Source organism: Drosophila eugracilis, unplaced genomic scaffold (genome assembly GCF_018153835.1).
Source record: "Drosophila eugracilis isolate 14026-0451.02 unplaced genomic scaffold, ASM1815383v1 contig_2167, whole genome shotgun sequence".
Lineage (NCBI taxonomy): Eukaryota > Metazoa > Arthropoda > Insecta > Diptera > Drosophilidae > Drosophila > Drosophila eugracilis.
The window spans coordinates 1,424,721-1,561,543 of NW_024573052.1; the positions used below are offsets into that span (position 1 = coordinate 1,424,721).

General features: G+C 43.2%; 17 protein-coding genes and 1 non-coding gene across 29 annotated transcripts; 9 read left to right on the plus strand and 9 right to left on the minus strand.

Moving 5' to 3' along the window:
• Positions 1–2,324: 2,324 nt before the first annotated feature.
• Positions 2,325–53,157, minus strand: LOC108102438 (protein kinase shaggy). 7 transcript variants are annotated; one of them, XM_041818457.1, is made up of 10 exons: positions 37,531–37,822; positions 20,599–22,606; positions 12,247–12,437; positions 12,100–12,183; positions 11,156–11,266; positions 10,861–11,098; positions 10,602–10,795; positions 9,493–9,682; positions 8,990–9,427; positions 2,325–4,844 (listed from the first exon to the last, which is right to left on the minus strand). In XM_041818457.1, the coding sequence occupies exons 2-10, from the start codon at positions 22,400–22,402 to the stop codon at positions 4,642–4,644; spliced, it is 3,453 nt and encodes a 1,150-aa protein (XP_041674391.1). In that variant the 5' UTR covers positions 22,403–22,606; positions 37,531–37,822; the 3' UTR covers positions 2,325–4,641. The 7 variants fall into 7 exon arrangements, with proteins under 7 accessions (XP_041674391.1, XP_041674397.1, XP_041674392.1 ...); XM_041818461.1 differs by lacking the exons at positions 20,599–22,606; positions 37,531–37,822 and adding exons at positions 43,001–43,599; positions 53,070–53,157 and having other exon boundaries at positions 2,327–4,844; XM_041818462.1 differs by lacking the exons at positions 20,599–22,606; positions 37,531–37,822 and adding exons at positions 43,001–43,239; positions 53,070–53,136 and having other exon boundaries at positions 2,327–4,844.
• A 286-nt stretch (positions 53,158–53,443) lies between these two features.
• On the minus strand, positions 53,444–62,134 carry LOC108102450 (phosphatidylinositol 4-kinase alpha). Of its 2 annotated transcripts, XM_017207453.2 has the most exons (11): positions 61,806–62,134; positions 61,191–61,404; positions 60,070–61,131; positions 59,595–59,654; positions 58,745–59,246; positions 57,698–58,684; positions 55,825–57,629; positions 54,853–55,769; positions 54,609–54,797; positions 54,299–54,545; positions 53,444–54,218 (listed from the first exon to the last, which is right to left on the minus strand). In XM_017207453.2, exons 1-11 carry the CDS (start codon positions 61,899–61,901, stop codon positions 53,833–53,835), a joined length of 6,465 nt encoding a protein of 2,154 aa, XP_017062942.1. In that variant the 5' UTR covers positions 61,902–62,134; the 3' UTR covers positions 53,444–53,832. The 2 variants fall into 2 exon arrangements, with proteins under 2 accessions (XP_017062942.1, XP_017062943.1); XM_017207454.2 differs by lacking the exon at positions 59,595–59,654 and having other exon boundaries at positions 61,806–62,133.
• A 323-nt stretch (positions 62,135–62,457) lies between these two features.
• On the plus strand, positions 62,458–64,808 carry LOC108102451 (polycystic kidney disease 2-like 1 protein). The gene is made up of 2 exons (XM_017207455.2): positions 62,458–63,443; positions 63,496–64,808. Exons 1-2 carry the CDS (start codon positions 62,523–62,525, stop codon positions 64,795–64,797), a joined length of 2,223 nt encoding a protein of 740 aa, XP_017062944.1. The 5' UTR covers positions 62,458–62,522; the 3' UTR covers positions 64,798–64,808.
• Positions 64,809–64,813: 5 nt separating this feature from the next.
• On the minus strand, positions 64,814–66,968 carry LOC108102452 (seipin). Its single transcript, XM_017207457.1, has 3 exons — positions 66,327–66,968; positions 65,621–66,108; positions 64,814–65,553 (listed from the first exon to the last, which is right to left on the minus strand). Exons 1-3 carry the CDS (start codon positions 66,608–66,610, stop codon positions 65,216–65,218), a joined length of 1,110 nt encoding a protein of 369 aa, XP_017062946.1. The 5' UTR covers positions 66,611–66,968; the 3' UTR covers positions 64,814–65,215.
• A 197-nt stretch (positions 66,969–67,165) lies between these two features.
• LOC108102454 (tetraspanin-33) lies at positions 67,166–69,387 on the plus strand. Its single transcript, XM_017207460.1, has 3 exons — positions 67,166–67,776; positions 67,856–68,026; positions 68,277–69,387. The coding sequence occupies exons 1-3, from the start codon at positions 67,359–67,361 to the stop codon at positions 68,600–68,602; spliced, it is 915 nt and encodes a 304-aa protein (XP_017062949.1). The 5' UTR covers positions 67,166–67,358; the 3' UTR covers positions 68,603–69,387.
• A 310-nt stretch (positions 69,388–69,697) lies between these two features.
• On the plus strand, positions 69,698–71,600 carry LOC108102455 (mpv17-like protein). 2 transcript variants are annotated; one of them, XM_017207461.2, is made up of 5 exons: positions 69,698–69,864; positions 70,705–70,875; positions 70,959–71,092; positions 71,159–71,290; positions 71,356–71,600. In XM_017207461.2, exons 2-5 carry the CDS (start codon positions 70,713–70,715, stop codon positions 71,524–71,526), a joined length of 600 nt encoding a protein of 199 aa, XP_017062950.1. In that variant the 5' UTR covers positions 69,698–69,864; positions 70,705–70,712; the 3' UTR covers positions 71,527–71,600. The 2 variants fall into 2 exon arrangements, with proteins under 2 accessions (XP_017062950.1, XP_017062951.1); XM_017207462.2 differs by lacking the exon at positions 69,698–69,864 and having other exon boundaries at positions 70,462–70,875.
• On the plus strand, positions 69,892–73,526 carry LOC108102453 (protein sym1). Of its 2 annotated transcripts, XM_017207459.1 has the most exons (5): positions 69,892–70,543; positions 72,707–72,855; positions 72,917–72,999; positions 73,050–73,232; positions 73,311–73,526. In XM_017207459.1, the coding sequence occupies exons 2-5, from the start codon at positions 72,720–72,722 to the stop codon at positions 73,467–73,469; spliced, it is 561 nt and encodes a 186-aa protein (XP_017062948.1). In that variant the 5' UTR covers positions 69,892–70,543; positions 72,707–72,719; the 3' UTR covers positions 73,470–73,526. The 2 variants fall into 2 exon arrangements, with proteins under 2 accessions (XP_017062948.1, XP_017062947.1); XM_017207458.1 differs by lacking the exon at positions 69,892–70,543 and having other exon boundaries at positions 72,257–72,855.
• Positions 71,637–72,346, minus strand: LOC108102428 (trypsin-1). Its single transcript, XM_017207406.1, has 2 exons — positions 72,062–72,346; positions 71,637–72,005 (listed from the first exon to the last, which is right to left on the minus strand). Exons 1-2 carry the CDS (start codon positions 72,344–72,346, stop codon positions 71,637–71,639), a joined length of 654 nt encoding a protein of 217 aa, XP_017062895.1.
• Positions 73,527–73,630: 104 nt separating the features above from the next.
• Positions 73,631–75,141, plus strand: LOC108102429. Its single transcript, XM_017207407.1, has 4 exons — positions 73,631–73,825; positions 73,899–74,107; positions 74,175–74,370; positions 74,439–75,141. The coding sequence occupies exons 1-4, from the start codon at positions 73,750–73,752 to the stop codon at positions 74,723–74,725; spliced, it is 768 nt and encodes a 255-aa protein (XP_017062896.1). The 5' UTR covers positions 73,631–73,749; the 3' UTR covers positions 74,726–75,141.
• A 186-nt stretch (positions 75,142–75,327) lies between these two features.
• Positions 75,328–76,526, plus strand: LOC108102432 (trypsin alpha-3). Its single transcript, XM_017207410.1, has 3 exons — positions 75,328–75,652; positions 75,709–76,000; positions 76,061–76,526. The coding sequence occupies exons 1-3, from the start codon at positions 75,393–75,395 to the stop codon at positions 76,418–76,420; spliced, it is 912 nt and encodes a 303-aa protein (XP_017062899.1). The 5' UTR covers positions 75,328–75,392; the 3' UTR covers positions 76,421–76,526.
• A 177-nt stretch (positions 76,527–76,703) lies between these two features.
• Positions 76,704–79,670, minus strand: LOC108102430 (ras-related protein Rab-27A). Its single transcript, XM_017207408.1, has 3 exons — positions 79,328–79,670; positions 77,693–77,902; positions 76,704–77,339 (listed from the first exon to the last, which is right to left on the minus strand). Exons 2-3 carry the CDS (start codon positions 77,849–77,851, stop codon positions 76,806–76,808), a joined length of 693 nt encoding a protein of 230 aa, XP_017062897.1. The 5' UTR covers positions 77,852–77,902; positions 79,328–79,670; the 3' UTR covers positions 76,704–76,805.
• Positions 79,671–80,204: 534 nt separating this feature from the next.
• On the plus strand, positions 80,205–84,667 carry LOC108102460. Of its 2 annotated transcripts, none has more exons than XM_017207468.2 (3): positions 80,205–80,371; positions 80,466–81,415; positions 84,238–84,667. In XM_017207468.2, exons 1-3 carry the CDS (start codon positions 80,275–80,277, stop codon positions 84,328–84,330), a joined length of 1,140 nt encoding a protein of 379 aa, XP_017062957.1. In that variant the 5' UTR covers positions 80,205–80,274; the 3' UTR covers positions 84,331–84,667. The 2 variants fall into 2 exon arrangements, with proteins under 2 accessions (XP_017062957.1, XP_017062958.1); XM_017207469.2 differs by having other exon boundaries at positions 80,469–81,415.
• On the plus strand, positions 81,809–84,667 carry LOC108102461 (pleckstrin homology domain-containing family F member 1 homolog). The gene is made up of 2 exons (XM_017207470.2): positions 81,809–83,472; positions 84,238–84,667. The coding sequence occupies exon 1, from the start codon at positions 82,488–82,490 to the stop codon at positions 83,445–83,447; it is 960 nt and encodes a 319-aa protein (XP_017062959.1). The 5' UTR covers positions 81,809–82,487; the 3' UTR covers positions 83,448–83,472; positions 84,238–84,667.
• Positions 84,668–85,234: 567 nt separating this feature from the next.
• On the minus strand, positions 85,235–86,661 carry LOC108102464 (40S ribosomal protein SA). The gene is made up of 3 exons (XM_017207473.1): positions 86,572–86,661; positions 86,122–86,364; positions 85,235–85,921 (listed from the first exon to the last, which is right to left on the minus strand). Exons 2-3 carry the CDS (start codon positions 86,338–86,340, stop codon positions 85,328–85,330), a joined length of 813 nt encoding a protein of 270 aa, XP_017062962.1. The 5' UTR covers positions 86,341–86,364; positions 86,572–86,661; the 3' UTR covers positions 85,235–85,327.
• LOC121530067 lies at positions 85,935–86,039 on the minus strand. Its single transcript, XR_005993755.1, has one exon. It is a non-coding gene; the product is annotated as a small nucleolar RNA snoM1 (small nucleolar RNA).
• Positions 86,662–86,758: 97 nt separating the features above from the next.
• LOC108102456 (glutamate receptor ionotropic, NMDA 2B) lies at positions 86,759–117,520 on the minus strand. 2 transcript variants are annotated; one of them, XM_017207465.2, is made up of 11 exons: positions 117,159–117,520; positions 109,585–110,262; positions 98,826–99,597; positions 98,454–98,604; positions 97,612–98,205; positions 97,213–97,502; positions 97,001–97,153; positions 96,787–96,938; positions 95,903–96,410; positions 95,726–95,827; positions 86,759–90,127 (listed from the first exon to the last, which is right to left on the minus strand). In XM_017207465.2, the coding sequence occupies exons 2-11, from the start codon at positions 110,015–110,017 to the stop codon at positions 90,085–90,087; spliced, it is 3,198 nt and encodes a 1,065-aa protein (XP_017062954.1). In that variant the 5' UTR covers positions 110,018–110,262; positions 117,159–117,520; the 3' UTR covers positions 86,759–90,084. The 2 variants fall into 2 exon arrangements, with proteins under 2 accessions (XP_017062954.1, XP_017062952.1); XM_017207463.2 differs by having other exon boundaries at positions 95,723–95,827.
• A 6,047-nt stretch (positions 117,521–123,567) lies between these two features.
• On the minus strand, positions 123,568–124,276 carry LOC108102459. Its single transcript, XM_017207467.2, has 3 exons — positions 124,044–124,276; positions 123,751–123,975; positions 123,568–123,688 (listed from the first exon to the last, which is right to left on the minus strand). Exons 1-3 carry the CDS (start codon positions 124,153–124,155, stop codon positions 123,645–123,647), a joined length of 381 nt encoding a protein of 126 aa, XP_017062956.1. The 5' UTR covers positions 124,156–124,276; the 3' UTR covers positions 123,568–123,644.
• A 106-nt stretch (positions 124,277–124,382) lies between these two features.
• On the plus strand, positions 124,383–128,806 carry LOC108102458 (BTB/POZ domain-containing protein KCTD5). Its single transcript, XM_017207466.2, has 5 exons — positions 124,383–124,973; positions 126,069–126,254; positions 126,312–126,377; positions 126,445–126,629; positions 126,983–128,806. The coding sequence occupies exons 1-5, from the start codon at positions 124,788–124,790 to the stop codon at positions 126,993–126,995; spliced, it is 636 nt and encodes a 211-aa protein (XP_017062955.1). The 5' UTR covers positions 124,383–124,787; the 3' UTR covers positions 126,996–128,806.
• Positions 128,807–136,823: the final 8,017 nt, after the last annotated feature.

The following is a 136,823-nucleotide window of genomic DNA, read 5'->3' on the forward strand; positions in this document are numbered from 1 at the left end:
AAATGAGGAATGTAATACCTCGTAGGGCTCGTAACTTGATTGCTATGATTCCCAATTGGTTTGCATTCAAATCTGGGAAACTTAATTTTTGGCCATTTTTTGAAAATTTTGATGATGGTACCCCTTACCAAAAATGCGAAATTTGGGTCAAAATTTATTTTCCCAAAATCGAAAAACGAGTGATAGGGGTGGTTAGTATTGGTCGTTAGCAGCACAAAACAGTCATTCTTTCGGCTGTGCGTCTTGTTTTGACCGAGCTAGAGCTAAAAAGCCGGAAAAAATATTCCGAATTTCTGTAGAAATGGGTTTTTCGATTTTTTAGCCGTTAAGTCGCAGCTCGCACCAAGAGAATCAGAACAATAATGATAAAAGTGAGTATAGGGGTTTCAAGTTTCGGTTCCTAGCTGCATAAATCAGTCATTCTTTTGGCTGTGCGTCTTGTTTTGACCGAGCTAGAGCTAAAAAGCCGGAAAAAATATTCCAAATTTCTGTAGAAATGGGTTTTTCGACTTTTTAGCCATTAAATCGCAGCTCGCACCAAGAGAATCAGAACAATAATGATAAAAGTGAGTATAGGGGTTTCAAGTTTCGGTTCTTAGCTGCATAAATCAGTCATTCTTTTGGCTGTGCGTCTTGTTTTGACCGAGCTAGAGCTAAAAAGCCGGAAAAAATATTCCAAATTTCTGTAGAAATGGTTTTATCGATTTTTTAGCCATTAAATCGCAGCTCGCACCAAGAGAATCAGAACAATAATGATAAAAGTGAGTATAGGGGTTTCAAGTTTCGGTTCTTAGCTGCATAAAAAAGTCATTGGTTAAGACATGCGGCTTGTTTTGACAAAAATAGAGCTAAGAAACGGCAAGGAAGCCGAAATCTTTGCTGCCAAAAGACCTTTACGTGATTTTGAGCACCAAAAAATCAGTTTTTTTGGCATAACACAGCCAAAAATGGTCCAAATGAGGAATGTAATACCTCGTAGGGCTCGTAACTTGATTGCTATGATTCCCAATTGGTTTGCATTCAAATCTGGGAAACTTAATTTTTGGCCATTTATTGAAAATTTTGATGATGGTACCCCTTACCAAAAATGCGAAATTTGGGTCAAAATTTATTTTCCCAAAATCGAAAATCGAGTGATAGGGGTGGTTAGTATTGGTCGTTAGCAACACAAAACAGTCATTCTTTTGGCTGTGCGTCTTGTTTTGACCGAGCTAGAGCTAAAAAGCCGGAAAAAATATTCCAAATTTCTGTAGAAATGGGTTTTTCGACTTTTTAGCCATTAAATCGCAGCTCGCACCAAGAGAATCAGAACAATAATGATAAAAGTGAGTATAGGGGTTTCAAGTTTCGGTTCTTAGCTGCATAAAAAAGTCATTGGTTAAGACATGCGGCTTGTTTTGACAAAAATAGAGCTAAGAAACGGCAAGGAAGCCGAAATCTTTGCTGCCAAAAGACCTTTACGTGATTTTGAGCACCAAAAAATCAGTTTTTTTGGCATAACACAGCCAAAAATGGTCCAAATGAGGAATGTAATACCTCGTAGGGCTCGTAACTTGATTGCTATGATTCCCAATTGGTTTGCATTCAAATCTGGGAAACTTAATTTTTGGCCATTTATTGAAAATTTTGATGATGGTACCCCTTACCAAAAATGCGAAATTTGGGTCAAAATTTATATTCCCAAAATAGAAAATCGAGTGATAGGGGTGGTTAGTATTGGTCGTTAGCAACACAAAACAGTCATTCTTTTGGCTGTGCGTCTTGTTTTGACCGAGCTAGAGCTAAAAAGCCGGAAAAAATATTCCAAATTTCTGTAGAAATGGGTTTTTCGACTTTTTAGCCATTAAATCGCAGCTCGCACCAAGAGAATCAGAACAATAATGATAAAAGTGAGTATAGGGGTTTCAAGTTCAAGTTTCGGTTCTTAGATGCATAAAACAGTCGATGGTTATGACATTTGGCTTGTTTTGACAAAGTTAGAGCTAGGAAACGGCAAGGAAATCGGAATCTCCGCTGCCAAAAGAATGCCTTAACAAAAATTCGGAATTTTGATAAAATATAATATACAATTTAGAAGTATTACCAAAGTCAAGTCCAAAGTGATAGTCCTGATTTTTAGGTTAAACTCACAAAACAAATATGCTGTTTCCTTAGCGTTAGTTAGTTAGTTGGTTTAGTTTGGATTGGTTCCCAGAAAGAATATATACCGTAACCGCCAAGCACATTAAAATAGGCATTTGTATAAATATATTTTGTTTGTAATTTTTATTGTTTTTAAATTAATGTTTTCTTTACGCATTTGTCTTGTGTTTCAGTTTCATTTTCATTTTCTTTATCATTTCCTTTTTGAATTTGGTTTTGCCATTTGTTATTTTGCAATTAGTTTAGGTTTGCGTTTATTTGTTAATTAAGTTTAAGTTTGGTTTGGATTCTCATGTGGTTGTTGCCTCATAATTAAAGCGAAACGCTGAAGTTGTTCATCATATATAAGTATGTTTTTCTATGCATATATATGTGTGTATATATTTTGTTCTTCTTCTTCTGTTGACATTTTAAATTACAAATTAAACGGCGTGTGTGTGTGTGTGAATGTGGGTGTTCTTTTTGTTTTGGTTTTTTCTTTTTAGATTTATGTAACTTGTCTGCTGTTTACTTAGATTATTTACTAAAATGTTTGGAGAATCTTGTTTGGAAATCTTCGGGTTTCTTTGTTTTTGTAAATTTATTTGAAATTATAGAATTATGTGCGTGTGAGTGTGTCTGAATGTTTGTGTGTGTCCTTGTGTGGGTGTGTACATACATATATGTATATATTTATATTTAAGTAGTTTTGATGCCACAAAACTCAACGTTCATTAATTGTATAAATGTATCATTTAGTTAGTAAAAAAAAAATATGTTCTCATATAACATATAAGGAGTTCTATGGAAATACATACAAATAGACTTTCTTTTAGTTTTAGGTTTTTCCTTTTTCTCCTTTCAATGGTCTTCATCTTAGTGCTGGACATAATCATGGCAAATTTCCAAAACGAGATCTAAGCAGTTTAACTGGGTGGTGGCTTTCCACTGGGATAGAGAGGCATAGAGAGATACTAAGTGGTTGCAAACCAATCGAACCGAGGGCTAGTACTATAGTCGCGCAGGAGTTACCGGTTGATCGATCATCTAAGGCCTTACATTCTAGAACCATCGTCGGGTCTCATTGTATTTTAATTCAATTTGTATTAAATTAGTTTAAGTTTTCAATTGCAGCTAAATGTTCTTTGTCGATTACTTTTACATATATATATATATATATATTAAGATCCTGGCTTCACTATCTCATTTAAACATTTTTTACCATTATACCTTTTTACCATTTTACCTCATTACCTTTATTTGCAATGTTAATTTAAGTTAATGGGTGGCGTCGCGCGCTAAAAGCGTTTTACTCATTCATACATTCATTTACTTTTTAACCGTTTTTACTTGTTTACTTTTTTACCATTTTTACCATTTTACTTTTTGCTCAATTTATTTATATCCTCTTGTATTTATGTATAGTGTTTAGTGTTAGTGTATATTGCATTTTGACGACCGCTTCCTTAGATAATCGTAGTTGCTATACTTTTTTTTTTTACTTTACTTAAGAACAGGCCACGGAAAATCTTGCTATACGTGAATCGTTTCTCGTTAACCTGGGCAATTTCATGGGCTTCCTTGGGTTGGGGGCGTTGCTACTAGGATTACGAATGTATTGTTAATATCTCGCATATATATATATTTGTATATATATATATATATCTATGTTTATATAATATCTATATCGTATTTATATAGATGCGCTTGCGCGAGTTTAGTAAATGTTTCATCCTCCCTTTAGCTAGTTCTCCTCACTCTGCCGCCTTTTATTTGTATTTTATTTATGTTTTATCTTTACTTTTACCTTTATTACTTTCACTATGGATTGCTAACTGCTGTGATCGTTATATATTTGTATAACCGCATATATATAAACGTTAAATGGGGCAAAAATTTTGATTTATTTCACTAAGTATTCTCTCGGCTTTGTTGTGTTTGTTTCTTTTGTTTTCTTTTTACTTAACTTTTATTACGTTTCGCGAGCTATTTGTTAAATATTATTTACTATTTTGGAGGGCGGGGCGCACGGGCGAGGGGTCTTTCGATTATTTCTCTGGGCTTTTCTCTTTCAATAATACAGATTATCATTTTAAATTATTTATGCATAGTTTAAAGTGGATTTTTTTGTTTTTCTTTCGAGTTTTATGCTAAATATTTTCTTGCGCCCGATGCATATAGCTAGATATACATACATACATGTGTGTGACTGTGTGTGTGTGTGTGTGTGTGGGAGTGTGGGGGTGTGGTGTGGTTGTGTGTGTTCTAGTGGCGGTTTATAATGTCTTGGGTTGGTGTTTGAAGTGAAGTGAATTCCTTTGCCTATCATTTTCCTTAGCTTCTGCGTGGATTTCTTTCTACTCTCTCTTTCTCCGAGTGTAACTGTCTTTGTGTGTGTGAGTGTATGAGTGTTTCGGTTGATGTTGCCATCTCGCTCTTGGCCAAAAATGGTCAACTGTATTCCCGGGCCGAGCGGTAATCCTTCGAATAACATTACATTAAAAGAGCACCTCACTCGCGCTAACCCGACGCCGGTGCCTCGGTCTCTGTTGCTCCTCCTCCACCTGCTGCTGCTCCACTCTCGCCAGCATCGTTATCCCCGCCATTGCCGCCTCCTGCTCCTGCTCCTGATCCCGATCCGGATCCGGATCCAGCCGCCTCTCCATTGCCGCTACCGCTGCCGCCGCTTCCGCTGCTGTTCAGGGCGCTGTTCGACTGCGAGCCTACAAGACGTCGGCCAAAAAGAGAAAGAGATACAAATATGGATTGCTATTCTTGTTCAATGGCTGTGTTATGGGGGAATGTATGCCCCTAGGAGACCCACACCAAAAGACTTTGGAATGGACTTGTAAAAATCAACAACAAAACTTTCGGACAGGCAGCTTTTCCAGTTTTCTGACCTTAAAACAAGTTTGCATTTGCAAGAAAAAAAAAACTGCAGATTTTGAATATTTTTTTAAAGCAAATAAAGGAAATCTAGCTTCCAGTTTAAACCAAAAACATTTTTTGTCAAAATAAACAAAATGTCAAAATTGATCAGAGTTCAAAATGAGTGAGGAGTGGTGATTGATTTCCATAAAAATATATTCAATTTAAGCCCAAAGATCATCTCTAACTAGCACCCTTTTCCAGCAACCCAAACCCAAAAGAGAGAATCCTTAGAGAAAATCAAGATAAAACCCAAAAAAAGGCAAAACTAAAATAGAAAAAGAAAAGAAAACTTCACATTGAACAAAATTATATAGCATATAGATAATGGTTGTTGTAGTAGTAAAAAGGAAAGGCAACAGTAAAAGGTTTTCATTTCGTTTAAATATTGTATTTGTTTCTCTTTTTATTTGTTGGATTTTGTCGTATTCATTTATTATCATTATCATTGCGGCTTCTTGCTCATTATCATCAACGAATCTATATATTATCATGATTATTACAGCATTACATATACAATTGTCAGAGTATGCGTGTCGTGTGTGTGTGTGTGTGTGTGTAATTAGCAAATTTCAAAATAAAATAATCTGTTTAATTTGTTTTTCTTTTTATTTATTTTTTAGATGTTTTTTTCTTGTTGTTGTTATGTTCTTGTATGTGTGTGTGTATGTGCCTAAATTACTAGGAAAATGTATTTTATTCTGCGTGTGTGTGTGTGGGTGTGTATGTATCCATTAATCGTTTATAATTAGCATAATAATTAATTTAAGATCGATTATAATAAACTATAGAAATAAATATAAGTGTTTTGCTCATTTTTTCTTTTTTCTTTTTGCTTTTTTTTCTTTTTTTCTTTTGTCGTTTTTTACGTTTTTTCTCTTATTCTTCTTATCCCGCTTAGGCAATTCTTTCCTCTTATTTTTTATAAATTTTTATAGATTTTTTTTACATTTCTGCCATTCCATGCGAAATAAAACAAAAAAAAAATAATAATATTTAATAGCAGCTCTGTATGAAAAGAGGAATAAGGGGTAAAGAGGGGTGAGGGAGGGATAAAGGGGGCGAGGCAAGGCGACACTGACTATGCAAGCAACTAACGGTGCAGCTCTACAGTTACGGAAACCCGATAAATGGACCTTATCTACATATTGCAACTAAGCCTTTCTGTTCTCAGATGCCGGCTTCCATGCCTTTCTGTTCTCAGTAACTGTACTGTACTGTACTGTAACTGTTCTCTGTTCTCTGTTCTCACTTTCTGTTCTCAGTTTATGTTTCTGTTTTCAGTTTCAGTTTCTGTTTCTGTTTCTGTTCTCATCTCTCATCCATCTCGCGCGTTCTTTCTCTCTCTTTCTTGACTACTGGCTAAATAATAATACATACATTTAGATAACTGTACATATATATTTTAAGGGCGAAAAAAAAATATATATACGATCATCGAGGGGCTCTGCTCTGGTTGTTCTGTTTCTTGCTGTTGCTTTTGTTGTCAATCGATTGTTTGCTTTTTGTTTATTTATTACAAAATAATAATAATTATTTAATAAAAATAATTTATTTATTTAATATGTATGTATACATAATGCGTGTTGAAAAAAAAAAATGGTTTTTATATTCATAAAGATTATATATTATTTATGTTTAAACAGTTTCGCTTTTTGTTTGTTTGTTTGTTGCTTTTTTGTTTCTTTTTTTTTTTGTTTTTTCTTTTTTTTGCGTTAATCATTTGCATTAAATTAAGGTTTAACATAACATTAACATTATGCTCGGGGCTTTGTTTTTGTTTCTCTTATTCTTCTCCTCCTCTTCATCCTGATCCTGATCGTAATAGTGATCGTGATCATGATGATCATGTTCATCTCCTCGTTTTTTGTTTCTTTTTTTTTTTTTTTTTTTTGTTTAAGGTCGTGTTGCTTTTGCTTTAGTTAGTTTTAGTCAAAAGTCATTAGAGTGTCTACTTTTGTTTGGATCTTAACTTTTACTACACAAAACTCGATTTCCATTGGATTATTTATATATATAATTTTGTTTTTGTTTCTTCTTCTTTTTTTTTCCTGGCTCCTTATCAATTAAACATACTAAAACAAGGTGGTATAAAAAATATGCAATGACTGTTCAATATACATATACATAGTTAATTCTTTAGGCGTCAAAAAATAATATTTTATCATATTTAACGAAGAGAGTGTGAGGGCGGAAAGGGGAGTGGTATAGAGGAAGGAGAGAGTAATTATATTAATTAAATGATATAGAATTAAAATGCCACACGCACAGGGGGCGGCGACAAAATGACAATCGATCAGCGCTTTACTATTATAATTATTGTGTTTTTTATTTACCATTATTGTTTATTATTATTATTATTATATGCTTATTAGTTTTATTTTAGATTTAAAATAAATTTAATTTTTTACCTAAGTAAAATGTTTTTGCTTTTTTGTTATATTTTTGCTTTTCGCTTTTTGCTTTTTTGCTTTTTTTGCTTTTTGCTTTTTGCTTTTCGCTTTTTGCTTCCCTCTATATTCAGCGCTTTCTTTTTTGGCTGACATTCTTCTGCTTCTTCTGCTCTTCTTTCGTATTTTCCATCAATTGCATTAATTAAATTTAATAAATTTAATAATTATTGTGTATATAGGTTGTTGTTGCTGTTCTTGTTGCTGTTTTAGTTTGCTGTTGTTGCATTCTCCGTTTTTGTTTATAAATATTATATATGCTTGGTTGTTGTTGTTGTTGTAGTTTTGTTTTATATATATATATATTTATTGCTATATATATACGTGGATATATAAGTGTGTGTGTGTGTGTGTATTTTTATGTTACTATTGCCCCTATGAATCTGTAAATAAAAAATAAAAACAAATCAAAACGAAATCAAAATTAAATCTTAGCCGACTAAAAATAACAAAATGAAATGAAAACTAAAATGGATTTATGAAAACGATTACGATTACGATTAAAACCGATTAATTTTAATGAAAATATATATCAAAAAAGCCATAGCCGGTGAGGCAGTATCAACCCATTTTGACTTTAATTTATGTAACTAAACAGTTGCAGGCACCTTTTAGGAGGGGAATAGAGGGACCAACCCTGAGGAAGATAACATTAGAGTGACCCATTCTTATATCCGTGACCTTCTCATCGACTTGACAGATCGTCTTAAGACATACCTTTTAAACCTTTGAAATGATATTAGTAAGTTGATTTACTTGACTTTTTTTTATTGCAACTTCAGAAATAACTGAGCTTGTTATTTAACCGAAATAACTACCAAATATGTCCAAATAATATATAACCACAACGAGAATTTGTTTTTGAGAAGGTCTCCTTCTTGAATTCTTCTCCTCCTCAGCTGGTGACTTTTCATTCATAATACTCTACTCTTGATTCTTGATTCTGCATTCTTGATTCTTCATTCTTGATTCTTGATTCTTGATTCTTCACTTTTGATTCTTGATGCCCATAACTTTCTGCTTCTCTCCCTTTCTACGGGTCTCTAGCTATCTCCCTTGGGTTGACTTGATTTAGAAGGAGTAGCTTGGTGCTTGATGGACTCAATGGATGGATCAAGGAATGATGCTCGATGGAGTGTCGATGGAGTTCATACGTTGGCCGGATTGCGCAGGTAAGGTTTCCCCAACAGCCGCAACCTGCGGTGCGGCCTCAGCACGAGATTGACACCAGCTAAGGGGGTTAGGATGATGGATGAAGGATGATGGATGTGCTCTGGGAGTCCATATAGCAAGCAGATCACCAATCCCTATCGTAATTCGGTCTTAAAACGAAGTTCATTACGATACGATATTGGCCAGCTTTTTGCTATATGGCTGTTGATTGATGGTTGTGATTAATTGGATGATAAATAAGCGGAGGGAATGAGGAGGAAAAGGAGCTGAAGGCGGGCTAGGGGCAGGATGCGCTGGCTGGCCAACCGCTTACTCACCTGTTACATTGGCGCCGCCGGCATTGGTCGCGGCCATGGCGCCAGCTGCTGTGGCAGCTGCGGTCGCCGCACCGACACCGCCACCACCACCGCTGCCAGTGACAGCGGCATTGGCACCAGCTGCCACGGCAGACGGCGCTCCCGATGCTCCGCCGCCGCTGCTGCTGTTGTTACCAGATCCGGGTCCACCGGCACTCGCTCCGCCGGCTCCTGCTGCTGCACCGCCTGATCCGGGTCCCGCAGCTGCTGCTGCTGCTGTGCCTTGCGACTGTGGCTGGGCGGTTCCTTCCGCCGATGTGCCACTGCCCGTTGACGAGACGCTGCTGGCCGCAGCGGAGGCTGCTCCGCCGCCAGATGACCGATTGGCGCCAGTTCCGGTTGCATTTTGCAGATGCTTGGGCAACAACTGTGGCACTAGGCTGGGCTGTATCGAGAGCTCTGTGGGCGGCATTAACGGGGGATTAGTTCATGGTTAGAAAGATCCAGAAGATCCAATCACTTACCGTGCTCTGTGAAGTTGAACAGCGGCGGCATCTCGCGACCGTTGGGCAAGGTGTGGTTGCCCTCCATGCGCAGCTCATCGAAGAACGGATGTGCACAGGCCTTGAGCGGTGTGATCCGGGCACTGGGCGTGTACTCGAGCAGCAGGGACACCAAGTTGATAGCTTCTGTAGGAGTGCGTATACGGAAAACCTGCGAGGGGTGGGAGTAACCGGTTACTAGGTGTTATTTTTACTCATAGTTAAGTTTTCTTTCGAGCGGAGCTTCTTGCGGGACACAACAACTGGGCGGGGCACAGATCAAAGGGCGAGAAGGGCGGGGCAGTAACAAGGCAAACGTCAGGACACGGAGAAGCGCGTTCGTATTTACAGATTGGAAGGTCCTGTTAGGGTTATCCTTGGATATTGCCTAACAGAACCTTATATAGACTTATATTTTAAGGATCAAAAGAGAAACGTGTTGGCAGTAGGCAGGGCAAGAAACCAAAACAATCAATTCAATTCAACTCCAAATCACATCCAAAACCAATAAATCGGCATGAATATATAGTATATGAATATGGAAAGCTGACTAACTAAGCCTTAGATCAACTTTTCAGCATGATAAGCGGATTGATTAGGGCGGCTGTCTGCTGTATGAGATATACCCTTTAAGTAGCTAACCCTACAAAGAGTCCCTGAATGAAATGAGTAACAGCTTAGAAAGCGATTAACTTAGATAGTTGAACTAACTATCGAAAGACCCCTGGGATTAGTTAGTATATATATATATATAGTATATAGCATATAGCATTATGGCTTTCGTTGAGCAAATTTTGTATCTTTTCCGCTTGAATTCGTTTCTTGGCTTACTCTCAGTCGTTGTTTCTGGTTTAGGGCGTTTGGAAATTGGGTGCGTTCGAGTAGTGACTGCAACGAGTTTTTATGTACACACAATTTTCGGTTAGAAACACTTTTGGAAAATTAACAAAGTTGGTGGGGGGGCGGTTGGCAATGGAGTTTCCCTGGCGGAGAGCGGAGGGCAGAGAGTGAAGACTGAAAGCCACATGAGCGAAAAGCGCGAAGGTCAAATCCAATATTCTGGCTAACCATCAGCCAAACTGATCACTTACTTTCTGCCATGGATGACTCTTAATTTGTGGGAACTTGAATTCCGTATAGTTTGGATTCATTTCGCGTATCTGTTCTCTTGTCGGTGTGCCCAGAACTTTGATGACCTCCACGAGCTGATCGACACCGGAGTCTCCAGGGAAGATGGGCTGACCCAGCAGCAGCTCGGCCAAAACGCAACCGGCACTCCAGACATCTAAGGGAGAAGGAAATAGAGTTATAGATTAACCATAATATAGAAAAGTAAGTTAAGCTACTAACCGATCTTTGTTGTATAATTGATGGCGCCGAAAATGAGCTCGGGGGCGCGGTAATACCGGGAGCAGATATACGAGACATTCGGCTCGCCATGGAGCAGCTGTTTGGCGCTGCCGAAGTCACAGAGCTTCAGCACAGCGGTCTCCGGATCGAGCAGAAGGTTCTGCGGCTTGATATCACGATGGCAGATTCCCAGCGAGTGGATGTAGGCCAAACTTCTAAACAGTTGATACATGTAGAGCTAGAAAGAGTATAAATTAGTCTGGTTACTTAGCCACTAAGTACTAGTAATACTCACCCGTATAAAGTTGATTGGTATCGTTTGCTTGGTTTTGGCATATTGGCGAGCCACTTTGTATACGGTTTCTGGTATATATTCGAGGACTAAATTCAAAAATACTTCATCACGCTGCAGGATCAAAGAGATAGTTCAGTTAATATATGACTATTATTAGGGATTAAAAAGCTCGATCGATGATCTATGTATGGGGGTTAGGAATCTGGGTTTTGTGGGGAGGGGGGAGAGCTGACCGATGAAGTTGCGAGCTGTCAACATGCGTTGGTTTTACCGGAATAGTACAGTAGTCGGCGACATCAAACTGAAACTAGCAAAACTAGCAAACTAGCAGCAGGAATCGATTGACAGGAGAGTGTTGATACCATGCGGTAGAGTACGTTCCACTGTACTTTTCTTTCATACGTAGCAAAGGAGACATATTATATATAATATATATGAGAGATAGAGAAGAGCGAGTGAGAAGAGCAAGTCGCTAGATGATCTGAGCTGGAGGAAAAAACTTTGAAAACTGTTTTAGTTCTTGGGATACCTGGGGCTTGAGTACACTCGCAAATATCCCCAAATCGATGGGGAACTCGGCCAGCTAGTGACCGATTTGGATTCGTATTCGGATTCAGATCAGGTTTCGGTATCAGTATCAATATGCAAGTGAAAGAGATTCATTTCAAATTCCGTATTTGCTTAATCAATAAACCTGTCAAGAAATTCTCAGCGGTTAAAAGCTCACATCAGGTTCGAGTAAGTACTTAGTACGGTTTGATTGAGTTTGAGGAGAAAGGAAATCCAAATTCTGATTTCTTTAAGAAAAGTTACCAAAAAACCATCTTCCTACTCCGCCGTACTAAGTAATCACCGATGCTGGCAACTTCAGGAGTTCATCTCCCCCTCTAAGAAGGGCGCTAGTTCTGATCACCTAACAGATCATTTCAGATCCTTAAACTTACCTTTTCTCCACTCGAATAGAAAAAGTACAAAAGCTTTACAATATTACAATGCTCCAATTTGCGCATAATTTGCAATTCGCGATTCTGCAAAGAACATAAAGATAGATTATAGAAGATATTTTAAGATTAATATCTCAGAAGGCTTACCTTAAATCGTCTGTCTTGTAAAACTTTTTTGATTGCCACCAACTCGCCGGTGTCGCAGAGCTTTGCCTGGAACACGACGCCGAAGCTGCCATTGCCGATGACCTTTGTGTCTGTATAGGAGACCTCTTGTACGCGATCGGTGCCTTGGCCGGGTGTTGCAACAACTGTTGTAATTTTAGAACCATCGCGACCTGTATCAAGATGGAGGGTTAATGGTTATAACATTAGTCGAAAGTTTAAAGAGCAGAAATCCCCAACTTCTATTCTATGCACACACACACATTTATATATATATATAGTTAAGAATAGATATAGTTTATACACCTGTGGTCTCCCAGGCGCCCTCCAGCTTCTCCTTGCTCCTATCGACCTCCTTTGGAATGGACAGTGCAACGCTGTGCTCGGGCCACAGGTCGTTCAGCTTGCCGATCAGTTGTTTCATGCCTGCGCATGAATCACACAAGATATATCAATCAATCAGGGGATCACTCAGTGATCAGTGATCAGTAATCAGTTCGAAGGGAAAAGCACAAAAACAAGAGGAACAGGAAGGAAGGATTCACAGTTTGGAGTTCAAAAGACAGAGAAAGGAAAGTTGTTGGCCACCAAGAAACTCCACATTAGTTTTCCACTTTCAGAGATAGATAGATAAAGTTTGAAGAAGAAAATCAAAGGAAAATAATCAAAATGTCACACCTTTAACTTATAGTTCCAATATCCTTGGTTATCATATAGTAAAAATCGTATTTGGATTGTAATTGGCATAAGAAAGGTGTCTTAGAATGATGAACGAAAAGCTTCATTATGATGATTCTGATTTTCCCCCTTTTAGATTTCACATTTTCGTTGCTAATTAATTTTGGCATTGGCGCCAAAGATGCCGATGATGATGGGGCAGCTGCTACTGCCTCTCGCATTAGGGTGGTGCACCTTTTGATGGCCACACAAAAATTTAAGGGTTTAGTTAGTTTTTGTGATTATACAAATAATCTGTATCTATAGCTTCGAAACCTAAACTCCAAACTGATGTCTAAGAACTACAGCTTCTTCCACCTTCTATCTTAGCTGCCTAAACAATGTGGAGTCTCTCTAGAAGATTCGGCTGTCTCCTTCCCAGAGGGACTTTCTCATACAATTGGACAGAACACTTAAGGATTTTGGACATGGAATTTCTATCTCTGTACTTGGATCCTTGTACTGCTTGGCTCCACCGCCACCTGCACTGGCAATGCTGGCACCACTGCCACTCCGGTTAGGGGGTTTGGTCTTCTTGAGAGCGGCGGCCACCACCAGGGACGACGAGCAGGCAGATTGGGCAGCCTTGGCGGCCGCCGAAAGGGGTTTGTGCTTGCCATTGGCCTTCGACTTGCGATCAGCATTGGAAGAGGATTCGGTGGTCGAGGAACTACTGCTGGAGGAACTACCGCTATCCGATTCCGACTCACTGTCAGCACTGGAGGAGGAGGAGCTACCCGATCCGGATTCGGGCTCAGATTCGGTGGGACTCTCATTGCTGCTATTCTCCTCGCTAGAGGACTGACGTTTGTTCTTTCTTTTCGCAGACAAGGGGATGGGTGGTGGTGCTGCACCAACACCACCACCGCCAAAGGAACCCCTTTTATTCTTGATGACCTTGGCCGGCGGTCTGCTGGCATCTGTGGAATTCTGCCTCAGGGAGGTTGTGGTGCCAGAGCCAGCACCATCGGACTCACTGGCCTCGTTCACTGATCCACTCCCGGGCGTGCGCTTCTTTTTGCGGACTACTCTGACTACTTTACGGAAACCACGCGGCACCGCCACGGGCACCACCTGTGACTTATCCACCTTGGCCGGATGGCTTAGTAAGCACCAAGTGATCCGCTGTTCCACTGATCCACTGAACTTCTGAACCACCGAAACGGTTAGTGGTGATGTATGTGGTTCCTTACACACCGAAAAATATATTTTTGATAAAAAATAATCCCGAAAAAGACATTTAAAGTGTGTTTGACCTATTTTTGAAATCTTTTTTCGAATGCAGAATATATATTTGTTATAAATTATAGATATCAGTGGACAAGCCAAATCGAAGGCTCGAAAAGTTGAACTTTAGAAAGAATAATACCAGAAATTATCCAACCTTCTTAAGGTTTGGGTTATGAAAGTTACATTTTTCCCTTTTTAGATTATTATTTTTATATTTTAAGAGGAATCTTTTTTTATGTTAAGTCTTTTTAAGGCAACTATTAATCATAAAATTTGCTAAAACCATATTTTAACCCGTATTTCTTGCATATATTAAATATTTGTTATGCAAGTTTAGTTAGTTAAGTTAAGTTCTCTAAAGAAGATTACTTTTTGTTAATCAACCTAAGAAGCTTCTTTAAGTTCAAGTTTTCAAACCAACTTTTTCAGCATTTAAAACTTCAAAAATAGGCCTCTTAATATGCATTTTCCTTTTGTACAAACTTCAAATGCTTTTTTCTCTCTGTGTACGGTGGCAGGCTTTGGCCTAGTTTTATTTTCGGTCACTTGACGTTTCGTTCGCTTTGCGGGCAGATCAATCGATCGATCGATCTTCAAATAGCAAAAAAATGCAAACACGCGGCACCACCGAGACAACAACAACAACAATAACAACAACAACTATAGCAGCGGCAACAACAGCAGCAGCAACAAAATCAAATATCACAGAAAAGAATAAAAAAAAAAAATAAAGAACCGAAATAGTACGATCTTCGAATATTCGAATGTGTTTCTTATTGAGGAGAAAGAGCGGTGGGTGGTGGTAGGTACTGCCCCGATCGATACGTTCCGCGTTCCGTTCCGCTTTCGATCTGACGATCCGATCGCTCGAGCTACCGTTGCACAATTGGCGATCAAAGAATGGAAAAAGCTGAGGACAACACGAATGGCGGCTGAGAGACGACACAGCGATCGCCAACGAATGCCACACGAAGGGCGATCGGTTGCACATTCGTTCGATCTACACACTCAGCACACACACTGAAGCAGCCTGCAGAAACCACAAATTCTTCGATCGCTTAAAACGCGCTTTAAGAAATAAAAAGCCCACAAATTTTCTTCATCATAATTATCATGAACAATTTGTTGCGATTTTGAGGGAAATTTTTAATTGCAGGAAAATTGCGATAAGGCCAAAGAGGAAGAGAGAGAGACTGAAAGACAGAAGACCCACAAGACAGAAGAAAGACAGTGGCAGCCAAGCGTGGTCAGGCATGCAACAGCCAGCCAGCCAGCCACGCCCCCTTATGGCCCCTGCCTTCTTCTACGACGACAGACAACTGACAGTTCAATGCGACGGCACAGAAGAAGGTAAGCGAAGAAAGAAGAAACGGTAGAAGAATCAGCCGAAGAATACGACGGAGAAGACCAATCAAAGGATATACGCAGCACATGCGAATCAAATCAAATGTATATTTTATTTTAATGAATCATTAGAAATCATCACAAATGAAAATGCAAATGAAAATGAAAATGAAAACCCCCTCTGACATTGACATTGTTTCACATTGCAACTGCCAGCAGAGGGCAGAGATAAGATCAGTCAAGGCGTGTACTAATTTCGCTTAGTAGGTTCGTTTATGTCATCTTCCTTTACCATTTGCACTTATTATCTGATAAATTAATCGAAAGAATCGAAAACTTATCGATAGGATTAATTTAAGCAGGGAAGTTCCTTAACTTTCGATTGATAATCTGCTTTTTTCCCACATTTCTTCTTCTTTATTAAAGTTCCCTTCCTTTATCGATGTCGCCTTTCAATTTATCGATTTGATCGATTCATAAATTATACATCGTTCTTATTTTCGGTCACCTCTGCCGCCGTTCTCACATTAATCAATTGAGTTTTCACAGGACTGCCGACAATTTCAGCGATTTGCGCGACTAAATCAATCAAATTATCAATAGGTAGGTAAGCAACATGCCTCTACACTCCCCCTAACCAAACATAGGGAAAACTATATCAAAAGGAGGGGGGAAGAGGGGGCCCTGATGGTGGAACAGTTGGAGCTGTCTAAAAGGCAAAGCAATTTGTTGTGCCGCCAACGTCGACGGAAACTAATCGATATACAAGCATTTGGCACCACTCAGCCGCAAAAAGGGGGCGTGGGTGGTGGTTGGTGGGCGGTCTCTGGGTGATGTGGCATGCAAAATGCTGTGACGCAGTACTAAGTTAAGCGCGGGGGGGGCGGCTGGCAGACGAATAGAGCAATAAAAGAAAATAGAAACCGTTACCAAACAATCATCGGGATCTACCCAACGAACCGAAACTCCACCCACTACATCCACTTTTCACTGGCTATCTGTGTTCGTCCATGGAGTCATCGTCTCATTTTACCACAAGCCATCCTCACATCGTGCCAAAAACGAATTAACAAAACTGTTTTGGCTAAAACTAAACAAGACCACGCCTATCCAAGCCACGGAAAAACCGCAAATAAATTATATCCATGCCTCCTTTTTAACCCCCCTTTTGAAAAGGGGTAAACGGATACCGAAGGTCTGCTTAATATTCATGGCCTTTGCAGTTAGAAGTAGTAAAAATAGACTCAGAATATTCCTCTAAGGGTAATGCAAATCTTTAGAATCACCTAACAAAGACTGGAACTTTTAAAGGGCAAACTATATATATATATATATATATAGACTATATGAAGAATCAGCTAAATCTTCACCTTGCCTTTGCTGACAATTAAAAACTATAAGCAATCAAAGTCTGCTAGTATATATATTTATATATATATATTTGATTTAAATTGAATTGATTTTATTTTTAATGGCTGTGAAAGCCAATCTGTCGATCACGCTTCGAGGGGAAAGAGAGCGGAGATGTTTGATTGTTGCAGAGGAAATGGGATGGCCAGATGATGACACCACGCGGGCGGAGATCACGAGATGCCCCACAATCTGCAGTATTTTGGCATCATTATAGCAATCATTCTACCAGCCATTATCACCTGCATCATTATCAACGACCGACCGAAAGACCCAGCGAATTCACTTCAGGTAACTCGCTTTCCATTGCATACTTTTAGCTGCCAGCCTGAATTTGTATCTCTTTCGTCTTTTTATCCTCTCTTTCACTTAATCGTTAAGAAGACCGCAAAGTGCCAAAGAAAATAAAAAAGAAAAAACGAAAAGCAAAAAAGGAAAATAAAATGTAAAAAACACAAACACAACCAAAGTCATTCATTTGGCCTAAGAGAGAAATCAATAAAGAGAGAGAGAGGGCACCACCAGCTGCTTGATAAAGAGAACCGATAGATCTGTATCTGCCATAGATAAATCGCTCTCTTTGATCTCAGCTAATCAAACAAGTATTGAATTCAAGTTGACAAAAAACAAAATACAAAATAAGCTACAGCTAAGTAAAATAAAAGCAGATCACAGGCAATGGAAAACACCTGAGCAAAGACTAAACATTTCCATTGCTGTAAGTAAGGGAAAACAACAATTAAACTAATCACTTGCCTAATCGCTATCAATCTTAGTTTATAAATAGTTTCAGTCTTGCTCTAATCGGATTCTAAAAACATTCCACTAACTATTCGATTAAAAGCTGTTTAGCATACACTCCCACTTTTCGATGTTAGATAAAGAACTGATTATAATTAAAAGCACTAATTGATTATTCAATAATCAGCAGTCGTCGAAGAGCAGCGAAGTTAGAAGGTGCATCAACAGGTTGTGGGAGAACTCTCTTCTTCGCCTTAATCTCTGTAACACGTTCCTTAAGCTGTTGCTAACTCACCTTAATCTCTATGTATGTATGTTTGCCATCATTTCAGTTTCCAAATCAATGGGAAAAAGTATATATTTAGAAATTGGGAAAGAAAACAACATAAACGTGAGGCAGGCCCAGGGTGTAGAGGAGGAAATGAGAGGTGAGAGGGCAGTGACAGCCATGGCAAATGCAAAACCGTAAAAAAAACAACACAGGAAAAAAACATCAACAAGATGACAGGGACACGCCTCCATTTGGTCACAGATTTAGTTAACATATATATATATACTCTATATATATATTTGCTGGCATATAAGTATTTCACAAGCTTCTCAATATATGCTTGTTGTTGGGCTTTGATATTTTTGGAAAAGTTTCTTTTTTTGCCCTGTCATCCGTTTTATGAGACGAGCGCGTGATTGTCGAGCGTTAACGAAAACAACAACAACCACTAACAGCGCGTAATCTTTGCTCCCGAATCCCCAATTCCTACCCAACCTCCCCCCTCTATATATATATACAAACATCTGGCTATATATATATAATCAGAGCTGTAAGCTATATAGCCGCGTGCTTCTTGATCTTTTTACTGCTGATCTCTGATCATGCAGGCAGCTTTAGCTCGGTACACAGAGAGAAAAAATCAGGCATTTCTTATTACTAACAGCTAAGAAACTCTTTTGGGCCATTAGATTTCTCCCTGTGTACCCGTAATCATCAGCTAATAAGGCTCCGTCAACCTTCTCCTTATCAGTCAGCATCTGCTAAAGCTGCAAATCACTTATACGACTTGCCGGATGGCAATTGAGGCACCTCAGGAGAGACTGAGAACAGAGAACAGAGCTGGGGTGCGGCAAGATGAGGTGGCAAGCACGCTGTGACACAGTGACTGCCACACGAGTACAATCGTAATAAAGGGATTGTGACTTTTCGCACCGCAACGTTAACGCTTCGATAAGCCTGACGAGTTAAGATTCCTAAGATTACGCAACTGACAAGCTAGTTAACATTACTAATATCTCTGAGATTAACACCTAAATCTAAACTATTTGCATTGCAGTTACCCAATCGTAATGTTACCTTAGAACAAACTGCAAGACTGCAAGTATAACTTAATGATATAATAGTTTAACTTTAGGAAAAAACAAAACTATCAAATGGCATTTGCTTGGCATTTAAATGGGTCATCTTCCCTACCAAACTAGTAGTTGCAGTTTAAACTGGAACCAATAAATCTGTTTTATTTATTGGTTTTATGATTTAACTTTAGATTTCTGCTGAAAATCTCTCACTCACTTTCTGCGCACTGAGTTAGTAAAGCCTTGGTACTATCATAAGTCGCAGTATTAAGGAATATATATATATTTAATCCAAAGTTTGCCAGTCATAAAGTATAATATGTAAATCAGCATATGAAGAAATCAGAATCAGCACTCATGCCCTGCTCTCTGTTTCATTCGCCTCCTCGTCAGATTTTCCCCATATCACCCGGCGGGGAGAAACAACAACGACTGAGAAAAATATGGCCTGTTATAGAGCTAAGAGGGAGCAGCGAGAATATTCCGCTTTTCCTTATCGGCTGTCGACTGGCTGCTTTTCACAATAAAGCCAAGATCACATTTTATAAGGCAATAAAAGGGAGAATAAGAATATATATATAGAGTCGTATATATACATGTCCCTCGACATTTCCGCCTGTGGATATTTCTCTGCTTATTTATCGCAGCCAAGGAAAAGCTTGACAAAGCTATCAGACAAAAACAATTCGTTCATTGACCCATCTTTTCTTATAGGAAATATCATATGATTTTCCAGAAAATTCACTTTAAGAGACTCTCCATGTCAGCTTCTTCTTTGGCTAATCAAGAATTTTCACCACTTTTACACCCCCGAGAACGACGAACGACAACAACTTTATCACTTTCCATTAAATCTCAGAAAATTTTCCATAACAATACTTATCTATGTGTGTTTATATATATGTATATATACATATATATATATATGTGTGTGTGTGTGTACATAGAACAATCTCACCCGATACGATAACCCTCAGGGAGTTTTGAGGAATTTGTGTTCCCATTCGAGCGACACTTACCTACAAATAGAAGAAAATAGAGGGAAATTCGATTTAGAAATCACAGTTTAAGACCACTGATAAGATTCTAAGATAGTTGACTGAAAGGTAAAAGGCTTTTTGTTAGGGCTAAAAATATCGATTTAAGCGTTAACTTAAAGACTTTTACCCTTCACTCAACTTAATATCAAAATATTATGTAGAAAGGCAAAAGGTCTGCTATCCATAAATGATCACTTATCTTGCTTATATTATATATATAACAAATTCTAGTATTATTCCAGAAACTGATCATCAAAATTATACATGCAAAAAGTCTGTTGTTAATGCTTATTAATTATTATTACTATTATTAATCTCTAATCTCATATTACTTTTGAATGGATGAAGTTGATTGCCCAAATTTCAGCGGCATAATGATCAGCAGATTATATATTTAAATGATCGTGTTCGAGTACGACTAATTTTATAGAAAACTGTTTAACATATGTCAAGTTAACAGAATGTTAAATACCATATAAATGTAAACCCTTAAAGGATATTTTACCTAGAATATTTTTGAACTTTTGCACCACTTTGGTCCAACTGACGCAGGACTGTGTTCTGGCCAATTTGGCAGTCTTAACGTTCTCGCCACTCTCATCGCTATCCACATCGACATCCGCATCCGGCTCTCCACCCAGCTCCGGTTCAGCTCCCTGCTCGATATCCTCGTGGTTGTCCTGCGACTGATGATCCCGAAGATCATCTTTATTTTTAGGGCGGGTGTTGGTTATGGTTCTTGCATTGCTCTGGGGGATTCTGTCGTAGTGGTTGTCGTGGCTATGGCGGCGCATCTTGACCGCACCGTTGTCCACATTACCGCTGGTGGCATCCACATCCTCCTCCACATCCACAACAAGATGATTATTTTGATGACGATGATGATGATGCTGATTATGGGGATGACTGGGCGGATTGGGTACCGAGTTATGTTTGCTCCTAGAGCTATTATCACAGTGTGGTTTTTGTTTTTGTTGTTTGTTGTAATCATCTTTGGTCTCATCCACGATCGTACCGCTGGCCGCCAAATTGGATGCCACGGTGGTGTTGCGCTTCTTGCGCTGCTCCTCGCTCCTCCTCTCCCGCTTCATCATCTGTTTCTGCTGCTTGGCCAGCAGCTGTTTCTGCTTGCGGGCGAACTTCTCTCGCAGCTTGGGACTACCGAACTCGTCCAGATAATACATGGTATCCTGGAGGCCATCCTTGCGATTGATCAGCTTCGAATCAATATGCGAATCCTCACTGATCTTGAGCAGGGGAAAATATATATGGCCATCGGTGGCTAGACTCTTGGCATCGCGTCGACGCGCTATGGAGGCTGCCACCGTTAGTTCCGCCTGATCTGGTGGCAGTAATCGGGTCTTAGGCTTAACATTCACCTCCTTTGAATCTCCCTCATCCGTGTCCTGCCTTTGCTCCCGCTCCCGCTCCCGTTCTCGTTCCCGTTCCCTCTGCCGCTCCTGCTCATCTTGTTCGGTTTTGCTTTTAAGGTTTATTATAATACCAGACTGATTGTCCGATTGGTTGTCGGCCTCCTCGACATCGTCGTCCACATTGACGCCATCGTCCTCCTCTTCGATTTCCACATCGTCGCAATCATCGTCATCATCATCACAGATATCTACCTCATCGATGCGATCCTCGACATCGAATCCCTGGGTCCCGGTGCTATTCGTACTCCTATACTTAATACGGCTGCGCAGGATGTTATTACCGGACGGCACCACCGGATTGTCCACACTGCTCAGCTCCAGGGCAGACGAGGCCCTTATTCTCTGCTGATCTTGCGTCTCAGAGCAATTACTGCCCAGACTTTCGCTGCTGCTGTTCGACTGGCCGCCGTTCTCCTTGGAGCTGATGGCCTTATGACTGGGCTTTCCCACGCCCTGGCCATCCTTGGCCTTGCTGGTGATGACACCATTCTCGATCCCGCTATCTTGGCTGAGGAGCAATTGCTGGCGCTGCTGCTTCTGACGCCATTTACCACCAGGTGGCGCCTGTGGCAAGCTCAAGGAACCGCTGCTGCTGCGTGGTGGCGGCAACTGCAGTTGCTGCTGCGATGCACTGGAAACAATTACCCCGCTGTCCGCTGAGCCTGTCGATGTTTGCGATGAGAAACGCTCGTTCAGCGGTATTTTAATCGGCTGGCTTATCACAACGTTGTTGTTGTTGTTGTTATTACTGTTAATATTATTATTATTGATGTTGGTATTGTTCTGTGTGTTGTTTAGGTTATTATTGCTGCTGGCGGGCAATAAATTAAGAGCTGGTGCAGCTCCTGCTGCCTGCGTTGTTGTTGTTGTTGCCATCAGGTTTCTAATGGTCTGTTAAATACTCTAGGCGTTAGAGTATTTTCTTGTTTGGTTCTTAAAAAGTTATCAAAGTGTCTCAAAGTGGGCACACTTTCTGGTTGTTTTCTTTGCTTTTTTTGGGTTCAAAATTGTTTTATTTTTTAAATAACTTTTTGTTTTTGTTTTTCGTTTTTTTGTCGTGGCGCTTCACAGTCACATTGCCTAATTATATGTTAAAATCAAAAGGAAATCGAATTAGTGGTTGTTTTTTCTGAGTTGCCAATACCGACTTTTGCTGTTTTTGCTGCACTTTCAAAAATAAACTTGATCAATTTTGGGTTTTTGGCTAAATTTAGCCCAGCATTGCGGTTTATTTTCTTTGGACACCGTAAAAAAAATACATAAAGAAAAGCCAAACAAAAAACATTTAAATTTAAACACACTCACGCGAAGGAACAACAACAAAACAAAAAAAAAAAAACACAGCGGCGAAAGAGATCTTTGTGATTTTCAATATTTAAATGTCTATTTTGGCTATTTATTTCGGTTGTGTGGTCCGTTTGTGTGTTTTTTTTTCGCAGCGTGCAACATGTGCGGCCGCCTTTGAGGTCGCGAATGAACTGAGAACTCGAGAAACCCAAACGAAACTGAGAAACAGAAACAGAAACACACACAAGCCGAAACAGAGAGAAAGAGCGAAACAGAAGCAGAGCGAAAACGACAACTCAAATTCCAAATTATTATCGCTGGCGCAGGCACGCACACACATGCATATGCAGGCCACGGGGACCGCGGAATGTATGACAATGAAACACTACGCAGTGAAAGAAAGAAGCGCCGAGCAATGGTTAGGGGCCGGCGGAGTAGAGAGGAAAACGGAAGAACAAAAAAGGGACAACGAATTCTGCTGAGCGAGATGGAAAGCAAACTTTCCTAAGCGAAATGTTGAACGCTTGGCATTGAAACACCTGCCAAGACCGCGGACAGAACGGAATCAAACGCAGCTGCAATTTTGGAGTGATGGAAAGAGATGGAGAGATACAACCGAAAATGATAAGCTCCCGAAGCCTATTCTTCTTCTTTTATGATTCCTCTAGCAGCCATAAAGACCACTTAATCTTATCACAACTTTAAAATGGCTTTTTATCAGCCTTAAAAAAAATACTACAATAAAAGTCAAAAAAAGCAAAATCATAATAAAACAGCAAGCGCGTTTTTTTATTTATTTATATGCAAGGCAGGCAGGCAGGCAGGCATATGGCCATTGTTTCTGGTTGCCGGGCCCATTGCCCATTAATTTACAACTGCACACATTTATCAAGAGTGCTAAAGAGCGGAGGTGTTATATCAAACAAGAACACAAATATATATATATAAATTAAGCAACAGCTAAAACAGCAGGTGGGGAGATCGGCTAAAAATAAGGCACTTAAACTATGTATATCGACGGCTGAAACAGCAAGCACTGTAATCAAAATCAACCACTGAAGTGCGAAATCTATAAAATCAAGTACTCAAGATTGCCGTCTGCAGAAGAAAAGGGAAAACTGCGAGTACTCAGAAGCTAATCAGCGATCTTTAAATTTAATACATTGAGAGATAAACCTACTAAAGTAGAATTAAAACTCAACTATAATCTGATATTAACCCTAACAGTCTGCGTTCTCTGGATTAATATTATTACTAGCAATTACTAATTCCTACAGCAGTTACCATCTAGATCCCATCAAACGGAATCGTATCGGAATAATGGCGTAATAAAGGTAGAAGAGGAGCTACGAAAGCTATTAGACGAAAGTGTTTTCGAGGACGCAGGACAACACGCCGCAGTACGGCAAACAAGAGGAGTGTCCGCAAGTCAAATTGTAATGAAATGGAACCGCTGACCAAAGAAAGTACTAACCAAAGAACAACGGTAAACTCATAGAAGACAAACATTAACACAAAAAAAAAAAGCCAACACTGGTGGTGGTCAACAGACGACAGTGCGCAATAGACCAAAGGCGAACCCCATTAAAACAACAACACAATCCGCCTCGGACGTCTCCATCTCCGTGTCCGTCCGTATGCCAAACCCCCCCTCTTGTTTGGTTTCAGGTTGAAAGCGGTTTTGCAGACGATGACAAGTGTCCAACTAGGGGGCCCAGGAGCTAGTGAGAGGGGCGGGGCAGGGAATTTCAGAGGGTGCTTAGGTCAGTTTGTTGGTTTAGTTGGTTAGGTCATGCTATGCCGCAAAAACAAAAGGAAAACGGTAAAAAAAAAAGAAATAATAAAGAAACAGAAAAGCGAAACCCAGCTCGTTGGGGGATGAACCAACATGGCAACCTACAGCCCTAACTCTCGCCGAGCAACAGGGTGGTGCAGTTCGAACAGGGTGTTCACTGCCATATCTCTAGAAAGATAACTTCGTAGTTTCTAAACCTTTCCAGTAAAGAAATTTCTTGGTTAAGCTAAGTTAATGATCACAAATCTAGGAATATAATCCTCTCAAGTTTAATCCTTTCCAAGTTCCAAGATTTTTTCAAAGAAGCAAAGTCCCTAAAACGTAACTTTCTTTGCTTAACCCTTACACGTCTTTGACTTTTGCCTTTTAAGACCACAAGCCCCCACTATAAGCCACCCATTCTGTTAGCTCCTGCGTCATTTGTTTTTTATTATTATCGACTTGACATTGGGGCATAGACTAGGGGAAAAGCCTCAATCCGATTTATTAATACATAATGCCTATAAGTTATTACAAACCCTTGAGAGGGTACCAGAAGAAGGTCACCGTTTCGCCTTTTAAGGGGGATATTCACTAACTTATTAGGCATTCTCAGAATAGTGTTTACAAAACTAAAGCTTGTTTTCCTTTCACATAACTTCTGGACACCTGTTAGGTATTATCATAATCGTAAGTTACATAAAGAAAAACTGGTTTACCCTGTGGGCGGTTCCCCTTTTATAATGATCGTGATATTAACATGATCTATTGGAAGGAAAGCAAACTTTCTTAGGAAATTCCTATGAAATGAATCATAATGGTATAGTATGGGAAAATTCAAAGACTAATCCTGGACAGTAGTCTTTCCTATTTCTCATTCCAATTGCTAATATTTATTTCATGTAATTTTCATTTGGCGCCAGGTCACCGGCTTGCACTGTGCTCTCCACGTGCCGCGCTAGGTTCCAGTTTCGAGTTCGAGTCAACTTCCATTTAAATATCAAATGAGTGTGGGGAAAGGAAGGGGGCGAACTTAAGTGGTGGGGTTTCCAGCGAAAAGGAGAGAGGAGGCTGGTCTTGCGAGGGGCCTGCCGAGCCTAGCGGTTGCGGTTCTTGTTTACTTAGTTACTTGGTCTTGAACTTGCATGTCGATAATGCGCCCTGACATTTGCCGTGGTTGGTACTATTAACAGTGGTAATTGCCTTGAGACATGTTTTTTACAGGCTATTTATACCGGCGCTGGGAATTATTGATTCCGAATGTGGGAAAATGTCAAAGCAAAACATGTTTTCCCACCCGTTCCGTTTCGTTCCGTGCTCCTTTTTGGGTCTAGGCTATCGAACTGAATTGGCTAAAAGGCTAAAAATAAATTGAGAGGCGGGCATTTAACAGCGAAAGTGAAATGAAATAAGCAAAAGCATAGAAAATTAAACAGAAGAAAAAGAAAAACAGGGAGACCCAAAAATACATTCCAATTCCACTGTCTCATCACCGCCTGTTGCTTGCACAGCAGCACCATTTATTGGCCAGCTCATCCAACCCCATGAAAGTGAAAGTCTAACTAAAAGCGCATAGAAAAGCATTAAATAGAACAAAGGAAGAAAGGGAGAGGCGGTGAAAGGGGATGAGGGGGATGTAGAACAAACAATGCCATATTTGCATTTCATTTGGGAAAATCATTAAACTGGAGCGCAGTGGAAAGAGCCGCAGGAAATTTGCCAAAGACTTAAGGATACCAAAGTCAACAAAGAACCAGCCAAAAGAAGTGGGAGGTTCTTTGGGTGGCACACACAAACACAAGCTACCCCGGGGGGTAATGTGATATAATATATACACAACATTCATTGTTAAAAATAATAATAAAAGCAACAAAGAAGAAGACTGTGCATTGCTATCGCTATCGCGAACTTTCTTCGCCAGCTAATGACCGACCGAGTCGGCGGCAATCAATAATTAGAGCTGACCAGGCAATTAACCCATGACAGACTGCACATCACCTCGTACACAAGTCGAACCACATCCCAAAGGCTTATGACTTCGATAACACCAATTAACGATATCAAAATTAATATTAGCATTATTTTTCTATCCAAAGTTAGCTTTTGAAAAGACAATAATTGGGCACTGCAAAGTTCGCCGCTGTTGGTTGCAATTCGCTTGGGAAATCGATAAAAGAAAAACAACAATGAGACATCGACTACAAAAGGAAAATGAAGGCAAACAAAGGCCCCCAGCACAAAGCCGTCGAAATGGTAAAAAGCCAGAGACAAAAAGAGGCGCACAAGCGTTGCAAAAGCGCGGAAAATCCAGGGGGAAAAAGGAAATATTACAAAGGAAAGGTGTGAGTGGGGAGTAAGATGAGCACCCGAGGTGGGGGTGCCAAAGCTAACACGCGATTAATGAATGCCCAGCCCTGCTAACAACCCCCACCATTTATGGCTACTATTTTTAGGGATAAACAAAAAGTATCAACAAAATTTGTCTAAGGAATAACATCATCAATTTCTATGAAAAATTACCAAACAAAAAAATGTATACTTTTAACGGAAAAAAAGGTGATATTTTAATCGGGGTTTTAGCTTATAACTTTGTCAAAATAGGGCTCAGAGCTAAAATAAAAACAGTTTTGTGAAGCTAACGATCAACACAAACTTTCCTCATCATTGGTTTGACGATTTGGTGAATTTAAATTTTTGGAAAAATTTCGCATTTTTGTTAACGGCTAAAAAATCGAAAAACCCATTTCTACAGAAATTCGGAATATTTTTTCCGGCTTTTTAGCTCTAGCTCGGTCAAAACAAGACGCACAGCCAAAAGAATGACCGTTTTGTGCTGCTAACGACCAATACTTTCCACCCCTATCACTCGTTTTTCGATTTTGGGAAAATAAATTTTGACCCAAATTTCGCATTTTTGGTAAGGGGTACCATCATCAAAATTTTCAAAAAATGGCCAAAAATTAAGTTTCCCAGATTTAAGTGCAAACCAATTGGGAATCATAGCAATCAAGTTACGAGCCCTACGAGGTATTACATTCCTCATTTGGACCATTTTTAGCTGTGTTATGCCAAAAAAAGTGATTTTTTGGTGCTCAAAATCACGTAAAGGTCTTTTGGCAGCAAAGATTCCGGTTTCCTTGCCGTTTCTCAGCTCTTACTTTGTTAAAACAAGGCGCATGTCTTAACCAATGACTGATTTCTGCAGCTAAGAACCGAAACTTGAAACCCCTATACTCACTTTTATCATTATTGTTCGGATTCTCTTGGTGCGAGCTGCGATTTAATGGCTAAAAAATCGAAAAACCCATTTCTACGGAAAGTTGGAATATTTTTTCCGGCTTTTTAGCTCTAGCTCGGTCAAAACAAGACGCACAGCCGAAAGAATGACTGTCTTGTGCTGCTAACGACCAGCACTTTCCACCCCTATCACTCGTTTTTCGATTTTGGGAAAATAAATTTTGGCCCATATTTCGCAATTTTGATAAGGGGTACCATCATCAAAATTTTCAAAAAATGGCCAAAAATTAAGTTTCCCAGATTTGAATGCAAACCAATTGGGAATCATAGCAATCAAGTTACGAGCCCTACGAGGTATTACAATCCTCATTTGGACCATTTTTGGCTGTGTTATGCCAAAAAAACTGATTTTCTTACGTCTTTTGGCAGCAGAGATACCAGTTGCCTTACCGTTAACAAGACGCACGGCTGAAATTCCAATTACGAATCCAACGACTTTGGCTATGCTATGGGAATGAGAAATCTAGACTTTTTCACCCTATAACATCATCTACTTAACACCCACCCACCTACAGCTTCCACTTAGCCAGAAAAACAACCAAAAACTGGTAAAATCTGAACGGATAAACTGCGTTTTCAAAAAATGCGATAATTCGTGGTAAATATCCCGTAATAATCGTCGCAAAACAAACACATTTTCCCGAATATCTATATAGGCATATATATATAAATTATAACAATCAATATTTGTTGATTAGACATCGCTGTGTGCATTGGCTCGGATGATTAGAGCGGCAATTATATGATTATTATTTAACCCACTTATATGACAACGTCGTGATATATAGGGGAAACAAAGAGACTTGTGGTGGAATTATAATATAGATGAATGTAGATATTTTCGGTCCAAGCCGGAGACTTTGACTTGACTCTCCAAATGAAATCCATAAACAGTTTATTACTTTCGTCGGCTGCTAAACCAATAAATCAATATTTGCAGTACGAGATTACGGGGAATGGATTCCAAAATGGAAAAACACCCAAGTCCAGATTCCATTAAAACGAGATCACTAACTAGGCAGATGTCACTGGTTATTTCTCAATGGATAGTTGTAGTTTGAATTGCCATTAGTAATACTAACTAACTTGGCCAATCAAAGAGAAGGCACTTCGTGTCACTCATTGATTAAAAACCTTACTCACTGAAGATTCACTTTCGGCCTTTTTCACCAATCACTCATCAGAAGCAACGGCTAATAGTGAGTGGGCTGAATGTCAAGTTGTCCCGAAACAAATCAACCCACACTGTTGGTGTTGTCGAGTGGCCTTGCTCCTGGTTGGGCGGAAGTGGGAGGCACTCAACTCAACTACTGGCACAGCCGCACGTGCAAACCGCAATTCATGCCCCAATCTTATCAGCAATTAAAAACAACAACAACAAAAACAAGAGTTCAAGCAAATTGCACAATTAATCAAAAATAATATAAAACGCTTAGCCGAAAGTGAACTTTGGTCATGTTGTGTGTGTTAAAGAGAGAGTGTTAAGTACTTTTCCCTGTTGAATGGAAAGCAGAGTTGCCTATCTATGACCTCTTGGTATATACTATATATATATATATATATACAGCAATAAGGGGTTATATCTTGAAAAACAATGATGAAAACGATTTAAGGTACTAAGTAGCAAAGTTCAATCCACTTAAACCATATCTTTATACACCCCCAAAACCCCCTTCTTGTTGCCAAGTTCTTTGTTTCATTTTTCACTGCACTTGATTATCATAATTACATGACAAAAAACAACAACAACAACAACAACAACAACAACAACAATATAGCATTGCTCAATGTAAACAAATAAACAAGGCGAAAGAAGAAGCAGCATTCTCCTCATTGATAAGAATTACAAAATATTTTTGTTTATTTTTCTAGTTGGAATTTATGGCCAACCCACGACAGCGATTGTAAAAAAGCAAATAAAGAACGGAACACAATTTGCATATAAACAAAAACAAAAGCTAAATGAGTCAGCTTATAGAGTGAAATAGTGTTAAGACTACCATTTAACACTATAATAACTACAAGTTTTTAGTAGGGAAAAAAGAAAAGAGATCTTGATATCAAAGTATGACTTACAAACGCTGACTAACTCCTTTATATGCTGACTTCCCAACGAAAACCCCCTTCTGATTTAAGCGTCCTCAGTGGGTTAAATACCACTTACATTGCCATTGGCTTAGTCACAATATATTTTTTAGCCATTCGAAAAAAAAAGACAACCTGAAGAGCGCTGACTAAATGCGGAGTTCCACGTACTTGGGGTTGTCCCCCAAAAAACGAGCCAAGAAAACTGAGAAACAAAACAAAAATGAAGAAAAAAAAACCGATTTAAAAGTAAGCCAGCGAACTCCCTTCAACCTGGGTTAAAAAAAAAAACCCCTCTGCCAACGGGCAATTACAATTATAAAAAAAAAACACCACAACAACAACAACTAAGCTATGCCATTAAAAACATATCACAAAAATGTATCTAAAAATACAAAACACAATGCCAAAGTTGTACGCAAAACCATCAATGAATTGCATCAGCCAATTTGATAGTAATAAGCGAGATCGTTAGAGATTTGAGATTTGGCTTATGCGAGGCTTTTGACTTGACCAATTTTCACTGATTTTCCCACACAACATTTACGCACAATTTGCAGAACCCAAGAAGAAGAAGAAAAACAGATCGTGCCGCCTGCACCGCGTAAACTTAACCAAAATTTTGGTTTATTTATAGACAACCTCTCCTCTTTTTGTTTTTACTTTTTTTTTTTTTTTGCCCCACCCACCGCTCTCATTAAATAAGTGAACAATGTGTCATCAACAGCAACAACAACAACAAAAAGAGAAAGATCAACAAAAAACCACAAAAAAGTAATGTAAAACAAAATTCGAAACATTAATGAGCAGAAAAAAGCCGACAAATGCTCTCACGAGAGCAGAAATCGCACTCTCTCTCTCTCTTGCGTCCCCCTCACGCACTGCTCCATCTGACTTCTACCCCATGTATGCCCCATCTTGCTCCCACTCGCTTTTGGCTCCACAATGACGCAATGCGTGGCAGCATTTACGTCAGGCGAATGCCGAAGTTTTTGCTTCTTTCTCGTACTCTTTTTTTTTGTGTGTTGTCCGTCTTTGTGTGTTTCTTAAAAACGCCTGCCTTTGTGTTTTGTTTTCGTTTTTCTGTTACTGTTACTGTTTATGTTTCTCTTTTTGTTTCAGTTTCATTGTGATTTCCCGCTTTGTTGCTTAAAATCGAAAGCAAAGAGCCAGCGCCAGGCCATCACAAAAGTCAGTAAACCCCACGATAAGGAAGAGGCGACGGAGGAGTGCGAAAAGGAAACACAACTAGAAGTTTCTAAGCACTTCAAAGGGCAAAAAATCAACAGTAAATACAATCGATAACTAGAAATCAACTCTGTGACTTAAAGGCAAGAATAGACAAGAACTCCATAAGAACTTATGAAATACTTTATGAAGTGAAGAAGTTCTACTGAGAATATCCAATTCAACAACTTATTTTTCTTGTAACTTTTCTATTGAGAAAAACAATTAAGTAGTTCAACTTTTCTTCTTCAACTTTAGCCCCTCAACTTTAATCCACTTTGTTTACCTAATCTATGCTCTGCCGAGTCACGAACCACATAAACACTTTGGTATCTGGCGCAGACACTCGATGAGACCAGACGACAGACGAACTATATGTTCGTGTGTATGTTAGCGATTAGATTTCCACCCAGACAAAATCCCAAAAACAAGACCCACTTTTCGCCCCAGTGCTAGTGCACTGAAGTTTCCCAAACAACAACTTGGGTCAAATTCAAATTCAAATTCAGATTCAGATTCCCGATTCGGTTAAGACCAGACGCCACCAGAATATCTGGTTGGAATTTAACAGCCGCGTTACACAAAATGCCACATCTCAAATTGACATTTCGGAGGCGTTTTGGGGAAGCACGTGATGAGCGGATTATTGATGGATCCAATCCAATCCGATTCGATCGACTTGCTAAGTGATAGTTTCAATAATCGTATGCATATATTTACCCTGGGCTAATGGCAAAGCGGAAAATGAATTCGGCGCATAAATAAGCGAGTGTTAATTGCAGATCAACCACTCGAAAGGTCGAGTTTGTCTTTCCTTTTCGTTCAATAATTGAGGAGTTGCCATTATTATATCTTTCCATCCAATAATTCATCCAGTACTTCCCATCTAGCCATCTCTTTCTCGCCGGCCTGCTAATTAAATTTGCACGCAAACAAGATGGAAAGAGACGGCGCTACGAGTGCTAGAGATGTGCTAATTGTGCATGCTAATTGAGCCAAAAGATTCGCAACGAAACGATGAAAAATATATATATCGTAGATATATATACATATATCTGTATCTAAAGAAGAGGAACGTTTCGTGTTCCGTTTTACATTGTTGTGCAGCAGACTGGAAAGTTTTGGCGAGCGGCGAAAAATCTCGGTATAATCGGCAGCAGAGGGGAGTTGCGATTTAGTTGGTCATGCGATAATTTCGTTAGACGCCACGCGCCGCTGATTAAACGTCTTTTGCTCCCTATTCCCTCCTCTTTATTTTAGCTCTTCACAAATTTGCATTAAAAATAGCCAACGGACAAGTAAGTGATAAATATTATTTGTCTATTTTTGGATTCTAAACGTTTCGATTGTTGATCATTTGATTGACACCTGGCTCTCATCGCTAAGTGGAACAAGCTAAAACTAAATGAAATGGAACGGAACACGGACAATCAAGGCCAAGTGTCCGTTAAACCAAAAACAACCAAGTAGAACGCAAATAAATCGTTATCCTTGATATGTGAAACCTTTGATTTGAAACTCTGATAAGAAACACGAAAAATGTGTATCAAGAAATCTTAGAATAACTGCAAAACTGAAAAATACACTGACTACTTTCCAAACTGTTTATTTTAGGGCAAACGGAATAGAACGCTGGCAAGGCCAGGCATGACCATTAACCTGAAACAGCTGAATGAAACAAGAAATAAACGCAACAAACAGATCAATCAAGGTAACTTCAACAGTTGGTAACTTTCTAAACGCTTTGTTGCTTGTATTTGCTTTTTCTTCGCAGCCTTCGGCCAGCGGTCGATAATCGGCCTTGCCAAATGGGGGGCGGGAACGATGGGATGGGAGGCAGGTGGGCGTCGTAGTCATTAGCCGACACCACACAACTGGTTTCAATGTAGTTAACTGGCCTCGCAGCACACCACCAAGCAATCCACCAACAAAAGAACCGCAAATTGCCAACACCAAATCTAAATCCAAGTCTCGTTTTTAGTTTCCCGTGGTTGAAAAGCGCATTTCAAAAGCGATATGTATATTTAATATATATATAAATACATATAGTAATAATGCCCTGAACAATTCACTGTTCACTTCGTATGAATGATTTGATGAGTCAATATTTCGAGGATTTGGAATGCTCGATAAAACTTCATTTGTTTCAATGATCCATTCAATCAGTTCAAGATGATTTGAAACACTGAGTGCGTGCTTTTCCGCCATTTCCACATTCTCGCATAAATTAATTGCATTTTCCGTGTTGCTCTATGAATTTCCGCAAAAACAGAGAATAAAGGCAACAAACAACCGGACAACAACCTCCAGGCACCTTCAGGCACCTCCCCAATACCCCCCTTAATTGAAAACATTTCCATGTAGAACTCAATTAACAGATTAGTTTCAACTTGTCAATTGCCTGTCCATCAATACCAACGAAATCAAAAACCTGATGACAGTTGTTGATCAATCAACGAGTGGATATCGTCAAAGCGAATTCCCGTTAAACAGGAAGCCTAATCCAGGAGACTCTTTTCTTTTTCTTTATGCCACAAATGGTATTGATCGACTCGATTTCTTCTTTCAGGTTTGTAACAAACCTCTGGAAGACAATGTGATCACTTTTGGAACAAACAGATTGAACAAAACCTTCAAGATTACCAAATAATAAGTATTTTCTTACTGTGTTGCAATGGGCTATTAAGTAAGTAAATTTTAACTGCCGCTTGATGGCGTTGTTGCCCACATTCCCCAATAGATTTGTATGCCTCGCACACAATCCCAGCAATCCAATCGAGGGACCGCAATCATTTTTAATAGAATCGTATGCAATAAAAAATAAGTTAATTAATTGAGCGAAAAAGCTATTTGGGAGGCTGGAATAATCGGAATGGAACAGCGCGTGCTGTTGTCACACTTTTATAACCCAAGACAAGACGACGCGATGTCGTGTGGCTTCTTGGCCAGCTTTCTGTATCCAACCCAAGTTGTTTACTTAAATATCGTTATTTTTATTCGACTGCCGCCTTTGCATATTCCTTTCCCTGGGCGTTATATGACCGATTTGATTGCGTACCATCCACTCCCTCATCCATACCCCACTCCCTCCCTCCACCAGCTCTGCCATCATTAATGTACGTATTATTTTATTGAAAATTAATGTGAAAAATGTTAATTGAACGATAACAAGAATGCGACGTCAGAAGGTTCTTTGTGCTACAGTATGCAGGAATGTTCGTTAAGTACTTACAGTACTTATTGGAAAATAATGAAAGGTATTAGTTAATCAACAGCTCATTGAATTTAATTAACGCCTACTCATTGACTTGTTATTAAACTAAATGAAAGGCAATCATAATATTACAAAATTATGTCAGAAATTTGCGGGCACGTTCTATAGCTCAGATAACTTAATATTTAATGACCGGAAATGCATTATAAAACACACACGTTTGTGATTTTTAAGTGTGCCTGCACTGGGGCTTGTGCCATTGGCCGTATTCCTCATTTCGTTATACGAATATATAATATATATATATACCTTTTTTCAACGACATTTCTGGTTACCAAAAATGCCAAAGCCCCAATTCACCTCCAAAAACGGGCGTGAGAAACCGCCAGAGGGGCGCTTCAATATAATTCCGACTTTTGCTCGTTTTTTTTCAAGCGCGTCATCATAAGCGTCATTATGCCATACGTTCCAAAAGCAACAACAAAAGAAATCAAATCAATACGTAAAAATATTCATAAGATGATCAACGTGGAGCATCGCTTGGCTTGGGTGAAACAAAAGTCAGCTGACTGCCGAGAACAATCGAAGATTATGAGCAACAGCAACTGCATTGAACGAGAATTATTTGGTTTTTAATTAGTGAAGATAGTAATACGGGAAAATGGATCAGAAGATCGCTGGGAAAAAAAGTGTTTCAAAGTTCAAAAACAAATCTTATCAGAACAAAGCAATCTCTGATAGTACAAATTTAGATATTGCAATACCTTAAAGATAAATTTGTCAGGATTATAATAAAGATTACTTTTTGGCATCTCTTTAAGCAAAAAATACTTTTTTTCAAATACGAGTACATTTTACGATTTTTGGCAACACAAATTGCGTTGGCTCTGATGGCAGGTGGCACGTCATGCAGTTTTGGCCCCCGAAAAGTCTGACGAAAGCAAAGCTCTCATTTTCAGGAGCTTTTTGAGTGAAAAGCTCTGTGTTGATTCTTCATTCGTCTGCCTTGAACCATTGACACACTTAAGGCGTGGGCGTGGGTAAAAGAGAAGAAAGATATCAAAGAGCATCGAAAGAGTTGCGGAGAAAGGCCTGGCTTAAGAGAGCTACGTAAACTGATCGTCACATTTCAAAGATACAAATTGATTGCCTTCGAAATTGATTGCAAAACTGAATATTAAAAGAGAAGAAAAATAACAGACGCAAAGAAATAAAAGGGGGAAAAGGCAATAGGCGAATGAATTACCAGAAAAATCAACAAACAAAAAACGAAAAGCGAAACAAACGAAGAAAATTAGCAAATGCTACCACACACGTGTGTGTATTTGTGCAAATATTTCTTCGTCTGTGCTATTTTTATAAAAAGAAACGAGAATGGAAGCTAACTTCGGCAAATGGAAGTCCTAATACCCTTATACAATACCCTTACTATACAAATCAATAGCCAAATATCTTTTCGAAAGGCTTCACGCTGATAACTCTTACTCTGCGCCATTTTCTTTAAGAGCCGCAGACTTTTCTATGGAAACTTATCTAATCCATATATCCTATTAGGAATCTAACTATTAAGTCATTTTTCTATACCCTCTGCAAGAGTATAAAAATGTTAAAGAAAAGAAAAAAAAATATAAAACTAAAGCGAAAGAGTGGGCAAAAGCAACAACTACACACGAAGTAACTTCGACTCCGACTTTTTGCCTTTGGGGGCACTGGAAGAAGAAGACGGCGAGTGGAAGGAGGAAGAGAGAAGGAGGAGGAGCAGCCGGCACAGTTCATGCGAATTTTTTTTGGTAATTTTCCACTGGCAAAGCGACAGCAGCAACAACATGAATAATTCACTTTTGGCCCAAGCTGCCATAAACAGCAGCGGCCACACTTGTAGGTACATTACTAATATTACATTTTCATAGATAACTTTGGTCACACTATTATGGAAAGGCTAAGGAAAGCCCAGAAATGCCCTATTCAGAGAGTTTGAAAATATTTCATAAATGATTCACCACTCTAGGATAACGTTGTATTACTCTACGAATATGGATTTCATAAACCAACCAATAGATTAGTTTTCCGAAGCTATTATTATGATCGCTGGTGTTATCTTTGCAGCCAAGCGCATATTTCAACATTGTCGCCAATAAGGAATTGCATGCACGTACTCTGCAGCGACTCCAAATCATCGTCTTGCCCCTTCGATCCGCACAGCTTTGACTACTCATTGAAGAACTTTTGCCCATAAAAGCAAATGTTGATCAGAGGAATGGGAGATAGAGTTCGGGTGGGGGGCGCGGTCCATTGGGGAGGAGAAACGCCACACAATTATCGCGGAGACGCAGCAGCCGCAGAAACTACACTAAAAACAATTTGTGATCTGTAATCGAGAACAACACGTGATTACATACTACAAACCTAAATATAAACCCCTAATAGATAATATCGAACCAAAAGATATAAAAGCCTTTTATAAAAAAGTATCTATAAAATTTTATATCTTAGAGATATCTATCGACTCTATTTTTCTCTGTGTACGCTGAAACAGTAACAACAACGATACAGTAAAACTGGTTTGAAGACGACGCCGCTTTGATTTGCCACTTGTTGTGTGCCTTGCGGGGAAAAGAGCGGGGCCGACAGAGACGGCTAGCCAATGAGCGAGATAGAGAGATTGCAAAAACTTTTCCATTGATGAATTTTTAGATATTTCTTCTTCTTCATTTTGGTAGTGAAGCTGCACTAAAAACTTGGATATATGTATATACATCTATGGATCTGCCAGGCGAGACGAAGTGTTTTTTTTTTCAAATTGAAAAACGGAAAAATAGGGTATTTTAAAAAGCTTTCTAGAACATTCTCCTACTAAAAATATCTCCCTCGCATAAAAATAACAAACATAAATATATTGGCAAGTTGGGTGCGTGTGTGTGTGTGTTTTTTAGGTTAAAGTTAGTTAGAAAATATTTCACAACGCCGTGAAATAAACTCCAATTAATTTAAGCACCACTCTTTTGGTCATTTCCTAACGGTGTCACACAGCAAAAACAACAATGTGGCAACTAATTAGATTTCAATGCATATTGAATTCGATTAGTTTTTTTTTCTTTTTCTTTTTTTGGGACACATTACACTGCACACACTGTTGACACAAAAAATAAAGAAGTAATCAGGCGCGTCACGAATTTGTTTCACTTTTTGTTTCGCCGTTGTTATTTATATTTATTTCGCTTTTCTTTCTTTTTTTTTTAGCTTTTTTTGTAGCTGATAAAAGTACAAAAACAATAAGTAAATAGAGTCGCGGAATGGCTGAATGGAACGCGGCGGAACGAGAGAGTACGACGCGCCTGCTCGATGGATTCAACGCGAGTGAGCGAGTCGAAGCATCGGCATCTACATCACATTCACATCAACCGGCAGAGCCGCGGGCAGCGCAGCAACTGCTGCGCCGGCGTCCCCCACGCACAGCAACGGGCAAAACAAGAAAACCATTCAATTGATGGTAAATATGAATCTTTTAGCTTACTTTTTAAATCAAACATTGAAAAAGCTAGGATTAAGAGAAGAAATCCAATTGGATTGCAAAATTGTATAATAATTTCTAAATTTCTTTAGACATAATTTTTCAAAACGCCCTATCCAATTGACCGCGACTGTATCGGAGCATTGAACGTTGTACAGTGGGCCAGAAGCTTTATTTCGTTCATTAGGTTAGATTTTCCATCAAAAGAGAACTAATTGGTTTTATTTATGTATAACACAGGTAATCAAATTGAAAGTTTCTACATAGTATCGCGCTTCTGGTTCTCAAAGCTTAAAGGGCTGCCTTAAACAATAACAGACAATTTTATTTATTTAATTTCATTCTAAATTCGTACCCACGTGCCCATTGTGCGATGTTGGGGAACCGCAAATTGATCGCCTTATAGAGTGAGTAAGAACAGGAGAATGTGGGGGCAAATGGGGAAAGAATGAGCAAGGGAGACAGCGGGCAAGAGAGAGAGAGAGCGCGCGCGCAAAAGAATTTCTAGTCAACGGAAAGCTCATTTGCATGCGGTTGTGTGTGCCTTAGGTGATTGTGTGTGGGTATTCGCATTTATTAGTGTGCTGCACCGAAATTTCTCATGTGTCGGCGGCTTATGCAAAAATTAGGTAACCGAGAAAAAGAGATAAAGAAAGAGACAGAAAAGAGAGCGCGCGTGGCGGATGAGTCAACAAAACAAAAGCCAAAGAGGTGAAAGAGTGGAAAGTGGGTGGCGAGGTCTTGCATGCACCGTTAATGGCGAAAGCCCCAATAAATGCAAGCAAGTAGTACGAGAGTACCGTTTGATAAACGGTAGCCGCCCAAAAGTATGCAAGGCTCAAGGCCAAAGCCTTTAATGGCCGCCAAAACTTAACCCTTAAGGAGTTATAAAGGGTTTTTAGAAATTACATTTTTAACATTCTGATATTAAAAAATCAATAAATTTGTCACTTTTAGACACTTTTAAAAAATATTAACATAAATTTATGTACCTAACAACTTAATCCATACCTTAACCTTAACTTAAAATTTGATTAAATTCGTGAACTTTAGCTTTGGTTCACTCTAAAGTATATATAACTTATTGCTATATAGACCTAAAATAATGGATGGCAGACTTTTGCTTACCCGCTGACCTGTTCATAGCTTAGTAAAAAGATAGTCAACTTACCTGAAAAGAAAAGAGAAAAGAAAGGAACGATTATAAATATATATATATTACAAGGATATCATAGATATTTTCCTTAAGTTTAGTTAGGGAGGGGTGTGGTAAATACAAATTAAGGAGGACACTAACTATTCACGGACTGGACAAACTGACGCTCCATGTGCTTATCCGTTGACGGCCTTGCATGACCCTCGGGGACGGCGATACCCTTGAGTTTCACATCGCGGACGAGGTTCGGTTTAACTGCCTTCTTGTTGGTCGATATGTTTACTGATTCTAGCGACCTTTCTTCAAATGCCTTTTCCTTTCGATTATTATCATGAAAAGCGATATTCGTTAGAAGCTAATGGGTTTAAAGGTGATGGTGATGCCTGGACTCAAAGTTGGAATATTTAACGAAAGATTTAGATCCGAATTTTGACATTAAAAGTACTGAGTAGTTTGTTTTGTTTTCTTAGCTAAACAACAAAATGTTCTTTTTAGGTTTTCTATTAATTGTTAAGGAAATTTTATAACAAAAAAAAGCATTCAAGAGGTCTGTGCCCTTGCTCCTATTTCTGTCGTATCCTATTATACCCGTTTAATTCATTTGCTTTTCTTCAATCATAAACAACATTGATAAATTATGGATTGTGGATTTGGAGCGACGCCAAGTGCACGCAATATAAAAACCGAAAAACGCATTTGGGGGTCGCCGATCGAAAGACAAGCATAATGAAAAACAAAGAAAGAAAAACACAAAAATTATAAATTAAAGAAAATACTCAAACAAAAAAAAAAAAGGAATAAAAACAGCAAAATGGCAGCAGCAAAATTGCATAAATATTTATGAGAGAGTGAAACAGAAACAGAAAAAACAGAGGCACTAACGACAACAACAACGAAGATCGCTGCGTTTTTGCTTGGTATGCAGCAGGGTGTTGCCACCACCCCCTAACCCACTATGTGGGTCATTATCTTGTTTACGCCGATGTGACGTCGATGACGCAGCGCTGCCAAGGAGAGCGGTGACTAGAGCAGCGCAGTCAACGCACGAATCTGAATCTGAATCTGAATCCGAATCGAAATCAGAATCAAAATCGAAAGATCGCCCAAGAAGAAGAGCGAGCAATTAATCAATTACTAAGTTTATGCGGAGAGAAAAAAGCTTTCAAACGAATTCTCCTCCATTCAAATGACGGAATGTGTGCTGATTTTGAATGAGATAATGCTATTTCTGTAAAAATCAAAAAATTAAACAATCTTTCTTTCTAGAAGGACAATCCTTTGTCCTTCTTAATGATCTTAAGCTAGAATATCACAAATTTGAATGCCGCATAAACGTAATGGGTTCGTGAAGGCAGCTGCAGGTGCATGAAAAAGCTCCTAGCACGTGGACAGTGAGAAAGGGGCAGCGATGAAACGGGCCAACTCAAGGTGCCTTCGGGCAATGCAGCTGATTCGAATTATGAATCGATATTAAATGAGTGGGCGACAGGTGACGAGTGACACGAGGCAACTGGAAAAGTGCATCGCAAGTATTAGAAATGAAAATGGGAACGGATTCATTTAGTTTTCAAATTGCGATACCACAAGGCATTGACGAGATGATGGCTTCCACCTTGATCGATTCGTTAACAATGATTCACGATTGAAGCCTCAACAAAAGCGATTTAGTTTAACTATTTAGACTATGCTAAGTACCTAACAAAACACTAGATAATCATCGAAAAAGAAATCAATGTTCGACTTTATTGGCTATAAGCTATAACCATAGTGTTAAGTGGCCCATGTATAAGGGGGACTACTTCTAATAGTTCAAATTTTTAAAACACATTCAAACATTCCCTAAGTTCTACAATTTTTCATCTCTTAAGTTCTCACTTCATTTCATTTTCCGCCACGCGTGCAAATTAGAATATGCTATATTTTCGTCAAGATATTATTTATAAATATCAATTAAAATTTTGTGCTTAATTCGGTATTTTTAGATTCTCGAATTTGATCAAATTATTTAACAATTTCCCTTTGATTTTCTCTAACTATTGACTCGGTAAAATTGAATATTAATAACTTGATAAGTCAGAAGGTCTGTTAATGGCTTGAAATTCCTTGATTTTCCCTGGTTTTCTTGAATTTTCTTTGGGTTTAATATTTTTTGTTTATTATAAATGTTATTTCCCAGCAATTTTTATCGTTTTATCGGTGATTTTACCTTCGAGTAGAGATCCGCGGTTGATCAACATGCTCGATGAGGTTGGCGAGCGGAAAAGCGCTGTTGAATTGATGAGAAGCGAAGAACGGGAAAAGCGGAAAAACGCTGGACGTCGACGCCGCTGTCGCAGTCACAGTCGCCACCGCGGTCGCCGTCGGCAGCGGAGAGAGTGGGTGGCTGGGCGGTTGGTCGATTTTCTGTTGAAGTTTTCAACCGTTGACCTTCTTTTTTTTCAGCTATTTTTTTCTTTTGTTATTTTCTTAATTTTTTTTTTTTTTTTTTTTTGGCGAAAACTTCTGCAGCGCTTGTGGCGTCGCTGTCGCTGCGCTGTCGACTGCAGCGCAGCAGTTACTTATACACACGCACACACACACGCGCGCAGGCACTGACACACATACACAGGGGCACAGAACAAAATTGAAGTGACGTTGGTTTAATTTTGTTTTTGCTTTCTTGGCTTAGTTTCGTCGCTTTTTTCGCCCTTTTCTGCGGTGTTTTCGAGGTGGTTTATTTCTGTTTCTTTCTCGGCGTTATTCGTTTGTTTTTTAAGCGTTTTTCCTGCTTTTTTTAGTGCAAACTCGAGGTATCAAAAGCGAAGCGAAGAGCGCAGAGAACTCGAAGCGAGTGAATCTCGATTGAAACTAAATTCGCAGCAGCAGCGCAGCGGGGGGCAGCGGACGCTGGCAGCGCAGTAGCGGCAGCTTCAACGGCAACGGCAGAGCGGCAAATTCAAAGGTTTTTCGCCTGCTTCTTTTTTATTTAAACTTTAACTTTATAATTTGTGGCGCGCGTTTTTCGATTTTCAGCGTTCTTCTCGCCACGAATTTCGTGCTACTGCTACTAAAAATTGGCCTTTTTCGCTGCGGAATCCAAGCAAAAAAAAAAATGAATAAAACAGAAAACAGCAGACACGCACACAAGCGCAGAAAATGAGAGCACGTATGGTGTGCAGCAGCAGTGCGGCGAAACAGACAGAGAGCGAGCGTAAGTACGAGAGAGCCGCAGAGAGAGCGGCGAAGTTAATACGGCGAAAACTTGAACATTTTAATCGATTGACTGCCGAAGAAGAAGAGAGTGCGGCGAGAGAGCGAATGAGAATGAACAAATGAAACGAGGAGAGAGCATTTTGTTAAGCAGTCGCTGTTAAGAAAAGCTTTTAACATTTCATACACAGGTGGTAAAGTAAAAGCGGAGAAAAAACGTGAGGGAAGGGACCGGGAGGTGTAAGCACTGATAATACGATGGCATTTTTCGCGTATCGAGGGCTAAAAACAGCCGCATACTGAAAAACAGCTGAGTAATAAAATTCAATTACTCAAAAACAACAAAATTTAACAAATAAAACAACTCAATTAAAGTTGAATTTGCCTTATACAGTGATTACTCGCTAAATTACTTGCAGAGGCAAACATTTACGGCTTTTAGATTGAGAGTAGTTTTAGAATCTAATTAAATACTTCAAAATATACAGTGAAACTCAGCAAACTAGTTACTTTTGAAACAAAATCTTAATTAAAAGTCTCCTAAAACATGTGTCTGAAGGTATGCTGTAAGGAATAACATAACCTTTTGACTAGTTAACAGTCTGTTAAGGATTGAGTAGCTGTTAAGGACCAAGTAATTTGGCCTACATTTGGGTGCCTTTTTATATGGTTTAAATATCTCTTTCGAATATATATTAAATTTTTACAAAATATTAAAATTATTTTCAACTTACTGCATGTTTTGACGCCGCCCAGCACCAAACTTGGCGACTGTTTGTTGCCCTCGGCGAAGGAGGATGTTCTTGGACGACCGCTCATGGTTACGCTGCTGCGCTGCTCTGCTTCAGTTCCTCGACTTCGTCTTCTTCTTCTTCTTCTTCTCGACTTCGGCTTTAAACCTTTGTTTTGTATTTACCGCTTCTTCTTCTTCTGCTGCTGTTGTTGTTGCTGTTGTCTTGGTCCGTGATTGGTTCTGAATTAATTATGTCAATTAATTATTTGATTGCTACGATTGCTGTTCTTTTTGTTGTTGTTGCTGCTTGATGTTGTTGCAATTGCAATTCAGTTTTCAGTTTTCAGTTTTTCCACTACAAAAAAACGAGTATGTCAAAAAACAACGCTTTACATCTTCTTTTTCGGCTGCTGCTGTTTCTTACTGCTCTGCAAGGCCATTGGCATGCAGCAGTGTTTGTTTTTTTTTTTTTTGTTTAATAATATTTCTCAAGTAATCTCCTTTTTTATTGGTTTTTTTTTAAGTTTCAATATTTCCAAGTTTTCTTTTTGTTTTTTCAACGAACTCGTCAAGGGCTCAACAATTGTAACTGTTCAATCGCTGTAAGTTGACAAATTTAACATTTATTTAGCAATTTATTTAAGAGTGTTGAAAGATTAATTAATTAATAAAAAAAATATAAGTCTTTAACTATTTTGGTGGCTTAAAAAAGGATTTTCCTCCAGTTAAGTTTCCCTATGCAAACGTTAAATTATTTATTAATAATCTCTAAAGTTGCTTTTTGTTGTTTTTTTTTTATAAGTCTTATTGTTTTTGTTAATGTTTTTTTTCTACTGACTCATTCACACACATACTAGCACACACTAATTTTTTGAGATTTTAAAACTCGCGGTTTTTTGCTTCATTTCGTTAGGTTGCACAACAGCTTTTGTTTTTATTTTTAGTTTATTTTTTGTATTTTTTATTTTGCATTTCTTTAACACACAAAGTTCTTAGTCAGATTGAAAATCCTCCTCTCCTCTCTTTTTTTTTTTGATTTTTTTTTAATTATTGGCAGCTCTTCAAAAATGTGCGAAAGAGAGAGAGGGCCAGCGACTGCAATCTAAAAGAAAAGGAAAGAGGAGAAATTGGCAGTTAGTCGTGTGTAAATTGCAAGTAAATTGAAGGGGCACACTATAGGGGTAGGGGGGGGGGGAGGGGTGATGGTCAAGGGGAAAGTGGTAAAAGGGTTGACTAATAGCCCCTCTCTTTTTCACTCGGTGTCAACAAAATAAATTGCCCTGTAATTTACAAACAGATGTTAATCAAAGTTGCAAGAGACTGGGCAGGGGGGCAAGGGGCAAGAGGCAAGGCTACGGGTCAGCTGAGAAAATCACTAAAACAAAAAAAAAAAAAAAACAACACCAAGAAATGGCCAAGAAAACTTTGGTAGAACAACAAGCAACTGACTAGAAAGGGTAGGTAATTGCGGTTGCATTAGTCACAGGGGCGAAGGTTAGGGCGTGATTGACCTATTTGGAGTGACCACCACCTCTGCAGGACACACCCCAAAGAGACGACTACCCCCAATAAAAACTGCACCCCAATTCAAGGTCCCAGCCAAAAATCCAAATTTTTCGTTAAAAAAAACTACGAATTTTGACCAGAAAATTGCGACAAATAGTCGGATCATGCCTTACATCGATGAAGTCATAATTTAAATTTAATTTAAAGTCGAATTGCATTCCAGCCTTGAAAAATTAAATTTGTACCTTTTTTTTTGCAAAAACGATAATGTTACCCATTGGTAAAAATTTGAAATTTGGTTTATCGCAATTCTCTCCTCAAAAATTTCTCATAACTAGGCCAATAATGATCCGAATATTGAATGTCATACCTCCTTGAGGTCGTAATTTGATTTCCAACAAAACTGTATCCCCACCTTAAAAAGTAAAATTTTTTAGCAATTTTCTTAAATTTTGATAATTTTACCCCTTACAACAATTCGAAAAATCCAAAAAAAATTAAATTTCCTAAAACCGTCAAACGAATGATGAGGAAAGTTCGTTTTGGTCGTTAGCTTCACAAAACAGTCTTTGGTTTAGCTGTAAGTCTTCTTTTTGCAAAGCTATAGGTATACGACCGATTCAAAGTATTACCATTTTCAGTCCAAAGTCAAAGTCCTGAATTTTGTCTCAAAATAATCAGAATTATTCTCATAACAAAGCCAATAAGGGTCGAACTATAGAAAGTCATATATCGCTGAACTCGTTATTAAAATGGCAGACAAACTGCATTCACAGTTTAAAATGTGAAATTTGGCCCATTTTTGAAAATTTTGATGATGGTACCCCTTCCCAAAAATGCGAAATTTGGGTCAAAATTTATTTTCCCAAAATCGAAAAACGAGTGATAGGGGTGGTTAGTATTGGTCGTTAGCAGCACAAAACAGTCATTCTTTTGGCTGTGCGTCTTGTTTTGACCGAGCTAGAGCTAAAAAGCCGGAAAAAATATTCCAACTTTCCGTAGAAATGGGTTTTTCGATTTTTTAGCCGTTAAATCGCAGCTCGCACCAAGAGAATCAGAACAATAATGATAAAAGTGGGTAGAGGGGTTTCAAGTTTCGGTTTTTAGCTGCAGAAATCAGTCATTGGTTAGGACATGCGGCTTGTTTTGACAAAGTTAGAGCTAAGAAACGGCAAGGAAGCCGGAATCTCTGCTGTGAAAACACCTTTACGTGATTTTGAGCACCAAAAAATCAGTTTTTTTGGCATAACACAGCCAAAAATGGTCCAAATGAGGAATTTAATACCTCGTAGGGCTCGTAACTTGATTGCTATGATTCCCTATTGGTTTGCATTCAAATCTGGAAAACTTAATTTTTGGCCATTTTTTGAAAATTTTGATGATGGTACCCCTTACCAAAAATGCGAAATTTTGCCAAAAATTAAAATTCACCAAATCGTCAAACCAATGATAAGGAAAGTTTGTGTTGATCGTTAGCTTCACAAAACTGTTTTTATTTTAGCTCTGACCCTTGTTTTGACTGAGTTATAGGTATAAAACCGATAAGAAATATTGCATTTTCTGTCAAAACTAGCAATCCAGATTTCTGACCTAAAATAAACAGAATTATTCTATAGCGTAGTAAATAATGGTCGGAACATGGAATGTCATATATCGCTGGATTTGTAATTAAAATTTCCGTCGAACTGTATTCACACCTTAAAATGTCAAAAATTTTCAGTTTTTCGCTAATTTTGATGAAAAAAATCAAAAATAAATTTTGAAAATCATCAAACAAATGATGAGGAAAGTTAGCTTAAGAAACCAGTCACACTTTAAGCTGTGCGTTGAGTTTTGGCAAAGTTATAATAACAAACTGTAAAAAAGTAAACAGTTATTGTGAGACGTAGCACCGTTAAGCACCGTCTATTACTTTCAATTTGCACTTCTATGGCATACTATTATACATTTTGTTATATTCCAATTTATAGAGCGATAACTGTAGCTAGGAGGAGGCCAAAACAGCAATTCAATTAGGCCACATACGCATGCTGGCAATAAATTTGAGCACAGTGAAAGGACAAGCATAAGTTTAAGAGAAAGGGGAAACACAGGCTGCGATATACCCTATCCTAACATTATCATTATTGATTTCGATAAATCTCATTACAAAACAAGAAGTAAAGACACCTTAATCCAAAGTCAGCTAAGATTTAGATTACATGCTGTAAAAGTAAATGAGTTCTTGAAGAATCGAAGCTGATGGTTACTTTATTGGGCCGCAAAGGTCATCATTAAAAATGCAAGGAGCCCCTTGAAAAGGGCATAAATAAACTAAGAGTGTAAAAGGGACGAGACAAATTGCAGGCGGTGGCTAAGGAAGGGCGGTGGGTTTGGAAAAGGGTCAAAGGGCAGCCAGCCCCGAATGACTTGCTATAGAGTGAAGGATAAGCAGCGAAAGAAAGAAAGATGTGGCAAGAGGAGCACAGTGCAGGGCAAGGCAGGGCAGGGCAGGGCAGGGCAACCAAGTAAAATAGACACTGGGACACAGAGAGGGAATTAGTGGCGACACACCGACGATGACTATGACGATGACAACGAGGACGTTTCGTCGGTTTCATTTTCGTGGCTGTCGTCATGCGACTGCCGCCATTTGACCTACAAAACCAAACGCCGCAGCGTCGAAAAGGTTCTCCAATTTCCCACCCATCTACCCCACTCCCTCTCTCTCTCTCTCTATCTGCTGGCTTTTCCACATTTGCGCTGCTGTGTAAATCGTAAGCTCATTTCCATTCATTCAATTAGCTCATTCAAAATTTTACCAAAATGTAGGGAACATTTTTGTGCAGGAAAAAATGGATAAAAAACGAGCAAAAAACAGAAAAAGAGGGCGAAAACCGAAACCCAGCAGAAGCGAAATGAGGCGAAGGTCACTTAACCCATGCAAATTGCGTGTTTGGCCAAAGTAAATTCTCGCCCGGCCAGCTCAATTCGGGTAATTAATGTTGGCCAAATGATATTTGGCCATTTTAGCCAATTGAATTTCCCTCCAGCTTAAGTGACAACTTAAGCACTTTGACTATAATTGTAATTAAACTCGTAAGTTAATTCCCAGTCTAGTTTCTTAATCAAAAGTATGTTCGATTTTCCCCTCCAGTATTAATTTACAAATAAATATTTTAACATCTCGCAAAACACTTTGCTAACCATTATCCCTTAGAATAAATATCAAAGCAATTTCTATATATTATATATCCTATTCTGTAAGGATGCTTAAAGGGCTTTCTAAATTATCGATCGCTTCGGCTCAAAGGGAAGTAAAGAGGGCCCATTGTGAGCATTGCGGCTGCTTGGCAACCCAAAAAAAAAAAAAGATGACTAAATACACAAAATCAAGGAAAACTGTAAGGAAAACACAAAAATCAATGCACACAAGTGAAGGGTGTGATTTTTGGGTGTGAGTGGGTGTGTGTGGGTGTTTGTGGACGCACTTCAGAAAGTATGCTATGGCATTTTGGCAGCAACTAATTCAGCTTTTCTTTCAGTCCCTTAAAACCTAAGCACTTTTTAAATGGATTTCTACTGAGTTTAGCTTAAATTATATTATTTTTGTATATCAAAACAAGAAGTTATAGTAGTTACTTGTTAGATTTGAAAAACAGTTGGCTTTAGAATTGCTTTAATTATCAAATTTAGGTACCTATTCAAAGTTCATTGAAGAGCATTCTAAGCTTGCTTTTCGATTTCTTCTGTTTAAACAAATACAAAATTGTTTGAAGAAACATTTTTCTTTATAGCTCTCATTTTCCTTGTTATTTCTCGTATTCCATGTCCACGACGACCCACTGAAAAAGTGTCGCCGATTGGTATTATTTTTGTCAAAAGGGGGCGGGTATCATTGGGTCCCAACGCCTTCGCAAAAAAGTCGCGAACGCGTCATAATTTTCCCTCTTTCCACCCGCTTTTCTCTTACCATTTGCTATACGCCGGCTATTTTCGCGTGCTTTTCACACGTATTTTTAGTTGATTTTATTTATTGATGCACGCGCCTCACACATCAAACCAAAAGACAAAAACCAAAAAAATGTTTGAATAAAACATAGAAATTGGCATTGGCCTGTGGGTTCTTAGGGTGTAGGTTCTTCAGATTAAAGAGCTTTTCCCAAGTACCTTCTCTCTCTTAGTAGATTTTCCACAACTATTCAGAGAACTTAAAGACTATCTCAGTTTGTAATAATTCGTCAGCTCACTTACTTCTTAGTCACTTCTATATATTGCCTCTCTATAACAAAGTATCAATGGGAGAACCCAGCAAGCAATATCAAGTAATGATATATACATACCCCTCACCATATAGAATTAAGCAACAAAGAACCACCGAATCATAATCTTATCGTCCCCATTGTACGAGTATGCACGGTGGGGAGTTTAAATCTCTTTCGCTTTTTTGCACCTCATTCTGGTGTTTCGAAACGATTTGAGAAACAATAACAAGACCCATAAGCCATTTCCAGTTCGATTCTATCAGTAGATAGTGGAAAGTGTTAAAAGATTACTCTGGAAGGGAATTTTTTATTAGGCCTTTGTTGCTGTTGCTGTTACTGTGGGCCGTGTGATCAGTAATCAATGGTTTCAGGCTTCATAGATATAAGTCTACTCTCTTTTCTTAGTAAATGCTTTGAGAATTACTTAAATGTTGATAAATTAACTTAAACACCTCTTTGTAGGATCCCAAATTGCGATCAGCTTACTGGTAACCATAAAAAAGAACCAAAAGTTAATGATTTTATAAAAAATAATAACTAATTAACATTAAAAAACTCTAACTAATATCTAAAACAAACAGTAGAGATTTTCCAAAAGGAATTTTAAAGCTATATCCGCATAGATTTGCCAGGTAAAGCTAGTCTATACTATAGTTACCTTTTAAAGTGGTTATCTGTCTCCTTTTTTGATTTTTTTAAACCATTTTTATATAGTATTTTTTACACTTTTTCGCAATTTGTTTATTAGTTTTTAAATTCATACGAACACTTATGAAAAAAAAACAACAAAAAACTGAATTTTCCCAGCATAATTTCCCTCTTTTTCAATCAAGTTTGCAGCTGCCGGCTAACTTAAAAAAAACTGCAAAATTGCAGAACCCACGCGCACACACACACACACTCGCTTGAGAGAGCACGTGACACACACACCCACACATATAATTACGTAATGGTTAAGTATCAGCTGATTTTGGCCACTATAAACGAGAGTTTATGAAACTAAAATAAATATTTGAAAATAAGGCAAGTGAAAGCGTTCGGGAAAAAACCGAACATAATTTGTGTGGAAAACGTGGAAAAACGGCGGCGCGAAAAATTTGCATTGATTTTGAGCCCGCTGCTGGCAGAATTCGACTGACGAACCAAACGGGGAAAAGCACAGGAAAACTGAGAGAGAAAACTAGGAAAGCAGCGAGAGAGAGCAAAAGAAAGTGGCAGAGAAAGAGAGTACGATACGAGAGGGCGACACAGGAAGGAGCGCAGCAAGGATGTCGCCGTCAAAGTCGACAGCGCAGCGACTGCGACGCGACGCAACTAGTGCTGCTGCCACCGATTTACAACACTGTCACTCCGGAATGAAATGCCAAATGCAATCGATAAACGACTGCAAAATGATGTCAGCCCTGAGTTTATATAGGCAAAAAATATGTAATTTCTATGGTTTTAGAACAGAATGATCAATTTTAAAACTTATTTTAACATATTAAATATTTGAAATCAACAAAACAGCAAAATTAAACGAAATTACAATAATTAAAACTTATAAAGTTAGGTATTCAAAACCATATTTGATAGTTTGGAAACAAATAAAAAAGTATGTATAGACTAGGGTTGCATATTTCCAGTGTTCTTATCAAAAAACGTAATAAATTTAAGGCATTCAAAGCAGGAGGCAATCCTAAAAACGGCGAATGAAATAATCGATAAGACATTGGCGGCGTGCATATTGTGTACAAAGTATCGGAATGTCACGCGCAGGCGAAGGACATCATCACGTACACACACGCCTCTGCCGAATATGTACATGTATTGTGTTTCCAGCGGGACTTTGGAGCACTTTAGAAGGCCATCTAGAAGGATACTACTAGTGCACTTCATTATCCCCTCCAAAATCTCTCAGAACCTTCTTTACATTGTGCGATGAAGTACATTTACAAGGAGAGAGAAGTGCATTATCGAATGCAAATAGAAGGACATAGAGAGCCTTGCTGCTAATAAATTTACAAATATAAAGCTAAATGTCCTTGTGTGGCAGGAAAACAGCTGTGCCACAAAGGCCAGACCTTTTATTTTAAACCATTTTTTTTTTTAAATTTGGGATTATTTTGAAATGGATGGCGGCGTTGCCAGGCGAGACTCTAGCACGTGCACAGGAAGTTGACAACTCTGGCATGAAATCGTGTATGAGCGTGCGTGCCCCTGCAAAGTTCGTGGGCGTTGGTGTGCATGTGTATAGGTGGGGATGTCGTGCCGTCGCATAGCGTGCAGCACTACCTCTCTTTCACACTCACTCTCTTTCTCTCTCTCTCTGCTTTCCTTAGGTCCACCCTTGCACCCAGCAGGCTGGCGTTTATTGCGAAGGCATTTCCTCTACAGGAAAACCCCAAAAACCACACATCAAAAATCAAGAAGGTAACAAGGGAGTGGGCGGAACGGACCATTAAAATGGAAAGTGTTAAAAAGTAAAATGTCAAGTTCTTTCAATGTCCCAAAAGTTAGAAGATTGAATGAAAAATTAATTGATGTTTTCGGTTTTTTTTTTTAACTTTGAAAGTAAATGTAAATTTTCTTAGTTTATTTCTTAGATTTTTAAAGAAAACCATTGCCAGTTATTTATCTTTTTCAAATAAGCAAAAAGATATCGTTGTTCTTAACCGATATTTACTGTATTTATTACTAAGCCCGCCCATTCATAATCGCCACCTCCTGAAAAGCAAAAAGCAAAAGGCGAACAAAAAAAAAAAACAACGAACATTGGACTAGAAAAACTTCAAGTCCTAAGTCACGCATGTGTGTGTGTGTGTGGCTTAGTGTTTATTTGCTGCTGTCGTCATTTTCAATGTCACTTTCGGTGCAAACGTTGCACTTTGCAGTCCAAATGATATACAATATATAGAACCCGATAGAAGCAGCCATAAGGCAACAACAATGAGACGCAACGCGGCACACAAAGAGTTTTCGCACCAATTTCGTCTTATTTAATTTAAATTCCTTTGACCGGCGGACTGTTAATTTTATGGAAACGTCGCCATTTCGAGCATAGTGGGTCAGAAATAAATACAGTGGGGATGCACTAAGAGGAACAATAATAAGGTATTTCTTTATTTGATTTGTTACTTTCTATCTTAATGAATTCCTGTAAGCTTACAGGCAAAAGTTGGATTTACTTTTTGCCAATTAATTTTGAAAACCGAGCTAAGGAACTATTCACTCTATCGAGTTCGCACTGTAGTTATTTTCAAAGGGAATGCAATAAAACCAGGATTTTCCTATAGACTTTCTATTCAAAAACTTAACGAAAGGCAAACCTAGATTGAGATTTTAAAATGGAATTAAAGGGGATTGTATATTATAGATCCACTTACTTGCAATTCAGATCCACTGTGCGCTGGCTGCGCGGTCGACGTCGACGCAGGCGTACAGGCGCAACTTTGTTCGTTTTCGTTTTGTTTTTCGCGTGTGTGTTTGTTTGCTTTCTGCAACAATTTCTTTATTTATTTTGTTGTTACTTTGGTTTCATTTGTTATTTTATTTCGCTGGCTTGCAACACTCGAAAAAAATTTATTAGATTATTGAAGCACGCACACCCACACATGCACACACACACACACACACACAAACGCGCAGAGAGAGACACGCGACACTCGCACACACACGTACACTTGTTCACCACAGCGGAGGTTCTGGGCAGCGGCGCTGGCAGCGGGTGTGCTTGTGTAACGCAATTTCCTCGCCTTCCAATGTGTGTGTGTGTGCAATGTACTACAAAAAATAAATCGCATTTTTCAGTATTAATTTCTCAAGAATTTCCACCATTTCCTTTGGCAAATTAAACGCACACAACAAAAAAAAAAGAAACACGCATGGGGTGAAAAAAAATAGGAACGCACGCTCACATACATACACACACACGCACACATACAGGCACACGTTGAGAGAGCGGTGCTCATTTATTTCGAAAAATTATTAATGTTAGATTCGGTTTTTTTGTGTTTTTTGCTTTCCCAGTTTTTTTTTTTGCTTTTCGTGACATTTTCTTTCGTTTCATTTCATTTTTTCGACTGCTTTCTTTTACTCAACACACACACAAACACGCTCTGCTGCTTTTTTTCGTCTTTTGCTACACCTTGCTTCCGTATATATGTATATATATGAACCTTTCACACTCGCTTCGCACAAAAAAAAGTGTGGGGCGAACAGGGGGCAAAACTCCTTATGTTTGTGCACTTTTTATTACTTTTGGGAACTTGTTTTTAGCTTTTTAAGCTGTAGTTTTTCGGTAAATTGCGTCTATTTTACTTTTTTAGTTTTTTTACTTACAACAAAAGATCTGTATATTTTTTGACCGACTGTTAAGTGTGACCGTCCGGAGAAAACACAAAAAATCGATAACATACGTAGAGTCACGTCGGTAATGTGTGACCGTTTGATGAAAAAGTACCAAAAATCGATAAATACACTACATAAAATACTAAAATTTACGAAATCCGTAAGCTGCACAACACTGCTTGGCTATCGACTGCAGACGATGACCATTTATTATCGACTGTTGAAAATCTATAAAATTCTAATATTAAGGTAATATTAGAAATGAAATGGCAAAGTGAATTATTTAAATATATTTTTGATTTAATTTAGTTTTTTAAGTATAATAATAAATATACAAATTGAAAAGAATTCTAGAATTCCGAAAATTACAAATTCCAATAAATTTATTTATTAAACCAACTAAAAGAACATCCACGTCCCATTAAATAACACCTTTTTACCATTATATAACATATTGCCCTATAATTGATTTAATTTTTATAAATATTGTATAACGTATATATATATATGCGTCGTAAAATCTTGGAAAAAGTTTAACATCTTATAAGTACGCGAAATTAGAGGAAACACACACTCAGAAAATACGGGTTAAGGTTAAGGAATACGAATACGGGTGCGCCAACGAAACATTAATTGTACGGATATTGGGTAAAGGGTATTTACTGTTTGTAGGTTCCAAGTTTGTAGTTTTGTGTATTTTTAAGTGTCTTTTGGCCAACAACAACAAACATGAGGCGCCTGTATATGGGGTTATTTAGTAGGGTATCTGGTTCTGATAGTACTGGATCATGTCGTAGGTACGCGTGCGGAAGTTCTGGTACGAGTTTCGGATGACAGCCAGCATGTGGGCGGCTGCCTCCTTGTTATTCTTGGTGGCCACGAATCGTTGCTTCAGCAGGTTTATCGTCTGACCACGGAAACATGGCAGTCCAGTGTCCAGCATCAGGGATACCAGGGATACGATTGCATCCTGGTAAGGGCGAACAGCGAGGAAAGCCTGGACGCACAGCTCACAGAACCATTTGAATGCCGGCGAGTCCATCTTGCCACCCATGATCATGACCATCTCGTCGGTCAACTTCATATCGGGCTCAAAGCCGATATTACCACCTGGCGATGACTCAAACATAAAGCCAAAATCTGCAATAAAAAGGGGTTTGAATAGGGGATTCCTTCTTTGCAGCTCTTACTGATAAGGAAGTCACAAATCTACCGCTCACCTATGTGTATGATGTGGCCATCCTTGTCTATCATAATGTTACCATTGTGGCGATCTTTGATCTGGAGGAGATAACCAATTAACGAGTAGGCCGCCATGGATTTCACAAAGTTGGCCCGCGCTGCCTGGAACTCCTTGGAGCTTTCATCGCCATACTGATGCTGGAAATACTCCGACAGTCCACTGTCCGTTTGTCGGCCAAGTTGATCCCTCGACTTAGCATTCGGCACACACTCAATGACGCCGCACTGTAAAAGGATGAAATCCATTATAAAATCCACATAGAAACCCAATCAGAATAGAGAACTCACTCCCGGAGCGGTGGCCACAACGCGGTAGGGGAACAAAAACAGGTCGAGTCCCACTTGTTGGAAGATGCTCTTGAAGATGGTGATGACTTGGAGGGCCAGCATATCCTGGCGCACATCGTCGCCGACCTTGAAAATGGCAGCCTGCCAGGATTCCACGCCCAGCGTCATTTTGGCATCCTCCTGGGAATTCTGTTTTTACAAAAGGTTAAGAAAAGTTTTACATATAGAAGAGCAATATCTTTACCGGATTATTTGACACCTCCATGGCGCGCGTCTCCAACTCCGTGATACCGCATCGATACACACGGAACCTGGCCAAATACGGTGCCTTGGCCGCACTCTGCATAGGCGTCCCGCTGCTGTAGTCGATATCTAGCACCATAGCTTCCGGATTGGAAGGTAGATAGCAGCCGCCTTGTACCTTGATCCTGCTAAGCGCCGCCAGACACGCATTCTTCCGCTCAATGCCCTTGGCAAATGAACGAATCTCACCGGAAACTGCTGTTATCTTGCCAAAGAAATCAAACTCCCTCTCGTAGAATCTTTTGGCAGCGCCCGAAAACGAAGCGATAATACTTTGTGATAACTGATCGAGAGCCTCGTAGAGATTGGGATCCCTGTGCTGCTGATCCTCGTCCATGTACATGTTCGTCTGCATGTTCCAGATTAACTGATGGGCCACAATCTGCGATCTCCGCGAGATATTCTTAATGAACTCCACCACATAACCCATGGTGTCATGCCGGAGTGCCTGAACCAATTGTGGAATATAGGGCAGCACCGATTCCGCTGGATACGAGGAGAGGGTCTTCACAGCATACTGAGCGGTTAGCGGATGCGATGGATATTGTCGCGAAAAGTAAGCCAGCGCATGGATAGGCGTTACCGGCGACCAGGACAAGATATACACCAGATCTGGGCTTTCCTGTAGCAGGTTCTTAGTGGTGCACAAGTACTTCAGTGCCTCGGGGATGTGGCAGACAGCTATGGGATCGGAGCAGACCAGTCGCGACACCTCCTCGTCAATGATTTCCGCATTCTTGATCCGCTGTGGTAGGAAGACAGCCAGTGCTGGGTTATAGCACCAAGCGAGACGGGCATAGTCACGCCAAACGTTCGGCTTGTACGGCCGGTTGCGCCACTCCGTGATCTGTTCCTCGCCTGAAAAGGGGACAAGTTAATAACTTTACAATTACTAAGGCAGACAGTGGCTCACCTGGCACTATAAGATCGGGCAGACAATTGGGATTGTACCACGTAATGAGGAACTCAAGCTCCACGGCCAGCAGCTCGAGGATCAGATTGCGTTTCTTCATGTAATCCTTGTCGTATGAGTCCTTCTGATACTGCAGTCGCTTGGAGCGATTCGATCTCTTCGATAAGGTGGACGTGGAGTGTGGAATGGTGTTATACCAACCACTGCTGCTCCCACCACTAGCCGCACCCACGCCCATGCCCACAGCATTGCCGCTGGCACTCATCGAGCGTGTGTAATCGTTGACTAGTCCACTGCCACTGATCAGGGAAGCCGTCTCTGGGTTATTCCTCACGGCCAGCATTTGTGTAGAGCTCACGGAGGCATTTGTTAAATCGTAGTCACCCACTTCGGAGGTGACCAGATGCTTCTTTTCGCTGCGCATCGTCTGCCAAAATTTCAACAGTATCATAATATCCTCCAGAAGTTGCTCCCTGCTTTGATTTGGGCACGTGGGTGGTCCACAAAAGTAGTCCAGTGCATTGGAGTATATTCGCTCACGGAGAATATTCCTTGCCAGGGATTTGGGTATGGTGTTACCCTGGAGAAGCGATAATCCGCACTGCAGCAACTTGAAGCGACAGCCCACGGTGGAAACCTGGCGGTTCTGCTTGCTACTCTTCAGTATGGGAAGACAACGATGCAACAGGAGGCAGAACATCTCAACTTTATCACGGTTGCAATACTTGGCCGTGTCCACCATCTCGGAAAGCAACTGCAGCCAAATCAGATGTGGGGTTATCAGTATGGGCTTGCTGACTAACTTGCAGCCTTCGTATGCGGCCAGTGGATTCGTGACCTCCGTTTCCCAGGCAAATAACCCCATTCGTTTCTCGAATGTCGTCTGCCAGGCGCTGACCATCTCTTGGATAAAGCACAGCTCTAGGTCCTGCCTTGCAGTTAAAACCCATTGCCAGCACTCAACTGCGGTCTCCATCGCCGACTCGGTAAACAATTCCAGCTGTGAACTGGCCACAGCATGCAGTAGTTTCCTGTCAATCTCCGAGCAGATGATCAGATATGCAGTGGCTCGCCACAGGGCTCCCCGATGCCGGGCATCGCTCTTCTCGGAACAGGCCTCCCACACATCGCTGACCAGTCGATCCGCCAATCCGGCTTTATCCTTCTCACTAAGTACGGATAACAGACCACTGATCTCTCCGGCATATTTGCTCCTAAGGCATAAAACCGATACGAATCTGGGCGTATCGGAGTTCACGCAACTCGGTCGCTTACTCATGGTTCCAGTGTGCAAGGCACTGCTGCTTACCACCGAGTCGAAGGCCAGGGCCAATCCACTGTGGTGTGCCAAGACCGGTGTGGGTATCTGATTGGGATATTCCTGTAGATGCGACCGCGTGGATCTCGGTGCCCACTTCATGGCCTCATTAACGATACCCTGACATCTATCGGCAAAATCTTTTAAACGCAGCTCTCTCGCCGGCAGCGAGTCCATCAATTGCAATGTGTAGGGCGTAGAAACCACGCGCAATGTGGGCGTCTCCTCGTTGGGATCCAAGCTTAGGGAGTAGGCCAGCAGTTGGAGAATGTCCAGCATGCACCACAGTACCCGGCGGTTCCAAAGCAGATGGGGAAATCGGTCAACCAGGAAGGATAGATACTGATCGGCTACAACCTGAATGGGTTTGTGAATGTGGTTGAAGTAGACCAGCAATAATGTGGCCTGTGATTCCAGTACCTTCTCACGAATCTCGTCGTGAGCGTATAGAACATTTCGGAACTTCTCGAACACCTGGTCGGCAACGCTATATTTAACAAGAAAATGATAGATGATTTAAACGCCTATCATATCCATGAATTCCAGTATTCTTACCATTTGACACACTGCCATATCCCAGTCTTGTCCCTTTGTAGCGCCGTATCGCAGAGGTAGCTCATGATCGGCTCTAGACTAGGCTCATCCGCATTCTCTACGCGCAACATCTCTAGCCAGTAGACACTCAGCAGATAGGTGCACTGTGCAAATGACAGCTTGTTGATAGCCGTGGCCACATTGTCTGAAGAGTGCTCCAGAAGCACCAGGATCTGGCTACGTAGCTCGTTCACCGAATCACTCTTGATGGCCAGCGTGTAGTTGAGTTCCCTCATATCCGATTTGTGGGCGGTCTGTGAGATAAGTAGCGGCGACTTGGCCGCTATCTGCTGGACACCCTGATACCAATCCGCTGGCCAAAGCCGGGCATTTGTGAAGCCCATCACCACACAGTAGGCCCAGAAGTCCTTGAAGAGCTTGTGCAGCCGCTGTCGGGGATTCTTGATCGGTGGCAGGCGGCGCACCAATACCGCAATCACCGGTATCAGCATGCCCAGATTACCAGCACGTGAGCTAGCCTTCTGGGCGCCCGGTGTATTGTCGTAGCTGCGCTCGCCATCCAATCCGATCTGCACAAACAACTCCAACAGCTTGCCCAGCAAGTCCAGCATCTCGGCATCGCCTTGAATATTTGCAGCTATATTTCCCAATGCATTCACCACCGCATCCGAAACGTGATGGAATTGTTTCCTGTGTTCCGGATCCGAGGTATAGGCCAATGAAGCCGATTGCACTGTCACGCGGGAGAACATCTTCATGATCTCGTCGAAGACATGGGTTTCGCACTGCGAAATGATCATGCAGCCAAGTTGATCCACTATCAAGGCGTTCTGTTCCGAGGGCACCTTACAAAAACGTTGAATAAAGAACTGCAAGATGTTTTGGGTGGTCTTCGAGGTATCCTTCAGCGCAACGGCCACATGACCCAACATCACAATGATGTTCAGGCTAACCAGATTGGATTTGTGGCATTCACCTTGCGATTCACTAAAAGAATGAGAAAATGTAGAAGATTATATATCCCTTTTCAGTTAAGTTTCTACTCACCTGCCGGATTTCTCGGCTGTGAATAGTCGATTTGATACGTTGGCCACCAAAGCTGGGACACAAAACTGGTCCAGGGTGTGGGCAGCTCTCAAGGCGATGGATAGATTCTCGATGGCTGCATCGCGCAGAGCCTCGAAAGCAGCATGACAACTCCTTCCAGTACCGCTGCCCGGCAGTTTCTGATTATCTCCGTAGATAACGACTGCCGTACGCGAATCCGAGTGCTGGACAGCTATCTTAAATGGCGTCAGCTCCTTCTCCTTCTTTTGCTGGGCTAACGTTTGCATGGCATGGTCATGGAGTTTGCCCAGAATGGGACTGGGAGCCACAAGAAAATCACGCAGATATGAAATTGAGGTGCCAGCGATGTTGGGAAACTTGTGTGCCAGCTTGCCCAGACCCTCCAGGCAAACCATCAGCAGCGGCATGTGATCCATCACGATCTTGTGGCTCAGCTCCAAGTTCAGTTTCTGCGACAGCCGGCCACACAGCTTATCCGCCTCTGTTTGGGTAGGATTTCGAAGTTTGAATTATTACTTTGTAATTAGATAATCTGGCAGATTGCAAACAAGGGAACAAGGAACAAAAAGAGGAGGTTGTGGATATGTTGCAGCATGCAGCGAACGTTGGTCAGGCAATTAACAATAAACCACAAAATCAAAATGTAAAGTTGTCCATTTAAGATGGGAAACCATGAACTTCCATAGGAAAATTTGTTTAAAAACGAATTTTGATAATAAATGTAAACTAAGACCAATAAGAATAGTAAAATTGCATATGGTTTCCCCCTTTAACGATCAGATTTGTGGATATAAAAATCAAAACTATTTCAGATTACACTGCTCTTGACCTTTCTTCAATAAAAATTGCAAGCCATTCTGCAGGGATGGCACATTATAGTCGACGTCAACTGAACCATATTCCGGGTTCCGGCCACCAAAAAAACAAAATTAAAAAAAAAAACTATAAGAAACTAAAAGAAATTAAGGGAAATAACTAAAAATGTATTAAAGAAAGAGAGAGGGGCAAAATGTCTGCCGATTAAAAATTATATCATTAACTGAAGATCATTTTTTGTAGGATCCATAATTGGGAAAATACATTAAATATATTAATTTTTCACCCAAAACTTTTGGAATATAACTTTAGTAGGCTTTAAATAGTCTAACTATCCCCCTTTAACTGGCAGCCTAGCTAGCTTCACTCTCTCTCTCTCTCTTTCGATGTGTTTTGCACTTATTATTGCCATCTTGCATTTGCATTAATGCCATAGCGTTGAGCTGGAATTCAAGATCATTCGTTCCATGTAGAGGATCTTCGCTTACCCGTTTCATCGCGAATGGCCCAAACCAATAGATCGACACACGCCGCATTGGCCATCACATTGACCTTGTACTTGTTGACCACAGCGATGCCGTTCTCCTCCCGACGCTCCCGCTCCTGATCCTGCTGCTTGTTCTGCAGCTCCGTCTGTCCGTTGAGGAAAAGTCTCTTAACGAATTCCTGGACATCCTTGGTGAATGGCGTCGGTAAATCCACCTGATGTTGCAGCAATTCCCTCAGCAAGGTAACCAAAACCAGGTTCAGCATTTCGGAGAAGCTTTTATAGCAATAGCCCTTGATTTGGTGCAGCGAGAATATATCGCTGGCCTGTTCATCAAGATGTTCCAGAGTGTCCTTTGTTAGCAGTTTCTTGGAAACTGCAAATATGGTTTGCAGATGCTGGATGGGAAACGGTGGCACACGATACAAGGGTCGTGGACCACCTTTCGTAGGCGATTCGCAGACGCGCATATTAGGGAATTGGTTGAAACTAGAGCCGTAGCGCGTGAAGAAATGCGTCCGTGGATCGTACGGCACCGAAAAGTAGCTGTGCAGCGAGGGCTTGTTGTGCTTTCCGCCTGAATACCGCTGCCTTCCATCATCGTGGACTTGATTTTGGGCCTGCGCCAAACTGCCAGACATAGAGCGCGGTATTATGGGTCGAAACTGATGCGTGGCCGCCAAGCGTTCACTACTACTGAAAGATCCACCGCAAGTGCCACTGGCACTGCTGCTGGAGCCGGTGCCATCGCGGCCACCTCCTTTTTGAATGGGCAACAGTTCTGGTGGAAAAATACGACACAACAGGGGAGGATCATTGCTGGCATAGCGCCCCATCGATCGGGCCAGGCCAAAGAGCAACGGCACCGTAGCCTTGCACAGGATGATTGGAGGCGGTGCAGAGCTGCTGTCCCTGCTAGATTTTACAATGTTGGCCAGAGCACTTAGCGTTTCCACTTGATTTAGGATGATCTCCTCGCGGGAATCTGGACATTTGGCTGCTATATCGGAGAGCAGGGTGTTCAGGCAGAAGCTAAACTTCTCCGCCGAAGGAATCCGAATGCCTAGAAAACAAAACATTTTCTTCGCAATCTGCAAGTATCTCAAATAACCTAGAACTTACGTTCAACTTTGCTGCTTCGGGCATCGTCAATCCACACGGCCTTGGGCAGGCACTTGGCCAGGCGCAGCAAATAGGGCACAATCTGTCCCTCATGTTGGCAGCCGCCCTCCAAATAGTAAATTCCCAGGGCAATCACGGCATCCTGGGCTCTCGTGTCTAGGCAAAACACTCCGGCGGCATTTTCCTGCGGGCAATACCGGAACAGGGTTTGCACCTGTGGGTGGGAGAAGCCATATTACTGCATTAGTAGAAGTGTATTAAGTGTCTAATATTATTAAATAATGATTGTTAACAGGTTTTAAGGTATGCTTTCCCATTATTTGATTATGAAGCATTTCTGAATCATCACAATTCCCATGCTACTGGGCAACTGTTGAGGTAAGCATTAGATTATAGAGCCGTACACTGTTACGATATCTTCGTAGCACAAATATTTTGTTTTTTAAAACCCATTTCGCCGAATCAAGGTAATTTGTGTGGAGAGTAGGCCAACCCCACACCACCGCCCCTTGAGCGCCCACGCATGTCTGTTTTATGGTCGGGGCTCAAGGTCAGTGCGAAAAGTCGATTGCTAGGTAACTTCCTGGATGACTGGATGAGCACTCTGATATGTACCTTCTCCCAGGGAGTGGGCTGAATGCCCGCCAGAACGCGAGCCAGACACAAAACGGTCCGCTGGTACGTGTATTTATCCGAGGCGGTCATCGTCATAGCTCCCGTTCCCGCTCCTCGTTGCTCCACTAACTGGCGGCCACCTGCTCCTCCGTTCGTTCGTTTCGATTGGATTTAATTGGATGTATCAAACAATCCCGCTAAGCGTTCGTCATCTTTGTAATTCGCTGGCAAACAAATTAAATAAAACTATTTTCTTTTTTTATTTTATCGGCTCCTATCGTTCGTTGATATCGGTCTGTCTAAACGTATCGGTAATTATTGTTATCCGATATTAGGAGGCGTTATTTTTCTGAACCTATCGAGCTTTATCAGCTGTTCGAAAAAATATAAGTTTCTGTTATTTTTCAAGCGACCGATCTATTTCAACTGATATTTAAATTCAGATAAAGAATTTGAGTTAATATAGTTATTTTACTTTGATACCAATGTGACCAGCAGCGGGATATACTAACAACTGAAAAATCCACTAAAATAAACCGGTAACCCGTTATATTTTAAATTTGATTTTGAATTTTATAATTTCGCTAATAATTTTTAGGGCATTGTCGACTTCCAGTAGGCCTTTACTTGTATGACTCCAATAATAAACAATTCTAAACTTGTATAAGGGTTAAAAATATAAGTAATACGCCCGAAAAATTCTAAGAACTCGTAAACATGAAAGTAAGAAAATGTCATTGGGCAATGTGCGCGATAACGGTCGGAATAATCATCGGCTGCATTGTTATGGTCGCATTGATACCTGGATTCAAGCACGAAACTGTTAAATTTAAGACAATGTTGGTCAGCATGGTGATAGTCTTGTTCTTCCAATACCTAATCGGCGATCCGATCAAGTTTGTGATCCTTTCCATTGACCGGACATTCTGGCCGCCGGAAGACTATATTCCCCCTCGAGATGATAAGGAATATGGAAACCCACGTATGGATTTCTTGAAGCAGCGTTTAATAAGCCAGAAGATAAACGTAAGAGTAACGTCAAAATACAGGAATTTTAAACTCAATGAGCAATACAAGATGATTTGCCACGATCTCATCACTTACGGGCAGTACTTCCTTTGTCTGATGTGTTTGATTCTTATTAATAGGGATGAGACTATTTATCATAATACCCGGATTATTACGGATTTGTTTATGTATAACCACACGGATTACACAGGTCTCAAGGAGGTGTACTTTCTGAATCAGCTTTACGACTTTATTGAATCCACGATGGTGGTAGCTTTCAATTCAAATTCGAGTGATGGAACTGCTCCGGGTTGGGTTCATGCCGAGCAAACGGTCCTCCTGGGAGTAATACGATTGCGACAGCTGCGAGTGGTTGATCCGAAAATTGGCTTGGATCCACCGGAGTTCTCAGAATTGTATTATATGCCGGATTGGCAATTACCATACAGGCGACTGCACTATGCTGAAAAATATTGGCGGATCTACGAACCCTGGATTCCCGTAACGGTGAGCTTCGAGTTTCTGGACGGCCTGCTCATGAACTTCAACCACCAAGGCTACCTCAACGAATACCCGGAGCTCATGGGCTACGTGAGTCTGCTGGCCAGAAGTGCGGCGAATAGTATGAAGGTGGGTACATTTTTGGTTACCGGATACTATTTATTACACGTAAATCTCTCAGGTATTGGACTACCTCTCCGAATATCACTGGCTGACGCTGAACACCTCAGCGGTGTTCATCGACTTTACGCTGTACAACGTGGACGTGAATCTTTTTAGTATTTGCACTTTGCGATTGGAGAAGACCCCATTTGGTGGCACAGTGCCGGATGTGAAGGTGGAGAGCGCTAAGCTCCTTGAGGACGTGGATCAGTTGCCATATACTGGGTTACTCGCTTTGCTTATCTATGCGGTAGTCTTTATACAGTTCGCCCAGTCGTTGGCAGTCAAGCTGTGGTTTGAACCGAAATCACTGAGCGTTATTTGGAATAAGATAGATCTGTTGATCTTCGTGGTGAATTTAATGGTGGTGGTGCTGGTGATTCTTCGAGAGACCCTAGTGGCTAGGATGATGAAGAAGGTCGAGGGTGCCAGTAAGATGGAGTTCATTGACTTTCGGCGGCCATCGCGCTTGCATCAGTTTACCATGGTCGGGATTGGCATTCTCATATGTATCACCACGCTAAGGCTTTGGCGCGTCTTGCAATTCTCCAGCATTTTTGAGCTGTTCACGAAGACCCTCTATCTGGCTTGGTCAGCGGTGGTCAGCACGGCCATCGCCATCGTTATATTCCTGATGGGGTTCTGCTTTGCCGTCGTCACCATAAACGGCAATAATAGCGACAACTTTAACAGGTTCCTCAAAAGCATGGTTATGTGCATGTGCTTCTCCTTTGGATTCAGCGCTCAAGTAAAGCCCTCGGAATTGTTTCACGGCGGTATATGGTTGGGCATTCTTTTATATGGTATTTTGGCCTTTGTCATCATCGTGCTCCTGATCAATGTATTTGTGTCCGTGATAAATGACTATTTCACCATCGCCAAGACCATGAGGGACTCGCAGAAAGATAATCGGATTAATTTCTTTCAGTTCCTGCGCGTTGAGTATACGGGCTTCTTTGATTACATTCAGAATTTGCCATGCTGGCGTCGAAATTACGTCCGGCATAACCGAACGGTAGCACAGAATGTGAATCGAAAACTAGTTGAAATGGATGCGAAGAGGTTAATGAAACAGAGGCAGCGACGAGGCATTCAAGTGGAAGATCATCAACCGGAATATGAGGTACAGTTGGCGTATCTAGATCATGGTGAACGGATAATCAACGTGGGCAACATCCTGACTTCCCAGGTGAAATTACTCAGTATGCTTTTATTCGATGATTATAAGGAAGAGCAAGTTCGGCCGGAATTCCAGAATCCTGATGCGTATACAGACAGACCACCAAAGGGAAAAAAGACCAATGATGAAGCAGACGCCTAAAAGATTGGAATGTTCGTTAAACTTTAACAGAAACAGTTTAATATTTACAAAAAATGTTCTTCAAATTCGTTCACTTATGACACGTTTCGTTGGGTTATAAAGCTTACAAGAAAGATTATTTACACATCCTCAACTTAAATGGAATGAATTATTCTTAAATGTTCCTCGACCCTGTCAAACAGAAAGTCAAAAACACCTATAAATTCTAAATATATAAAATATCCACCACTTAAATAAACTAATGTTGAACTAATTGGGCTGCTTAATGGATATATCCGTCAGAATGCTTCACAAGGCAGCTGTGCTCACTAATTTAGTCCTATAATCTATTTAGTCTTTGGCTCAAGCGTCGCATGGGCGGTGGTCTCAGCTTCGGTGGTAAATGGTGGTCCCTCTTTTATCTCAGCCCCTCCTCTTCTTAATGGTCCGCAGTGGTCTTCTTCGAATGACGCTTTCGCAGTGCATCCTGGGAATCCGGTTTGCCACTGCCAGATTTCTTAACCAACACCAAATCATCGGCATCCACATCGCTAAGTGTATCTCCGCCCACGTCCGCTATGTCGGACTTATCACCATAAGCAACGAGATCATCATCATCCCGCAGGCTGCTCGCTTTGGAGAGGATTACGCCGGGTTCCAGCGACTTCGTGAGCCGGGCGTATTTGATTTGCACGCTGTGCAGCCACCTGGCGTCGGACCAGTGGTACCAGCTGAGCAGAAAGATGACCAGTATAAAGAATAGATTGGTGCTAATGGCTGGAATATAAAAAAACAGGATTAGCGGAGATTCTTAGGATCGGTCGGTAGATATATTCCGACATACCCACTATGGCCGACAGCACTGGCCAGTTGAACATGATATACCGGAGACCGGTAAAATCGGCAACTATATGCAAAGTCACCGTATAAAACTGAATCTTCTGCGATTGTATCTCCACATAGACATCCGTAATGGGATGCTGTCGCTCCTCGAGATACCGTGAAAATATCTCTACAGGGACCTGCTGGAATTCCTCCTTCCAGCCAAGTACATAGAGCGGACTCCAGGCCCATGTGGAGATCATGCGAATCAGTGGCGATCGATAACGCATCATTGCAGATCGGCAGGAGTGACCTCTCAGCAACGAATCGTAGTCCCTCATCTCGGCGCACACCATAAACATACCAAGTTCCAGATTTTGTGGCGATTCCGGCATATCGATGTTCACAATCACCTTATAAGCCTGACCAACCATCAGCAACTGTTGCTTTTTCGTCAGCGAGACGTGGGCATGCGGAAAGGTGCAGGGCGTGCTGGTCTCTAAGCAGGTTCTGCAGAATACAATGGTATCAATTAATAAAGTGGTTTTACTAGGCTGCAGTAATCAATTGTATCAAGTAAAATGATATGAAGATTGTGGCTATATTTATGGACCTTGTAATTTAGATAGCCAGTGTAAGCATTGGAGGTCCTAAATGGTTATATTTTACGGAAAATATCGAACTTTGTCCTAGTAAAACCTAAAAGGATCACTGAAAGCTGTACTTACTTAAATTGCATGTGGACGGGTCGTGTATGCGATATAGCCGGCATGTAGACGTAATAGAAGGCGGCGTACATGAAGACCGCCAGCCAGATGATTAGCACTACGGCGAAGGCGATAAGTCCCAGCCGAAGGACCAGTTCCCGCACCGTGCCTACTTTCTCATCTGCCTTGCTCCGCACGCGATCATACACGTTCCAGCCAAGATTCAAGGCCGGACGGATGAAGAAGCGGCGTCCCAGTCCCAGAGGATCCAGGCAGAAGACTATAAAGCGCAGCAGGAAATTCATGGTGGAACACTAAGTGCAACTAAAGCTTCGCCGAGCCGACGACCACCAATTAAATGAGCTAAATATTTTGTATTCCTTACTATCAGCACAGATTGCTTATCGATTCCCAATTCCCGATAGTGACCACTACTACGAAGTCCCCACTTCCAAAGATTTGCATGGGCTCTATCGGCTGATTCATATATATCGCTACGATCCATCCACGATTCCAGACGTTGTACCGGCTCAAAGGTCAGTGTCGAAACGATTTAGCGGCTTTTATTTCCAATTTTAGTTGTTTGAAACGATAGAGGAAGAATTACACAGGCCAACAAAATTTATGTTTTCGTAGGGATATGACAGTTTTTAAGACCATTGCTAAAAACTTTTAAAATCAAAACCTTTAATACTTAAAAATCTACCTTAATTAATATAAGTTTAATTTTTAATCCAATTTTTGCAAGAAAAAAACAAACACTTTGATCAACTTGTTGCACAGTTGTGTTGTCCAGTGTTTTCTTCCCGAGACAGCTGTTTCCTGCTATCGATAACATAGCCAAAACCAAACCGATTGTTTTCATTGTTTGTAATTACACATTTTACTTTTCGTGCAATATTAAATAAGTTTTAAAATGTATTAAACGAGATTAATTAAAATCTAATAATAAACACCTCTGCAAATGCGAATAAACGACCATCAGTGCTTACTGGTTTAAAAGTGAAATCGGGCGAATACGTATTAAGATAAAGATACAGATAAACACTGACGATGAGCAACTACCGTTATCAGGGGGGCGGCGTCGGAGGCGGGGGAGTGGCCGGGGGGCGTGGCTACAGTGGGATCGAGGTGCATGAAGTAATGCATCCTCACCATTTCACATATGTGAGCCAGTGCGTCAAGTACATGATCTTCCTGTTGAACTTCGTGTTCTGGTTATTTGGCGGCTTGCTCTTGGGAATCGGTATATATGCCTTCAAGGATAAATGGGAGGAGGCCAACGGTTCTGTGCGACTTGAGAACTTCTACGATGTATTCCTAAACATATCCCTGGTTATGATTCTCGCCGGCATGGTTATCTTTTTGGTCAGTTTCTCTGGATGTTTGGGAGCATTGCGGGAGAACACCTTCTTGCTGAAGGCGTACTCCATGTGTCTGCTGCTCTTCTTCCTTATGGAGATGGCAATCGGTGAGTCATGTCTCTTTTGGAACTAGATTGGATTGCTAACTATTGCTATTGCTAACTAACTTTCTCTTTCCGTCAACAGCTATCATTTGCTTCGTTTGCCCGCAGTACATGAACACCTTTCTGGAGAAACAGTTCACAGACAAGATCATCCACTCCTATCGCGATGATCCGGACTTGCAGAATTTCATCGACTTTGCTCAACAGGAGTTCAAGTGCTGTGGTCTCAGCAATTCCGGCTACCAAGATTGGAGTGAGTCATTACAAGATCTTACGAAATAACCTGGGTCTTAAGTAATTCAAGAAATATACATCTTTCGGAACTTGCTGATAAAGAGAAATAACAAACCACAGAATTAGTTGCTTCTCAACTAATCTTTTATATGGCACAACATAATTTTATTAGAGTTTTATCAGAAACCACAGGAAATTTCGTAACATTTGGTTACAGCTCATCCAAGGTTTTTGTTTCTAATAATAACTTTTATACTAACTGTTTCCAGGCAAAAATGAGTACTTTAACTGCAGCTCACCGTCGGTGGAGAAGTGTGGAGTACCCTACAGTTGCTGCATCAATGCCACTGATATATCCTCGGGACTTGTGAACATCATGTGTGGCTACGGCGTTCAAGCGACTCCGGTACCAGAAGCCAGAAAACGGATTTGGACAAGCGGTTGCATCGAGATCGTAAGGGTCTGGGCAGAGCATAATCTGTATGTGATTGCTGGCAATGCCCTGGGCATCGCCCTCATCCAGTTGCTGGTCATCTATTTGGCCAAGACACTAGAAGGCCAAATCGAGCTGCAAAAGTCGCGCTGGCGGGCGTGAGATTCGGGACAGCCCGAATTTTACGGGCTTTACGATCACACCTGAACGATACATACTATGTACACAATCTCTCACTGCCTAGTTTTATAAACCACTCTTCTACGAAAGGACTGTCAAATGTTAAAACCTAGCGAAGGTATTGCCATTAGTCAATATGCAAATACTTATACATGAAATCGTGACAAACTATATGACAGTCTTAAAGTAGTTGAGGTTTCTATATTTAAATACCTCTTTTTTTATTTTAAAAATAGTCTTTGGTGGTTACTTAAATAATTTCTGCCGTGCAATAATCATTTTGAACTCATTTCAAAAGGCAAGAGAACAATGAGGTATTACTTGAAGAGATTTAAATGTATTTTAACTTTAAATTTTTTAATACGTTCCGTCTATCTTTTGATTTCAGACTTAAAGTTTCTGAGATTACTTTTAGTCTTGAATATTTTAATATACCGACTATACCCCTGATGTTGTATATACCTATACATAAACTTCCACACTTTTGTAAACTCATCTAAAACCATATACTCACATATGCTCATCTCAATCCGACCAAACAACGCCATATATTATGTTTGGCCAGTGTATAACTTGCTAAATCTCGACGCATTTATTTATATGGATGTACATAATGTACGTAATGCATTTCTAGTGAAAAACAATAACCAACAAGGCGCACAAATCTTGGCTATCTATGAACCATAGCAATTTTTTAATGTATGTATTATTAATCTAGAACCCTAAAAATGTAGATTTCTGATAATAAAAAACAAAATATAAAGACACTTGATTTCTATCTAAATTCTAGAAGAGCGCGGTTATGGGTTTGAATCCATAGAATACAAACAGACAGAGAGGCCTATTATGGTATTTATTATGTAGTTTTGTTTTATTAGACGTATTTATGAAAACCCTGTATTCATGATTTTTATTTACATATATTAGATAATTAAATAGTATAGCATTATATTATGGTGTATTTGATCCGTCAGAATTATTTGCAAATATGTAGAGTCTAAAAGCGTGGATAGGGTCCACCCCAAAAGCTCTGAGAAAGCTTCTCACCCTAATCTCGAACAGCTGACTTTAGCAAAACATTTCAGACTAGTCAGATACGATAGGGAAGCCCAGCGAACGGAGAACGGCGCGAGATGCGGACGCCGTGCGTAACCACAGTACAAACTAGTATTCCAATAAGTTAGACTAACGTTAAACACTGTTTCACTTCCCCGTTACCCCAACCCAATAAAACTTCTACAAAAGTAAGTAACTAGTAACTACTCACGGCTTAACAACAACAATACGAAGGCGGCGAATTAGATTATGGCAGACATGATCTGTCACGCTCTCGTTTAAAGCGACGTAATCTGTTTGAGTAGTGACTTGCAGAGAGGAGAGCAAAACGTGCCGTTATTTTCCATTCATTTAATGAACGAATGAGCATACCCCTTCCCTCTCCTTCTGTTACATAAAGTCCTTGTGAAAGTGCTTCCTCTCGTGCTATCCCACTCTCATTCGCATTGCGTGAGAGGACGGCCAGGAGCGGATTCAGGATATTTGACAGCGGTTAGGTTTTGAAGTTCCCTCCATAAAGATATATCTATATATAATATAATATTTAAATGAATTCTCTTTTTGAATTTCATAATTTGTGAAGTACTTTCGGTAGAATAATTAAAAGCCCTCCACAACATATACAAACCCGCCCCTGGTGCATGTGCTGTACTTTTCTTACTAACAGGTGCTTTACAGCCAAAACTGCACATGTTGCTTTCCTATCTCGCTCGCTCGGCTGAGGGTCAAGATCGGCGCGAAGAAATGCTCCCCGAAGCCTAATAATTTTGCATCCCGATTGCCATGTTCGAATTTAGAAATTGCTAGTTTCAGTGCAGCGTTCGACGCAAGCGAATAGCCAAATAGCAACTTATACCATATAACGCAGCAAGTACCCTCCATTCTAGTCATGGCCAGCTCCTGACCCCGCCCCTCGCGGATAATGACCTTCGAATAGCTAGAAATGCCTCTTCGCTGTCGCCAGTGTTGTTGTTGTTGGGTTAGGTTAAGCAATAGTTTGTGATTCCTCCCTTCTTCCTTCTGGCCAGCACAAGTGATGGTGCCACAGTCCGTCAAGCTGTTCCAGTCCTCGGTGGGCCAATGGCGACGTGTGGTCAGCGAGGGCAAGTTGCATCCCATGGCCAAGGGAGCGCTGACATACGCAGTCATGTGGCCTGCGGGCAGCCTGATCCAGCAGGCGCTAGAAGGTCGTAAACTGCGTAAGTATTAACCTCGCGTTCATCGCATTCATAACCTCCTCCTGCTCTGAATCCTTAACCACTCCTCCACTGACGATCGACAGGAGACTACGATTGGGCCAGGGCATTACGCTTCAGTTTATTTGGAGCGCTATACGTGGCACCCACTCTGTACGGCTGGGTGCGGCTAACCAGCGCCATGTGGCCACAGACCAATCTGCGTACGGGCATCGTTAAGGTAAGATCTCTGGACTCAATCTGGCGCTTCAGTTACAGCGAGTCAAGTTGATCCACTCCTTTGTAGGCTATCACGGAACAGCTGTCATATGGACCTTTTGCCTGCGTAAGCTTCTTCATGGGCATGAGCCTACTAGAGCTGAAGACCTTTAGACAGGCTGTGGACGAGACAAAGGAGAAGGCGGCGCCCACCTATAAGGTAAAGCTTATCCTGCTCCTTAATGCTCCCCTCCGCTCATAGCCATCTCATTACTAATCATCTAGGTCGGCGTATGCATCTGGCCATTCCTGCAGACAATAAATTTCTCGCTAGTGCCGGAGCACAACCGCGTTGTGTTCGTAAGCATTTGCAGCCTAATGTGGACCATCTTTCTGGCTTACATGAAGACGCGCCACGAGGAGCAGTCGGAAACAGCGTCCCTCCCCTGTACATAATTTCCAGTGTTGTCATACTTGTTACCTGTTGTACGTCCCTTAGGCCAATTGTTGAATTAGATAGCATTAGCGTATTTACATCGGTATTTTAATTGGGGTATTAGAGTACATTAGCTGGTCAGTCCAGGTGGCGAACGTCCCACGATCAGATCGCCTACCCAAAGTGAAGACGAAGCCGAGGAGCTGCCTACTGTGTCCACGATCCAATCCACATAAGCCGACACCTCGGTAAAAACGCCTGGAAACGGTGGCCGAGCGCAGGGCTTAATGCTCCAGGAAACAATTCCAACCTGGGTGTCCGATCCATTAAGTAGCAACGGTCCACCAGAGTCACCGCTGCATTGTCCCTTTCCGCCTTCGGGCAAACCCGCACAGATCTGGCTGTCGTGTAGTTGGGTTTGATGTCGTTCGCTGCATTCCTCATCACTAAACACCTGCAATCGGACCTTCTGCAATTGCTGCTGAACAACGCCGCCCGTCTGAAAGTAAAAGAAAATTAGCTATTGTGCTAGCGAGAAAAGAAAACCTTTCATACCGCATTCAATCCCCAGCCCGCGAGGACAGAACTGGAGTTTCCAGGCGTGACTTGTCCAGGCTCCGGCAGACGCACCGGTTGGACAAATTTGCTGAGTGTAACAGGCTGCGCCAGCTGCAGCAAGGCGATGTCGTTAATGTACTTGTTCTCCGGCTCGTAGCCTGGATGGACAAATATCGCTGCAATGTGGACCAGTTGACTGGAGTTGCGAGCCAGGATTTGGCTGCCATACTGTAGATTGAGTTGCTCCGGCGATGATCTGCGAACGCAGTGGGCGGCGGTCATGACCCAGTTTGTGTTGAGCAATGTGGCTCCGCAAGAGTGGTGGCCACTTTTCGCGCGTCGCAGCGACACAATAAAGGGAAACTCCCCCGGAGCAGCGGCGGTGCCGTTGACGATTTTGACATCCTCCCCGCAAGCTCCTGAAAGGATGAAACTGGTTAGGAATATCAATGTGAGCCCTGTACGCGAAGCCATGACGACTTGCTTTATGTATGAACCGCTGGTAGAACAGGTCAATTTATGGAACTCGGGGACCCGCATTCGCATTCGCGGTTCGTTTTGGGTGGAGCTGGCCATGCAGTTGCGGGTGGGACCTATTAGCCATGCTAATAATATGCCAAATGCGCGATTGCGACTCCGCAGGGCAGAGATTCCAATGGCTGCAACACTACTGTGGCAAAACCTCAAGGTACTCGTCACTCGCTATCCGATTATGCGCGGCATGATATCGTACAGCCTGATTTGGCCTACGGGCAGCTTGATCCAGCAGACGGTGGAGGGCAGGCGCTGGGGTGAGTCAATACATTTTCAGGCACCTGACTTCCTGTTTATCCGCCAAGGTTTATTTTTTAGGCACCTATGACTGGTGGCGCGTATTCCGATTCAGTATGTACGGCGGTCTTTTTGTCGCTCCCACGCTCTACGGCTGGGTCAAGGTGGGTAACCTTTTCCATGCCAGTTTTGATCCATTTCATGTGCTTTGCAGATTTCCAGCGCCATGTGGCCACAAACGTCGCTGAGGACCGGCGTCATCAAGGCGGCGGTGGAGACGATATCTTATACTCCCGGTGCCATGACCTGTTTCTACTTCATTATGAGCCTGCTGGAGTCCAAGACCGTGGAGGAGGCAGTGGCTGAAGTCGGAAAAAAGTTCCTACCGACCTACAAGGTTTGTTAAGAATTAGGAGTCCAATGGAAAGTGTCTTTAGTATTACCCACCAACTTAAACTCTGTCTTTTCTCCTAAGGTGGCCTTATCCGTATGGCCACTTGTGGCGACCATCAACTTTACACTAATTCCCGAGCGCAACCGAGTGCCCTTCATCAGCGCCTGCAGCTTGTGCTGGACCTGCTTTTTGGCCTACATGAAGCATCTAGAACACCACGAGGTGGATGGAGCTATTTAGTGGTCGTATTTTTGTATATTAAATTAGTTTAAATAAAGTAAATAACTTAATAAGAAACACTCGAACATTACTGGTCATCTAGAGATGTGACAACTTAGATTGACCATCTGTGACTCGATAGTCTAAAAACAAACGAAAGCTATCGAAACTCTGCCAGCTCTAGCCCCACCTATATTTTTTTTTTTGGGTGTGTGCAAGCTGCATTTGTTTACGCTGCGAACTTCCAGAAAAACTACTTCTCAGCTTCCACCGCGATTCTCGAAATAACCAGGACAGCAGCATGCGTGAACTCAACAAGCAGCAATCGCAGGACACCACGGATTCGGTCGAGAAGGGGGACTACCCGCGGGCCACCAGTAAGTGACGCAGTCCAACATGCGGGCTGATCTAGAATTGCATTGAAATCTTTAATATCCAATACGTCCTCAGATGGCGTGGTCTTCGGTGCCATCGTCACCTTCGCAAGCTTCTTCGTGTTGATGATGTCGTTCTGCTCGCCGTACTGGATCGAGTCTTACGAAGAGACGCGGGCCAGCTTCAAGAACATGGGCCTTTGGCAGTACTGCTTCAAGGACTTTGTTTACCCCAGTTACCCATTTCACAAGCAATTCAATGGCTGCCACAACATCTTCTCGCACGTAAGCACAGACCTCGCATTCCCATTATTTGAGGCTTCCAATTAGTACGATTTTCTCCCACTAATAGGACTACTACGTGATCCGTGCGTACTTGCTTCCCGGCTGGCTAATGGCTGTGCAAGGCTTCGTGACCATGTCCTTCATCATCGTGTTCTTTGTCCTAGGTCTGCTTTCTCTGACCATCACCCGCCTGCCGCTGAAGCCTGTGCTGCAGTACGAGTGGCTGCTTGTCCGCCTCTCCTTCTTGGGCACCGCCGTATCCTGTACGTATCTGAATCAGGGAACTATTGTCCTGCTCCCTTCTTACAAAATTATTATTGATCTTTGACAGCTCTGTTCATGTTTCTGGCCGTGTGCATCTTCGGAGGCTGCGCTTACCGCCGCGACTGGATGATGTATCCTAAGTTCAACGTGCTGGGCTGGTCCTACGCCCTGGCCGTAGTCACTTTTATGCTCCTGGGACTGGCCGCTCTAATCTTGCAGCGCGAAGCCCGGCAAGCTTACGAGGCCCGTGGCGAGCAAAAGAACTTGGTCATGCAGATGGAGATGCAGGAGCCGGGCTATCAGCCCCCTCGTCACCATCACAGCCAGTCGCGCAGCCTGCAGGGCTACATATAAGAGCCGACCTACCTGGCTTCAATGCATTCCACTTGAATCCGTAGCTTAAGTTTATTCCAAGCAATCTCGTGCCTTCAGACTGCGCAATCGACGCCGTCCAAAGTGTCTTTTAACGTTCAACACAGACCTAACCATCGAATATATACAAACATATTTATACAAGCCGAACTCTACTCCAGTGTTCTATGCTGCGAACTCGGTTCCGTCCCCATTTATAATTGTATTTAAATAGCACATTCAATTTGAAGTGAGATCAATAAGATCCACTCTATTTTAGATTTCTAACATAAAACGATCATTTTTATCTAGGCTCAAAAATGTATACAACAGCAGATATCATTATACACCCCTTTTATAAGCAAACTGGTGTAAAGACATATCAACATTAAATTAAATGTATTATTTGAACTTTAAAATGCTAAATGTTGAGATCAGATTGATCATCTTTCCGTATCATTTGCCTTGCCTGCGACCCCAACAAGCTTGTTACAGGTGATGAGGTGCGGATGTGATCTGAGTCTAATATGTTTATGTTTGTCTTATCGAACTGATAACGACGCCGTTGATTGCCAATTGTTAGTCTTGGCCCGCAGCTGCCAGATTCGAGGCCTCGATTCTAGTTCTTTAGTAAGTTTCATGCGCTCGGTTTCTTCTCATTTGATCTGCGATGACTCGGAGCTGGTTGCTGGGCTGCATTGGCTTTCTGTTATGGCTCCTCTCCTGCAGGGCGGAGAAGGAGAATCTCAGACTGAAAGAAGATCTACAGCCGCGCATTATTAATGGGAGCGTGGCTAGAGTAGATGAGGCGCGTCACCTGGTCTCCATTCGCCTTCTTCAGCATGACAACAACTTTGGCAATGGCCACATCTGTGGTGGGGCCCTGATCGCACCTCGAAAAGTCCTGACTGCAGCTCACTGTCTGTACAAGTGAGTAACTATCCCGACTTGTGCCCGCTCCCTTCTTATTCGCATAATGTCTACAGCAACCAGAGGAAGCGCTTTCGGCGGGCCAGCGAGTTCGTCGTCGTTTTGGGCACGCTGAACCGCTTCGAACGGCGCAATGGGACCATCGTATCCCCAGTGAGCTCTATGGCTTACATGCACACATTCAGTCCAGATAGCATGCGTGACGACGTGGGGATTCTCTTCCTACGCAATGGGCTGCCGCTGACTTCTGGCGTGGTCCACCTCACCGTAGCCCCTATCCAGCTAGCGGGTCAGGTCACACCGCCTGGAAGGGTGTGCCAGGTTGCTGGCTGGGGACGCACGGAGCAGGTGAGCTTGATTTCTTTGTCCCAGCAATAAACCACTAACTGTTCCGTACTGTTGTTCCAGAGTTCTCTATCTAATATCCTCTTAACGGCCAATGTGAGCACCATTCGGCACCAGACCTGCCGTATGATTTACAGATCTGGCCTGCTGCCTGGAATGATGTGCGCAGGACGGTTGCAGGGTGGTACCGACTCCTGTCAAGGTGACTCTGGTGGTCCACTGGTGCACGACGGGCGCCTGGTGGGTGTCGTCTCCTGGGGTTATGGGTGCGCAGAGCCTGGATTGCCAGGCGTTTACGTTGACGTGGAGTACTATCGCCAGTGGATAGAGGCACGCAGTGGAGCCCAATACTGTGGGATGACTTCCAAGCTGCTCCTGCTCCTACTAACCTTATGCTCTGTGCTAGTGGCTAAAGCTGTCTGACTTTAGGATTACCTTGTAATGCTGTAGACTTTAACTGAATATTTATGAGTACTCCTTTTATGCGTAGGACCTAAGTTGAAAAAATGAAATATGTCTTAAAACCGTACATACATATCTACTGAATTACTCAAGTAGAATGTGAGATAGTCCCTATCAAGACACCATCGTGTGTGTAGCTGCTATCTATAAATCTTTTGAGTTTCACAAGAATCGGATAATTATCTCGATCTCGTCCCATTATCGTCCAAATGAGGAGTTGTAATAAAAGACCTCGACAGGGGTCTTTTCCACTCAACAATCAACATTTATTTACAGCGAAACACACTTAGATTCGGAAACAAGTGTCAAGGAACAAAGAGGAAGAAGGGCGAGATGGGGATAGATCCTAGCAGTTGCGGCAGTTTCGCCGCGGGGAAGGCTCCTCCCGTCGTTCGTGTAGACGCAGCAGCTCTTCCGGTTGCCCATAGGCAATGTTCGGCAGGCAGCGCGACTGTGTGAGCAGCAGGGAGAACTCCCGGTTGCAGGCCGCGTTTTCGATTCGCTCCATGACGCGGCCCACTAGAAGTTCAACGGCCTCCTTGACATTGGCGCCGGTGCAAGCGCTCGTCTCAATATAGGGCAATCGATAGCGTCGACAGAGGGCCGCCACCTGGTCACGGCTCACCACGCGCAGCTGCAGCAGGTCGCACTTATTGCCGCAGAGGACCACGTCTGGATCCTCCGAATAGGCATGCGTTCGCAGCTGCGACAGCCAGTTGGCCGTCTCCAGGAAGCTCTTCTCGCTGGTCAAGTCGAAGATGAGCAGGAAACCCATGGCGTCGCGGTAGAACGCCGTGGTCAGCGACCGGAAGCGCTCCTGTCCGGCGGTGTCCCAGATCTGCAGGTGAATGCGGTGGCGCCTTCCGCGGGAGTTGTACAACTGCAAGGTGCAAGAAAGTAGATGTTTAAAAGGGAAAGTCATAATATTGGATCATTTTGGAATAAGGATTTACAAAGACTAAGTCTTTATCTGTCATGTTATTTGGTAATGGCACAAACGACATTTCTTGATCGTACTTTTTGACTACTATTTTTGAACTCAAAATAATGAAATTTACTACTATTTCTCATAGTAGTAACTTTATATAATCTACCCTTTTTGTAATACATTTAGGATTTAGGAAATTAAATTTAAGATTTCCAAACAAAAAAAAGTATAAATATCACAGAACCGTTAGAAATATCACAGTTAGAAAAGTTCCATAGCCGGAAATTTGGTTTAGATTAACTTACCAGACGCTTCTCGCGAAAGTCAATGCCCACAGTGGAGATGAATTGAGTGTGGAAGCGGCCATCCGTATACTGATAGAGGAGGCAAGTCTTACCCACGCCGGAGTCTCCAAGGACCAGGAACTTGAGCAGGTAGTCGTAGTCGATGTTGGCGCCCGTCATTCTGGTGTTTCGCAGCGGATTCGTTCAGGACAGCAGACGCATCCCGTCCGCCTGGAAGCAGGGAATCAAATGAGCGGACTGTGGACCTGGAGCTTTCCCGAGCGAAGGTTCTTCCTCGGCCTTGTCACCCTCCCCCTTTTCCTTCTCTTCCTCTTCCTTTGTATAAGCCCGGGCTTAGAGTGACAGGGATGGAGGACAGAGGTGGGGCACTCAAGAGGCATCTTCATAAGCGTGGCCCCACCCACAGCCATTCCCAATAATGCGACCCCACACGCTCAGCCCACCCATACACACACATCTCCCCGCACCGTGGCAAATATTTGAAACTCATTAAATCCCGATTTATTGATTTTCTGTCTCGTTCTTGGCGAAATTTTGTGCTTTGTTGAATAGGCTCGATAGATTAGGTGGGGGAATCCCTTTTTGCGGGCGCATTTTTTGGGCTTGGGCTTCCCATTTCCCATTTTCACATCAAAAGATAAGGCTATGATATGCCCGACAAACCGATCGACATTTCGAGCATTCCCACTGAAAGCGGTTACAGCGGTATGTCAGGGCACTCTAAAAAAGAAAAGTGGAAGCACCGCAACAACAAACAAAGAGCATCCCAGGAATGTGCTCCGCCCCTTCCTCCCACGCTAATTAGACTAACGGCAAATGTTCAAAAGAGTGGCTCGCGAGTGAAAGTTGGAATGGGTGGCTAGAAAGCAACATGCAGCATCCATGCAATCTGGCGTCCTTCTCCCACTAAGAGGATTAAGGAGTCCGCCTGCGGTTATAGTGGTTGCTAGACAACGGGGAGTACTCCTCCTACTACCACTTCCCTTATTTTCGCTAAAAGGGAACAACAAAGATCGAAGTACATTTATGTTAGTAAGTGTGATTGGCTAATAACTAAGACCCCCTTCCCTTCCGTTTTCTAGCACTCAATAGAATCCTTTGCTGATGTCTTATAATCTAATTTCCTCTCTCTTCCGTCTGCTGTCTCTCCTGTATCCTGTTTCCGGCCATCTCTACCTCTCGAAAGAGCACGCAGAAGTTACAGTTATTTGCTGCTCTTCAGTGTATGAAAAGGGGATTGGGAGGGGTAGCTGGGTAAATCGAATTAGCATGCACGCACAGCCTCCAGTTATTGCCATCTCACTCTCTGTTGACGGTTAATTTTAAACCTTTATTGATTCGCAAGATCTTATTGGGCTCAGGTGGGCCTGGAAACGGAAATAGCCTCCCTTTTTAGGGTGGTAAAGTGGGAGATGTAGGAGGAGGGAAAACAGAGCCTGGCAATTAGGGCCAAACCACAAGGTCTGCTTTCAAGGCCACCATCCTTCCTTACTTCCGTCCCTTCAGTGCAGTCTGATGCACTTCTTGGGCAAGGACAGTTTTCAATTAAAGCTGGCCGTAATTAGCTACAACCGCATTCGTTTCCAGTGTATGCTGCAGGATTTAAAAATAGACAACGCCACCTGATTCGTTCACCTGTTCACCGGATCTGGCTAATTGCAGAGTCAGAGTCAGCGAGAAAGGCGCGGAACGCATTTCTGCTCCAACGCCTGATTTTGACTTTGGCGCCCAAGGCGACTCCTTTCGATTCGGCACTCCAAGGATGATGAAGGATTATGTTTAAGTTAGTTGACAGGACTGGATTTGATTGGCGGGCAACCGTTATTTTTAGCGCGCAAAATTCGTCGGCCCGGGAGTTCCCCCGACTTTGCTTTTGCTGCCAAAACGAAAACAAACTGTCCACGAGGACTCGGAGGATTGCGATTCCGCGAGTATGTGGCTGCGGAGGCGGGCGTTGCGCTGCCCGACCTGTTGCCATGCGCTGCCCAGCACAGACTATATACGAACATCCCACGATTTGGCCGCCAACTGGCGTTCCTCTAAAGCACAACTTTCAGCCAAAGCTTGCGGCCAGCTTTTATTTCAAGGTGTTTCTGAGTAGGAACACGTGCACACAGGTGTCCTGTCCCTCAGGATTCCATATACTGCCAATGAAACATTGGGAATTTGAAGGAATTTTCCCGCGGGCGACATTGCTCTCATCAAAGACGTTCTCTTTTGAAAAAAGCTTGTTGGGGACCTTCGACAGGATAAAAATCGTTTGTATGTATCTATAATAACATACTACTCCGTTAAAATACTTATTAATTCTTTTTGAATAAACGTATACACTTTACCTCAGAAATAATGTTAATTTTATACATTAAATACTTTTTATTTAATAATCGGTACAGTTACAAATCGAAATTTGAAAAATAATTTGAAATGCGCGCTGCCCGACTTATCGATAATACCATGAGAAAGGCAGTGCTCTAAAACACCAAGGTCGATTTGCGCATCTCGAGTTCGGCCATCTCTAGTTTGCGATTTGTTTTTTTTTTAAATCGTTCAAAAATTGTTCGGTTGCAGAAACTATATTCGCTATGGATAACCTGGACACAACTTTTGACAAGCCGGAGTTCGACTGGGACGCCATCAACGTAGGCGACTACCAGTTGGATCACTCGCAGAACTTTTTCGGTGAGTACGCAGGCATTCCATCTACCAAGCTGAGAAAACGCGCCATTTTCAGTCGGCTTTTCCTGACCACTTCTCGCTTTTCATATTTCTGTAGCAGCGGCCAACAAAGAGAACAACAACCGCTTCAGCAATGTCAACTTCCTCCTATCCTGTCCCACTCCACAGAAAATCTCTCGCGGGCAGAACGATCAATTACAGGAGATCAAGCTCAACACTGGGGAACCGAAACAGGAGCCCACAAAGGATCCGAAGGCGGAGCTCCAGGAACCAAAACCAGATCACATCCATGAGAACAATAACCGCTCCAGCAATGCCAACGACATACTGTCCTGCCCCACTCCGCAGAAGATCGATCTGGAGCAGAACGAAGGCAAGATCAATTGCAATACTGGAAAAATCAAAGAGGAGTACGTAATCCGATCAAATGATGACCTGCAAGCACCAAAATCAGCTCATGTCCAAAAACCGACAAGCTACACCCAACAAATTGTTCCTCTTAACTCGGACAATGATGTGGAGAAGGATGGAAAGCACATAACAGAGGACAAACAGCACATGACAGAAGCCGACCAGCACTTGGCTCATCAGGATCGTGTCCCTTCTCCCGTGTCTGGTGCTGGCGGAAAGCTGCGCCTGCAGTGGTCGCCCCCACGTCACCGGGAGCATGAGGGAACAGCCGCGGCTGCAGCCCCAAAGGCTTACCAGTTCAAAGATGTGTACGAAAGCAAACGACTGCAGATGATGCGTAAACTGTCAGAGGAAGAGAACAAGGCGCGCCAGTTCCATAGCCGACCCATGCCCAACTTTAGGGCTATGCACAAGCGAATGGGTGAGCTGGTGGTCACCCACAAGATCACCATCCCCAGGACGCCCGAAACACTTAAGCACTGTCAGACAAACAACATGGAGCGCCGTCGCCAGGACCAGGAGCGACCCGCGGCCTCCCGCTCCAAACCCTTCCACCTGCGCAGCGAGCAGCGCGTGCGTGACCGCCGTGAATTCGACGCCGCTGTACAAGTCAGCCTGGACCAAAAGAAGAAGGAGGTAAAGAGTAGTCATAATATCAATTAGTTTTTTGTGATTCGAGATACCATAGTATTTCCTTGCTTTTTTAAACAACATATAGTCAGATTCGAAATTCGCGGTACGTAGATGGTTGTGCACAACATTCGGATTCCTTTCCTTATTATAATTGTCAATTATTGTCATAATAGCGTTACATGTTTTTATATCATTTATTCTGAACGGTTTGTTCCTTTTAATGTAATAAATATTTATCTACCATCCGTTGTCGTACAGTTCTCCGATTATTACATTAAGTAATTTCCATCTTTTAGATAATTAATTGAATTTAGTAAGTTTTGTTTTTCGAGTGCGCACTGTAAGCATCATCCGTTAGGTTTGAAATTTCCTTCAAGTACAATGTTTTGCAACACTTGAGCATATCGGTATTTAGTTGTGAACCGTACACGGTCACACTGCGCTAGCAAAATAACGTATTTCCAAGTGTTGCTGACCAGGCCCCAAAGTTCCCTTCCTGCATCAAAACCGAGGTCCAAGCGGCAAACGGTATCCAAGATCCAAGTTCTGTTCCATTCCCAGCTATTAAGTTGTCCAGTGCCGAGGGCCGGGAAAACCAAGTGAAACAATAACACGACGGCGGAGGGGCGAGAGTGAGAACGAGAGAGAGCCCAGTTTGTTTTTGTTGCTGTGGTGTGAGTGAGTCATGACGTTTCGGACGGCGTAGAAAAAGCCAGTTAAAAGTTAACCATTGTGCGTTGCATAAAGCGGGAGCAGCCGGACGTGCACTCCAGGAGCCGCAGCAGGATTCGCCCTTCGCCATTCGTCAGGACTTGCAACAGCTGCGCCCATCCCGCACACAACTCACACACACACACTCGCTCAGGAGCAGTGGCACCAAGTGTCACACCACACACATAAACACACACACAGGCATTCATAGCCACAGCGCACGCACACAGTCGCAGCAGGCAGTCTGTCGTCACAGTTGGCTACATTTCGACTCGGATTCCGATTCGGATTCGGATTGAGTTGAGCAGCAACTTTCGCCGAACTCGAACCCAAGCTCAAACCCACTCCCACTCCGACCCTCATAATGGTGGACCGCCTGGTCAATTCGGAGGCGAACACCCGACGTATTGCCTCCGTGGAAAGCTGCTTTGGTAGCTCGGGAGTGCCGCTGGCGATGCAGGGCCGCGTTCTTGTGGGCGAAGGCGTACTGACCAAGATGTGCCGCAAGCGGCCAAAGTCTCGTCAGTTCTTCCTATTCAACGACATCCTGGTGTACGGGAACATTGTGATTGGCAAAAAGAAGTACAACAAGCAGCACATAATGCCTCTGGAGGAGGTATCCCTGGAGTCAATCGCCGATAACCAGGCGTACAGAAACGGCTGGTACATCCGCACCACTACCAAGTCCTTTGTGGTGTTTGCGGCCACCAGCACCGAAAAGCAAGAGTGGATGGCCCACATCAACAAGTGTGTGGAGGACCTGCTACGCAAAAGCGGCAAGAAGCCAGTGGAGAACCACGCTGCTGTTTGGGTTCCGGACACTGACGCCAGCATCTGCATGCATTGCAAAAAGACGCAGTTCACCTTTATCCAGCGCCGGCATCACTGCCGCAACTGCGGTGCTGTTGTTTGCGCTGGCTGTTCGGCCAAAAAGTTCCTGCTGCCACAGCAGAGCACCAAGGCGCTGCGCGTCTGTGACGCTTGTTATGAGCGCTTGAAGCATGTGCCCACTTCCCTGGGTGTCGGCGAGGATACGGCAGCTACCGGTGGTGCCTCCGGCAACAAGCTCAACACAACGGCCGGCGACAGCTCCAACGACGAGGATTCGGACGAGGAGACGGCCTCCCCGGGCGGTGAATCGCACGATGAACCGCGCTTCTACGGCGACAACAGCGTGCTTTCCGCCGCCGACGACTCCTCGACGATAACTTCGCCCTCCTCCGCCACCTCCGCGCCGGCGGCCGGAAGCTTGGAGGCTGCTCAGGCGGCCCACAGCGTACAGAGCTCCCCAGCTGCTGTCGCGACGTTGGGCAGCAACTGTTGAGCGGATCAGATCGTAATTGATTATGGTAGATATCTCCAAGCAAATGATCACCTACTCATAAAACAAATCCAGATACTTTGTAGACAATATCATGGCATTAACTAGTCACCTAAAGTGCCCATAACATACTCACAACCAACCTTTTGAAAATCATGGCTTCTTAAAACTCGGAAAGTTAGGACCTGACCTTTGAATGGAACAGTGAAATGTATGAAATGTTTTTGGGAAAATCCAGTTCCATGTTGGGAAAGTGTAGAACATTGCTCGTGACTGCGACCTTGCACGGTCTTGGCTTCGTTTTTGGTTTCTTTGCTTGTTTTCCATATTCCACAAATTCCGCTTGGCGTGATAATCTTATCAGCCAAGTGGCTGCGGCGGCTGTTACTGCTGCTGATGTTGCTCTATTTTTTGCTGGCAAACAAACAGAGTGGAGCAGATACTAAGTGGGCTGAGATGTTGGATGTTCCCCGTATCCGTACACAAGTTGCCGCCCAGTCCCAAGGCTGGCTTATCGGGCTGAAACTCCCGCCGTGACTCAGCAGGAAAAAAACAACCGATAGGGTTAGACAGTCAGTGGGAGCGTCTCCGAGCGGCGGATGAGTCAGGCGGCCAGTCATCCCAGTCTCGGCTCGAATCAAAGGTTGCGTATGTAAAGCCCAGTCGTAATTAGAATGCTATGCAGCTGTCATCGTCCCATCTTACATAGAACTGCACTGATTAACACAAAACGCATATATATGTTATATAAAATCAAGCTAATCCGTAATTATCTACGCCTTTGCCTTTGCAGCAAGACGAACAACGGAAGAGATGCGAGCAGGAGGAGATTAAGGAGATACGCAAGATGACGGTATTCAAGGCGCGTCCAAATCCATTTAAATAGTGCTCGATGGAACCAGTCGACTACCAACCATTTGATAACTTTGTCCAAATTTGAATGATGTAAAGTCGCTGCTACATATAAATGTGTTTATACCGATACATATATAGTTTTACCAGATTAACACAATTTTTGTCTCTAACATTACTTTTACATTAACGCGTATTTCGTTACCTTTTTTTTTGGCGGATAAGAAACCAAACTAAAATTGTATGTTTGACGGGAGGATAAAACTATATGAATTATGTATACAATATAAGCAATTTGCAATTGCTATCTTTAACTGTTTTCTATTTGTACAAAGCCGAAAAAAAACAATAAATTAATACTGTAAATTGAACAAGATCCATATCATGGGATTAGTTTATTATTTTCTGTCCTTTTCTGCAAAGGCAGTTTGAAGTTGCCTTTCTCCCTCTAATCGGAGCAGCTATAACTTAAGAAAGTCATTTGGTGACTGGCAGTAACATTCTGTTCCTTCTCGAGAAATAAATCAACATAATTGTAGTCTTTGGAGTGGAGTAACCTGGTTCTGGCTCATGCAATTCCTCCTCAAGAAATAAATCAACATAATTGTAGTCTTTGGAGAGGAGTAACCTGATTCTGGCAGTGGCTATGGCACAAAAATCAATGGTATAAATAACGAACACCCTTGTGTATTAATCATTTATCATAGGACAGAAAACTCGCGCAAATCACATGACGGAAGACTGCAAGCTAGCTAAGCGAAAGTATAAGTCAATAATTTCTCCACCTAAGCTAGATATATACGAATTTTTAAAGACTTTCAGACTATAATTTGTAAAATGCCAGATGTTATCCTGCACTAACTCATTGTGATTTAAACCAAAACAAAAACACCTGGTTATTCAAGTCACCAGCCATAAAAATTAAAAAACATGTGGTGTTTAGATATAAACAAAAGATGTTTATTTATGCCGCGGCAGAGGCGCCTGACAACCCAATGTGCTGGTGTAGTGTCATCTGTGGCACGGATTTCTTAGAACTGGCCATCACTGCCCCAGGAGGTCTTGACGGTGTCCTCGTTCCAGTCCTCCACTCCACCGACAGTCTCGGCGGCCACCTCATCGGCCCAGTTGGTGGTCTCCTCGACCGGATGGTCGACGGCCTCCTCGATCTTGGGTGGTGGCAGGAGCTCCTTGGCGGCGGCCTCCTCCTTCTCAGCTTCCTCAGGGTCGCGGTAGAAGAACAGATCGACAACGACGGGCCACTCAACACTGCGAGAGATAGTTCCACGCAGGCGGAGCACCTCACGGGCCAGAAGCCACCACATCAGACCGATGGAATGGGCCGACTTGTTGTTGCATGGAATGGCAATATCGATGTAACGCAGAGGTGAGTCAGTGTTGGTGAAGGCAATCACGGGGATGTTAACGTAGCTGGCCTCCATGATGGGCTGGTGATCGGTGTTGGGGTCGGTCACCACCAACAGACGCGGCTCGCGGAAAGCGGGCTGGATCTGGTTAGTGAAAGCACCGGGAGTGAAACGGCCAGCAATGGGAGTGGTGTCCGTGTACTTGGCGAACTTCAGCACAGCGCGCTGGCCGATGGGACGCGACGAGATGACGAAAACCTAAAAGAGAAAAAGGTTAATTAGCAGATGCTTTGTCTTGCGGAGGTTATGGATAATCCTTATGCTGCATTGGTTTTGCAGCGTGGCTGGTCAGCGGTGAAGTTGAAATCATTGAATTTCATACCCGAAAGATTAGTAACAAACTCATCATGTTAGCCACGCTGCTCTTGGAAAGCATGCTTCCCCGAAATTATACTTACATCAGAAGCGTTTTCAATGGCAACGATGGCACGGGCAGCCAGCTGCAGCTTCTCCCAGGTCTTGCCCAGGTTCAGGATGTTCACGCCATCAGCACGGCGCTTGTACACGTACTGCTCCATCTGGAAGTTGACGTTCTCAGAGCCCAGATGAGTGGTGGCCACCAACATCTTGGTGATGTCGTCCTCCTTGAGGGACAGAATATCTAAGCCTCCCGACATGTTAACGTGGAAAGAGTTACGGACCTACGGGTGAAAAAGCGCATGTTAGTTTCCATAACCTGAAATACGGGTGCTCCACGTGCAGATGCAGTTGGCCCGGAATCGTGGTAGTTAAAAGGTGGCAATGTGATGACTTTGCTCAATTCTGAGTCTCCAATCTTGATGGCTATCATCAATTTGTACACAAAACATTGCCATGCTGGAGCCACTGGGAGCGGTTTGATTACTTACGTCTAGATGCCGCTGGGAGTTTTGACAAAATGGACGATTTCCGGGTCGGGTGCGATGAGGTTAGCGCTGGTCCGATATCGGTGTTTTTTTCCGCACTACTTTTGGTATTTTTGCGGTATTTTGGTGTGGAGCGTATGCAGTCACACTCTGCTTAAGTAGTTGTTATCGATATTTACGTGGTAGTTGTATCGGGTGCGGGACGATGTCATACTACCATTAGCTTTTTACGATATTTTCGACGCGTCGCCGCGTTAAAAACGAGGTGAATTTCAGTGTTTTAATACAAGGAGCGAAATATATTACCAAACCTGGGTAAGTGTTTCTATAAATATCTATTTACCATTACTCTATATAACCTAAAATGAAAGACCGACACGTTTTGTATACACATTTATTGCAAGTTGGTTTGTTTATATTTTAATTTACGTGTATTCTCCTCGCCATCTGTAACTACCACAACAATGTACGCATATTCCATTTGCTTAGTTTATGTACGTGAAACGCTTCTTATCTCAATCCGCTGGCGTGGTTAAAAAATTTTGTCGTGTTAGTAACTTGAAATACGACCGGCCGACGTGCCGTCCCGTTCGCTCCTTCGCTCAGGTGTGGACAAGTGTGGGCGATCGACATTAGTTTATATTCAAATTCACCGGCTGAATTCAAATACTGTATTCGATATTCGTTATGTTCGAGGAGATATATTTTTGCGTTTAAAAATTGATTCGATTTCGATTCGTGTTTATGATTCTTTTTGTTTTTTATCTCCTTTGCTTTTCATGTATGTATGTTTGTATTTATGTTAAACACCTAACAAAATGCACCGTTATTCGTGTTGGTGTGAGTGTCTGGACAGTGTGACTGTGTGTACGCTCATTATTCGCACTTGTAACTTAATAACATTAATAATATATTTAAAAAAAAAACATCTTTTTGTATACATAAACCTTTTTTTCTTTGCCTTTAGTATCATTTGTCGTGATGTTTAGCTTATTTTCTTTGGGTTTAGTTTTAAATTACTAACTACTTATATAATGTAATGTTAACTTGTTTTACTTGTTTTAATTTGTCCGTAAAGGTTTTGTTTTCACTTCTCTTCCTCGTCCTGCTCTTCATCGCTCCCTCCCCTCAATCGTTTTAATACTAAATTGTTGTCTGCAACATCGTTTTCCAGTTGTGGCTTAGCTTTGGTTTTTGACTCGCTTTTTGTTTGGTTTTGTTAGTACTCGTATAATAAATTTGAACAATTTGTCTTAAAAAATATATACATATATGTACGTAATAATTAACATTTCGCTATGTCCTCCTATGTCCTCGAACCATTCATTCGTAACTTGTGTATAAAATATTTCCACTACAAAAAATCACTCTTTTGCAAATAAAACTCAATAAGTTTCTTTGTTTTGTTTTCATGTTTTGCTGTTAACATTGTTCTTGTTGTTGTTTTTGTTTGTGTCAGCTCTCGCTGATGTTACGGTTTACTCGTTAGTCCGTTATTCAGTTTTGTCCGTTAGTCAAGTGTTCTAGTTGTTTTTGTAGTGTTGTGTTTGCAGTTGCCGTCTTCGCTCGCACCGCTCTCGTCGTTTTTAACGACGGTTGAGGCATGGGCGGGGAACATAACGGTTTAATTGAACAGAGATGGCGTTAACGAAAAGAGTCTAAAAGAAGCACACACACAGCTAAATAATGGCTGTGCATGTTTGGTTGCTGTACTAGTGAATGTGTGTGTGAGTGTTTTTGTGTGTTTAAAGTTGCATTAGTTAGTTAGTTACAATTTTTCTTTTACATTTACGTTTCGCGCTTGCTTTGAGTATTGGTAATCCTCGCTAAACATTTAGAAGACACACATAAACAAATACCAACACAATACAACGCCTCAGATTCTTTAGTTAATTCGTTCATTATTTACGTCGCGTTTTTAGTTTTTTTGTTTTTAAGTTCATGCGTTTAATCGTTTAACCTTTGTACATATTTAATTCGATTTCAAGATTACTTTAAATCTGATTTAAGCACGTTTTTCCTCGCCACAACAACAATGCACATTTATAATATTTTTTATCTTCTTCTAGTTATGTGAGTGTGGGTGAATTGTGACTGCGAGAGAGAGAGAGAGAGGGAGAGAGAGTTTACATTAACTTTAGGCCACATGCAAGAGAGTCGAACTAGCAAGCGAAAGTCTCATTTGATTTTTCTCCTGGCCAGGATGATGAGGATAAAGGTGGTATTGGGTGGTGTGGGGTAGGGAGTTCTCTCTCGGCGAGCAAGCGAAATGAAAGTGAAAGTGAAAAGAAACAAAAGAACGCAGCTAAGCGGAAAGGAGCAACTAAAATGAAGCCTTGGTTTAGTGGTCGTGTGGTTATCTCCTAGCGAGATGAAAATTTCGTTTTCGCCCCTTGCATTTATATATTTTGGGTTTTCTCTTCTTTTTTTTTGTCGTTTTGTTTTTTGTTTTTTCGGTTTGTTTTTAGCGGCACATAAGCAATTTCTTTATCAAAATCAGAAAAAATATAAGTACATACATGTATATTCATATGTAAATATTTCTTGTTTTGTTCTTTAAATGTATATGTATATGTATATGTACGTGTATATGCAATAACATTTATATCGTCGTAATCATAGCAAGGTAAATACATATAAATCTGTTAATGTGTATATTTAATAATGGGCGTGGCAACCGGCGCCGCTTCTCCTCCTGCCTGCTCGTTTCTATGTATGTATGTAAGTACTCGTAAGTTGGTATGTATGAGTGTATGCCATCTGGCCACACATACGCTTACTTCAGTATGATTTCGTAAATATTTACTATCCAAAAAAAGACAACAAACGGAACAACAATCACAAACAATCAAACGGATTACATACAAACATGACCAACACTGGGTTGTCTACTATCCCTCTTCTTCTACTTCTTCTTCTTCTTCTTTGCCATCTTGTTAACGGTTAACAGTTCAATCGCCAAAAATGTAACGGTTGATCTCCCCAGCTTCTGCTGCTTCTGCTTCTGCTTCTGCTTCTACTTCTTTATCTCCTTCTTCGTATAGTAGTACCTCTTGATCTTTTTTTTATTTTAAAACTTATTTTATGAAATATTAGTGCGGCGGCTGCTGTTTTGGTTGTTTCTTCCTTCGGGTTCCATTTAGATTAACTGTTTTGGTTTTACTGTTTTACATTTAGTTTAACTTTATACAATCTTTGTGGTTTTTGGTTTTGTTTTGTTCTAGGATGTGGATCTCGGCTACTTGTCGTTCTTGATTCTCGATTTTTGAGTTGTGTGCGGTTTTCGTGAGGCGCTTTGGGTTCTCTTTATCTTTCGATTTCTATCTCGTATCATCTCCCTGTCTCTAACTTTCGAAAGCTTTCAGTTTACATATATTATTTGAAACGTTGATTTTGATTAGACGTACTCGCTCGCTCTAGGATTGCATGCACTCTGTCCACTCTGCCAGTAACACTAATAACGATGTGCCTCTAGGTTGAGCAGCAGTTCCACTTATTAATCCAGCTCCTAACGCTTCAGAGCACCGTCTCCATCTCGGCGATTTCCGTCTTGTACGACCTACGATCATCCATTTTGGGGGGGGATAGAGAATGGGGTTGGCCCCAAATGTTAGTTGAAGGATTCAGAACACATACTATATATCTACTATATACATATATATGCAACTGCTACTTTACACCAAGCATGCTTAACGGATAAAGTGGTGCAGGACATGCGTTGTGGGCAATGCTAATTAGCCTGCCAGCCAATGAAAAATGTGACAAATTGTAATCAGGCTCTCTTGGGGTTGAGATATGGGAGATGGATAGGGGCTGGGTGGGAAACTGGATAACTGGCAGCGGCTCCGATAGCCAACAAATGCGGATATGTGTGTCAAGGCGAGTGCCATGTTCAGTGTGTGTGAGGATGTTGCCGGGTAGAATCAAAAACATTAGCTATAATGGTGGAGAAACGGCTGAAACTACTACGGGAATGCGGGTTTTCAAAAAGGGGGGCAGGGGGCATGGGGCAGAGTAAAAAGAGGGACTCTACGACTCGGGCATCATCAATCAATCAGAGTCCAACGAAACGAGCACTCAAGGGTTCGCATGTAAATAAATTAGTGCCAAAAAGTAAATGCGAAAAGCGAATCATCAAAGGGGAGCAACAAGGCGTGTGTGTGTGCTGCCTGCCTGGCAGTGATGACCCCGTCACACGATCGGACAGGTGCTCCATTCCGATAAAGGGTTTGCCGTTTTCCCTTGGGCATCATCGCTGTCCGTTATCCATCATCAATTCATCAGCCCTCATGGCCCAGACTCCGGCTCCAAGCTTAACTTTCATGTTCGACTTTGAAGTGTTTTTCCCCCGGTTATCCCGCGGAGTGTAAAACGCTTGTGCAGTAGCATCCGCACGAGTGTTTTGCTTAACAAATTTGGAGCGGATCCCGTTCCTCCAACTTAATTTGCACAATTCGCGGAAAAGTTTTATTGTTGCCCGTTCAACGTGAGGGCCAAAAGTCAGAGGGAAACCTGCGTTCGAGGTAACAGATTCGCTGCCATCCATAATGATGAGCGTTGAGCAGCCCTAAGTTTATGCACACATTCCCCACATCCAGGATGCAGGATGCTGTATGCTGGTAGCGAGGAAGAGCCTTAACCCAAACCCAAACCAAAGTCCACCATGGAGCTTAGGCGGGAAGCGAAAGCCGACATAAATAACTATTCATTCGCAGCGTTGGATACATCTTGGAACGCCAGAATGCACACAGCATATACGGGAATGGTCAATGGGCGAAGGACAACGGGCTTGCACATGGACACGGACAACCACAGAGAATAACACTCCACCTGTTCGGCCATGCCTAACGCCCCACTTCAACCCACTAACACCGCATTTGGTTGGCAAATCTCTCGGACTGTTTACTTGTCAGTAATTAATGGAAATGTCGCTCTGTGTGCCCGTTGGTGTGGCTCCTAAGCATTCACGCCATTACAGTGGGTGGGAACACGGAAATGGGCCAGAAATAGTAAAACATTAGCTATAATAACATGGGAATAATATTGTGTTACAAGGATTAGTTTCTGAAACAAAATATGTTGCCTACTTAAAAGGGTTTGCCACGATTTGGTACAAAACCTTCAAAGGGGATATAACATACGATACATGAATCTTTTTCAGTGTTTGTTATAGTCAAAAGACTGATTTTTTAGGCAATAATTATGATTTTCACTATTGATAGAAAATAGCAATATTGTTTATCGGCTTTATGCCTATAACTAAGTCAAAACAAGGCGCACAGCCAAAAGAATGACTGTTTTGTGAAGCTAACGATCAACACAAACTTTCCTTATCATTGGTTTGACGATTTTGTGAATTTAAATTTTTTTCAAAATTTCGCATTTTTGATAAGGGGTACCATCATCAAAATTTTCAAAAAATGGCCAAAAATTAAGTTTTCCAGATTTGAATGCAAACCAATTGGGAATCATAGCAATCCAATTACGAGCCCTACGAGGTATTACATTCCTCATTTGGACCATTTTTGGCTGTGCTATGCAAAAAAAACTGATTTTTTGGTGCTCAAAATCACGTAAAGGTTTTTTGGCAGCAAAGATTCCGGTTTCCTTGCCGTTTCTTAGCTCTAACTTTGTCAAAACAAGCCGCATGTCTTAACCAATGACTGTTTTATGCAGATAAGAACCAAAACTTTAAACTTCTGTACTTACTTTTATCTTTATTTATCTGATTCTCTTGAAGTGAGCTGTGATTTAATGGCTAAAAATCGATAAACCCATTTCTGACTGAAATTTTGAATATTTTTTCCGGCTTTTTAGCTTTAGCTCGGTCAAAACAAGACGCACAGCCAAAAGAATAACTTTTTTGTGCTGCTAACGACCAGCACTTTCCACCCCTATCACTCGTTTTTCGATTTTGGGAAAATAAATTTTGGCCCAAATTTCGCATTTTTGATAAGGGGTACCATCATCAAAATTTTCAAAAAATGGTCAAAAATGAAGTTCCCCAGATTTTAATGCAAACCAATTGGGAATCATGGCAATCAAGTTACGAGCCCTACGAGGTATTACATTCCTCTTTGGACCATTTTTGGTTGCGCTATCGCCAAATAACTGATTTTTTAGTGCCCAAAATCACGTATACGTCGGTTGACAGCAGAAAGGCCGGCTTTTTTGCCGTTTCTTAGCTGTAACTTTGTCAAAACAAGACGCACTGCTGAAACAAGGACTGTTTTATGCAGCTTACTACCGAAACTTAACAGCCCTATACTTTCTTTTTGCGTTATTGTTCTGATTTGTTGCTGCGAAGGCTGATTTAATAGCCAAAAAAGCAAGAAATTTATTTTTAACAGAAATTTGCAATACTATGTTCAGGATTTTAGCTCTAGCTCGGTCAAAACAAGACGCACAGCCGAAAGAATGACTGTTTTGTGTTGCTAACGACCAACACTTACCACCCCTATCACTCGTTTTTCGATTTTGGGAAAGTCAATTTTGGCCCAAATTTCGCATTTTTGGTAAGGGGTACCATCATCAAAATTTTCAAAAAATGGCCAAAAATTAAGTTTCCCAGATTTGAATGCAAACCAATTGGGAATCATGGCAATCAAGTTACGAGCCGTACGAGGTATTGCATTCCTCATTTGGACCATTTTTGGCTGTGCTATGCCAAGAAAACTGATTTTTTGTGCCCAAAATCACGTATACGTCGTTTGACAGCAGGAAGCCCGGGATTGCTGAAGTTTCTTAGCTTTAACTTTGTCAAAACAAGTCGCATAGCTAAAACAATTACTGTTTTGTGCAGCTAACTACCGAAACTTAACACCCCTATACTTGGTTTTGCTATAATTGTTCTGATTTTTTGGTGAGAGCTCTGTTTTAAGGTCTGAAAAATCAGGAAACCGAATTTTAACAGAAATTCGCAACTTTTATTGCGGGTTGTTAGCTCTAGCTCGGTCAAAACAGGACGCACAGCCAAAGGAACGACTGTTTCGTGCTGCTAACGACCAGCCCTTACCACCCCTATCACTCGTTTTTCGATTTTGGGAAAATAAATTTTGGCCCAAATTTCGCATTTTTGATAAGGGGTACCATCATCAAAATTTTCAAAAATCGGCCAAAAATGAAGTTTCCCAGATTTGAATGCAAATCAATTGGGAATCATGGCAATCAAATTACGAGCCTTTCGAGGTATTACTTTCCTCATTTGGACCATTTTTGGCAGTGCTATGGCCAAATAACTGATTTTTTTGAGCCCAAAATCACGTATACGTCGGTTGACAGCAGAGGCTTTGGACTGATATTCTTAATCATTTTTATACCTATAACTTTGCAAAAACCAGGCATACAGTCAAAACAAAGACTGCTTTGTGAAGCTAACGACCAAAACTAACTTTCCTCATCATTCGATTGACAATTTTGTATATTTTAATTTTTTGGGATTTTCTGTAAGGGGTAACATCATCAAAATTTTCGAAAAATGACGAAAATTATTCTTTTCAAGGTGGGTACACAGATCGACTAGGAATTAAGAAGCAAACTCAACGATGTATAACATTCATTATTTGTACCAATATTGGCTAAGTTATGGGAAGGACACAATCATTTTTAGGGGTAAATCGGGATAAACCAAATTTCGCATTTTCGATAAGGGGTAACATCATCAAAATTAGCGAAAAACTCAAAATTTTGACTTATTAAAGCGTGAACACAGTTCGACGGTATTTTTAATTACGAATCCAGCGATGTATGACATTCCATATTCCGACCATTATTGGCTTTGCTATGAGAAGAATTCCGAGGCTAAAATCAGGAGAAAACTCCAGGGCCAAATGCTGGGATCAGCGAACACCCTGGGAATTGAAAGCCTTCACTTGTACAAAGTAAATCGCTTACGGCGTTAACAGACTTGTTTTCTATAAATACAAAAGTTATTATATATATCTAATATATAACTGCAAACCGTTCAAGTCTCAAATGCTGGATAGCGGCTATTCAGGTTGATCAGCATTAAGCGAAGCTTAGCCTTTTTACCTCAGTGCTAGCAGCGTCCCGCACAGATTTATAATCCGCAAGGCTCGTTGGATGGCTGGGAGTGGTGCATAGTGGAGCACCGCAAAGTCGCTCCTAAGCTGGGCAACCGGGACAGAAACCGACCCCTGAATCGGAGGTGGTGGTGGTGGGTAGCCAGGTGGTGTGGTGGAGCTGCACAGATAAAGGTGTTGGCCCCACACAAAAATGTGTTTGTGTTGCCGGGATGGACGAGTGAGTGATTGACTGACTGCCTGACTGACCTGGCTGGCTGACCAGAAAGGGGGTGGCTGCTTCCAATGCCGGTGGAGATGGAAACGATAATGTGGATGCCGACTGCTGGCTGCTGGCTGCCGGGTGTCAGTACTACCCTGATCCGTTAATTGCTGGTCCTGCTGCCAAGGGGTTGCAGTCAGCTGTGTGTTTGGGGGACGGGGGGGACTGTGGCCGAACTCGTAGCCGGACTGGGGATGGTCGTAAAGCGTTCCCACATCCGATTACCTGGCCGGGGCCCGACCCATTGTGGACGATATGCAAATGGATGGACCTACACAATCTCCTCACAGTCACTTCACACAAAGGCAAAGCTCCTTTGCCACAGCTACAGCCACAGCCACAGCCCTTCTGTGCTGCCATGAATGACAACAGGAACTGTCGGAAATTGTGCTATAACTAAAGACTATAACCAGGAACGGTCTCTATGTTCTGCGTTTGTGGGCAAGGACTTGGGAATGGGCATCAACATGGAGTTGGGAATGGGCCACACAACCTCCCGCCGCCGCCACCGTTGCCACCACACAGTGTCTGCTGAATCAGGAACCGAGATAAAGTAATTTAATAAAGTCATTTCCATATATTTATATTAGGGCAGAAACCAGAGAAATGCCCCAAGGGGAGACGTGTGGGGTGTTGTAGCAGCTGCCCGGCATCATTAGCGTGGCCAGTAACGAGTCCCGGTCCGTTCCGGGGGAAAAAAAAGAACTCTGAACCGAGCTGGAATGTTATCTCAAGCAATTGCTTAATTTAATTACAGCCACGGGAGATGGGGGGAACATCCAGGGAGGCGGGTGTCTGGGTCTGGGTGCAGGAACTCGTGCAGGAAAAGGCATGCACAAAGAAAACTTACCACCTGTATAGATCTTGAGCGCTGGCGGCGAGACTCAGGTTGCCCAGCAGCGGCGGTCGCTCCTTAAGATGATGATGGTTCAGCAGGTCCGAGGAGGAGGCCAACCTGCAAAAAGGAAGGGCATTAGGAATGGGTACACTGGGACTAGTCGGGAACCCCGAAGTTCTGGTGGGCACTCACCTCAGTTGCGGCGCCTTGATGCCATGCTTGTCCATGACCTTCTCCAGCTGGCGGACCCGCAAACGAGACATATCCAGCTCGTGCTTGACCTTCCAGAGGTGCGTGTCGCAGATGGGGTCGTTGCAGCGGTGCTTCTTAAGGATCTCAGTGGCCTCGAATACAGCCCCGCGGAATGTCAGCGACTTGCCCATGGACAGCGAGATGAGGGCACAACAGTGGCCGCCGTCCTTCTTGGCAAGTCGCTTACGGATATACTTGAAGTAGACGTGCTCCAGTAGCAGGAGCAGCGCCGCCAGCAAAATGCCGGCCATCAGTAGCAGGAAGGCGGACAAGAATTGCTCGAGGGCCAGCGGGTCCGAGGACTTGTGCTCCTGCTTTCCCGGTCGGCACGTGCCCGTCATCCAGTATCGCCTCAGCCGCTCCAAATCCCCATTCGCCCGGAACTCAAGCAGTCGCTTGTTGAACATCTGCACGTACTTGGAGTTGCGGCTAAATGCCAGTCCGTAGCCTGAAGCAAAAAAATTTGGGCCAAAACCGTAAATTACAGCCATCGAAGTAGATCAAAAATGCGAAAAAAGACTAATAATTGTCACTAATTTAAGGCCATGTTTAAGCGACATATTACAGATATTGTTTACAGGCTAAACAAGTGTTGGCAGGGCAAGCTTGGCAAACAGGGCGAAAGTTTTGCCAGCCATAATTTGATGGGCTGCAACTTTTAGCCAAGTCGTTTCCATAGTTTAACAGCTAATGGATGCTGCTGTGTGTGGGGGTGAAAATGAATTAAATAATAACTCTTGATGAAAATCAAAAGTCCAAAACAATGAGTAATGACATAAAGACTTTGGATGGCAGTGGAGAAGAGAAGTCAGAGGAGGCCTTACCCGTCATGGCATACCAACTGCCCACGGTCATGAGCCGGCAGTCTTCGTCCTGGGCCACCAGATAGTCAAGCACAGTGCCGTCGTAGATGAAGGAGTCCAGGTTGCCATTAAGCACGGCGGCCACTCCATCGGCCACGCTGGTCTTGTTGTACCTGAAGAAGAAGATGTTGGGGGATGAAGGGGAACTCCAGGCTAAACCACTTAAGCTACTCACTGCCGCATATAGTTGTGCATGACGTTGAAGTACTTGTGGATGGTGGAGTCTGTGTGGCTGTACGGGATGGTTCCGAACTTGAAGGAGGGCTTGTGGGAGAAGGGATGCACCAGACGGCTGTCGTTGAGACCGCTGAACTCGTGGAACTCCTCCCTGTAGGTTAGAAAGTGCTCTCAGAGGTAGAGTACGTTGTCTTGAAGAGCCCAGCTTACCTGGTTATCATGAAGGCGGCCAAGTTGGCAGTGTATATGGCCAGGAATACCACAGCGAAAAGGGCCCAGACGTTGGTCATGAAGCGAGAGGTAAAGCCGCGTGGCGAGTCCACATGGACTGCGGCCTGAAAGAGGACGGCCCACACCAGCCAGTAGGTGCGGAACAGGGAGAAGCGGTACGGTGTCACGTTCGTGTTCTGCAGGTAGAGCTTCATGTCGTAGCCGCTGGGCGAGAGCCATTCGAACAGGAAGATCATGAAGGTTGCCGCCTGGATGGCCACTATGCCCACCTGGCATTGGGCACAGGAGAGAGAGCCGAGAGAGAAAGAGGAACAAGAAACACTTACCCGTGAGTTGCCTGAACAGATGGAGAGATACGGTGGAAGGAGCAAGACTTACCAACATCCAGGATGCCGTATCGAAGGGCTCCAGAAATGCCGTGGGCGAGATGATGCCCGTGCGTTTGGCCACCACGATGGCTATACCGGTCTCCATGAACGGCTCGGAGAAGTCGACGACCGCTTCGCGTTCCGTGTTGATCATCAGCGAGGTGAGGACCATGTCCGTTTTGCGGTTGACTAGGTCGGCGATCAGGCCGTTCCACTTGCCATTCTCGAGGGTACCCCATTTACCATCTTCGACCCGCACCAGCTCGTAGGTGAAGCCCAGCTCCTCGGCAAACTTCTCCAGCAGGTCGATGCAGAAGCCGCTGCAGCATTGATAGAAGGACTCGTTGCGGTGTGCCTGGCCCACGTCGATGTCGGCGGCCATTTCGTGGTCGGCCGCCACCCGGCAGAGCACACCGCGGTCCATCAGGCACTTGCCACTCACCGGGTCCGCGGGCGACAGATTGATATAGGGTGCCTCTTCGAGGAATGTGATCTTCAAATGGAACTTCTCCGGCACGCCCTGGGGCGGGGCGTGCGAGTTGCCGGGCCACGCAATGTCGCGGATGTCCAGCTTTTGCGTTTCCCAGGACTTCCACACTCCAATCTGCCCCCCAATTGGAGTCGTGGACCAAGTGGATCGAGGTAGATCGAGGTGGATCGAGGTGGTAGCATAAGTACAAAGCGGTGCAAGATCGATTGATCGGTGCGGGTTGAGATGGATTAGATTGGGTCGTGGATCGTGGATCGTGGATCGTGGATCGTGGATCAGAGTGGAGCAAGGAGAGTGAGCGTAAGGAGAGTGGAAACGTGAGAAAGGATTGAGAAAAGCATGCGAGCAAAGCCTCCACTTACCTCCTCCCACACCAGGTTCTTGTTGTTGGCACTTGGCCGGAGATTCATGATCTTGAGCTCCGCCGAGCGCAGGTCCCCATCCGCTGTGAACTCAATGTTCGGCTTGTTCAGATCCCCCTCGATGGAGACATTCCGCAAGTACTTGAAGAAGCTGGGGAAGAGACCATACGGTTAACAGGAGTCCCCAGAGCTCTTTTATGACTACGGGATTCTTTACTACCATTACAAGGATTGGAATCATCAACTTTTTTTTGCTCTTTCTTAAATTTTAAACATATCGCCACCGGGAAATACAGCCATATTATGCGGAATCGGGGTAAATCTAGGTCTAAACTAGAGGCTAGCATGCATAGCTCTGGGATCAGGACTTACATTTCTCCATTGTCCCAGCGACCACGACCCTCGTCCTCGCAGGACAGCGACTGGGTGGTGAGGCGGCGGTCACGGTTGGCCGGATCCGTTAAGTAGGCCTCCACGCCGTAGCTGTAGATCTTGATGGCGTTGGAGATTTCGTTCATGAGTGCCGCACTGGAGGTGTCAAAGTGCACGCCAAGCATGCCGACAGGAAACTGAGAGTGGGCATCCTTCTTCTCGATCACCGACTGGCTGACTACCCAAACGTAGTTCTCGCCAGTGAGCTTCATCTCCTCGGCGGCACGCAGGATGGTGATGGCCTCCGTCTGCGTGGCATAGAGCAGCATCACACGCGCCTCGCTGTTGACCAGCTCCATAAGGTCACTGGTACGGGTGACCACGATGGAGTTGAGGATGGTGAACTTAAAGTGCTCCTGCATTTCGGCCACGCGTTCCCTTACTGCCTGCACGAAGTCATCGTGACCGGCTATCTGCGAGGTGACCACCGAGAACTGATGCCATTTATAGCGTTCCAGGATGCTCAGCATTGCGGCGCTTTGGTGTTCGATGCTCGGTGCCAGCTGTAGCTGCAGCGTTGACTGGGAGGCCCGCCGTTCCAGACCCGAATTGTCGGCATTCCACGAGATCACCGGAATGCCCAAGTAGCCGGCCAACTGCAGAAAGTACTGAGCCGAGGCGGTGCTATGACCGAACTGTTCGTTGTTCATCATGTACAGGATGGCCGACACGTTCACGCGCAGGAACTCCTTGCACAAAGTGCTGAGGATGGCTGGTGGGCAATGAAATATGATTATCATTAGCTGGTTAGAGGGGTTTAAAATGTGAGGAGTGATTAATGGGTGTGGCATGGCAAGGATTGGCTTTAAAGATGGCCAGGACTAGAGACTTTCTTTAAGGAAAATCCTGAAATTCTGTTAACTAGTAATAGAAAGCTGTAGTCGGAAGTATTCTCCAAGTCCCTTAGTGCACTTTCATCTCTGTTCATTTGTATATCTGACCGAGTAAGCTTATCGCAAAACAGCTTCCTAATCCTAAACCTAATCCCACTCCCACTCCCACTCCCAATCAAAATCTCAATCTCAGCTCGTGCGTGTCTTGTGTACAGATGTGAGGCAATTAATTGCAGATTAGCCACCTTCCGAACTTGTTTTACGATTGGGTGGTGCCACATTGTGGAGTAGTGGGAACCTTTTATTGGGCTGCCAAGTGCGGTTAGGTTGGGGCCGTGGGAGCGAGCCCTTAAAACTGAACACCAGGATGCGGTGGGCGAGGTTTGAGGGCTACGCCGACGCGGATTCTTTTCAGCTGCACGCGCCACTCTGCCACCGCTGAGGCCTACTAGCTAATTGACCTACTTTAAGGACCTGCGGTGTTGCCAGGGACGAGAAGTGGCGTCCTGGCTTTAGAGCTGAGCTTCCTCCGCCGCGGCAACCGCATGGTAATTAATTCATATGCAATCTCCATTGGCTCGAAAGGAAGCGGCGGTGGAGGGTGCGGAACTGGGTGTCATGACTCTGTCAATGCCGATGCCATTGTTCATCAGTGACCAAAGACAATTTCGGAAGTTTTGCCACCCATAGGTTAGGGCTAGGAAGGGGGAGGTGAAATCGATGATAAGACATTGTCAAGTCCTAGGGAACGTGCGATAACCCCTGTTCTCGCACCCCCCGCCCCCCCCTGTAGGACTGTCAGTCTTCTGTCAATGCTTTGGCAAAATGTGAAATCTCATCAAAAAGTTTAATTAACTTTTTCATCACTTTACTTCTGCTCCCTGCATTCCATCGCTGCTTAGGGGGGCTAGGATGTGGGTTCGGTTAACTGAGGAGTGGCCGGAGCAGAGGTCTGCTAATTTTCATTCCTGTCGGCAGACGTCTTGCAGTGTCCCTGCATTCAATTACCATTTCCATGTCGGGACTCACCCGGATGGATTCGAAGCCGCAGATATATATATATAGCTGCAGAGATACGTATATGGATAGCAGGATGGCAGGATGTATAGGTATGGGGCAATGGCATAGGCCTAGTGCCAAGGATACGCAACCGCACACTCGGAATGATGGATCGATGGGCGATGGCCCGATGGTCTGATGGACCGATGGCCCGATGCTAGATTGAAATGCGGAGGGCGAGGGGTCTGGAAATTGTGAACCTTTGTTCGCATTTAACCGAGAATGGAAATTCACTTAACGGAATTAGGCCCGGACAGGGCACAACCCCTACTCTTGCCCTGCCCCTACTCTGCCCTGCCCTGCTCTGCCCTGCCCTCCTGAAATTTAATTTCGTTTTAATGGAGCATTTTTGATTCCTCCGGCCCGGCCCATTACGAATTTAATTGCGTGCATTAGGCACCCTGTAATTGCATTAGCAAGTGTCGAGCTCTGGCTCCTGTGGCCACAGCAGGGGTCTCGGGCAGGAACTGAAGCTGGCCAGAAATCACACTCATATCGGGATTAATCCAGGCCCCGAAGTGCTTATAGTATGGCAGGTAATGCGGAGAGCGTGTCGAGGTAAGCGGCAAATCATCAAGGTCGGCCCGTCCTCTGCTCGAAATTGTAATGTGGCGCCACCGAAGGACTCCATCCGGAAGTGGTGGCCGAGGGAGTTGAAAATTGTGCTGCCACCCAACATGGAGGAACGGGGCGGCGAACAACCAGGCTTTTTGTAATGTGCAAATTGAATTTTGACACAGCTTCGCCCCAATTTGACTGGCAAAGGAGCTGCCCCGCAGGAACAGGAGCGGTAGCGGGAGCGAGAGCTGATTGTTGTACCAGAGCAGGAGTCAGCTGACAGCTGTCAGCTGTGACTTTGAGGCTCCGGCTTTGAGTCCCATCGCATTCGACCTCGCTCGACTTTGTCTGCTCTGACAGCAGCGCCGCGAGCGGCATGGCGAGGAAATGTGGGGGGGAATATGGGAATGAGAATGGTGATAGGAAGGGGGATGCCTCCGTCAACTTATTATAACATCCATTAATTTCATTTAAGCATCATTCAATTGCCTTCGTTTTTATCGCAAGTTATCACAAGTTGCCAACAATGCAAGTGATAGAGTGCAGAGGAGGAATCACGTGTGTGCGTCGCCCAACCACTTCACATCCGCATCCCCTCATCCTTCGGCAACTCCCGCCCTACTCTTGAGCAACTTTTTACATTACGCGTTCAACGCAGGCAAGTGGAAAAAGTGCCGACAGGCGCTCTAGCTCTACACTGGCAGCACATAAATCTATCTGCCCTCGAAAGTGTATCTTCAGTGCACAGGCAACTTCGGGCTGCTTCCGTTTTCCACTTCGCAGCGACGCCAGGAGTTGTCCTGAAGTGGCATAAAGCACAATTAGGAGTCGCAGCTGTACTGTATGTCCCAGCACTTTGACTCGCATTCGATAATGTAGAATTACACTCGGTTCGCAGTAGGTTGCGAGGTGAAAGGCGCAGGATGAGGAAGAGCTGGCTGAATCTGGAAGAAAACCCGCATGCCAATCGATGGAAAAGTTTGCCTGCTAAGCCAGCGCCCAATGGATTCATATTTTGTGCACACGATTAAATATTTGCCGTGATAATTCCGGCCGATTAAGCAATCTCAACTCATTCCTGTGGCAAACTAATTGCAATGTCGGGCGGGCAGTTATGAATGTCTCTCTTTATTGGATGATGCACTTGGTCTTTTCCATATTGATTACGAATCTATCGTAGGCCAAAAAGTAAAGCATACTTTATTGGGCAAAAAGTATAGCATACTTTCTTGGGCCATCGCTTGGTCTAAGTTTCCAGGATAAAAAACTGACACTGTTATAACAACAGCTTACAAATATTCAACTGTAAAGTCTGAAGTTGGCAATAAATTCGTGGAGTATCATCAAATCCTTCATTAATAAATAATGCTTAAAAAAAAAGGGAGAAAACATAAGGACCATAAGGACTTCTCCCCTTTTGGGACCATTTTGAGGAAATAACTGTGTATTTACATCCGTATGCCATAAATATAAAGTAACTAAGCCTAACTCCGAATTCTGGAGCTCAGAGCTGTGACCTCATCACCAGCCCCGCCATCCTACGCACTCACTCACGCACACGCACGCACGCACTCCACCCCTCATCCCTTTACCCTAAGAGGCATACGCACAGATCTGACATGGGCGTGGCATGCCAATAAAAAGAAATGCCATGCATGGCAGGATAACAACAACAACAACAACAAGAACAAGAACACGAGAAGCGGCGACAGGAGCCAAGGAGTGAAGGAAAGCAAAACGAACTAAACTAAACTAAACTCGAGGCTTGGGTCGACCGATGGGAACTTGTCTCATATTTTATAACTTGACGTCACGGGGCCTCATCGCCACCCACTCTCACTCCCAGTGCCACTCCCCAGTTCCAGTTCCAGTCACCCTATCTCGCAGAGATAGCCGAACAGCCGAAACCCGCATGACGACAATAATAGGGCGGCGGGACGGACAGGAGGGTGACAGGGGGGACAGCAAGGACGGCAAGGACATCCGTAAGGAAGCGCCGACGAGAGCGCCCAAACATCTTATCGAATATCAAAGTGTTGCCAGATGATTTTTCGCTTTTCATGCTCTTGTCAGATGAGTTTTGCACGTGAAATATTCAACCTACACACACACACACACACACATAGACACACTTGGGCATGGCAAGGGCCCAGAGTGGGTAGCATGCCATCCTAAAGGACATACAGACATGTGTGGCATGCACTTACAAGTACGAACTATGCCAGCTTAGCTGACTCAGCCGCAGAGCTGGCCCGGGACACGCTGTCGTTGATTCTACAGGATTCCCACGGCTTGCCTTCTTTGTAAAAGGAAAACAGTAGCATACTTTTTAGCTGAACTATAGAATTATCTCTTTCTTAACGATCTCAGCTAAAGTTCCCATAGATCGATGGTTTTTAAAAAACTTTCTTTTATATAGCGGCATTAAGTATCTTGTAAAATGCCCTTTAAAATAGAAAATATCCTCGGCAGGGTATTAATTAATCTTTTTATGAGAGATGAGAAGATTCCTTAACTCCATTTTCCATCGTTGTTGAAATTCCGCATCAGTTGTTATTGTTGTTTTTGGCATCGAGATAAATCAGATTCATTTGAGCAGCACAAAGGATGGACGAAGGGTTAAGAGGGGCGTATAGAAGCTAGAAACGGCTCCACCTCCTCTTTATTTTCGCTCAAGGATGCCAGCGTCACAGCCACGTCAAATTACTCCGCAGATGCTGACACGGCAGGCAGCTTAAAAAGGGCTGGGGTGGACCGACTCGCTGGCTGGTTGGGCTGGGAAGGTGAAACTTTTGGTGCAAAGTGATGCGTCAAAGTAGTTGTCCCGTGTTCTCACCCCCTTTCATTGTTTGGTGCCACACCCACACCCGCATTTTGTGCCAGCTAAGGTTTCAGCGCGCGCGCCCGGCAACCTGAGACTCTTAAGGTTGGCCATCTTTGTTCTCCTTCACCACCTCCATCTCGATCCACACTGAGAGTGTGTTGGCACCCAAGCCGCAGAGCTGCCTGGCCCACAACCGCAACCGCTTGGCCAGTTGGGCCATTAGGCGTGGTTTCGCCTCAGTTCTCTGCTCGGAACGGATTCGTTCGACTGGTTCTGAGACCAGACCTCTGGACATGCCCGGGCCTGTTCTGTTATGTTCTGTTCTGAGTGGTCCATCATTAGCAACTGAGCGTGTATAATCAGGCAATTCAGTGTCCATTTTATGTCTAGTCTACTCGGCAGTGTCCACTGACCACCCACCCCCTCCTCCCACTACTTGGGCCACTCTTGTCGGCTCTGTCACCGCAGGCATGTGTGCGATGTCAACAGACTTAAGCGCAGTTCATAGTTTGTAACCCGAAACCGAATCGTTGGACAGGCTCCTCCTCCTCCTAGTGCCCGAGGCCATTTCCATTCCCATTCCCACTTCCATTCCCCCCGAGAATAGTAGTCCAAGTTCAAAAATCTCCCAGCGGGAGCAGCATACAGAAAGCGAAAAGCACAAGGCAAGCACAATGAGGAGAGGGGAAAAAAAGGTCGTGGGGCGTGGCAGGACAAAGCCTGAGGGCCATTCTTGACCTGGCAGTGACTCCAAGGCTGCGCCTTCATCTTACGGCGGCGCCAATTAGTGGGACAGCCTCGTACTCCGACTTGATTTGGGTTCCGTTTGGTCTGGATCAGAGGTCCAGGCAAGGCATGGGAAATCTGTGTTTGTGCACTGCCCGAAAAAGGAGTCTGATAAGGCACGATTAACTAGTCGAGTTAGAGGGGAAAAGTATATAGATCCTTATTCTATCTTTATCTATTATTCTGCACTAAGCTAAGATCATTACATAAGACATTTGTTCTTAGCATCTTTCGCCATTTAAGCGCTTAAGTTTATGCAAATTGGATGCCCGATATTTCGTTTTGGCAATAAAATCCATAAACCGACTTGCCACACCAGATGGCTGACTATAAAAGGTAATGGGAACTGTTCAATTTATCAGCCATCAGTTCGGTTCAGTTCGGTTCGGTTCTTGGGGAATTCTGGGTCCATTTATTGATGGCTTTTTGCCCCAGTGTGTCTGCGGTGAGGATGTCTCGATGTCTGCAGCTCCCTCTACCCGTCTCTCTCTCCCTCCAGGACTCTCCCTCTCTTTTGCTACTCGAGCTATTGTCCTGCTTGACTTGGCTTGGCCTAGCCTGGCCCCATCCCGTCTCGCTTGTCCCGGCCGCAGGCTTTGGGTTCGTTTCTTTCCCGTTTTTTTTTGGTTTTCCCCCTCATCGTTTCTTTGCCCCTTCCCTTCCAGCTGCCGACCATTTGTTTGAGGCTTGTTTCGGGAGCAGGACACAATACTAGTGGATTGCCCTTGGCTCACATACACGCATGTACTACAAACACACACCCTCATATATACGTGGGTCAGGCGGCTGGCTAAGCTGCCGGGGAGAATCAATTTGGAGTCTCGGCAGCTGAGGCCGAATATTTGCACGTTGCCAATAAATTCGGAGCTGGAGAATCCTCAGAGAGGGATACCGTCCCCCCCTCTAACATTGTGATTCCCCGGCTCCAGGCACTGCTGCACACACACTCTCACTCGAGAGCTGCACTCTAAGGCCATTAGCAGAGTGTCCAGTTTGATAGGGGGCAGCGGGAACTACCTCCTGGACGAACCAATACCTGGCAGGTGTGGAAAGCGCTTGCAGTTAACGACAGAAACACAGGCCACAACACCTTATTAATGCCACAGTGACGGCGTGGGTGTGGGTGTGGGTGTGGGTCCCTCCTGTCGATTCAGCTGTCCTGTTTGAGGGTTAAAAAGTGGGTGGGTGGGTGTTGCCATGTAGACAAGGTGTAAACAAGGTTAACGGCGCTGTCAGCATCGCTGGTCATTCATTGCCGGTTGCAGTGGCCAGCCGGATGGTAATCGCGGGTTCAGTGGCTAATAATAAAGGACCAAGTTGCCCGTGATGAAAGCTGGCAGACTGCAGGGCGGCCCCGGATCTCTAACCACCCCTCATCCCCGCTCTCCCCACAGTAAAAGCAAAAGGGATGACAAGAAAAATGACTTACGGCTGCCGGGGATCAGAGTTGTCGGACACTGACAATGGAGTGATATATGATACGTGGGTTTCGGTTCTTTTCTGTTCAGTTCTGGTCTGTTTTGTTCCGTTGGGTTCGATCCAAATTAAAATGTCATTTAGCAAAGTGGGCTAAGCTCCAAGTTCAGCTTGGCGGGATCATTCAATCATCCGCTTATTGACAGCATTGCCCATACGCCACGTGGCCATCGATTAAATGATGAAACTTAGCGCGAAGCCCAGGCACTTGGCCTGGCTTTCACCCAATTGTCAATGGCAATTAGAGTATCGCTTACGGCCAGAAGGTCATGCATGTGTGCATACCAATAGGCGGGAGTAATGCACAATTGTTCTGGGTCGAGGTCGAGGGATGGGGATGGAGTCTGGGTCAAATGGCGACCAACAACGGACTTTTGGGCAACAGCGGCAAGGTCGCAGGGCAGTGGGAAACTTACGGGAGTCACTCGGATGCACAAAACGCTCAATTATCCCATCAATTTGACTTCGCTCGCTGCTGACTGCTACTATTGTTATGCAATTAATGCAAATTAGCCGGATGAGCAGATACTAATGGACACGGCGTCAAAGAAGGGGCATTGCGGAGATGGAGGGCGCACAGCATGTGGGAGTCATATAACAGGATAACAGATTACATCTATGTACATACGTTCGTATGTAATGCCTGTCTGTGAGTGTGTTTTGTACTGGTTGCCAAACCAAAAAAGGGTTAACCTGTCAATATGATAATGCGGCTCTGTTGTTGATGCCGATGTTGAGATGCAGAGATAACGATTATTAGCTCAGTTTTCCTACTTTCCCTGCTCCTATTACATATAAAGCAGGCTCCATGGTATTATGAATTCCCTATCCCCACTCCCCCTGTATAGTGGATTATATAGTTTTAGGTGCCGACTTTATTTTACCTTTCCCCATGGACCAGGGCTTAGCTATCCTGAGGTGATTGCCCTGGCTGTGGCCCGTTTTCACTCGCCGCAAATGAGCCAAACTCGATAATAAGGCCATCAAAGTTTATGGCTGCCACAAGAAAGGGGCAAGCAAGCAGTCGCACAAGCAAGGAGCCCTACTCTCTCTCCTTCCTGGAACCTGACCTGGTAATCGTTTGTTGTGTCTAGGGGTTAAAGTAAATACAATTTTGTACGAAATTACTTTGACACAAAATCATCTACTGCGGGACAGACTGTGAGGCGCTTGAAAGGCACATGATGGGCTCCTTCACCCGCAACCGCACAGCTCATCCAACTGCAGGGAATGTGAATGGGTTAGTGGTTGACTAGATGAAGGGATGGCTAGATGACTAGATGACTGGATGACTGGATGACTGGATGACAACTTCAACTGGATGACCGCTGAATCGAATTCAATTTCCATACGATTATTATAGAATTTGCTGGGACCAAAGTCGGGCCAAACTATGGCCGGCAATCAATGGAATCAGGAATGTGGAATGTAATAGTTGGTAAGGAAGGGGAGGCGGTATGGCAGTGGCAGTGCAATCAGGCATCAGCAATCGAAGAAAGGCAAAGTTTTCCACCTAAGGCGGATGGAAAGAAAGGGGCTGGGAAATCAAGGCACCTATCCACCCGTTTATTGTTCGACATTCGAGGGAAATAACAATCGTCTGAACAACCGAACAAGCCCTGTTCTCCTGTCAATGTGACTGAGCGAGTGTGTGCGTGGGTGCGAAAGCTATAGAAATCCATTATAAATTCCCCACAGACTAACACACTCACACACTTGTTCAGTGGGTGGTGTGGGGCAATCAGCAGACAGACTTTGTTTGCTATGTGTTGTAATTTGCGTACACAGACACTCGACTCGTAGCTATCTCGATGCGGGCATATTCTCAAGGTCCTGGCCATAATAAACATTTAAACATCATTGAAAATTCATTTGGGTTTTGTTTGCACTCGCATTTTGCCCGCTTTTCCAGCCCCATCTCTCTCTCTCTCGCTCTCTCTGTATGTTTACTTTATCAATTTGGCCAACAGAATTGTGGAAATGCAACATAAAATTTCAATATGCCCCTGAACCCCCTCCGCCGTTCGCCATATCCATATGCACATGGCTGACCCGGGAGCAATCAGTCTTCGCTCCTCCCGCTAACCCGCCCGGGGATGTTAAGTTCTGCTGCTGCTGCTGCTGCTCCCGATCCTGCCCCATTTTACAACTTTGCATATTTTTGTGCCACGATGCGAGTAACGGGCTCTGGGGGCGGAAAAGAGGGTATTGTGGCAGTTGGATGTGGCACAGAGAATGCAATTTGTAGACATGGACACTCTGAGCGCAGCCTTTTGATATGCAATTTTGCACTTGCAAAACGGAATCTGGAATTCGGGTTTATGCAATCAAAGAGGAAGCGGGCGCATAAATTGCTGGGAATCACATTGGGGCACTGGGTAACCCTGTTGCACGGTCGGATGGGTAACCTGGCAACCCCGCATGCATGGCACTAGCACAATAACAGGCACCTGAAATTCGGGTTGTCACTCAATGAGAGAGAGAGAGTTGAAAACACTGTTGTAGGAACAACTTCAGCTGCTTTTGGCAGACTTGACAACTCTGGAAGGACCTCTATTACTTACTTGCCACCCAGATTTCAGTTCTTAAGCTTTCCATTTGCCTCTCTGACATCAGCCAGTTGGCTATTTTGTCAGATTTTTAACGAGGGGAGCCCTAGATGATTGATTTTTTTGTTTTTTTTTTTTTTTTTTTTGAAAATGTAATGAGGAATCCAACTTGTCACTCAATCACAGGCAACTCTTTTTGTTTTTTGACCAACCGCAACCCTGCCACTTTGCGTTGACAACCCTGTCAGCGTTTAATTACAGTCCAGCCTGGCCTGGACATTTATTTATGTCCGCCTTTTCTCACCTCGCATTTAGCATTTTTCCTTCGTTTCCCCATTTTCATTTTCATTTTCATTATCATTTTCACTTTTATTGCGTCGTCGTGGGTGGCGAAGAGGGTTAAGCGCTTAAGTAGCTCCAAATGAATGGCCATTAAAAACGCGCACGCAATTAAGAGCTGGCCAGGTGTCGCGGCCCACGACCTACGACCAACGACCAGCGACCTGTGACCTCCCATGGTCACAATGCCGCTGCCAATAAACAAATTTCGCGCTCGAGTAGCAAGTAGTAAATACATACCAAACATACATACAAACATTATAATGGGCACTCACCTGTCGGACTGGGCGTGAGCGACATCATGTCGAAATGGATGTTCTTCTGCTCGAAGGAGTAGTCCTTGAGGAAGGTCAACTTGGCGCCGCGGGTCTTTGTTAGTCCAGTGACCGCGTTGTTGATGCTACGCAGGTACTCGCGCTTTCCGAAGTTCGTGTGTGGCGCGATCAGACCGATGTTGAGCTGCTCCTTGTTGGCTGCAGCGCCTTTGGTTAGGCTGCTGCCACCGTTGGTCAGCCGAAGGCCATGGCATGTTCTGCTGTCCAGGATCAGCAGAAGAAGTGCGAGTAGAAGCAGCGGAATTGGGCCGCTTGGAGGGGTTAGGGTTAGCCGTTTATTGCTTTTGTGCTGGCTTGTGGCAGTGTTCGAATCGGCGGTTGGCAACGCATGGTCATCCGTGCCGCATTTCAGTTTGACGCGAGTGGGCATCATGGCTTGTTGGACTACTGGGCCCTGAAGTTCGCTGGGATCCGGTGCTGGGTAGTGCTCCGGTGGTCTCTAGAGCATCTGGCTGGGATGCAATTGGCTACTATTGGCGTTGCTAAGATGGTATTGTTCGGTGTGTGGATGGATTGCGTTTTCCTTAGCAGTTTTCTGGGTCCGCTTGCCAGCCGCTTTGCCCTCAGTTCGTCGCTTCCCCAGGGAGTTTTTGTGTTTGTATTGGGTGCTGCGCATTGCTAAATTTAAACGGGCAACAGAAAGCATGAACATTTAACCACCCACCCATGCCAGTCATTCCACACCCACACACCAATAACCATTCCATCCATTCAGACTCACTCACTCACACACACACACACACAAGCATACACCTAGGCAGCAACATCTGCAGCAACGTTGGCAACACTCGTCGTTGACGTTTTCCGCCATTTCCGTTTCCGCTACTAATTTGTTATGGCCGGAACAGGAACGGTGGAACGCATCATGAAAAAAAGGTTGGCCCATGACGGGGAACGGCATTCGCAGGATTTTGGCTCCACTGTACAGGTGGAACGCCTGCTGCCGCCAAAAGGGGAGAATACTAGTGTATTTATGGAGACACCATCCGCGCAGGTGGCTGCCTCACTTTGTTACTGCTACCTTTCCGGTCGCCAGGCGTGGGTATTCAACTTCCACTACGCTTGGGACTAACTAAGAAAGGGAAGCTGCGAAGTGTCCTTGCCTCCGGAATGGTGCCAACTTCGAGGGGTCCTATCAACTGGGCTCCTCAAGTCTTGTATATTAAGTGCGTGGAATTAATTTCCATGGGCAAAGGCAAGGTATTCCTGGCAGGTGTAATGAGTTCTGTATAAGATTTTTTTAAGTTTGTAATCTTAACAGCAAGTTGGACCATCTTAAGGGCACCAAACCTCGTGCAGTCTCACGAAAGTGAATGGTTTATCCCGATTTTCAAGTTTTATCCAGATTTTCCCCTAGATATGATAGATTCTTCCCATAACTAAGCCAATAATGGTCCAAATAACGAATGCTATACATCGTTGAGTTTGTTTTTTGATTCCTAGTCGATCTGTGTCCCCACCTTGAAAAGTATAATTTTCGTCATTTTTCGAAAATTTTGATGATGTTACCCCTTACAGAAAATCCCAAATTCTGCAAAAATTCAAACTCCCAAAATAAACCAACGAATGATAAGGAAAGTTAGTTTTGTTCGTTAGCTTCACAAAACAGTCATTCTTTTGGCTGTGCGTCTTGTTTTGACCGAGCTAGAGCCAAAAGTCGGAAATAATATGGCAAATTTCTGTAGAAATGGGTTTTTCGATTTTTTAGCCATTAAATCGCAGCTCGCACCAAGGTAATCACAACAATAATGATAAAAGTAAGTATAGGGGTTTAAAGTTTCGGTTCTTAGCTACATAAATGAGTCATTAGTTAAGACATGCGGCTTGTTTTGACAAAGTTAGAGCTAAGAAACGGCAAGGAAACCGGAATCTTTGCTGCCAAAAGACCTTTACGTGATTTTGAGCACCAAAAAATCAGTTTTTTTGGCATAACACAGCTAAAAATGGTCCAAATGAGGAATGTAATACCTCGTAGGGCTCGTAACTTGATTGCTATGATTCCCAATTGGTTTGCATTCAAATCTGGGAAACTTCATTTTTGGCCCATTTTTGAAAATTTTGATGATGGTACCCCTTACCAAAAATGCGAAATTTGGGCCAAAATTGACTTTCCCAAAATCGAAAAACGAGTGATAGGGGTTGTTAGTATTGGTCGTTAGTAGCACAAAACAGTCGTTCTTTTGGCTGTGCGTCTTGTTTTGACCGAGTTAGAGCTACAAAACCGAACATGGTATTGCAAATTTCTGTTAAAAATCGGTTTCCTGATTTTTCAGCCCTAAATACAGAGCTCGCACCAAAAAACCAGAACAATAACGCACTAAGTAAGTATAGGGGTGTTAAGTTTCGGTAGTTAGCTGTATAAAACAGTCATTCTAACAGACGCTGTGCGTCTTAATTTGACTAAGTTAGAGGCGAAATCCCGATAGAAGGTAAGGCAATTTTCTATTGAAAATTAGAATCCTGATTTGTGCCTTAAAACAGTCAGAATTCTTCTCATAGCAAAGTCAATAATGGTGGGAATAAGGACATGTCATACATCTCTAGATTCGTAATTAAAAATCCATTCTAACTGTATTCACACCTCAAAAAGTCAAAATTATTAAAATTTTCGCAATTTTTGATGATGTTACCCCTTACAAAAATATGAAAACTTTTGAAAGAAAATAAATTTCCCAAAATCATAAAACTAATGATGAGGAAAGTTAGTTTCGGTTATAAACTGCAAAAAACAGTCATTCTTGTAGCTTTCCGTCCTGTTTCAACAAAGTTATAGGTCAAAATTCTATACAAAAAATTTGCAAAATAAGTGGAGGAGGGGCTGCGCTGAAATGTATGCTATATAAATGATATATGTTGTTTTCCAGCTCCCAGGGTAGTTCACCCTTCGATCCCTTGTCCTGCGTAGGCGACTACGCCGTTTTTCACTCGGATTCAATTTGAGCGCAGCTTGCCGTTCTACATAAATTAAATGCGACATTGGTCCGCATAATCGCAGCTCCACACACATACACACGTACACTCTGGCCTACTGCCTACTGCCTTCTGACTCCCGATTCCTGCCAACCACCCACACGGGAATGCGGCAATTGCTGGGAAAATTTTCACTTTGAATTTTGAATGCTGCCATGGGCGGCAGTAAAAACAGAGCAGAGAGAGAGAGGGAGCAGGGAGAGCGGCCAAAGCAGCGGAAACAGAAATCAGAAATCGGAAAACGGAGAGTTTGGACTACGAGGGTAGAGGAAATCATTCCCTCTGCTCTCTATCAGCTCTTCCCCCTCACCGATTTCCCGCCTTTTCTTGCCATTATGATAGTCATCATCATTAATATCCCCACATATTGCGGCTGCTGGTAGTTTTCCTGCTTCTCATCCTGGTTTTCCGGCTCAAATTTGGCCTTTGTTTGTAGCTATTGGTACACTGGAAACACACTTCTAGACCTCTTTCCAACCCTGAAGTTACTTAATCTGACTAAGAATTCTTACACTTCGACTAGCTACGAAGCTATGAAGAACTTCTAAAGACGTTTGGCAAACGAAATCTTGAAAACTCTAAAAAACTATCTTTTCTTTCGAAAAATGATCTCAATTGCCATCTTTTTTTGCCTCTGTGCACCGCTAAAGCTTTGGGTTTTGGCTTTGGGCGTCGCCTGCTGCGGCTTCGTGTCATCATCGAATTCCACCCTCTGCTCTGAGAAGGGGGCTTGGGCGGCAGCAGGGGTCCTAGCTCCTGCGTCAGCAAGTTGCTCGACTTCATTTCGTGTTGCGGCGGTCGTCGCCTTTCGGATCTTTTGGCTGCGCGCGGCAAACAGAAGCTGTTTGGGCTTATAATTTGTCGGTTGTCGGTTGTTGGTTGTCGGCTGTCTGCCGCACAACCTCCCGTCCCCTCCCTCCGTTTCATTTTGCGTAGCCTCTGGTCTGGCTTAAACTGTGTTTTGACACTTAGCTGCCTGGCTGTCAATAAGCGGGGGAAGAGCCATTTTCTGTCCGACTTTCCCCTTCCGTCTTGTTGGCAGGAAAGAGTGATTACTTTGTTAGGCCCAAGCAGGCACAAAGGAGCAGTCTGGAGAGCAGGAGAAGGAGCAGGACCTCAACCTTAGCCTAATGCTTGTGCTCCTGTTTCGCATGCAATGGCCGCCAAAGGCGCCGAAGGTCATGGGCTTCTCTGCGACTGTCTTCGCATTTCTCCAGGCTCATCTTGGCGTTTCTATGTATGTATGTGTGAGTGTATGCTTAGGACAGCCGTAAATGTCTATTTCTACATGTGTGTGCGTGTGTGTGTGTGTGTGTGTGTGTGTCTACATGTGTTTCGTACTTTTCGTACATGATGGCGGCAATAAATTGTATCTTATGAGAAAAGAAACCAAAATAACAGACATCCCGGATAACGTGGCTCATAGACCTTCCCCACTCTCCCCCTCTCCCTCTCCCCTTTATTCTTTCCCTGTTATCATGGATGGTGTTTCTGGGCCTAGGCCTGGGCCTGGATTTGGACTGGTTACTGGGTTCTGGGTGCTACATCATTCATCGGACGTGTAATGAATTCACGGCGTATTAAACTTTTGATTGAAAATGTTTGTTGCTTTGGTCGGCTGTTCTTGTTAACGTCACTTCCTCAAGATTGCTGTTGTTGTTGTTGCTGTTACAATGGCATTATCATCATTCCTCTTCTCCCAGTGTATAAGTCTGGGCCTGTGAGTTTATGACTTCTGCCGGACATCTGTGGGTTAGGCTCAACTTGTATCTACTACTATGCTTGGCTGCTTTAGGGACAGCTTCAGCCACAAGCCCTCTTATAAGCCCACGAACTGTACACAGTGAAAAAAGAAGTAGTCATAGTCATATAGAGTTACTAAGCACTTACTAGGACAAACCATTTCCTATCCTTTGACTAAAGTAGTAGCTTTACCTAACAGTTTTACCTAAATTTTCCTTCTACTTTCTTTACAAATTTCTTTCGGTGTTCTTATGCTGAACCCTTTTGACAGTTATTTACTTTTTAGCATGGCTTGCCGCTTTCTCTCTCCTTCTCTCTCTTCTACTTCTTCTACTGACCACGCCCACAAATGCAATCTATTTATTTATTTGTGTGTTTCCATTCCCTCTTCTCTGCTCCTTTCCTTTCACTTTCGCCGTGCTTTATCGCTGCCAGCCAAGGGAACCTTGTTTGGCCAGCTTCGAATGGGTTAGCTTTAGGCCAGAACAGATGACTGGGCTTGGGTGGTTGGGTGGTGTGCTGTCTTATTTGACAGTACGTCGACCGCTGTCAGACCAACCCCCAACCCCCCGTCTCCCTAAGACAAACATGGCTGGTTGCTTATTAGTTTGGCCCAAAACGTTTTCTGTCAACGGATTTCTCTGTGTCCCAACGACATTTGCCTTATTTTTCTTTTCGCCTTGACTGCCAAAAAAAAAAAAAGGCCAAAGGAAAAAAGTGCGTCGAGCGTGAAAAATGACTGCGTGTTATCTTTGTGACACTGATGGTGTCTGTCCATGGCGTCTGGTGTTACTTGCCCTCGGCCTCGCCCTCCCTCGCTGGCTGCTGGCACCTAATTCATTGGATCAGCTTCCCTCCTTAGTTTCGGCTTGTTGTGCCGCCAAAACAACAAGCAAACAAAAGTTTGCTACCCAAAAAGTTGGCCGAATGCAAATCCCCGTTGCAACAACACGACGGGTGAAACAACAATGGCGACGGACAGGAACAGGAACAGGAAACGCTAACACGGAGGCAGGCAGTTTGTCTCCCTCCCCCCCCTCACTCCTGTCTCGTGTTGCTGTTGTATTTGGTTTCTGTTTCTGTTTCTGATCTGTTGTGTTGCGTTGCGTTGCGTTGTGTGGGCCAAAAAGTTTCAACTCCCGACTGAGATGCAGTCAGTTGTTGTGGGACATTAGCAGCATCCTTGGCCGCTGACCTTCAGTCGGCAGTTGGGGGCAGGCCCTCAAAGGTTGCCTGGCGGGGCACTTGGGGAGTTCCCTAAATAGATTTCAACTAGTAAGCCATCTGGTAAGCTATCCATGGGTTAATGCAGCTATATGGCTCTAATTAAAGTTAACGCCTTTCCCGACTCATAGACCTTGTTCTTAATATAGTTTTCTGGGGATTATTCCTAATGAAAGTTGTTGTTATTTTTGGGGCATCTTAAGTGTGACAGAGTGAAACTAACTGCCTGGTTAGGTTGATTGCAATCCATCGATTAGGTTAAAAATGCATTCGGTAAAGTACTCCCCCCCTCTCTTCCAGCCCATTCCGGTTTGTTTACATTCCGGGCTGTAGCAGCAGGCGAGAAGAGGTGATGGTGATGGGGTGAAATGGGACAAAAGAAGAAAGTTGAATTTAGAATGCAGAATGCAGAATGTGTCAGGGAAGAGGGGGCGTGGCACCATCGCGCGCCAAAAGCCGCCCAAGGCTGCTTCGCTTGGCCTTCCGCCTTGAATTAGCGAAAATTTCATAATAATAAAAATCTCAAACTTGTTGGAGGCGCGATTGGGTGGGTTGTGGAGGTGGTGCCACAGTGGTGCCACACTATAGTAGTGTCGAGTGGGTGGGTTGGTTGGTTGTCGAGGGGTCTGTCATTGCAGGCTCTTAATTAAAATGTGTCGCAGGGGGCGGGGTCTAGGGGCGTTCGGTTCGGTTGGTGGGTTGAGGCTTTTGTTTTGCTTTCGCGCTGTTTTCCTTCGGCACTTTTGATGCACTTTCGCCATTGTTGTTGTGCTGGCGCTGCGGTTGTTGTTGTAGTTATTGTTGTTATTGGCACACTCACTCACACTTGCACTCACACACTTGAACAAAAACAAAATAAAGAGTGACAGAGTGACGCTGACGCTGATGCTGATGCTGAGGCGGAGGCAGAGGTTGAAGCTAAAGCTGAGTCTGCCTTGCCACTGCATTTCTGCATTGCACTTTTTCGTGATTATTTTTATTATGCCCGATGTTTTTTTTTTTTGCAGCTATAGTTGTACTTGTTGTTGTTGTTTTTTCCTACTTAGCGGAAAGTTTTGATGGGGCAGCGGATGTGGGAGGGCACCAGAAGGGTGTAGTGCTGGCAAGGGGTGCGAAAAAGCCAGCGACTGAAACTGAAACATGAAACAAGTCCACACCCAAAAATTCAAAGACACGCACAACGACAACGACAGCAGCGATGACGACGACGCAGCTTCACACAGACACAGACACAGCACACACACACACACACACTAGCACACAGCTATGAGGCAGGCACACGTACATACACACACACATACACGCCCAAAAAAAAGAAAAAGCCACGCAAAAAAGTTCATCTATTTTTTTGTTGCTGATATATTTTTTCGCCATCATTCCGCTGTGCTTTCTCTATTTCTGCCACCCCCCTCTCCCCTAGAACTTTTTCGTCCTTTTTCTGCTGCTGTTGTTGTCGTTGATGTTGCTAATGCTGCTGCTCTTGCTGTTGCTGTTGCTGTTTTCTTTGTTATAAAACAAAACACAATCGGATTGGCACATGGGCGGGGTGGACAACAGGGGTGGGGTCCTGGGCTTACGTTTACGTTCGCATCCTGGGCGCTGTGTTCACTTGGTCAGTTGGTCAGTAGTCGGTCTATGGTCTGGTCTTTGTCTACGTCTTGGTCCGAGGGTCCAAAGTCCAAGTCAAGTCTCACGCACGTCTCGCTAGCCCCAAAGTCCGGTTCCAAAGCCGAAGTTCAAGTCCGCTCCAGCCGGGCCAAGCCAAGCTCAGCTCGATCTGGGAATCGGTAACGCAAACTTAAACTGAACCTAAGCTCTCTGGCTATAGACGTCGTCGGCTGGCAGCTTCTGCGGATGCGAATGCGAATGCGAATGCGGATGCGGGCGAACAGAACCGAACAGGACACTGAACGGAACGGAGCGCGCTCTGCGGACTGAATGCGACGAGCCACCGAATGGCACTGCCAACCCGGGCCAGAGCCAACCCAGCCATAGAGCCATATAACCATGGTGCCGCCTCTGTTTGAGAGCAAGAGGAAGCAGCCGCAGCCGTATCCGCAGCTTCCACGAGCGGAGGCGAAACCCAGCACGAAGGACAAAAGTGCGCTCGTTTCTAACCGCCAGAGCAGGAGACTGTGGGGAATCCACGGGATGCCACCGAGCACTGTCAATGTCACACAGAGCAAGCGAGCGAGAGAGAGAGAGAGAGAGAGAGGCATTGACTTGGTTTCGATTTCGATTTCGTTTCATTTCGGCTTGTAACACGCCCTCCTGCAGCGTATACGTAATATTCCTGCTCTCGCATCCAAAGCTCTCGCACTCGCACTCTCACTCTCACTCTCTTCTCATCTCTTCTGGATGCTTATCGCGTGCCAAACCCATTGGCATGGTTGCCACCCAGCCAGTAGGGGTTGCGACAGGCACAAGTTCAAACTCTTTTTTTTAGAATCACAAATGAAATCGTCAAAAATCTCTATGAAGCAGGTTAGAGATGTATTTTCAGGGGAAAAGTCGGTATAAATAGCTCAAAAGGTGTTTGTTTTTTATTTTTTTTTTCTTTTTTGTAGAATTGTTTTTCGGTTTGTTTTTGCTTTACATGTTAGAGACCAGGATGGGAATTATAAAGCGAAACCTGGCATTCCCCTTTCTATCTGGCAACGCCCGTAGTTCCGCCTTCGGGACTTTGCGTCTGCGTCGCTCTTTAAGGAGCAATAAGAGGATGCTGGGGTTGCAGCGCGCAACGGGGGGGAGAAGCAGGCCTTTTGGGCCTTGCCTCGACCTCGACAGTTGGTCTATTCGACTGCTCCACTGCTCTACTGTTCGACTGCTCCTGCCCCTGCCCCTGCTCCTGCTCCTGCCTAACTGCTCGAGAGGTGGCCAAAACCACGTGTTGATTTGTTTTGATTGTGCGCACTTTGTGCGTTTTCAGCTCCTGCTGATTCCGATTCTACTTCTGATGCTGAAGCTAAAGCTGATGCTGCTGCTGGTGCTGGTGCTGAGGCTAAGGCTGCCTTTGCCTTCTCTGGCTTTGGCTTTTACGCACAACGTGTTCAAACGAATCCTTTGCGGCATGCTCCCTGCGCAGTCAGGCGGCAGCGATGGAGCGCCTGGACTTGGAGCCTAGTCCTAGCCCATCTGTTCCTTCTTCGCTTAGCCACCGTGGCTCGAAGCTAGTAATAATTTGAGTACAATAGGCAGGAATGATAGAAACTTTAACCATTATCACATTACTAAAGATTTATGGTTAATGTTCTGCGTCTTATTTTGATGAAGTTAAGACTGTAAAAGCGATAAAATAGTTGAAAATATTGTCAAATGGCATCAAAAATGCGAAAAATGGTTAATCCCGATAACCTCCTAGAACTGCCAGTATTTTGCTCATAACTAAGCCAATATTGGTCCGAATTAGGAATGTTATATGTCGTTAAGTTTGGTTTTTAATTTCCAGTCGATCTGTGTCCCCACCTTGAAAAGTATAATTGTCGTCATTTTTCGAATATTTTGATGATGTTACCCCTTACAAAAAAACCAAAATTTAGCAAAAATTCAAACTCCCAAAATAAACCAACGAATGATAGGAAAAGTTAGTTTTGGTCGTTAGCTTTACAAAACAGTCTTTGTTTCAGCTGTTCGTCTTGTTTTGGGTAAGTTATAGGAATAAATCTGATAGAAAATATCACCATTTTCAGCCCAAAGTCAAAGTCCTGAATTTTGCCTCAAAATAATCAGAAATATTCTCATAAAAAAACCAAAAATGGTCGGAATATAGAAAGTCATATATCGCTGAACTCGTTATTAAAATTGCAATCGAATTGCATTCACAGTTTAAAATGTCCAATTTTGGACAATTTTTGAAAATTTTAATGATGATGGTACCCCTCATAAAAAATGCGAAATTTGGCCCAAAATGGATTTTCCCAAAATCGAAAAACGAGTGATAGGGGTACTTAGTATTGGTCGTTAGCAGCAGAAAACAGTCGTCCTTTTGGATGTGCGCCTTGTTTTGGCCGAGCTAGAGCTAAAAAGCTGCCAAGCCATGCTGCCAAAAACCGTAGCATAATTTTGGGCACAAAAAAATCAGTTCTTTGCCCATAGCACAGCCAAAAATGGTCCAAATGGGAAATGTAATACCTCGTAAGGCTCGTAACTTGATTGCCATGATTCCCAATTGGTCTGCATTCAAATATGGGAAACTTCATTTTTGGCCCATTTTGGAAAATTTTGTGATGGTACCCCTTATCAAAAATGCGAAATTTGGGCCAAAAGTAAAATCCCCAAAATCATCAAACGAATGATGAGGAAAGTTTTATTTGGTCGTTAGCTGCACAAAACAATCGTTCTGATAGACGTGGGAGTCATTTTAGGGCTAAGCTTAGGGCTTAGCTTAGGGCTAAAAAGAGAACAGAAACGGAGGTGTTCCGCACCACTGTGACCACGATGCTCATCGCGTGTGGTGTGCTTCAAGCGCTGGGAGTTTTCCTTCGGTTTCTTTCGAACTCGTCTGGGTTTGGTTTCGGTTATTCGGTTTTCGGCTTGGATTTCATCTTGTTCCCGCTTGGCAGAGCCAAAGCGGCGGGTAAACGCTTTGCGGCTTTCCCCACTTCCTTGCTACCAACTCCCAGCTCCAAGCTACCAGTCCTTACCATACCAAAGGCAGTCGCCTTTGTCGCTTTCTGTGGTCTGTGCCTAACTTGCCAAATTAATAAATTGCCTGTAAAAACGCACAGCCCGAAGAAGATAGCAACGTGTATTCCTTGATTAGATTTGAATGAGTGGGGCGGTGTGGGCTGTATTCGGTGCTGTCTATGATAGATGATTGGGAGCTCCTGCTCCTTCTCCTGTTTCTGGTCCTGCTCCTGCTCCTCATCCTGCTTCTGGTCCTTCTCCTGCTACTGTTTCCGTCTTGGCTCAGAGTCTTATGTTGCCGCCTTTTCGATCGCCTGGCTGAGAAGTTCGGTGCCTTTGATGGATGCGATTGCGAATCGCTCGCATTGAAAACTCGATTAATTACGCTAGCTGATGATTTTGGGGGATGCGAAGGTGGAGGTGGAGGCTAGTCTTTGAGCCATAGCCTACTGTGCCTTTGGCTTTGACTTCTTATAATTTCGTTTGCATTATATTCCATTTTTCGAACATAGTGTGCGGGGCCTCTGTCTGTGTGTGTGTGTGTGTTAGCAAGTCTGCCTGTGTGTGTGTGTGAGTGTGCGTGTGTATTTAGTAAAATTTTGTTTGCCTGACGCTGATTTCATTGGGCCGATGTTGCCTGCCAGGCATCTCTGTGAAGTCGGAAATCTGAAGTCTGCAGGGTTTTCCCTGCTCCCCTTCTCCACTCCTTACCCTGCTCCATATCAAAGCAAACACACACACACAAACACACACTTAAACACTCACTAAAACTGAAAGAGGAAAGGGAAAGAGAGAGCCAAAGTGTGTCAGAGGGAGAGTTTGGCCCATCAAAGTTTGGCAAGGCACCAAGCATTTAAAAAGACATTTCAGCCACGCTCCCTGGACGACTCCCTGGACTCTGCCCCCTCACCCTTAGCACATGCAGAATTCGGAAAATCGGAAATACGTAAAATCGAAATATGGGCAAAGTGTGTCCACCACGTTTAAAGTAATTTTCCACATCATTGGAGGCTGTTCAAGTCGCCTTACCGGTTACAGGACACGGGTCAGCCTTCACAGGACGTGCGTCAATTAGGCCGAACTCCAAGTTCTTCCATTCATAGCCTACAACACCACCCACCCACTTATTTGCATAAATTCCCACGCTGCATACTTCGAGGGGTGGGGACACCACAAAATCTCCCATCGAGTGCAAAACAAACAGGGGCAGAGGGCGCAAACAGAAACACAGCAACTCAGCAACAGGAATGACCACGGCATTAAAAGCCAGAGGCAGATGCCGGATGACCAATTGCATCCAAGGCTTGTTGGACGAGCACGCGACCCAAATCCGCAATTAGATCACGCCCCTCTCCCTTTCCCCACTCAACAAAAGCAGAAACAAGCCCAAAACGAAACAAATTCGGAACTTAATGACATTTCATTTCCCCAGTCAAGCCTCGAATTGGATTGGTATTGTGTCGCAAATTCCTACCCAAAATTCTCCATTCCCAACTCGATCGGAGTTTTGTTTTTTTTTTTCCACCGAGCATTTCCCAGTTTGATTTCCACTGCCAGTTTACTGTTGAATTGGCTTTAAAACTTCTGCAATTCGATTTCACCGCAGCCATCAGTTTTGATTTAAGTTTCTGTCATTGAATGAATTAGTTTAATTCCGTTTTTTAACGAGCTTTTAACTTTAATTCTGTTTCACAATTATTTGCAGATTTGCTTCTCTGAAGGATTATACACCCCGTCCATCCTCTCGCCTCACCTGTCAGAAGTATTTCTCTTTGCCATAAATTAAAAGAGGCACCGCGCAAACGATTACTTCACACGTCATTCGATTTGACATTCGATTTGATGGCATCTGTCGCTGACAACAATCAGCAACAACAAAAACCACTGCTCCACTGAAGCATCATCATCAACACCAGCGCCATCATCATCATCATCATCATCATCATCACCAGCAACAAATACTACTCGAGCGACACGCATTCAAATGGGCGCGTAGGCGTATACGCGATATTAACATTCGGTATTGAATAGGCTCAGCTATTAATTGGTTCATCAGAGCTCTGATGAAAGGGGACTGCCCTCCCCTAGCTGTCGCTGGCGGTAAGTGGAGCATAAAATGTGCAGATCGAACAGCAATAACTACCAGCAGCAACATTGATAGAAACAACACCATTCGTATCGGCATCAGCATCAGCATCGGCATCGGCAGCAGCTACTCAAATCACATTTAAGAGCCAAGGCAAGTGAAGTGTGTTTGCGAGTAGATGGGTGGGCGGGTGCCCGGGTAGGCGGAACAGTGACAACATCATTTACGTGTAGTTTACACTTCTTCAACGCTGCCTCCGTCCCAAGTCCCTTGACTTGCGGTGGGGGGGCGGATATGCGAAAAGCGTAAAGCGGAAAGCTGCGACCTGCTCCTGTTAAATCCGCATAAACTTGGCACAAACATGACAGACTTCAATCCCTCCGACCTACCACCTCCTGCGCCTTTGTATTCAAATTAAGTACGTGCCGGAGGCGAGTGCACAAATAGCGAAAATAGTTGGCTGCCATCAGCATTTCAGTTCGCTTAATCAGCCGTGGCTTTTCGGGGCGGTTGGAGGGAGGTTATGGTTATGATGTGTAGGGTTTTACAGGTGGGTGCATAAGATGCACGTCCCCCTTTCCAAAGATACTGCCTGATTGTGACACGTTCCTGTGTGGCCATGCAACTTGTGACTTGTCCATGACAACTACATTGACGGCTCTGCACAAAGCTGGCGAAGCTCAAAGATAGTAGCAAGAAAGAGAGCAGTCCGATGTGCCTGTCAGGTTGCGTTTGGACAGGCAGCCGAGCAGGAAAGTCTCACCTGAGTCCTGAAAAGGCAAAAGGAAAAACCCGACTGTGGTACAGTGGGTGGGGACTCTGAAATTGACTAACTGGCCTCAAAAGCACGCACACTCCAGCAGCCACCCCTCGTCGTCCATCATCCATCGCCCACCGAAATCCCCCTTTTTGCTTCTTAATGCCTCGTTTTCTTTGTGCGCTCCTCTTTGACCGACTCTTCCTTGCTGCTGTGATTTTTCAGCCTCTGACCAAGGGGCGAAACTATTCGAGTGCTTCTAATGTCCCCCAGCAGCTGTGGAGGTTATCTCATTGTCATCGTTATACCAATCGAATGGGAAGCGGGGGCCTCATTAGATTTGATTCGATTTCGTTGACAACAGACATCCTACCGCTCCGAGCAGCTTCCGGCCAACTCAGCGACTCCCTTTCGTAACGTTTCTACCTCTGCAGCTACGAGCTGCGTCATCCACAACACCCACACACACACACACACACGCCCAATTAGGCCGAAGCCAAAACAAGATTTGTTGCGATTCGGTTAGTTGTTGTTTATGCCAAGCACAACCACGCCATGACATCAGCTTGAAGACCAGCACCATGTTACTCCACTTCAGACGGCCTTGACTCTGGCCTTCTCCAGCTGCTGCGATTTCACTGCAATGGCATGGGATTAATGGGATAACTTGATTGTTGGATCAGAAGTGCGAGAAACCCACCTGTAATTAAGCCGTCTACCGGAGCCGGGGAATCGGACAGGCCTAACACCGTGGGTGCCTCGTCGTCCTCGTCGTTCTGCTTTCCCTTGTCCGCCCGTTGGAGCACCTGCTTGCGCAGCTTGCGGAGATAGGCCGCCTTGTACTCCTCGCTGGGCTTGCCACCTGCTCCGTAGCTAACTTCTAGCACAGTTAGCGGAATCACTGTTGACGAGACGGGCACAAGGTCTAAGGGGAAAAAAGCAATCGAACAGTATACTCGACATGGTCAGAAACTTATTTCATAGAACACTCACCTGCCTCGTATTTCTCTTCGGGATTTAACTTGTACAGCATCGGGAATGAGAAGACGCCGGCACAGGCCAGCAGTAACATCAGCCAGAGTTGTAGAAAAACCATGGTGATCATCCGCACTGCGTAAAAGCCACGAACTAACTGATCTTTGGGAAATTAGCCAAAGGCCTAGACTAACACGATCCAAGTTCAAATTTAAATTTGAGAAACTCACCATTGGCGGCCTCTAAAATCATCGAAGGGCACAGTTATCGCACAACTGTGGGCGAACCATCGATAGACTAATCGATATTTAGCGAGTGCACATACCACACTTGGCTGATTAAACAGTTCCAGCTCTGCATCGAATCTGGGCACATTGCTCTATTGTGTCCAAAAAAAAATTAATGAATTAATTAATTAGTCCAAGTTAACTAAAAAAAAATAGGCGAAAAGCAGCAAAAACAGCGTGCCGTAAGTGGAGTGACCCCAGAGCGGAAAGGAAGCAGCGACAGAGGCAGAGGAAGAGGCGAAGGCCAGACAACAAAGACGCCAACGAAGGGAAAAGCATGAGCTGAGGCTAAAGTCGCAATCACAAGCAAAACTGCAGGCCAGAAGGGATACGCGTGGATAACACAAGCGGGTAGTTAGCCAGGAACTCAGCGGAACGGGCAGAACACCCACTTCCCACAAAACCAGGACGGCGTCGTCCCCGCAGGATCAGGAGCAGCAGCAGTATAATAGCGGAGCACCCCAGAAGCACCACCATGAGCACGGTGTTCATAAATTCGCGCAAGAGCCCCAATGTGCTGAAGAAACAAGGCACCGACCAGTGGGTCAAGCTGAACGTGGGCGGAACCTACTTCCTCACCACCAAGACGACGCTCTCCCGTGACCCAAATTCCTTCCTCTCCCGCCTGATTCAGGAGGATTGCGATTTAATATCGGATCGGGTGAGTGTTTCTCTTCCTATTTATGTTTACAATTTTAGCTAGCCCCAAGTAATTACAGTAATAAGCCTATTACCATTACCAAAAAGTGCGCACATGACCCAATGCAGGTCATGCAGCAGAATGTTATTTTTCGGGGGATGGTAGGGATCTGGGCCAGGGGCCAGGAACATATAGCAAAGAGAGCGCGAGAGAGCGTCCTACATTAACTGCAGCTGCAGCCGAGTGTGCTAGTTTTGCAGTGACAGGCCCTGATTTTGCTGCTGGGCACAGGCCTTGGGCGACGAGTGGGCGGTGGGTATTGGATGGCGGGTTGTGGGTGTTTGCCAGAAGGTTGCGTACCCCCTCCAAACGGGGCAGGTCAAATAATCATCATGACAATAATCATAACATGAACATGGCCAATCGACAAACAAACATTTCGCTGGCTCCGCAGCCATAAATCCACTGTGAACGAGCAGCGAGAAATTCCAGCGGCAGGCACCCTGCCTATTCTGCTTTTGTATAAACATTGGCGGCGGTGGCGTCCACTAGCTCCTCCTACTATTCCCCTTGCAACCCCCTGTCGATGTCCAAATAATTTTCAATAAAAACTTTTGCACCCTGTGTGCCTGAGTGACTCTGGCAGTTCTGTTATTGCGCGGCCCGCGCCTTTTGCTATTGATTAAATTCTGTGCTCACCACCCCCGCACGAACACGTCCGCCAATTAAGGCAGCCACCAGACACTCAGCCATTACCTTGCCTAAACGGGCGCTTAAATTGCTTGAAGCCCGAACAGAGCAGCCCCTTGTGGAGGAATAGAAGCAACAATGGGCGACATGCAGTAGAAACAGTTTACCATTCATGTGCTGCCCCCTCCTCAATGAGATTCCTCCACCCACACAGCGCTGTTGTCGTTGTGGCAGACAGGCAGACAGGTGCTCACGCAAACAGTTGCATGTGCAGCGGGGGGAAACCTATCCCGACTCGTCTCAAAGTCAAAGTCGGTCCTAGAGACATAAACCAAAACAGACCAAGAGCCCCCAATGACTCTTTGCATCAATCCAAATGAATTCCGATATAGGGAGTTATTAATTTAGTATATCGTTGGCTTGCAGGACGAGACAGGCGCCTACCTGATCGACAGAGACCCCAAATACTTTGCACCCGTGCTCAACTATCTGCGCCACGGCAAGCTGGTGCTTGATGGAGTCTCCGAGGAAGGCGTGTTGGAGGAGGCTGAGTTCTACAATGTGACGCAACTGATAGCACTGCTAAAGGAGTGCATTCTGCACAGGGATCAGGTTAGTAATAGCCCTCTTTCATCTGATTTCCCAACTTATCTCTACTAATCTTTCCAGCGACCACATGCGGACAAAAAGCGCGTTTATCGGGTGCTGCAGTGTCGCGAACAGGAACTGACTCAGGTGAGTTTTTGATTCGATGCAAGCCACACAAAAACTTCTTATCTGAGCGTTATTCTTAATTTTTCAGATGATCTCAACGCTGTCTGATGGCTGGCGGTTCGAGCAGCTGATCAGCATGCAGTACACCAGCTATGGGCCGTTCGAAAACAATGAGTTCCTGTGCGTGGTCTCCAAGGAGTGCGGCACGACGGCCGGGCGAGAGCTGGAGCTAAACGACCGGGCCAAGGTCCTGCAGCAGAAGGGATCGCGAATGTAAGAAAATCCACAGAGCAGCGACAACGTGTCCTCTCGCTCTTTTTCGCTGATGGCGTCGGTTTTGGGTGTGCTGTTACCGTTACCTGGCGCTCGACGAACATGGTCTTGTGGCCATAAGGCATCGGAACCGAGTTTTTGACAGCAAAACGATGACCGACATGCATACATGTACTTTATGTAAAAGCGGAACGGATAGTGGACCCTGGGTCCACTGCGCTTTTTTTTAGCAACGCACAATATTATTAAATGTAGATTGTATTTGTACATAGGAGACTCGCATAATCTAGGCCTTTAGTGAAATTTCTCCCTTGTCTGTGACTTATGCTCTATCTCTTTCTGTTTAATTGCAGTCTTGGAATTTAAACGCGCTTTATATTCTCATACCACCCTTGAAATATGATCCGAACTCCCCGTCATCAACAAACAACTCATTCCCAAACAGTAACACAATCAGCCACACCGACCCAACACCAATTGGACGCAGCCAAGGAGAGCCAGAGCCACAGCCACCACATCAGCCAGCCACTGCACAGCAGAACAGTCACCCACGACACACCAACACACAGGATACTACACACGACCACACGAGATCAGATTCAGACTCAGCCATAAATCACGCACTAAGATCAGCCGGAAGATCACCCAAGCAGAGCCCGCAGGGAGACTACGCTTCATTTGCATTCGAGACAAAGTTAACAGGTACCACTGCGATTCGATTCTCGCCTTCGTGGCCGTTTTTAGCGCTTGGCTCACTGCAGCACTGTAGGACAGTGCGGCACCGCAGCGGCACTGTACGGAGTGTGTGCGGGCGTACATGTGTTCAACTTGTAGTAAACCAGATAGACCAGACTATACGAGAGATACGAAAAAACAAGCCCCTGCTTCGTTGCGCCCTGTAGCCATAGCCAGGCGGCTGTTTCAGCCTACGCCTAAGCTTCGAGCTTCTGCTTCGCTTAAAGAGGCACGCGTAAACCAGCCAGTAAGCCAGTCAGCCAGACATCTAGCAGAGGATCCTCCATCCCAGCTGCTGGGCTGCTGGGGCACTCAATAAGCTAGGTATATACACATTTAGCGGGAGTTTGTAGGGTTAGTCTTAGTAGTTTTTATCGTGCTTACAATAACAACCCTGACGACACAGCGGACACTTCGCTGGAGCAGTCGCGATTCCCTTGGTTAAGCAACTAACTTACAGCACCATACACTAGGTTCGAGCTGCATTTACGTGTCCGATACCGAAACCCAAGCAGGAGTCGCACAGGTCTTGTGCATCCGTATACCCCGGAATTTGTAGAGCCGCAAAGCTGCCTCCGTTGAACTGTTGAAACGAGCGAAAGATCAGGTGTGTGTTCCGTTTTGTGTAGGCCCGGTTTTACTACCTTGAGCTTTATTTTAGTAAAACAAGCAAAGCAAAGATATCAACTTAAGGAAATCAATTGAATCACGACTGAATTTATGTGAACTTGCACTCAAAGGAAATACATGAAAATTGATAGTGAGGAGAGACATGTGAAAAGAGAAAAGTTAAACGAAAAACCTATCCGGCGACGTTTTGTACAGACAGGCATGATAACTATATAATATTGTAAGTACATGAATGTATATAATTTTAAATAGTTACTAATTTATACACAAAAAAAAAAAAAAGAAAACAAGCAAATTGATAATGATTCAGAACGTCGCCACCTACTCGTACCCATTTTGTATCCATTTTGACTTATTTTACGTGCACGACAGGTGCAGTGCAGATTATATAGAGTATAACTTATGCTTACGAGGATTATTTCGACGGAGAACCTTTACACTAGCAAGTAGTAGAACCGCAGCGCCCGAGTATGCCGGACGTTATGTCCGGCACTTAGCAATACAGAGAAAAGGCAACTGCAAGTTAATACAGACGCAGCAACAAATTACTCTAAAGATAATACGATAACCAAACCCCCTACTGTAACCCCAATAAGGATGTACTCAGCCCCACTTTACACACCCTATACCCATTCTGTACCCTATACCCTGTATCCTATACCATGCAGACGCAGATGATCGGTCCCGCCCAGGTCGCAGCTGGATCTGGCGCTGGACCAGATCCCCTTCATACCTTGTTCAGGCTGCCTGGATATTAATCCCTCACATAATATGAATATATATGAATAAACTTGGAACCCTTTTCTAAAAAACATCCCCAAACAGTTTCGTCCTGGGGACATGCTTTTGCCTTTAAAGCCATTTGGAAGAGCTTAAACTATGTAACTGGCTAAGGATATTGCAGCATGGACACAATTTTATTCATTTCCCGATTCGCAATGGTGGTAAGTCGCACTAAGGATTACCATGAACACAACCCCAAAGCTTGAAAAAGCTTTGAAGGACGAAAACTTCGAAACTGCTGAACTTGATTACATGTTAGAAAGCTTAACAAGGACTCTTTAAAAGCCCAACATTTGTTGTAAATAAAATGTAGGCTGAGCTTTTGATTTTAATGTAATTTTATGAAATATAAATAAACACAAACTTAAGAAATACTAACTTTTCCCTCTTGATACCAATAACAAACTGTTATTTTTCCCTTCCCTGCCCTCCCCCATTCCATCATCATCAAACTTCTCCCATAGAAATTACAACACTTTCGGATTTAAATACCAGGCGAACAGAAGCGAATAGTAGGTGGACGACGATAAAATCAACGCTTGCATTGAGATGTGAGCGTGACTGCTTATTTTCGGCACGATCTAATCAAATGTATGGGAGCTGGCTAATATTTCGTGCCTAACGTTCTTAATTCGTGACACGTACAAAAAAACAACATGGTTTCCCATTACTAATTTGCGCAATGTTTTTAAACCAACGGTTCTTTTTTATGCTGACGTCATCAAAACAAAATATTTTCTGAATCTCAGCAGACACCTACTACTGATTCTGTTCGCCTGGTAGAAATCGAGAATTTGGCTGTCGAGCTATTATGTTTTTAAACCAACGGTTCTTTTTTATGCTGACGTCATCAAAACAAAATATTTTCTGAATCTCAGCAGACACCTACTACTGATTCTGTTCGCCTGGTAGAAATCGAGAATTTGGCTGTCGAGCTATTATGTTTTTAAACCAACGGTTCTTTTTTTATGCTGACGTCATCAAAACAAAATATTTTCTGAATCTCAGCAGACACCTACTACTGATTCTGTTCGCCTGGTAGAAATCGAGAATTTGGCTGTCGAGCTATTATGTTTTTAAACCAACGGTTCTCTTTTATGCTGACGTCATCAAAACAAAATATTTTCTAAATCTCAGCAGACACCTACTACTGATTCTGTTCGCCTGGTAGAAATCGAGAATTTGGCTGTCGAGCTGTGGCCGCAGAGCCATCGATTGGATTGAAATTTGGATGTGGAGTACCAGGCGAACAGAAATGTCAGTAGGTGGATGCTGCAAATATGAAAATCACCAAGCGCTTAAATGCACGCAATATAAAATGCATATACCTTGAGAGGATTGACCAAATGCCCAAAAGTAAACACCACAAATGTAAAATATTGAAATCTGGCAGCGCCTAAGTGCACGTAATATAAAAATTTAAATGCCTTAGGTGGATTGACCAGATGCCTAAAAGTAAACTTGTTTCGGTAGTTAACTGCACAAAACAGTCGTTCTTTTGGCTGTGCGCCTTGTTCTTTTGCTACGTATTAAAATTCTTGGTTATTTTGATGCCCAAAAGCGTGCTATTTTTTTAATTGGAAATTTGAATATATTCTGTGCTATATTATTTGCAGCCCAAGAGTATGCACAATTTTGAATGGTGTCGATTAGTAAATTAATTAATTATAACCTAAACCCATTAAAAAATTTGGTAAATTATAATTTTATTCGTATATTTTTATTTTCATAAATTTTTATACAAGTTTTTATTGCTGGTTCCGTTGGTTGTATAGGCGGGTGCATCCATCGCTTGTATAAATGGAATTTGGGTTATATCACCTCAAATTTTAAGGTGGAAGCAGTAGCCAACTGACCCATTCGTAAAAAGTTATTGTGTGAACAGAGCATTGCGCTGCACCTCCGACATCTCATCATTGTCATCCGCGACGACCCCGCCGCATTTGCTGAGAGGCCTGCAAAAAAAAACAAAACAAAGAATAATTTGGTAGACTTAATTTTAAGTATTACATATATATTAAAACTATAATGATCACAAGCTACACATCATTTTTTTTGTGGGTTCTGTTCTGACAAAGTAAGAACTCAGAAACTGAAAAAAAAGCAAAAAATAAATAAACAAAAAAATAGCAAAGTTTTGGGCACAAAAAATCAGTTCTTTGGCCATAACACACCCAAAAATAGTCCAAATGCGAAATGTAATACCTCGTAGGGCTCGTAACTTGATTGCCATGATTCCCAATTGGTCTGCATTCAAATCTGGGAAACTTCATTTTTGGCCCATTTTTGAAAATTTTGATGATGGTACCCCTTATCAAAAATGCGAAATTTGGGCCAAAATTGATTTTCCAAAATCGAAAATCGAGTGATAGGGGTACTTAGTATTGGTCGTTAGCAGCACAAAACAGTCGTTCTTTTGGCTGTGCGCCTTGTTTTGGCCGAGCTAGAGCTAAAAAGCCGAAAATAATGTTGTTTCCTGACTTTTCAGCCCTTAAAACAGAGCTCGCACCGAAAAACCAGAACAATAACGCAAAAAGTAAGTATAGGGGTGTTAAGTTTCGGTAGTTAGCTGCATAAAACAGTCACTGCCTTAGCCATGCGGCTTGTTTTGACAAAGTTAGAGCTAAGGAACGGCAAAAAAGCCGAGCTCCATGCTGTCAACAAACGTATACGTGATTTTGAGCACAAAAAATCAGTTCTTTGCCCATAGCACAGCCAAAAATGGTCCAAATGAGGAATGTAATACCTCGTAGGGCTCGTAACTTGATTGCCATGATTCCCAATTGGTCTGCATTCAAATCTGGGAAACTTCATTTTTGGCCGATTTTTGAAAATTTTGATGATGGTACCCCTTATCAAAAATGCGAAATTTGGGCCAAAATTGATTTTCCAAAATCGAAAATCGAGTGATAGGGGTACTTAGTATTGGTCGTTAGCAGCACAAAACAGTCGTTCTTTTGGCTGTGCGCCTTGTTTTGGCCGAGCTAGAGCTAAAAAGCCGAAAATAATGTTGGTTCCTGACTTTTCAGCCCTTAAAACAGAGCTCGCACCGAAAAACCAGAACAATAACGCAAAAAGTAAGTATAGGGGTGTTTAGTTTCGGTAGTTAGCTGCATAAAACAGTCACTGCCTTGGCCATGCGGCTTGTTTTGACAAAGTTAGAGCTAAGGAACGCCAAAAAAGCTGGGCTCCATGCTGCCAAAAACCGTAGCATAATTTTGGGCACAAAAAAATCAGTTCTTTGCCCATAGCACAGCCAAAAATGGTCCAAATGAGGAATGTAATACCTCGTAGGGCTCGTAACTTGATTGCCATGATTCCCAATTGGTCTGCATTCAAATCTGGGAAACTTCATTTTTGGCCGATTTTTGAAAATTTTGATGATGGTACCCCTTATCAAAAATGCGAAATTTGGGCCAAAATCGAAAATCGAGTGATAGGGGTACTTAGTATTGGTCGTTAGCAGCACAAAACAGTCGTTCTTTTGGCTGTGCGCCTTGTTTTGGCCGAGCTAGAGCTAAAAAGCCGAAAATAATGTTGGTTCCTGACTTTTCAGCCCTTAAAACAGAGCTCGCACCGAAAAGCCAGAACAATAACGCAAAAAGTAAGTATAGGGGTGTTTAGTTTCGGTAGTTAGCTGCATAAAACAGTCACTGCCTTGGCCATGCGGCTTGTTTTGACAAAGTTAGAGCTAAGGAACGGCAAAAAAGCCGAGCTCCATGCTGTCAACAAACGTATACGTGATTTTGAGCACAAAAAATCAGTTCTTTGCCCATAGCACAGCCAAAAATGGTCCAAATGAGGAATGTAATACCTCGTAGGGCTCGTAACTTGATTGCCATGATTCCCAATTGGTCTGCATTCAAATCTGGGAAACTTCATTTTTGGCCGATTTTTGAAAATTTTGATGATGGTACCCCCTTATCAAAAATGCGAAATTTGGGCCAAAATTGATTTTCCAAAATCGAAAATCGAGTGATAGGGGTACTTAGTATTGGTCGTTAGCAGCACAAAACAGTCGTTCTTTTGGCTGTGCGCCTTGTTTTGGCCGAGCTAGAGCTAAAAAGCCGAAAATAATGTTGTTTCCTGACTTTTCAGCCCTTAAAACAGAGCTCGCACCGAAAAACCAGAACAATAACGCAAAAAGTAAGTATAGGGGTGTTAAGTTTCGGTAGTTAGCTGCATAGAACAGTCACTGCCTTAGCCATGCGGCTTGTTTTGACAAAGTTAGAGCTAAGGAACGGCAAAAAAGCTGGGCTCCATGCTGCCAAAAACCGTAGCATAATTTTGGGCACAAAAAAAATCAGTTCTTTGCCCATAGCACAGCCAAAAATGGTCCAAATGAGGAATGTAATACCTCGTAGGGCTCGTAACTTGATTGCCATGATTCCCAATTGGTCTGCATTCAAATCTGGGAAACTTCATTTTTGGCCGATTTTTGAAAATTTTGATGATGGTACCCCTTATCAAAAATGCGAAATTTGGGCCAAAATTGATTTTCCAAAATCGAAAATCGAGTGATAGGGGTACTTAGTATTGGTCGTTAGCAGCACAAAACAGTCGTTCTTTTGGCTGTGCGCCTTGTTTTGGCCGAGCTAGAGCTAAAAAGCCGAAAATAATGTTGTTTCCTGACTTTTCAGCCCTTAAAACAGAGCTCGCACCGAAAAGCCAGAACAATAACGCAAAAAGTAAGTATAGGGGTGTTAAGTTTCGGTAGTTAGCTGCATAAAACAGTCACTGCCTTAGCCATGCGGCTTGTTTTGACAAAGTTAGAGCTAAGGAACGGCAAAAAGCTGGGCTCCATGCTGCCAAAAACCGTAGCATAATTTTGGGCACAAAAAAATCAGTTCTTTGCCCATAGCACAGCCAAAAATGGTCCAAATGAGGAATGTAATACCTCGTAGGGCTCGTAACTTGATTGCCATGATTCCCAATTGGTCTGCATTCAAATCTGGGAAACTTCATTTTTGGCCGATTTTTGAAAATTTTGATGATGGTCCCCTTATCAAAAATGCGAAATTTGGGCCAAAATTGATTTTCCAAAATCGAAAATCGAGTGATAGGGGTACTTAGTATTGGTCGTTAGCAGCACAAAACAGTCGTTCTTTTGGCTGTGCGCCTTGTTTTGGCCGAGCTAGAGCTAAAAAGCCGAAAATAATGTTGTTTCCTGACTTTTCAGCCCTTAAAACAGAGCTCGCACCGAAAAGCCAGAACAATAACGCAAAAAGTAAGTATAGGGGTGTTAAGTTTCGGTAGTTAGCTGCATAAAACAGTCACTGCCTTAGCCATGCGGCTTGTTTTGACAAAGTTAGAGCTAAGGAACGGCAAAAAAGCTGGGCTCCATGCTGCCAAAAACCGTAGCATAATTTTGGGCACAAAAAAATCAGTTCTTTGCCCATAGCACAGCCAAAAATGGTCCAAATGAGGAATGTAATACCTCGTAGGGCTCGTAACTTGATTGCCATGATTCCCAATTGGTCTGCATTCAAATCTGGGAAACTTCATTTTTGGCCGATTTTTGAAAATTTTGATGATGGTACCCCTTATCAAAAATGCGAAATTTGGGCCAAAATTGATTTTCCAAAATCGAAAATCGAGTGATAGGGGTACTTAGTATTGGTCGTTAGCAGCACAAAACAGTCGTTCTTTTGGCTGTGCGCCTTGTTTTGGCCGAGCTAGAACTAAAAAGCCGAAAATAATGTTGGTTCCTGACTTTTCAGCCCTTAAAACAGAGCTCGCACCGAAAAGCCAGAACAATAACGCAAAAAGTAAGTATAGGGGTGTTTAGTTTCGGTAGTTAGCTGCATAAAACAGTCACTGCCTTGGCCATGCGGCTTGTTTTGACAAAGTTAGAGCTAAGGAACGGCAAAAAAGCCGAGCTCCATGCTGTCAACAAACGTATACGTGATTTTGAGCACAAAAAATCAGTTCTTTGCCCATAGCACAGCCAAAAATGGTCCAAATGAGGAATGTAATACCTCGTAGGGCTCGTAACTTGATTGCCATGATTCCCAATTGGTCTGCATTCAAATCTGGGAAACTTCATTTTTGGCCGATTTTTGAAAATTTTGATGATGGTACCCCTTATCAAAAATGCGAAATTTGGGCCAAAATTGATTTTCCAAAATCGAAAATCGAGTGATAGGGGTACTTAGTATTGGTCGTTAGCAGCACAAAACAGTCGTTCTTTTGGCTGTGCGCCTTGTTTTTGGCCGAGCTAGAGCTAAAAAGCCGAAAATAATGTTGGTTCCTGACTTTTCAGCCCTTAAAACAGAGCTCGCACCGAAAAGCCAGAACAATAACGCAAAAAGTAAGTATAGGGGTGTTTAGTTTCGGTAGTTAGCTGCATAAAACAGTCACTGCCTTGGCCATGCGGCTTGTTTTGACAAAGTTAGAGCTAAGGAACGGCAAAAAAGCCGAGCTCCATGCTGTCAACAAACGTATACGTGATTTTGAGCACAAAAAATCAGTTCTTTGCCCATAGCACAGCCAAAAATGGTCCAAATGAGGAATGTAATACCTCGTAGGGCTCGTAACTTGATTGCCATGATTCCCAATTGGTCTGCATTCAAATCTGGGAAACTTCATTTTTGGCCGATTTTTGAAAATTTTGATGATGGTACCCCTTATCAAAAATGCGAAATTTGGGCCAAAATTGATTTTCCAAAATCGAAAATCGAGTGATAGGGGTTCTTAGTATTGGTCGTTAGCAGCACAAAACAGTCGTTCTTTTGGCTGTGCGCCTTGTTTTGGCCGAGCTAGAGCTAAAAGGCAGAAAATAATGTTGTTTCCTGACTTTTCAGCCCTTAAAACAGAGCTCGCACCGAAAAACCAGAACAATAACGCAAAAAGTAAGTATAGGGGTGTTTAGTTTCGGTAGTTAGCTGCATAAAACAGTCACTGCCTTGGCCATGCGGCTTGTTTTGACAAAGTTAGAGCTAAGGAACGGCAAAAAAGCCGAGCTCCATGCTGTCAACAAACGTATACGTGATTTTGAGCACAAAAAATCAGTTCTTTGCCCAAGCACAGCCAAAAATGGTCCAAATGAGGAATGTAATACCTCGTAGGGCTCGTAACTTGATTGCCATGATTCCCAATTGGTCTGCATTCAAATCTGGGAAACTTCATTTTTGGCCGATTTTTGAAAATTTTGATGATGGTACCCCTTATCAAAAATGCGAAATTTGGGCCAAAATTGATTTTCCAAAATCGAAAATCGAGTGATAGGGGTACTTAGTATTGGTCGTTAGCAGCACAAAACAGTCGTTCTTTTGGCTGTGCGCCTTGTTTTGGCCGAGCTAGAGCTAAAAAGCCGAAAATAATGTTGTTTCCTGACTTTTCAGCCCTTAAAACAGAGCTCGCACCGAAAAGCCAGAACAATAACGCAAAAAGTAAGTATAGGGGTGTTTAGTTTCGGTAGTTAGCTGCATAAAACAGTCACTGCCTTGGCCATGCGGCTTGTTTTGGCAAAGTTAGAGCTAAGGAACGGCAAAAAAGCCGAGCTCCATGCTGTCAACAAACGTATACGTGATTTTGAGCACAAAAATCAGTTCTTTGCCCATAGCACAGCCAAAAATGGTCCAAATGAGGAATGTAATACCTCGTAGGGCTCGTAACTTGATTGCCATGATTCCCAATTGGTCTGCATTCAAATCTGGGAAACTTCATTTTTGGCCGATTTTTGAAAATTTTGATGATGGTACCCCTTATCAAAAATGCGAAATTTGGGCCAAAATTGATTTTCCAAAATCGAAAATCGAGTGATAGGGGTTCTTAGTATTGGTCGTTAGCAGCACAAAACAGTCGTTCTTTTGGCTGTGCGCCTTGTTTTGGCCGAGCTAGAGCTAAAAGGCAGAAAATAATGTTGTTTCCTGACTTTTCAGCCCTTAAAACAGAGCTCGCACCGAAAAACCAGAACAATAACGCAAAAAGTAAGTATAGGGGTGTTTAGTTTCGGTAGTTAGCTGCATAAAACAGTCACTGCCTTGGCCATGCGGCTTGTTTTGACAAAGTTAGAGCTAAGGAACGGCAAAAAAGCTGGGCTCC

Coding starts and splice junctions, on each gene's coding strand:
- LOC108102438 (XM_041818457.1), bottom strand. CDS start 22,402: ATGGCAACAACAACAACAACGCAGGCAGCAGGAGCTGCACCAGCTCTT. Junction 11,099..11,155: donor TACCAATCAACTTTATACGG/GTGAGTATTACT, acceptor TACTCTTTCTAG/CTCTACATGTATCAACTGTT. Junction 9,428..9,492: donor GTTCAACTTCACAGAGCACG/GTAAGTGATTGG, acceptor TGCCGCCCACAG/AGCTCTCGATACAGCCCAGC.
- LOC108102450 (XM_017207453.2), bottom strand. CDS start 61,901: ATGACGATGACCGCCTCGGATAAATACACGTACCAGCGGACCGTTTTG. Junction 61,132..61,190: donor CCGAAGCAGCAAAGTTGAAC/GTAAGTTCTAGG, acceptor TTTGTTTTCTAG/GCATTCGGATTCCTTCGGCG. Junction 59,247..59,594: donor GCAATTTTTATTGAAGAAAG/GTCAAGAGCAGT, acceptor CTACCCAAACAG/AGGCGGATAAGCTGTGTGGC.
- LOC108102451 (XM_017207455.2), top strand. CDS start 62,523: ATGAAAGTAAGAAAATGTCATTGGGCAATGTGCGCGATAACGGTCGGA. Junction 63,444..63,495: donor GTGCGGCGAATAGTATGAAG/GTGGGTACATTT, acceptor TAAATCTCTCAG/GTATTGGACTACCTCTCCGA.
- LOC108102452 (XM_017207457.1), bottom strand. CDS start 66,610: ATGAATTTCCTGCTGCGCTTTATAGTCTTCTGCCTGGATCCTCTGGGA. Junction 66,109..66,326: donor CCCGTCCACATGCAATTTAA/GTAAGTACAGCT, acceptor TGTATTCTGCAG/AACCTGCTTAGAGACCAGCA. Junction 65,554..65,620: donor AGTGCTGTCGGCCATAGTGG/GTATGTCGGAAT, acceptor TTTATATTCCAG/CCATTAGCACCAATCTATTC.
- LOC108102454 (XM_017207460.1), top strand. CDS start 67,359: ATGAGCAACTACCGTTATCAGGGGGGCGGCGTCGGAGGCGGGGGAGTG. Junction 67,777..67,855: donor CCTTATGGAGATGGCAATCG/GTGAGTCATGTC, acceptor TTCCGTCAACAG/CTATCATTTGCTTCGTTTGC. Junction 68,027..68,276: donor TTCCGGCTACCAAGATTGGA/GTGAGTCATTAC, acceptor AACTGTTTCCAG/GCAAAAATGAGTACTTTAAC.
- LOC108102455 (XM_017207461.2), top strand. CDS start 70,713: ATGGTGCCACAGTCCGTCAAGCTGTTCCAGTCCTCGGTGGGCCAATGG. Junction 71,093..71,158: donor TGCGTACGGGCATCGTTAAG/GTAAGATCTCTG, acceptor ACTCCTTTGTAG/GCTATCACGGAACAGCTGTC. Junction 71,291..71,355: donor AGGCGGCGCCCACCTATAAG/GTAAAGCTTATC, acceptor CTAATCATCTAG/GTCGGCGTATGCATCTGGCC.
- LOC108102453 (XM_017207458.1), top strand. CDS start 72,345: ATGACCCAGTTTGTGTTGAGCAATGTGGCTCCGCAAGAGTGGTGGCCA. Junction 72,856..72,916: donor GGTGGAGGGCAGGCGCTGGG/GTGAGTCAATAC, acceptor TTTATTTTTTAG/GCACCTATGACTGGTGGCGC. Junction 73,000..73,049: donor CGCTCTACGGCTGGGTCAAG/GTGGGTAACCTT, acceptor TGTGCTTTGCAG/ATTTCCAGCGCCATGTGGCC.
- LOC108102428 (XM_017207406.1), bottom strand. CDS start 72,346: ATGACCGCCGCCCACTGCGTTCGCAGATCATCGCCGGAGCAACTCAAT. Junction 72,006..72,061: donor CGGGCTGGGGATTGAATGCG/GTATGAAAGGTT, acceptor TTTTACTTTCAG/ACGGGCGGCGTTGTTCAGCA.
- LOC108102429 (XM_017207407.1), top strand. CDS start 73,750: ATGCGTGAACTCAACAAGCAGCAATCGCAGGACACCACGGATTCGGTC. Junction 73,826..73,898: donor GGACTACCCGCGGGCCACCA/GTAAGTGACGCA, acceptor ATACGTCCTCAG/ATGGCGTGGTCTTCGGTGCC. Junction 74,371..74,438: donor CTTGGGCACCGCCGTATCCT/GTACGTATCTGA, acceptor GATCTTTGACAG/CTCTGTTCATGTTTCTGGCC.
- LOC108102432 (XM_017207410.1), top strand. CDS start 75,393: ATGACTCGGAGCTGGTTGCTGGGCTGCATTGGCTTTCTGTTATGGCTC. Junction 75,653..75,708: donor GCAGCTCACTGTCTGTACAA/GTGAGTAACTAT, acceptor TAATGTCTACAG/CAACCAGAGGAAGCGCTTTC. Junction 76,001..76,060: donor GCTGGGGACGCACGGAGCAG/GTGAGCTTGATT, acceptor CTGTTGTTCCAG/AGTTCTCTATCTAATATCCT.
- LOC108102430 (XM_017207408.1), bottom strand. CDS start 77,851: ATGACGGGCGCCAACATCGACTACGACTACCTGCTCAAGTTCCTGGTC. Junction 77,340..77,692: donor ACTTTCGCGAGAAGCGTCTG/GTAAGTTAATCT, acceptor TGCACCTTGCAG/TTGTACAACTCCCGCGGAAG.
- LOC108102460 (XM_017207468.2), top strand. CDS start 80,275: ATGGATAACCTGGACACAACTTTTGACAAGCCGGAGTTCGACTGGGAC. Junction 80,372..80,465: donor TCACTCGCAGAACTTTTTCG/GTGAGTACGCAG, acceptor ATATTTCTGTAG/CAGCGGCCAACAAAGAGAAC. Junction 81,416..84,237: donor TGGACCAAAAGAAGAAGGAG/GTAAAGAGTAGT, acceptor TTGCCTTTGCAG/CAAGACGAACAACGGAAGAG.
- LOC108102461 (XM_017207470.2), top strand. CDS start 82,488: ATGGTGGACCGCCTGGTCAATTCGGAGGCGAACACCCGACGTATTGCC.
- LOC108102464 (XM_017207473.1), bottom strand. CDS start 86,340: ATGTCGGGAGGCTTAGATATTCTGTCCCTCAAGGAGGACGACATCACC. Junction 85,922..86,121: donor CCATTGAAAACGCTTCTGAT/GTAAGTATAATT, acceptor TTTCTCTTTTAG/GTTTTCGTCATCTCGTCGCG.
- LOC108102456 (XM_017207463.2), bottom strand. CDS start 110,017: ATGATGCCCACTCGCGTCAAACTGAAATGCGGCACGGATGACCATGCG. Junction 98,206..98,453: donor AGAACCTGGTGTGGGAGGAG/GTAAGTGGAGGC, acceptor ATTGGGGGGCAG/ATTGGAGTGTGGAAGTCCTG. Junction 95,828..95,902: donor ATCAAGGCGCCGCAACTGAG/GTGAGTGCCCAC, acceptor TCCTTTTTGCAG/GTTGGCCTCCTCCTCGGACC.
- LOC108102459 (XM_017207467.2), bottom strand. CDS start 124,155: ATGATCACCATGGTTTTTCTACAACTCTGGCTGATGTTACTGCTGGCC. Junction 123,976..124,043: donor CGAAGAGAAATACGAGGCAG/GTGAGTGTTCTA, acceptor TTTTCCCCTTAG/ACCTTGTGCCCGTCTCGTCA. Junction 123,689..123,750: donor GGTAGACGGCTTAATTACAG/GTGGGTTTCTCG, acceptor ATGCCATTGCAG/TGAAATCGCAGCAGCTGGAG.
- LOC108102458 (XM_017207466.2), top strand. CDS start 124,788: ATGAGCACGGTGTTCATAAATTCGCGCAAGAGCCCCAATGTGCTGAAG. Junction 124,974..126,068: donor GCGATTTAATATCGGATCGG/GTGAGTGTTTCT, acceptor GTTGGCTTGCAG/GACGAGACAGGCGCCTACCT. Junction 126,378..126,444: donor GCGAACAGGAACTGACTCAG/GTGAGTTTTTGA, acceptor TTAATTTTTCAG/ATGATCTCAACGCTGTCTGA.